General features: G+C 36.3%; 1 protein-coding gene across 2 annotated transcripts; it reads right to left on the reverse strand.

Annotated features, from left to right (window-relative positions):
* Positions 1–54,705: 54,705 nt before the first annotated feature.
* Positions 54,706–114,066, reverse strand: LOC131060394 (uncharacterized). 2 transcript variants are annotated; one of them, XM_057993618.2, is made up of 4 exons: positions 113,566–114,066; positions 55,682–55,838; positions 55,378–55,454; positions 54,706–55,234 (listed from the first exon to the last, which is right to left on the reverse strand). In XM_057993618.2, exons 1-4 carry the CDS (start codon positions 113,728–113,730, stop codon positions 54,905–54,907), a joined length of 729 nt encoding a protein of 242 aa, XP_057849601.1. In that variant the 5' UTR covers positions 113,731–114,066; the 3' UTR covers positions 54,706–54,904. The 2 variants fall into 2 exon arrangements, with proteins under 2 accessions (XP_057849601.1, XP_057849600.1); XM_057993617.2 differs by having other exon boundaries at positions 55,378–55,457; positions 113,566–114,054.
* Between the last annotated feature and the right edge of the window lie 30,113 nt (positions 114,067–144,179).

A 144,179-nucleotide genomic window follows, 5' to 3' on the forward strand; every position in this document is an offset into this window, starting at 1 on the left:
ATATGGTGTCTTGAAGGGTCATATAGTATCCTAAGTGGTCATATGGTGTCTAAGGGGTCATATAATGTCATAAGTGGTCATATAGTGTCGTTAGGGGTCATATGGGGTCCTAAGGGGTCACACATGTGTTAGAACACCATATGACCCATTAGGACATCATATTGTCCTAAGGGGTTATATGGTGTCCTAAGGGGTCATGTCGTGTACTAGGAGTTTAAAAGGGGTCATATGGTGTTCTAAGGGGTCATATGGTGTCTTAAGGGGTCATATGGTGTTGTTATGGGTCATATGGGCTCCTAAGGGTCAACGCATATGTTAGAACACCATATGTTCCCTTAAGACACCATATGACCCCTTATTATGGGGTCATATGGTGTCCTAAGGGGTTATATGGTGTTGTTAGGGGTCATATGGGGTCCTAAGGGGCGACACGTGTGTTAGAACACCATATGACCCCTTTGGACACCATATCACCCCTTAGGAGATCATATTGTCCTAAGGGGTCATATGGTATCCTAAGGGGTCATGTCGTGGACTAGGATGTTAAAAGGGGTCATATGGTATCCTAAGGGGTCATGTCATGTACTAGGATGTCAAAAGGGGTCATATGGTGTTCTAAGGGGTCATATGGTGCCGTTAGGGGTCATATGGGCTCCTAAGGGGCCACACATGTGTTAGAACACCATATGACCCATTAGAATCCAACATATTATACTAAAGGGCCATACGGTGTCCTAAGGGATCATGTTTGTACTACGATGTTAAAAGGGGTCATATGGTATCCTAAGGGGTCATATAGTTTCCTAAGATGTTATATGATGTCGTTAGGGGTCATATGAGGTCCTAAGGTGAGACACATGTGTTAGAACACCATATGACCCCTTAGGACACCATATAACCCATTAGGACACCATATTTTCCTAAGGGGTCATATGGTGTCATAAGGGATCATGTTGTGTACTAGGATGTTAAAAGGGTTCATATGGTGTCCTAAGGCATCATGTCATGTACTAGGATGTTAAAAGGGGTCATGTGGTGTTCTAAGGGGTCATATGGTGTTTTTAGGGGTCATATCGGTTTCAAAGGGGTCACACATGCGTTAGAACACCATATGACCCCTTAGGACACCATAAGAGAGAGAGTATTAAAAAGGCTAAAAGGGGAGAGAGAGAGAGAGAGAGAGAGAGAGAGAGAGAGAGAGAGAGAGAGAGAGAGAATGTCTTAAGGGGCCATGATGTACTAAGGGTTCGTCTTATGTAATAGGATGTTTTAAGGGGCCATAAGAGAGAGAGAGAGAGAGAGAGAGAGAGAGAGAGAGAGAGAGAGAGAGAGAGAGAGAGAGAGAGAGAATGTCTTAAGGGGCCATGATGTACTAAGGGTTCGTCTTATGTAATAGGATGTTTTAAGGGGCCTAGGATGTACTAAGGGGTCATATGATTTATCTTAATAGGTCTTAGGATGTATTAAAGGGTCCTAGGTGTCTTAAGGGGTCCTAAGATGTATTAAGATAACCTAAGGGGTGGTATAATGTCTTAAGATGTACTACTTGGGGTCATAGGTGTCTTAAGGGGTCAATAGATGTCCTAGGATATACTAAGGGGTTGCATGAGTCTTAATAGCTCTTAGGATGTACTAAGCAATCGTATGATGTCTTAAGAGGTCCTAGGATGTACTAAGGGGTCCTAGGTGTCTTAAGGGGTCAAAAGATGTCCTAGATGTATTTTGATAAGGAAGAGGGTATTGATTCTGGTGTTGATATTGAAACTGATTAGGGGGTGGATGTTGGTTATAAAATTGACCAGGAGGCGGGAACTGATTATGAGCAGTAAAGTTTGTATGTGAATTTGGCTGGACTGGTGGTGCACTTTATTGCACATGATCATCCTTTTTGTTACCAAACAAGGGGTTCTCATAAGCCTTAAAATCATTACCCTTCGTCTTACCCACTCCCTGAGCATATTTTTTCTTGTAGTTGTTTACATCTTTATTAAAGTCATCCTCACCAACATTTATGCCTAATTTAGCACACAGTTCCAAACATTCCTGAGTCCTTCCTGAGTCTCTCATCTCAGCAGCCGCCTCCATCATTTGTCTAGTTAAATCTGTAAATCTATCCGCAGGATCCGCCATACCTGATCCTGATGAAAGTGGTGTGTTTTGTCTGGATCGTGCTTCGTGATTTTTGAAACCAGGGGGAATTTGACATCGCCCCTTCTGAGCTTTATATGCTGCAACCAAATCCTCATTCACTGGGCTTGAAGTAGTTGCTCTATCCTATTCTCTTAAAGGTGAATGTTGGTTGCTTTCATATTTATACTGACCGTACCTTTCTCTCATGGATTCATTCATGGATTCTTTGTCTTTGTTCTTTCGTTGAGAGAAATCTAATTGGGATAAAGATTGTCCTTTCGTGACTAATCTCATTCCATGCATTGATATTCTTAATTCAGAGTCGCCACCTCTTTCCTAGAGGACATAAGTTATTTCTTTCTTCTGAGTTCTATCCCACAACAGAGTCTTAATAATTCTCCCCAGCAGAGTCGCCAATCTGTTGGGTCTCAAATCAACAGATTGGATAGGTTCTAAGGAAATGCCAACTCCTATGATCAAACCCTCCAATTGACTTGGCCAACTTATAGAGCAAACCTGTTAAGATGTTAACTCTCTCACTTCAGGCTCTGCAGGACCTAGGCGGGTATACCTATTCACCGGCTGTTTCTAATAACCAGTGCTTTTTATAGCAGATTTATTGTCTTAATCTGATATCTCCTAGTCTTCAGAATGGCATAGGTTCCTAGAATGGAGATATAGCAGATGAGTTCAAGATTGTTGTTGTAGAAGCTATTCGATCTATGTTTCCTAATTACTTCTGTTGCTTTAAAATAACATATGATGAATATAGTGATAAGTGTAATCTGAAATTAACCAGTGCCTTCTTTGCTGTTTGGGCTACAGAGTCATTATACTTTCTTTAGGACTTATCATGCGAGCCTGTGAGACATTTTTTTAATCCACCCCTTTATGGACCTATCGGTTATTATTTCTTTTGAGATCAATTGAATGCTTATATCATACGTTGATTGAATGAATTTAACCCTACCTTTAAGGGACCAATCAATGAAGTATTGCGAGGAACAATTACAATTCGCAAGCAAAACTTTTGTTTCAACCTTATAACATGAAGCACAAATTTGATTTCAAGAATATGAATAACCTTATCACGTTAGATAATATCACAGACAATTGCCAGAACAAAGTGAAACAATCCACTTCACATACGCAAAGAAAAAACAACAGTTCATAGCATGTATTCCATCGAAGTTTGTAAAACTTACAGGCTATCATACATTGCCATCTTCTTCTTATGTATTTTTCATCCCCCATATTACAAAAACCATTCTCATATATATATGAGAACGAAAGTTATTCATGAAAAGACATGTCTTTTCAAAATGCTAATCGTTAGTTTGAATGTTCTTAATAAATTTAAGCAAAAAGAGATTAAGAATTCCTAAATGATGAATATAATCATCATCTTTGAAGGTTTTGATTTTAGCACTCTGTTTCTTCAATTCTTCTCCTTGTGACAGGTATTCGAATATCATCTGGTTGACGGTAGGGGCCATGTCTTTGCTTCGATCCATTTTTGATAAAGCCCAATCCTTGACGCTAACAAGCTCATTCCACAAATCCTCCAGAGATATTACATCTCCTTCTTTATAGACCGAGGGAATTCCAATAGGTCTCCCATCATCCAACTCCTTAAGATCTCTTCTCAGTGGATCTTCGAGTTTAACATGATTTTCCATGTACGCAGTCCCTTCAGCCTTCTCCTCTGGCGTCATCGTATCAACACTGTTTAGTACTCCGTGCAATCGTGCTTTTAATCTCTCATGCTCTCTTAATGCCTTTATAGTTCCAGTGTACACCTTCCAATATTGTTCAACATGTGAAAGCATGGTGTTGAATCGGTGTCCGATGATATCATTAACCATTTTATCCATCTTTTGCTGGATACTATTTGCCTGTTTGGTAGCCTTATCTGCTTGATACTTCCAGTACAGAGCATCAGAAACATCATCCAAGCTACGTCCTGTGGGATATGAGGTATATTCATTTATGGGAGTCCCTGTCTCAAGTTGCAATATTTTTGCTTGCAACTTTTGACTCTCCTCTTTAGATTTTTCATACAACCCCTTATAAGTGATGTTTTCCCTAACCAAAAATTCTGTCTGGTCCAAATTTAATCTGGCAACATCCAAGTTTAATTTAGTAGTGACCCTAGGGTCAGTCTTTCCAACCTGATGAACCATGAGGTGTCCAAAGGTTTCTTCGATATCCACAATAATAGGCCTTTTTCCCTTTGGATATAACACCCACTGTAGGAGAGCCTTTTTATCAGGATCATATCCGGAGCCTAGGAATAATTTGTCTATCTCCTGAGGCAACACCTGTTGATTCAAGTCTTGCTTCTTCAAGAATCCGTCAAACAGAAGTGCTGAATTTATGTCCCAACCAGAAAAGATGATAATACCAGCCTCTTTTTATAATCTTCTCCCTTTCTCAGGGGTCATATCTTTCATGAGGGTATCAATTTCTTCCTCTAGTCTTTTCATCTGTTCCTCTTCTGGTCTTCCAGCCATGCTTCGTTTCACATGTGCCCCTTTATACTGGTACAAGAATGAAAGGAATTCCCTCGAAGAGGCAAATCCGTCGTCAGCAACAAAATCTTCATGCTCTGTCATCCTTATATCAACAACATCTTTAATGTTAATTTCACCAGTGTCCATATTCACCTCTGCTTCAAAACCAGGAGGATAATCTTCTCTAGGAGAATCAACAGGGATACTACTAGCAGTTGATTTTGGTGACATGTGAGCCAATGGTTGACTATCCTTTTCAGTGTTGATAAAATGAAGGAATTGTGGGGGCACTCTATGCATGATTTCTACTTCATGTTGGAGTAGCCTTTTGGCTATTTCCAGAGGATCTTGGAGGTTTCCAAGTAAATCTCCATCCACCATCCCCCTTGCCCTTTTCCATTTGAAAGCCTCCCAATTCATTTCACTCCTTTCTCTCAAAACCCTGGCTTCCTCTCTTTCAAGGTTCTTGATCAAGTCATCTGGCATTTTAGCCACATGTATTCCAGCCTTTAGTTTTTGTGACGCCCTGGCAGCTCTTATATATCCCTCAGGATCAAAGTTCTCTCTAGGTTCACCCAGAGTCATGCCATAGTAGTCTAATTTATTTTGAAGTAGATGATAACTTTTTGAACTTTTAACAATAAAATCAGAAAAAACCAATAAACCTAGAACGATGGACTGTTTACCGAAATCCGTAAGATGTTTGGCACTGACAGTAGATAGTTGTCTCACAATCTCTAGGCTAGCCACCCTGTTTGGTACTATAATTGGAAGCATGTGTGGCCTTCATTCATACCCAAATACCTTGATTTCTGTATGATTATTGTGGCAATACCAATCACCCCAATTGTGATCAATCTGTGACTCCGGAGAGAAGTCTTTTGGCCTGAGAAATCTCTTAATTTCAGGGGACAGAGTATAATCTCTATGTTGCCCAAAGGCCGCACTAAGGGGTTTCACAAAATATTCCTGAAAGTGCCAGTACTGGTTGTTCATGAATCTCTGATCCCATGCGGAAACCCACAACTGAACTGGTTTTTTCAAACCATTCTTATCATAAGCTCTGATGCAGAAATCATCTGACCAGAAATTGATTTCTTGTCCACAATAAAGAATAATATGCATCAATAAAGAGTACAATGAAAAATGGATATTCACAAGGTCCCCTCTTAACTTCTCCAACCCATGATTTAGGGCATCTGCAACATAAGTGGCATAATCAAATGACCTAGGGTCTTTTGATTGTAAATCAGCACACAGAACCATGACCCCAATATCCATGAGAGGATGAGCTTCTAAACCTAATACTTGAGCTGCAGCATAATATGTATACTTAAAATATGGATGGAAATGGTTGACATCAAATGGCACCTTGTCATCTTTGCTGAACTGAACAAAGGACCCACCCACTTTCGGCCGGTGAATAGGTAATCTCCATGTCCTGTAGATGTTTTCCAAGCTAAAGAATTCCCGCGACAGTTTCTGCATATCGATTTTCTCCTCTACTTCCCAGTCTAGATCAAACACCATATCAATAGTCTGTTTTTTAATCACCACCAAGGGATTCCCTTGGTAGTCGCATATGGTTTTGGTTCTTGGATTATAGCAATCTACCAGGGCTTTCATTAGTTCAACATCCACAAACACATTTGGGACTACCAATTTCCCTAAGTTTTTCTTCCATAGATTACTTATGGGCTCAGGAGCATCCCTTCTTTTGTAACTAAATAGGAACAATTCATGTCCCCTGATTTTGGTCCATATGTCTCCCAGATTTTCAAATCTATCCTCCAATCCTTCATCTTCACTCTTGATCTTCTTAGACCTCACGCTGGATGCCGGGCACTGGTCTAGCAAATCCTGAGTCAAAGCTCTACCTTCCTTTTTCTGTCTTTTGGGTTTCTCCTCAGGATTTAATTCTTTCCCTTTTCTACTCTTTTTAGAAGAAGAAGAAGATTCCATAGCTTCAGTAAATACGAGAAATCACACTTACTTGGAGAAATTTCTAGCTCTTCAGATTGTCGTTCACGAACCTCAGCAAATTCCTCGCAATTGTCAATCTTTTGGCATCAATCTGGTTCTTATGAAGATTTGATCAGTTCGGCTGTAATTGCATGGGCAACTTGTGCACAGTTAATGTCTCTGCGTCTACAATGGCTATTCAAATGTTTAAACTTAATTGCAGATGTGACATTCTTCACTTGGGCCTTTAACTCTTTCGCGGGAAGTACAGTTCGACCAAAATGATTGTAAGTCAAGTTTTCGATGAAACCCTCGTCTTCGGCCGAATGTTTTGATCTTTCATCGAAAGCTCACTTTCCTCGATATCACTTTTTCGGTGAATAGCCCATGTCGAAAAACCATTTTCAAGACTCATCGAAATCATCTTTTCCTCGATGAACTTTCTTTCGATAAGTTATTCGCAAGTTTCATCGAAATCATATTTCGATGAGTTCTGTTCTTCGGTGAAAGTTCATGCAAGCTCCTCGAAAGTCTTTTTCCTTCGATATCCCCTTTATCGATGAAACACCTCTGTTCTTGTTCGATATAATGTTATCGATGAGATTTGCATTTCGATGAATGCTTTATGAATTTCTTCGGCAGTTGTATTTCTTCGAAATCACTTTTTACTTTTTGCTTTTCATTTTTCGATGAAACTGAAGTATCAATGAGCAGCTTCCTTTATTTATCGACAGTGATATTCTGCCGAAAACACTTCTGCGTAGTGCTTTACACGTCATGCTCTATTTAGATGAAAGTATCCTTTCGGTGAAATTCCTTTTGAGATGCTCGATACAATATCTTGGCCGATAATCTTTTAGTTTTCAAGCCTATGGGAAGATTTTTTTTTTATTTCAAACATAGTGTTCAACAGGTCCTAGGATATACTAAGGGTTCCTAAGTGTCTTAAGGGGCCATAGGTGTCTTAAGAGGTCCTAGGATGTACTAAGGGGTCCTAGGATAACATTTTAACATCTAACTATACACGTATAACATTTATACATAACATTGAAAACATCTAGAATGTATACATAACATTTTTACAATATCAAAAAGAAATTTAAACATTTAAACATCTAACTAAGTAGGTAGGGAGAGAGAAAAAGAGGTAGGGAGGGAGTGAGGGGAGGTGCATAGAAAGAGAGAGGAGACAAAGAGTAGAGAGTTAAGGATGTGAGAGAGAGGTGGTGGAGAGATAGATCTAGATTTTGGGAGAGAGAGAGAGGAGAGAGATAGAGAGAGGTAGAGAGGATAGAGGAAGAGTAATATGGAGAGAGATAGGTCTAGAGCTTGAGGGCAATAAAGAGAGTAATATATATATATATATATATATATATCAGCAATTAGAAGGCTCCTTTTAACATTTTCTCTCTCTCTCTCTCTCTCTCTCTATATATATATATATATATATATATATATATAGAGAGAGAGAGAGAGAGTATATATATATATATATATATATATATATATATATATATATATATATATATATATATATATATATAGAGAGAGAGAGAGAGAGAGAGAGTATATATATATATATATATATATATATATATATATATATATATAGAGAGAGAGAGAGAGAGAGAGAGAGAGAGAGAGAGAAAATGTTGAAACGAGCCTTCTGATTGCTGGAATTTGACTAAGTGAAAATTTATAAGATCTAAAATTTAAATTCACATTTTAACTCCTAGAGATCTGAAACCACTCTCAGACATCCTGCCAATATATACATGAAATATAAGTTAAAGTATAAGTCACATTTGACTTATACTTAAATGTTATATTTCATGTATATATAGCTTATTTTTAATTAAAAAGAAAGAAACGGTATCCCGTTCTATTTTTAAAACGGGATCCTGTTTGCTTTCTTATTTTTAATTATTGAAAAAAACAAAACAAGATCTCGTATCGTAAACGGTAAATAGGATCTCGTTTCTAGATTTTTTTAATTTTGGCTCGGTTGTTCCTTTGGACTTTGGCTTGGGAAATGGTTTGGATTGTCGACCCTCTGGCTTGGACTTGGTTCGACCTGCATCTTGAAGGCCAAATCAATCTTCATACAAAATAATGACTTCAAAAATACATCTGAACACCAAATTTTTCAAAAAAAATTTAAACGATGAAAACCCATTATAGTAGAGACTATCTAAATTCCAAATATATATATTTTTTAAAAAATGGATCAATATTGTTTATTTTTAAAATAATTTCTAATGAAAGAGGTCCATAAACTTGAAATAACGGGGTTTTTTAGTTTTTTAATAACTTTTTTGTCTTTAAATTTTTTGAAAAAAAAATTATATGGCATAAAACTAGAGAAAATTCTATATAGTTAAAAAAAAATTTTAAAATGTTAATTTTAGGTCAAATTATGCTTACCTTATACAAGGATTTTTCAAAACAATGATTATGCCCAATAGAATTTGTTTTTAAAAATATGTAGAAACAAATTACAAAAAATTATCCTCATCAAAGGTGAGTGAGTTACAGATCTTTTCCCAAAAGGATTCAAAAAAATAATTTCATTTAGGTCAAATTATGCTTGTCGTACATGAGCATGGTATGGTCTTGAAAAGTGACTTTTAAACTATAGGTTTTAGTAATGCTTATTCAAACTTAATTTTTAAGATCTGGGTATTAAAATAAATTACATATTTGGAAAGTAGACTTCGAGCGCTACATTTTCTATTACTGACTTTTTTCAAGATTCATTATTTAAGTGCTTCAAATTTTTAGGTCAAACAAGACAAAATCTAAAAAACAGATAAAACACTTCCACTTTTTGGCCAAAAAGTGGACTCGAGTTCTTACAGGCACCCACCAGTTGTATGCTAATGTAGAAAAATGTGAATTCTTTCAGACAAAGATCAAGTACCTTGGGCATGTCATTTATGGAGATGGTATTGTAGTGGATCCCTCAAAGATCCAATCTATTCTCGAGTGGCCTACACCTTCGAACGTCTCTGAGGTTCGCAGTTTCATGGGGTTGGCGAAGATTTGTTCAGGGGTTTTCAAGGATTGCTCACCATATCACTTCCTTAAAGAGAAAAGGGGAGAAGTTTGTGTGGTCAGAAAAGTGTCAGGAATCTTTTCAGGTTCTTAAGGAGAGGCTAACTCGTGCGCCTATTTTGGCCATTCCTGACCCGTCTAGAGATTTCATGGTTTGTACAAATGCATCCTTGGAAGGGTTAGGAGCGGTTTTGATGAAAGATGGGAGAGTGATTGCTTATGAATCTTGTAAACTCAAGAACCATGAACTTAAATATCCCACGCATGATCTTGAGTTGGCAGTTGTTGTGCATGCCTTAGTTCGTTGGAGACACTTTCTCTTGGGGCATCGATTCAAGTTGCATACAAATCATTGCAGCCTAAAGTATATTTTTATGCAGCCAAACCTTAATACTAGGTAGAGGAGGTAGATGGAGTTCTTGTGCGAATATGATTTTGAGGTTAAGTATATTCAAGGAAAGGAGAATGTAGTTGCAGATGCCCTTAATCGTCATCAGCATGAGATTTCTGCAGTATCTCTTGAGGTGGATTTGAGAGGACAAATGGTGGCAGCACTCTCTGTAGATACTTGGTATCAGGATGTCCATTCCAAGGTGGAGTCTAGTAGAGCTTTGGAAGCTAGATTCGCAGGTTATTCCCTCGATTCTGATGGTCTTTTGCGACATATGGCACATATTGACGTCCCTTCTTCTGAGGATCTTCGTGCTTTGATTCTATTTGAGTCACATCGAGCACCATATTTTGCTTATCCTAGTGTTAAGAAGATGCATGCAGATCGTTGGCAGTTGTATTTTTGGCTGGGTATGAAGAGGGACATAGCTGATTTTGTAGCTTGGTGCTTAGAGTGTCAAAGAGTGAAGACAGAACATCGGCATTCGACAGGTCTTTTGCAACATCATCTCATTCCAGTGTGGAAGTGGGACATTGTTTCTATGGATTTTATTGTGGGATTACCTAAGTCTCTATGTCGTCATGATGCTATTATGGTCACCGTGGACAGGTTGACCAAAGTTACACATTTCTCACCTGCCTGATCTTCTTTTAATGCAACAATAGTGGCTAGAATCTTCATGGATAATATTATTAGACTTCATGGCATTCCACAAAAGAACATTTTAGATAGAGATCTCATATTCACTTCAGCCCTTTGGAAGTCTCTTCAACAAGCATTAGGGACTTGGTTGAACTTCAGTTCAGCCTATCATCCTGAGACTGACGGACAAATAGAGAGAGTCAACCAGGTGTTTGAGGACATGCTTCAGATGTACTTCATGAACGAGTAGGCCCGTTGGGAGGAATGTCTATACTTGGTGGAATTCTCTTATAACAATGGGTACAACAATTCCATCGGTATGGCTTCCTTTTTGGTATTATATGGTCATCCTTGTCAGACTCCCTTGTTTTGGGACTGATTAGAGGGCTGAGTGCATTTGGGTCCGAATATTCTTTGAGGTATGGAGCTGCAAGTGGTGAGGATCATAGAGCATTTAGTGGTGGTGCATGATCGACAAAAGAAGTGCGCTAACACGCATAAGGTGGATCGTTAGTTCTCTATCGGTGATCGAGTGTTTTTGTGTGTGCATCCGCGAAAGAGTCCAATCCATTATGGAAAGGTCTCTAAGATTGTATCATATTGTGTTGGCTCGTTTGAGGTTCTAGAGAGGATCGGTCCAGTTTCCTATCAACTTGCTATGTCGCCTAGTCTCTTGCACATTCATGATGTTTTCCATGTTTAAGTTCTTCATTTGTATCACCCTGATATTTCTCACATTATTGATTGGACTTCTCTATAGGTCAAGGATGGGCAAGTAGCTCTCAATCCCTGGGGCGTTCTGGAGCACAGACATCGATTTCTCAAAGGTAAGCAGGCCAGGGTCCAGTGGGATCCTAATAATGAATCTTCTACTGCGTGGGAGGAGGCTTATCGTATGCGTGAGCTCTATCCTTTTCTCTTTATAGGCTTCTAGGAGTAAGCCAGATACTAGGGGAGGAGGATGTAGTGCCCACTCTATTTTGCCTTGTCAAACTCTGTGGTTTTGAGTTTCTATGTGGCTTAGAGTTTTTGGTGTTGGTCAATTTTGACATTAGATATGATGCTCATTATGTCTCTTGGACTTATATGTGGTATTCATGTTTTATGCTTTATGGGTCGATGATGTTTTCATGATGATGCCTATGAAGTGACTATATGATGTTATTTATGCTCAGATCGTCAGATGACTGTTGAAACGGATTATATATGTGATGTTAGGATTTAACCATTATAATTATCGATGTTATTTGATCTGACATACACTGTGTTCTATCTTTAATGTGCTTGGGTGAAAGGAAAAAGTGTAGCACTACTCTTTACGAGTAAGCTATGGATTATATGTATATGCTCGATAGTTTTTTAATGCAATTGTAGGTACCGAGCATCGACTCCACCTGAACCCTTAGGTCTAAGTGTGCTCTATGACCCAGCGGTAATGTGGAAAATATGGAGTTATCAATATGACCCTTGATGTGACCATCATTCCTACGGGGACGAGTTCCCACTCAGGTATCCTTGTTCATTGGTTGTCTGGTCATGTTAGTTGTCAGCCCCGTTGGTCCTTCGTGTTTTGGCTAGTCGCAATTCATTCCTCTTGTGTATAGTTTAATATTTATTTAAATATTTAATAGTGAGGGAGTATTAACATGAATTTAATTTATTAAAGTTATTAATGAATGAAAAATTTGTTACTATGTTATATTAAATTGAATTGTTGAGTTAAATAATTTGAATTATTTATCTATTCTGAAAATGATTATTTAAGAGGGAATTAAATATTTAATTTGGTATTTTAATTCTGCTCTTGAATATATTTAAAAACCAATTTATATCTATTTTTTTTCAACAATGAAATTATTTCTGAATGTGCAAAAGGGAGTTACGACGAAATATAATTAATTACTGGGAATAATGGGAGGAATCGTGCATGGATTTTGTATGGGGAGTTACTTTTTGGAAAAAAACATATCTTCTGCTTTTTGGAAAAAGAAGGGGGGGGGGGGGGAATTTTGGGGGTTCCTGTGAAGAATTTTCTTGTGACTATCTGGGTATGGGTTTTGGAAACAAACATGGGGTAAGTTTGGTAAAAATTTTGAATGGAACTCGGGTTTTGAGTGTTTTTGAAGAAAATTTGAAAATAAAGTACAGAGGAAAGGGTTTGGAAGATATTCTTGGAGTACTCTGAGTTTGTTTTGTTTGTGTTTTGTGGATCGTGATTGGAAAAGTCATGGATTTCTCTGGGGTTCTTACTTCTACCTCTGTGTTTGATTCCAGATAGCGTAAAGTGGTAGGGATTCAAATTTCCTTTTTACATGAGGAAATTCTTCATAGTCTTTAGCAAACTTGTTGGTTTTGTTTTGCTTAAATAGGGAAAATTAAATAGAATTGTTTGTTAAATGGGAAATTTTGGTTTATTGTTTCTCAAATTTAATTTCGGATTTAAAATTGGTATCTAGGAATAATTTTATCTGTGGCCTTGGTTTTGTAAGTTTTAATCATTTTAATTTCAGCATAGAATGTTGGTTAATGAACTAACTGTGATTCTGGGTTATTATTCATGTTATGGCTTTAAATTTCTATTTTTTTCCCTGGTTGAATTTGTCATAAGTTTAAAATTGAAATCTGGGTTTGAATTAAATTCAATTTGTGATTTTGTTTGTATGTGGGAAAAGTGGGTCAATAGAACTTAAAATGTGAAAAATGAAGCCTAAGGAGCCTTGTCCACACACCCACAAGACTTCTTGGTGCAAGCTATGGAGTCATGAAGGATGACTCAGCTTCCCAAGGTTGGTTCCATGGTTCTCTATCTCACAAGGTTCCTCAAACCAATGTCTTTGCTCTCAGATCACTGAACAAAGTGATTTAGGGATGACAAATGCAAGAACGAGGGATGCTTTGGTTGATTTCAACATGAGAATGCAACCTATCTATGCATGATCCTACAAATGAAATGAACTAGATTATAAGATGACAAGATTAGTAGTGATACTATCCTAACATGGTATACTAGTTATATAGTTAAGCTATTGATAAAAGAAGCAATCTAAAATGATTATTAGATTAATTCTTATTTGCAAAGATAGAGACTAAATGTGATAAAATTGAGCATAAGTATGATACTAAGAGCTTTCATATATGAAAATGGAGGAATGAGAGCTCTATTTATAGCAAAAATAGGGCAATGGATGGCCAGGATTGAAAGAGTTAATCAAGGGTTCAGTTTGAAAGTTTCTCAATCCATGTTTGCAATTTGCACCAATGAAATGGTGACAATTATCAACATAAGGTTGGGTTGAGAAGAGAGGTAGGAAGCATTAAATGCTTGAGAAGACCTCATGGTTACCTTAGTGGGTAAGGGTTAAGGTTAGGTTAGGATTACCCATTGGATAAAGATTTTACCCAAAGGATAAACTCGTGTGCAAAGGATTAAGGAATAACCATGGTCAAAGCAATAAATGCTTGATGAGACCCTTGGGTTACATGGAGGTTAATTTTAGAGAAAGTCTTTAATCATGTTGGAGGGTTGAGTTAACCATTAATGGTTTGGAAGACTTTCAAAGTTAAGTTGTTGAAGCCTTTAATGGTTTCCAAAGACTTTGAGGGTTTGAGAAGTGACTTCCCCTTGCTTAGGGATGTGACAATATCTAGAAGATGGGTTAGGCTAATTTAGAAGTGATTAGAAGAGTCTAGAAGAGGGTTAGGAATAGGGTTTAGGAGGCAAGTGGGAGATGTAGGATTTTGCAAGTGGATGGAGAGATAATAGGATTTAATTGAAATAAAGTTAATTTAATTCAATTTGGTTGCAATTAGGGAAATTGAATAAATTATATTTATTCAATTTAGGGTAAACTATTGATTAAATTTGAATTTAATTAAAAAGTGGATAGAAGGGATTTAATTGAATAAAATTATTTATCCCATTAAATGGTAAAAGAGGTTTAGTGAATTTAATTTAAATAAATTGAGTAATTTACTTAATGTAAATAGAGGAATGTGAGTGATTCAATTAAATTGGATTTAATTAAACAGAGGAATGAACATAAAATATTCATTTAGGAATATGGTCATTTTTATATGTCTAGATTTTGCCCCTCTTTGAAGTGACGTGTGTGCACATGTTAATTCAAATAAAATGATGTGTCATTGCGATTTATGATCAATCAATTTTTTTATGTCGTTTTGAGATATGCCATGCCCCATTTTTTATAATCGATGCCCTAAATTTGATAAAATGATGTTGATAATGCCCCCTTGGGAGATGAATCAAAATTTTGAAAAATTTCTTGGATTGTTTTGGATAATAGCATTTTGAATTTTGTGTGTGTGGAATGCGTTTATTTGATTCATCTCTCGATAATGATGTCGGTTAGGGTTAGACGGAGACTGCGAGCAAGTTAGATGCCCCATCTCCAAACCCTAATTTCAATTCACCCTATAAAAGGGAAAACATGCATTGTTTTGTCTCATTTGTGCTTTGTTGACTTTGGAGAAGAGTCAACATGCCGATTTCGTATTCTACTCATCGATTCGAGCACGTGCGGAGGTATTGGAGGCCCACCGCATATGGACCACCGGTAAGTCAGCCTTTTGACCCCTTTTGGATTTTTGATTTTGTCGTTTCTAGTATTTTTTTAAAATTTTCTATTCGGATTTTACGTTTTACCGCGTCGCGTCAAAAGGGTAGCACATATGAAAAATTTCGTAGCGCATAGGGTCCAGTTAATAGGGTAGCGTCCGAATATTTTTAGGCTAGCGCATAGGCAGGCTAGGGTAGTGTGTCGAGTTAGGTTAGCACAATGGGTGCATAGGATAGCGCAAAGGGTAAGTCGCGTAGCGCGTAGGAAAAACCTAGCGCATAGGGCTTGTTGGAGGTTGCATGGAGAGGGTAGCATAGCGCGTAGGTGTAACCTAGCGTATAGGGGTAAATTTGCAGCGCGTCGATAAAACCGGCTAGCACATAGACTGTGTTTTGTGCATAGGGTGTGTTAGAGGGCGCATACGAAGAAAAGGATAGCACATAGAGTTTGTTTAGCGCATAGGATTGGTCAGGTAGTGCATAGACAAAACAGTATAGCGCATGAGATGTAGTTTAGCACTTGGATAGAATAGGTTAGCGCATACAGGAAATTTTGATGGTAAAGTGGAATTTTGTGAGTAAGAAAATTTTGTAGGTAATGTCAGGTTTGCCGGGATAAGGGAATTTTTGCCAGTTTCCATGTCTGTTGTCTTTGATGTGTCCAATATGAGTTTTGATACAACTTGATTTGTTTTGTGATGTTGCAAGTTGATAGTGATTTTGATATGATTTTGGATATTTCGGGGAACTTGATTTAAATGTGTTCAAAGTTTTTCAAGTTTTGGATATGAATATGATTGATATGGATTTGTGGAGCTTGAGTTGTGTTACAAGATGATATAGAACTTGAGTTGTGTTACAATTTGGTATGGAACTTGAGTTGTGTTACAAGTTGATATGTTTATGAAACTTGAGTTGTATTACAAGTTGATATGATTTGATGGAGTGATATGATGTGAAACTTGATTTAGATTTGTTCAAAGTTTTCAAGTTTTTGAGATGATTTTGATTTTGATATCCATATGTTGATGAGGGAACTGATATTTGGACTTGCATTGTGTTTGACAGGAGCGTCTTGGTGTAGTGCAGTCACATGAGCAATTTCTGAGACCGTGGTCATTGATACCACGATTGACACAGGGAGACAGGGATATCATTGACATGTGTGGTTTGACCTCTTTTCTAGAGATGCCTCGGTTTATTGTAAATCGGGGTTTGTTGACAGCGTTGGCAAAGAGGTGGCATAGCGACACAAACACCTTTCATTTAGCTACAGGTGAGATGACAGTGACACCTGAGGATTGCTACCGAATTTTGCGGATTCCTGTAGTAGGTGCACTGCTACTGTATGAGCAGACAGAGGAGGGAGGGACCAAGGCATTGTGTCAGATATTTCAAGATGATACCCTTTGTGGGTATGAGATCCCATGGCAGGATTTTTTGGATTTGGATTACGCCCCTTTGCCCTCAGTTCTAGCAGGTTTTATTGGTGGTTTTTTATGTCTCGACCATAGGTCGAAGGGATTTTCCGTTGGATGGGGGTTAGTGCTGGAGGAGCTGACCCATCTATACAGGGATCTTCATGAGGTAGTGTATCTTGGATACGACAGTCTATCAACTGGTGTGACACTTCTCTAGGTATGGGCATGGGAGCATATTCCCGCGGCGAGGCCATTGGTAGATAGAGATAGGCCTGTTGGATGCACTTATGCATATGGGTACAAAGGTTTAGTTGTCCAGCGTAAGCTGGGAAAAATAGAGCATTGGAGGAGAGTGTTGGATGACATTGATACGGTCGTCTGGCGACCATATACAAGTTGTGAGGTTTGGGCGAAGGATGGGATGGAGATGCCACATGTCTTCATGTCTTGATATTTGATAGGGTAGACACCCTTTTTGATAGAGAGATTTTTGCATAGTCGGGTGCTGTGGCAGTATGGGCGGCAACAGGGCATTCCACAAGGAGCATGTCTATATGCTCAACGGAGACAGGATATCCCAGATTGGGGTCCTACGATTGATAGCATGGCAGCCGTAGATGAGTACTTTCAAATAGCCGGCTAGATTTGGGATTATGCCCCTGAGATCGTGGATGCAAGGATGACTCATGAGTTTGTAGGACTCTTTGCAGCATGGGCAGTAGCCAGGATATCGGATCTAGTAGAGATGATTCCAACATACGATGATGATGAGGAGGTAGATGAGGGAGGGGGTGATGGAGGAGGAGGAGATGGAGGAGATGGAGGAGATGATAGAGGAGGTGGGAGAGGTCGGCGAGTAGTTAGAGGGAGATTGGAGTTACGGAGGAGAGGGGATAGGGGTGGAGATGGAGGTGGGAGGGGGATACGTGCAGAGAGAGATGTCCAACGGGTGGTCTTGGATAGAGGGAGAGGGGGTTTAGCGATCAGAGCTGGAGAGGAGGAGCGGGTGGAGGAGGTGATAGCAGTAGTGGGAGGATATGAGGACGTGCAGAGACTGACTCAGAGGAGGAGATCAGATGTATTACCTCCGCCAGCACCGAGGATGGGTAGAGGGATAGGGGGTACCCCCTCATAGGTACCCTTACAGATGCGGATCCTGACACATGTGGAGGACGCATAGATCAGATCGCTATAGTTGTCAGTGCAGTAGTTGCAGGCACAGATGTTGGTGTAGCAGTGTCAAATTACACAACTAACCACGGAGCATGATACTGAGATAGAGCAGTGGGGTCGAGCAGAGGAGCTCGTAGTGAGCTTGTAGAGAGCAGTGGTAGGTGGTCTGATGAGAGACACCTTGAGAGAGCTGGCTTTGAGAGCCAAGGAGGCGGAGTATTACCGGCGCCATTATGAGGATGAGGTGCCTAGGGAGCGCCGAGTGCAGAGTTTTACACAGTCGAGATCTAGTCATTCTCAAGAGACTGGGTCGCGGTCAGAGAGAAGAGGCGTGACAGGGCCTCATAGACAGGATCCACCTGGAGATCCAGGGGCTGGGACATCTGTGGCGAGACCGTCTCCTTCAGGAGATAGTCACACTTGAGAGACGTTGTCTCCATATTTTTTATCATTGTTTTTGTTGTATTGGGCATAGACATGACAGATATTGTATATTGATCATTTGTTGAGATATATCTATATATATATATATATATATATGACACCATTTTCTTTGATCATGTGATGTGTTATTGATTTATGCTTTTTATATGCTTGTGCTTATTCTATGATGATGCAATGTGTAGATAGATGTATGTGATGTGAATGCATGATGGTATGAGATGTATCTCGAAAATGAGATGTATGATATGATATGCTATGAGATGTATCTTGAAAATGAGATGTATAATATGATATGTTGTGAGATGTATCTTGATATGCAACGAATTGTAAAATGATATGCAAATATTTGTAAAATGATATGTAACTAATTGTTTATGAGCATCCTCAATCTATATTTGTCATCCGATATAGCCACATGTTATTTTCTTTCGATATATGTATCATCATTGAGCCTTGATTGATCTTCGGATATGTTGAAAATTTATACAAGCATAATGGTATAATTGAACCATGATGACCTAAGAAAAATTTACATGATGTTTGATTTTGCAAGATAGCACAAGCGTCAAGGTATAATTGAACCAGGACGACCAGAGTGCGGATTGCATATAAACAGACAAGATTAAACCATTTGTATGTGTAAAGTGGGATCATGTCTTCAATAATATGCTATGCATTACGTCTCGAGACAAGTATCTACACAGTACAAATGATCGCCTCGCAGATAGAAGACTAAAAAAAAAATATTGGAGTTTCCCGATGTTCTCTAGCTGTGAAGTATTGTGGAGAAAATTTAGAGAATCCAATATTTCAAAAAGTTCAAGTGCAAAAATAGTCAAAACTTTATGCAAAATGCAACATGTGATACTTCAGAAAATCATCCATCATATTTCTTTTGTGATTCTTTGTTTGAACGATCAATGTTTTGCTTTGTGATTTGCATGAGCCTTTGGTTGTTGGATATGATGTTTTGAGTTTGCAAACAGTCTTGACGATTTGAACATGCTGCAAGTTTTTGACGGTTATTGCCCCTAACTAAGTGTTCCTCTTGATGCGGGTATGTACAGTGATTACCAAGCCATGGTGAGATGTGGTGAAAGACTAGATGGATAAATTAGGATAGTGACTATGCTAAGTATGTCCTAAATGGATATTTGTGATAAAATGTCGGGTGATGGCCGATAGTGCTTTACTGCGGAGATAAAGATATGGATATAGACATAGGAGTTGTTCTTTCACAATAGCGTCTGCTACTAGGTTTTCACTAGTTGCTTTTATTGTACCCTTGTATTTGATTTTTCTTGATTTTTTGATTTTTTGACTTTTTTCGTGCATGAGACTACTCAAGTGTAGTATTTCTTCAAATGGATGTTGTTAGTTAGTTCGTCGACCACATCTCCTTCTAAAGTTGTTAGCTGATAAGCACCTAATCCATAGACTGATATGATGACATAGGGACCTAACTAGTTAGGTTCAAATTTCCCTTTCTTTTCCCGATCTTGCTGATTTCTAGGAATTTCCTTGAGTACTAGGTCACCAACTTTAAAAATCCGGGGAATGAATTTGTGGTTGTAGCTTCTACACATGTGTTGCTGATATGCTTTGAGATGAGTATAAGCATGCTGACGTCTTTCATCTAATAGTTCAATTTCGTGCAGTCGGTTAACTCGATACTCTTCATCTGGGATTAAGCCTTTTAGAGAGACTCTGAGAGATGGAATTTCTACTTCCAGGGGTAAAATAGCTTCTGATCCATATACCAATGAGTATGGTGTTGCTCCTGTAGGTGTGCGGATGCTAGTGCTGGATTAAGCTGCACATGCCAATCTTTGTCTGCATCATTCACTGTTTTCTTTAGGATTTTCAATATTGTCTTGTTGGATGCTCATGCCTGACCATTCCCTTGTGGGTAGTATGGTGTAGAGAAACAATGTTGGACTCTGAATTTTTCACATAGTTCTCGGACATCTTGGTTTTTGAAAGGTCGTCCATTATCAGTGATGATGGAACTGGGAATACCATATCTGTAGATTAGATAATTAAGGATAAAAGAGGCAATTTGTTTCCCAGTCACTGTGGTCATGGGGATTGCTTCAATCCACTTGGTAAAGTACTCTATTGCAGTTATAATGAACTTGTGTCCATTTGAAGATGAAGGATGAATTTTACCGACTAAGTCTAGTCCCCACTGACAAAAGGGCTAGGATGTTGTGAATGGTTGTAGTTCCTGTGCTGGTGCATGTATAAGATTGCCATGGATCTGGCATTTAGGACACTTTTTTGCAAAGTGATAAGAATCTTTTTCCATTGTAGGCCAATAGTATCCCATCCTTAAAATATTTTTAGCAAGAGTAGTACCACTAGAATGTGTGCCATAGATACCTTCGTGAAGCTCATGTAAAGCAGAGTCAGATTCATTACGATCAAGGCAACGAAGAAGAGTACCATCTAGACCTCGATGGTATAAACTATCAGCAGTAAGGGTATAACGGACAGCTTGTCAGATAAATTTACGTTTTTGGTTTCAGGATAAGTCAATGGGTAGGATATTGGTCTTAAGATACTCATATATCGTTCCATATAAGGGGGAGTCTGAACCAGTTAAGGCATAGATAACTTGGGATTCCGAGTGGTCATAGGATGGGGAGAACAGTTGCTCTACCAGAAACTCGTAACGACTCTGTTGTTCTGGAATTTGTAGTAATGAAGCGATAGTAGCCATTGCATCGACTGCTTTGTTGTTCAACCTTGGTATTTGCTCGAAGGTGATGTGTATAAAATATTGCTTGAAGTCATCCACCATTCGCTTGTAGGGTAGCAACTTGTCATCCTTTGTCTGATAGTCGTTGTTGATTTGATTGATGACTAATTGTGAGTCTCCGTAGACCTTTAACTCCGTGATTTTCCATTCTACGACCATTTTGATGCCTATAACCAAATCCTGATATTCAGCCACATTATTTGTGCATGGGAACATAAGCCTATATGATCTTGGTATAGTGTGTCCTTCAGGAGTGATGAATAGAATGCCAGCACCTGAACCATGTTGTGTGTAGGATCCGTCAAAGTATAGGGTCCATTGTTTGGTAGAGATAGCAAGAACTTCCCTGATTCAATCTCCATAGTTTGTTTCCCTAGTAGTGGTGCTTATACTAGTTGATCTGCTATTACTTGTCCCTTGATAGCTCTTTGCTCCATATAGTGGATATCAAATTCACTGAGAATCATGACCCATTTAGCCAATCGAGTTGTAAGAGCTTCTTTGTTGAGCAAATATTTGAGAGGATCAATTTTTGCAACTAGCTTAATTGTGTGAGCTAGCATGTAGTGGTGGAAATTTTGAGAGGCGAAGACCACAGCTAAATAGGCTTTCTCAATAAAGGTGCAATTTAGCTCATAGTCGTTCAATGTCCTGCTGATGTAGTATACTGCTCGTTCCTTGCCTTGTTGATCTTCTTGTGCTAACAATGCCCCCAAAGATTTATCTGTTATCGAAATGTAGAGAATAAGTGGCTTTCCTGCTATTGGTGGTACCAGAACTAGTGGGTTCATCAGATATTGCTTGATTTGATAGAAGGATTCGACACACTTGGCTTCCCATCTGAACGGTACATTTTTATGTAGTAAATGATTAAATGGTAGACTCTTATCTACTAGTTGAGCGATGAATCACCTGATTGATTGGAGTCATCCTTGTAGTGACCTGAGCTGGCTGATGTTCTTTGGTGGTGGCATCTCCATAATGGCTTGTACCTTTGCTGGATCCACTTCAATTCCCTTTTCTGAGACTATGTAGCCTAACAATTTACCTGATGTAACCCCGAAGACACACTTCTTAGGGTTGAGCCTGACTTGGAATTTTTCCAATCGTTCAAAAATCTTTTCTAAGATGCTTAGATGTTCTGCTCTGGTGAAGGATTTAGCTAGTAAATCATCCACATAGTCTTCCATGAAGGTATGCATCATATCATGAAAGATTGTTGTCATTGCTCGTTGATAAGTTGCTCCTGCATTCTTTAAGCCAAAAGGCATGACATTCCAACAATATGTTCTCCAAGGACAGGTGAATGTTGTTTTATCTTGATCTTCTGGAGCGATCTTGATTTGGTTATATCTTGAAAAACCGTCCATTAGTGATAACATTGCATGGCCTACTGTGAGGTCTACAATGATGTCAATACTTGGTAAAGGAAAGTCATCCTTTGGACAGGCGTTGTTGACATCTCTAAAATCTGTGCATATTTTGATACTTCCATCTGGTTTTGAAACTAGTATGATGTTGGAAATCCATTCTGCATAGTTGATGGGTCGGATAAATCCGACATCTAATAGTTTCTTTAGTTTAGCTTTGACCATGAGTGCCACATGTGGATTCATCTTTCACAGTTTTTGCTTAACCGGTTTAGCTCCTGGAGCCATAGATAAGTGATGCATGATTAATTGTGGATCAATCCCAGGCATATCTGCGTATGCCCAAGCAAAGTTGATTTGCTTTTCTTTAAAAAAATTGATAAATTCTGATCTTTCTGCTTCTGTCAGAGATTCTGCAAGGTGTATATTTTTGGCTGCTTCTAGGGTACCAATGTTGATTGATTGAGTGGGCTCAATCAATATGGGTGATCGTTCATGAAAATGTTCAGGAAGAGTGTCAAGTCTCCCATCTTTAGGTGCCTTGAAAAGGTTTTCACCCTCAGATGCATCTTTTTCTTTTACTTTTTTGTGATCTAGAGCTTCCATTGACTGGTTTTCAGCATCAGATCCTTTATTTGGTTTATTTTTGTGACTGAGAGACTTGGCACTCCCTTGGTTGCAGACATCGTTACTTTGTTCACTGGTAGAGCCTGTTTCTAGGTTAACGGTACATAGGTAGTGAATAATAGATTCATCATTTGGGAAAATTGGTATATCATGTATTTCAGGTTCATCCCAGTCGATGAGGTTAGGAAAGATAAGTGGTAAGGAATCGTTTGGTGGATCAAGTTCTACTGCGGTAAGTGTCAAGATAGAGGTTGTGATTGGTTCAGGTGTTAAAGAAGTCCAGGATTCCATCGAGGTCTTTGATGGTATCATCCTTCGTATAGACTTGTTCACAATGTTTCTGCTCGCTTTCCTTAGCGTCATAGATATTCAGTGGTCCAAATTCAAATAGTCTAATTTCAGTGCTATGTTCTTCTTGAGAAAGGGATATAGAACTAGTGTTTTTAGTGGTGTCTTCAGTAGCATTTGAGCAGCGACCCCATTCATATTCATTGGAATCAGTCTTGGAGTTATCATCCCAGATCTTTTCAGTGTTGTAAATAGGTATGTTGAGTGGCGAAAATAGATCTTTGATAATTGATACTATTCTGTTGGCTTTTTTTGATTCTGCGTTAGATCCTGCTTCTATTTTTTGCATTTGTTCGTAGACTGTTTCTTCTCGGGGAGGAATGATGTTGCCCTGAGGTGATTCTGCTTTGTTGGATATTTGTTCATGAATATGAGCTACTGCTATAGATGTTGCCTTCTTGTGAATGATGGGCTCCTCCTGATGTTGCTTCTTTTCTTGATGTTCACATTCCTTACGGATTGTCTCTGCTGACTCAAATAGTGCTTCTTGCCAGGATTCTTCTTTGTACTTCTTCTTTGCTTTCCACTGAGGTTTTTGATATTTGTGTGGTATTTTCTTTGGTAGTAGAGTGAATTCAAAGCCCAATCCTTTTTTGTCTTTACTAAATTGTGAAGGAGGATCCAATGGTTTTGTGACACCTTCCTGATGCTTACCAATAGGTCCTTTGCCATTGTATCCCATTTGCGACATGATTAAGTAGCCTTTTCCATATAGGTGTGTGGGTATAGCTACTTCCACAGTAGTTGCTCTGTCTTCTTCCTCATCTTTGTAGAGCCAACTAAGGATATCCTTTTCCTCGGATTAATGTGCTAAAGTGCCGAGTTGAATGAATGTGCCATCGAACTTAGTGATGGGTTGAGTTGCTTGATGTGTTGATGCTGTAGGTAATCCATGAGATCTAGGTGATGTGGGTAAGCTGGTCAAACAAATGGGTTCCAAAGAGTATTCCCCCATGCCTTGTTCTTTGATTTTCATTTTCTGCTTGAAATCTCCAGGTAGTGATTTAGACTTCTCTTGTTGAAGATCTAATGCTGAGGGATTTTGTTTCTCTCTATTATGTGGAACCAAACTATCCTGGGTTTCCCCCATTGCATTACAATGTTGAAATGGATTGTGATCAACAGATATAGAAACCTCCTGTTCATTATAGGGGAATTTGACACACCGGTGATATGTAGAAGGCACTGCTTGCATTTCATGTATCCAGGGTCGACCTAATAAGATATTGTATGTGAGGTCTATGTCTAAGACCTGGCACATTGTATCTCTTTGTATCGGTTTGACTTGAATCGGCAACACCATTGTTCCTTTAGAGGATCTTTCTTCATCATCATATGCCTTTATAGTAATCTTTTTGCGTGGATCAATAGACTCTTCTGAGAAGCCTAATGCAGGGATAAGTTTTAAGGTACATATATTAAGCCTAGCTCCTCCATCTATCAATACTCGTTTCACTCAGTGTTTATAGACGATGACTTCAATATGGAGAGGAGTGTTATGTGGATGACTTAGTGAGATATTATCATGCTCTAAAAAAGTGAGATAATGAGGTCCTATCATATGAGTGACCATGACTTGGAATTTGTCAGCATCCAGATCGTGAGGTACATTTGTTTCTAATAACGCTTGTTCCAATATGTCTCTGTGTTTTGTCAAAAGTTTCAGTAACTCCAGTATAGATATTTGAGCAGGAGTTTTGCGCAGTTGGCTGACTAGATCATATTGAATTTTGGGTATAGCGTTTGTTGTTGATGTATGTCCCTTCAAGACATATTTTTGAGCTCTTGTTGTTATGTTGACAGATTCATGATCACGTTGATCTCGGATTGTGATGACATTGACTTGATTGTCTTCAGCTGATATATGATTGATGGTGTTATTATATATGTGATTGATATGAGCTCCACGTGTATCGTTCGAGGTTGAAGCTCCATCCTTGTTGTAGTTTTTGAAGAGGATTCTTAAAGGCTCCATGGTCACCATTTGTCTTGAGACCATCTACAGTTAAATAACCTCTATCAATCATGTCTTGAACAATGTTTTTTAGTCTCATGCAATCATTTGTTTGATGACCTTTGTTGCGATGAAAATCACAAAAGTGCGAGTCATTCCACCAAGGTGGTTTGATTTGTGGTTCATAGTTGTTGATTGTTGGTAAAGAGATAATTCTGTTTGTCAGGAGTTCTCTGAATGCTGACTCCAGTGATTGTCCCAGTGGTGTGTAGACACGTTTTTGGAAATTGTTGGTGCTACCTCATGAATTGTTATTAGGTCCTCGATTTGCATGATTATTTTGAGCATTGTTGGTGTTGTTTGTGTTGGGTTGACCTTAATTGGTATTCGGTGCATATGTGTTAGCATCTAGGTTAGCACCTTTGGGGTTCTTTGTAGCTTGAGGATTACCTAATAATGCGAGCACGGGTTGCTTAGATTTTGGATCATGTGGTCCATTGCCTCGTTCGTTTCCATTGTTCTTATTTCTGGTCCACAATCTAGATTTGTCTAAGTTGTTGTTATTTTGGTTATTGTAGTTTGATGAACATGTTCCTTCTTTGAAGAATTTGAGCGTTCCTTTCTTGACACATGCTTCTTCTACTTGAATGCTGTTTTCAATTAGTTTAGCGAAAGACGGTATGCATTGGAGCTTGAGCCTGTAACTCATCTCACTATTCAAGTTATCGATGAAAATTTCCATTTTCTCCTTTTCAAGAATATCTCGAGGATATCGTGAAACCATATGCCGCCAACGTTGAAGGAATACCATGAATATCTCATTGTTTTTCTATTTCGTATTACAGACATCTAGCATGGTAATATCATGTTGAATGTTATAGGAATATTGAGTTATGAATTTGTTGACTAGTTCATCAAATGATCTGACAGGAGGTGTGATTTTGGATAACCATTCCATTGTTTGTCCTCCCAAACTTCTTGGGAATAACCTCATCATATAGGTGTCATCATGAGCAAATTCAAGGCTCATGGTGCAGAATTCTCGAACATGATCACGAGTATTGCTTTTCCCATTGTATTTGTCAAATTTTGGAACGTCTGAGTTTAAAGGAAAAGGGACCATGTGCAATCTTCTGTCAAAAGGATAAGGACAAATTTCATTTAGTGAATACCATACTGTTGTCCCTTGTTGCATGTCTTGCATTTGTCTTTGTAACATTTGCATTTGTTGAGTAAGGGCAACCAAAGGCGCATTGTTTTGCCGAGGGAAGACTTCTTCCCTTGCATTAATCCTGGGTTGAAATGGTGTATGGAACGGTATGTTTTGCTCGAGGATGCGTTGCTCAGGGATGTTTTTCCCTGGTGTATTTTGTTTCGGTATGTTTTGTTCAGGAATATCTTGCTTAGGGTTGCGTGCTTCCCCTTTTCATTGTCATTCTTGATACTCATAATGTTGAGATCTTGTTCTAAACATGTCTGTATAGAAGTCTTCAGGAAGTTTAACCCCTTTGCTTGTAAGCATGAGTAGGTATTTTTCCTTGTCATTTTCCATGAGTCTTTCCACAAGTTTTTGAAATGAAGCACTCTCTTGACATTCTTGAATAAGTTCCTCAGAAATTTCGGCATCCTCTAAACTCGGATGCTCGAAAGGATTTGATAATCTCCGATTCATGCTGGATTCTGATTGCATTTTTCTTTGTTTGTTTTGTTGAGAGAGAGTAACAACAAGCATCTAGTAGAAGCTTTCTGTGATAAAGGGGGTAAAATCCTCTTTGATGTGTTTCTCAGGGGTTGGTGGTTCAAATCGGGATATGTTGTAAGTGATGCACTCATCATGAAAGAATGCAGGATTGATCTTTCCTCCACGGTTTATGATTTGACTGAATGCGGATTTTTGACAATATGCCCTGGTCTTCAAAGGTTCTCTGTCAAATTTGTTGGATTTGTTTTGGATATAGAGTCATACGTGATGAAGAAATGTTCTATGAGATTTGAAGAGTTGACGATTGATGTATAAAAATTTATTTCTTTTGACAAATTTGGAAAAACTTGGTTGTTGTTTCTTCAGCTTAGTATTACGATAAATATTCTTTCTTCTCAAAATATGAGGATTAGTCAGGCATAAGTGATTAATGGTTTCCTTTGAGTTGTTTTGGGTTCAGTTTATCTTGTTTTGAAGACTCAAGTTTTACTTTATCAAAGTGAATGTTTAGATGCCCCCTCACGATAAAGCGTGTCAAATGATATGGATAAAGTTTCCCGATATGGAAATTTGATTTGACAACCTGAATTTTTTGAACAAGTGTTTTTGGGATAAAATCCGTGAGATAAGAAAGGACCTATTTGTCACTTGTGATGATGTTTCTCAATTTTGATAAGATAGATATGTTTATCGCGCAACCAGTTTTGGATGTTTGGACAACTTTTGTTTGACTAGAAATTTGCTCTAGAAATAGTTTTTGATATTCTGTTTTGACGAAAAATGAAGCTGATGAAAGGAGGTTTCTAAAAATATTTTCAAAATTTTCTAAATTTATCTTTGTTTTGCTCCCTGTTTTTCTGGTTTTGATCATGCGCTAAAACAGAGACCCTATGCGCTACAAAAGTTTCTCAAAGCACTAAGGAAAATACCCCATGCGCTAAACTGCCCCGGTCTATGCGCTAATTGGTTAAGACTGTTTAATTTTGTTTTCTGTTTTGCTCAAAAGATCATGCGCTAGTATGGGCCTTCCACGCGCTAACTAATAAACCCTATGCGCTAGTGTTTGACTCCCACACGCTAAGCTGATGCTTCAACGCGCTAGGTTGTTTTTCAGATGTGCTAATTGTTACTGTTGTTTCTAAATTTCGATGAAGCGCTACTGTGAATACTTGATGCGCTAAGGATAAATTGTGATGTGCTAAGGTATGGTTGATACGTGCTAAGATGTTGCTCCTACGCACTAAACTGCCCTGGTTTGATTGTTTTTTAGTGATTTTGGTGTTTTGCCTTAAGTTTTCAATGCTGATGGATGATTTTCTGAAGTAACAAATGCAAACACAGCACAAAATACATAACCATTTTGCCTAATCTAAACAATAAGTGTATATTCTGCGAGGATGTGTTCAAATCCCCAATGTTTCAACAGGTTTGGTTACAAAGAATACACTTCAAAAAGACTCTTTATTCAAGGGTCATGAGTAATACCATAGCTCACTAGTCTCGACGCTCCGTCAGCTCAAACAACTGTGTCACCCCCTAGAGGGCGCCTATTTTTTTGCCTTTTGCCAGAAATTAACTCGAAGTGAATTGCTTCACAATTGAGTAGTTATCTTGGGAGATATATGGTGAGTAATCTTGGGGGCGGATTCTTCCCCACCCTTGCACTATGATATTACAAATGTTTGGTTACTGACTCGGCTCAAGGTTTCTATTTCTAAGGTTCGTAATTAGGCTTCTTGTTTGGTCGTCAATGATAAACTCCCTCAGGAGGCTTCCCAACCTTTAGAACAAAGGCTTTAAGTATCTCAAGGATACTGGGGGAAGGCTAATCACTGCGCGCAACCATTGAAAAGGACTTTTGTCACTTTCCACTTTTGATTATAGTGGGTTGGAACACTTAGCATCAAAGTCGTTTCCCACCTAGGTCGTTCCCTTCACACTGGCCACGAATGGCTTTAAGAGTTTTTCAACCCCTCGGGAAGGCAGGCCTGCTAAAGGATGTAAATTCTTTAAATGACTGAAAGTGTAAGAGTAGTCTGGCTTTTTGATCACCCAGTTAAGGGGAGAGCATATACCTTCTACTTTCGAGACAAGGCAATCAAGTTTTTCTTTTTATCCTTTCAATTTAGTGATTTTCTAAAATCTATATGGAGATCTTGCTCCATGAAAACATGGTGTTCCTTTTATTTCCTCAAATAAGTGATTATCTAATCTAGGAAAAGAACCTGGTCAAGAAAGCAAAACTTCGATTTGGTGGTCAACAAAAGAAATCGGCAAAAGGGGAAGAACTTCCCTCTTTACTTGAAAAACAAGAATTTTGACAAATGAGGTTTCTATTACTTTGCAAAAAAATCTGAAATTGATCCTTTTAAACACCAAAGGATGGTGAGGTTGTTTTTAAAGCTTTTTGCAAAAATAAAAAAAAATTGTCTTGTTCCTTTTAATAACCCAAAAGAAAAATTTTGCTCCTATGAAAGCAAGAAAGATTTTGATTGTAGTTCCTTTTAGGTACCCAAATGAGATGTGAATTCAATTTTACGAAAAATTAACAAAAGTCCAAATTTTAACTAACTTATCTAAGTTAGTAAAACCTCTAAACTACCTTAACGGTCATAAAACTGAGCTCCTATCTGCAAGAAAATTGTTAGAACCCTGTACAATAACCAGCAAAAGGTTAGACAAATTGTGAACTTCAACAAGTCTAATTTCGCACTCGGTTACAGATTTTAGTTTTGTTTGGTTTTCTATCTGCAATGCACTACATAACAAACTATAAGCACTACAGGATGAGCGAGATGCGTTGCTCTGTTTCTCAGATGCGCGATTCTGTGTTTCTGATGCACTTTTCTATGTTTCGGAGGTGCTGCTCTGTGTTTCTTCTGCGCTGAGACCTACAAGAAAAAGTTAGCAAACCTGATGCGCTAAAGTAAGGACTTGACGTGCTTTAGTATACACCCCACGTGCTAAACAGAATACAGGATGCGCTATAATGTTAGCGAGATGTGCTAAAGAATATTCTCCACGCACTGATCCCTGTTTCCCGCGTACCTACAAAAGTGGTTAAATTCAAAAACCGATTTGATATATGGGTTCGAGCCCCACGATGGGCACCAAAAATGTATGCAGGAAAAGCGAGTCAATAGAACTTAAAATGTGAAAAATGAAGCCTAAGGAGCCTTGTCCACACACCCACAGGACTTCTTGGTGCAAGCTATGGAGTCATGAAGGATGACTCAGCTTCCCAAGGTTGGTTCCATGGTTCTGTATCTCACAAGGTCCCTCAAACCAATGTCTTTACTCTCAGATCACTGAGCAAAGTGATTTAGGGATGACAAATGCAAGAACGAGGGATGCTTTGGTTGATTTCAACATGAGAATGCAACCTATCTATGCATGATCCTACAAATGAAATGAACTAGATTATAAGATGACAAGATTAGTAGTGATACTATCCTAACATGATATACTAGTTATATAGTTAAGCTATTGATAAAAGAAGCAATCTAAAATGATTATTAGATTAATTCTTATTTGCAAAGATAGAGACTAAATGTGATAAAATTGAGCATAAGTATGATACTAAGAGCTTGCATATATGAAAATGGAGGAATGGGAGCTCTATTTATAGCAAAAATAGGGCAATGGATGGCCAGGATTGAAAGAGTTAATCAAGGGTTGAGTTTGAAAGTTGCTCAATCCATGTTTGCAATTTGCACCAATGAAATGGTGACAATTGTCAACATAAGGTTGGGTTGAGAAGAGAGGTAGGAAGCATTAAATGCTTGAGAAGACCTCATGGTTACCTTAGTGGGTAAGGGTTAAGGTTATGTTAGGATTACCCATTGGATAAAGCTTTTACCCAAAGGATAAACTCTTGTGCAAAGGATTAAGGAATAACCATGGTCAAAGCAATAAATGCTTGATGAGACCCTTGGGTTACATGGAGGTTAAGTTTAGAGAAAGTCTTTAATCATGTTGGAGAGTTGAGTTAACCATTAATGGTTTGGAAGACTTTCAAAGTTAAGTTGTTGAAGCCTTTAATGGTTTCCAAAGACTTTGAGGGTTTGAGAAGTGACTTCCCCTTGCTTAGGGATGTGACAATATTTAGAAGATGGGTTAGGCTAATTCAGAAGTGATTAGAAGAGTATAGAAGGGGGTTAGGAATAGGGTTTAGGAGGCAAGTGGGAGATGTAGGATTTTGCAAGTGGATGGAGAGATAATAGGATTTAATTGAAATAAAGTTAATTTAATTCAATTTGGTTGCAATTGGGGAAATTGAATATATTAGATTTATTCAATTTAGGGTAAACTATTAATTAAATTTGAATTTAATTAAAAAGTGGATAGAAGGGATTTAATTGAATAAAATGATTTATCCCATTAAATGGTAAAAGAGGTTTAGTGAATTTAATTTAAATAAATTGAGTAATTTACTTAATGTAAATAGAGGAATGTGAGTGATTCAATTAAATTGGATTTAATTAAACAGAGGAATGAACATAAAATATTCATTTAGGAATATGGTCATTTTTATATGTCTACACTATTAATTTCGATTTGTGGGTTCGAATGATTAAACTTTTTGTATCTGGTATATTGACTAGAGAATTTTTTATTTTTATTTTTAAATTATATATATTATTATTTTACTTTGTAAATTTTATTTTTTTATTGTTTTTGTTTATTATCCTTTTTTATTGCACTGCATTGTGTTGTGGGGAGGCTACCCAGAGTCATGGTGGATCAACCCACAACCATGGGGATACCCACGACTATGGGAAGCCACCCAAGCTATGGGTGACTCTTCCCACAGCCGTGGGAGGCCCATGTTGTGGGGAAGCCCACCCACATTATGGGTGGCTCCACCCACAACCATGGGGAAATCCCACGACGTGGAGTGTCTACCCATGGTCGTTGCTACTATCCCATGACTCTCCCTTTGATTATGTTGTGATCTGCCTTCCTTGCTGACTGCTGGTAAATTCGGATTGTAATATGATTTCTTTGGTCTACGATTCAATTTAGATGGTTCGCCAATTGTTTATATTTATATATATATTTACAAATGAACTTATGTATTATTATTCAGTCGGCTCTTCCACAAATATATGAGCTTAAATTTCAGTTCTATTTATGATTATATTTATATATTTGTGTGTATACACATGAACATATGGTATTCTTTCATATAATTAGTTTTTGATCAGAATTAATGATAGCAAAATTGTAGGAATGGATTACAATTTCTTTAATGTTTGATTAACAAAATATCAGTTTTATTGTGCAAATAATAAGGAATAAAGTGGGTAATTGTGTGTCTTATTTTGGGACAACTAAATTAATATTAACTAAAAATTAATTGATGTATAGTTAATGTTATGGTCTATTATGGTATTTAATTATAATTGGTTCTCTTATGTTTGGCATTATGAGACCTTGTATTTGTTTTTGGATCTTGTCTATCATAGTTGGAAACACGGGTCCACTATTTAATGTATTTTGGTTCAAGAGGCAAAGGACAAAGTTTGAGTTCCTTATTGTGTATGGATTGTCTCTTATAGTAATATGATTAGTGTCATGCATGAATTCTATGCTAGATAATCATTCCTTGTTCTGCATCATACCTTCTTGTTTGTAACCTTGTTCTAGCAAGTGATTCAAGCCTTGATATGGTAGGAGGTATGTCCCTTTGTGGTTTTGGGTATCTTAGACCTTGTGATGTATTTCAGATTCCTAGGTGCAAGTCATGGGGCAGTGGCTTTCATTGGGGACGGGGACCCAAAGTGGTTGCCAGGGTAACACAATGAGGGTTTTGTAATCAAGTGGAAATTTAAATAATGAACTTGGGTGGGTAGTTAGATCACAATAAAAAGATTAATTGTTTCCTCTCTTACTCTTGGATGCTTGTTTAGGTAAGTAGAGAAGGCCTGGAATGGCATCCACCAATCTTGTCCCTTTGAAAGGTTGGTGTGGTCTACTAGTGTTTATATGGGGGTCGGGGGTCAGTAGAGGTCACCAGGATAACCCGGGATGGGGTTCGAGACCTAATGAAGACTCACCAGGGTAACCCATGACAACCTAGTGATGACACTCTTCCCTATTGTATACCTAGTGGTCTCTTTTGGTTACTTTTCTTTCCTTGGTTTTCTTGGGGCCTCTGGAATTGGTTGGTTTACTTGTGAGTCTCATGTGATTCATTGGTTTATCCTCTTATGCTTCCTTCTGTCTTTTGGGTCTAGCTAATACCTCCTACCACGGGGGGGTGGACTTGATAGTTCCACATGGTTGGGTGGAGTGCTTTTTGCACCCATTGGGTTTTTTCTCATCCTTCAACATGGTCGTGGTGGCTCACGCGAGGATTCAAGACTTACATAATGATCCAGACCTATTTATTCATTTTATTATTTGTACTCTTGGACATTATATCCTTATGGATACATTGAAATGTAATTGATGATCATATGTATATTCTCGTGACAATATAATTTGTATCAAGATCCTTTGTAATAGACAATGTTGATATATTTTGTGTGGTTTCTTAAGCTCTTGTAAGTTTGGTTAATGTTGTTCTTGAGTAACATCATTGTGGGGCCTTGAGGACTATTGCTAGTAATATTTGAACATCTTTTCCTTATCATGTTGTATCATGTTACTCCATACATTTGTATGGTTTATTTTATTGATACAAATATAATTATTTTAATTTTCACTGGTTTATTTGTTTAAGTCCTTTGGGCCTCATAGCAGGGGTGTTACAGGGAGCCTTAATAGAACTTTTAATTTACCCCCTTTCATATTTTAGAGGAGCATTAATATAACTTTAAATTCACTCCTCTTCATTTTTTGGTGATTCTGCTTTGTGTTATGGTATAATCGCCTAATATTCTAGCAGGTTTGCAAATTTGAATCCCATATCACATTCCAATGGGTTTGATAAACATTTAGTGGGATCACTATTAACATAGTGAAGTTTTTAATCTAGCCGGTGGGTTACATTTTGGCAGGTTTGACCCTTACCTTGGTAGGTGTGAGTGGGTCAAGTGAATTGGTAGGTTAGTCCTATAACTAGCATACTTATATTTTAAGAAATCTAAGTAAAGTACGTTGAGAGATATCAAATTTAAAAAATATTTAACATTCATAAATAATAGTAAAGAGTTGATTGTAATAAATTTGACATGATATCGTTAAATGAATCACTTAGACTACTTGAAGAAAAATTCAAAATCTAAATATTTAACATTTGATTTACAATGATCTACTTATAAATAAATATGAGGTTCAATATATATGATATCTATTGAAACCTAACCCTAGTCATATATCTAATTCTAAGTCTAACCTTATCCTTAACCCTTATCTAATGTTAAATCTAACCCCAATTGAATCTAGACACTAGCCCTATTTAAACCCTAACGTAACATTGATCCTAATGCTAATCCATATCTACCCCTAATCCTATATTTAATTTCAATTCTACACCTAACCTTAAACTTAATCTAACATTAAATCTAACCCTCCTTGATCGCTAATGCTAAACCTATTTAAACCCTAATCTAACATTAACCCTAACCATTATTAATCTTTAATCTTATTCCTATTTAAACCCTAACCAAATATTAATCCCAACTCAAATATTTTTCTTATAACCATAATTTTACCCTACCTCTAATTGAGTCCTAGCCCTAACTCTTATTGAACCCTAATCTAACATCAACCCTAACCCTAACCTTACTAACTTAATATTAAGCCTAATAATATTCAAACCATAATCATAATTTAACCTTAACCCTAACCTTATTTTATCCCTAACCCTAAGTTAAATATTTCTCTTAAAACCCTAAATGAAGTTCTTATTTCTAATTCTAATTCTAACCTTAACTGTAATTGAACTATAACATTAACACTTTTTGAACACTAACTAAATCCTAACTTGATTGAATCATAGCCCTAAGTATAACACTAATTAAATCCTAGCCATAGCTAAAATCTATTGAAAACGTTGATTGGATATTAATCCTAATTTAAATTAGCATACCTATATTTTTAAAAATCTATGTAAAATATGTTGAGAGATATGCACATTGAAAAAAAAAATCAATCCTACCTAAACTCTTAAACTATAGTATTATTTGACAATCATCTCAATTGCTACCAAAGATATAGTATTGTTAAAATAAGTTCATTTTTCTATTGAAAATAAGTGTTGTCAAAGAGTGTCAAGTTCCTACTAAAGTAAAACAAATTGCTACCAGAAACAATGTATTTTATTGCTACTAAAATTAATTGATACATTATTTTATCCTTCATAATTCATTTAGATATGTAATTTATTAAAAAATTCATACACCAAAGCCAACATTTATGTTAAAATTGTTCTATTTTATTTTTGTTTATATTGTGTGATTTTTATATTTATAATGATTTTGCATGAATATATTTAACTAAAATTCGCAACAAACAATGACACACTAAAATATCTAATGATTAAGATATTTCATAAAATTATCTATTAACTGTCTAACAATTTACAAAGGCAAAAATGATCAATTCCAATCTAATTTAGTGAGTAGAAAACACATATTTTGAAACTACCCAGAGAGCTCTATAATACTCGCAAACGAATTTAAATTTTGTGAACTTCTTCAATGGATTGTTGACCCTATTTAGTGACTAGAATGTATACCATAAGCACATGTTGGCCTAGTAATATTGTTGTTGCCACAATACTCTTTTAGCCATCCAAAATGAATTGGAAATCACCTCCCAAAACAAATATAATTACCTTCAAATAGAGCTACTATACTCACACCAAACTAAGTGTTTTACCAAAAATAGACTTAATATCTTCTCGCATCCTCCGAAAACACCATATCACACAAAATGAATGTCTAAGCCCATGTATCAACCCATAATTATTTGGATAGCCAGGATAAGACAATATACCTAACAATATGCTTTAGATCCTATACCTCATACTATCAATGAAATCACCTAGCCATAAGTGTCCAAAATCGCCCATAATTGTAGTCATTCATAAAAAAACATAGCCAAGCATCACCAAAGATGCATAGCAACTACTTCAACTCAAAATTATTTGGAATATCCTTTGTTCTTGAGAATGATTCTAGCCATCTATATGATTGTATAATTCCTATAATTAGTTACTCCATTTTGTTGAGTAATATAACATGCAATCTTATACCTTTGCATATCACTTTTTTGCAAAAAATAGTTTAATTTTTTTTTGTGAAAATGCAATGTCTTCAAGGGACAACACATTCTTTTTTACATTAGCTTTAGATTGTAAAACTATCATATTTTTTTTTGAATTTATTAAGTCAATAAAATATACCCAAATTCTACTATTGCCATCAACAAAATAAGAAAATACTCATTCTTGTTGAGTCAAAGGTTTTGCATTAGACCATAGACATTAACATGTATTAATTCAAGTGGCACATTTTCTCTCCAATTTTTTTCTATTGGAATAAAATTTTGATATTTGTTACCAATAATACAACTTCATAATCTTTGATCAACTTATTTAATAGATATTAATCTTTGCACCATCTTCTTATGGCAATGTGGTTTTAACTCTCAAAAGTTTAAGTTTCCATATCTTATGTACCATAACCAAGATTTAACATTTAGGATGACATTTAGAAATTTTCTTCATATGCAAGTGTAAAGGGAACATTATGTTTTGTAGCATACTAACTTTTGCTACAATCTAATTGCTATCATTTTATCAAAATTAATTGATTTCAAAAATTGAACAATATCAACTTTTAATAAGTTATCTCATGGTTAGCAAATTATGAGCTAATCTAGAGGCATATAAAATATAATGAATACAATTTGTCTCGCCTTATTTTGTTTTGATTATGATGGTGCCTTTTACTATAACCTCAATTTCATTATTATATCCAAGTCACACTTGTATTTTGATAGATTCAACCAATTATATAAAGACTTTTCTACTACCCATCATTTGAATATTACACGAGTAGCCAAAATCCATACATTTTTAAGTATTTCTTTTTTACTATTACATTAAAAAATAATGTATATTATTTTATTATTTATTTAGAATAAATGTACATTACCTATATTTTGACTAGCAATCATCTTCATAGTGACCAAATAGTTTACAATAATGTTTAGCTTGTAATTTATTATGATTTGATTACCTCTTGCAATGTCGCTACTACATATTCCTTTAGCATTGTTGTTGTTACCTTTATCTCATCTATTGATACACCCTCTACTTGAATGTCCTCTTCCTCGTATATGATATTATAACTAATATTCAATAATAATATTATTATAATATTATATTATATTTTTTCTTATTAAATCTATGTGATCACCCTATCCTTCCACCACTTAAAAAGAGAAAAATAATATTCAAAAGAAATCATTCTTAAAATCTAAAACAAATTTTAATTTAAAAAAAAAAAAAAGTTGTTGTAGGTGATCCATATTTCATCACTAAAAATCTCTTTTAAAACACAAGCTCTCAACATTTTAAAAGGTAATGTAAATAATTTCTAAAAACAAAATGTCCTTTCTTTCTATATTCTAATGCATTTTTTTAAGATTAAAAAGAAATCATATATTTATACATTTTTCTCCTTTCTTTGTTGGTGTCTTCAAAAATCTATTTTAAAGACAAGTTCTCAACATTTTAAAAGGAATTGCAAATAATTTCTAAAAACAAAATGTTCCATTTTCTTTCTATATTTGAATCAGTTATTTTTACATTAAAAAGAACTTAGATATTTCTATCTTTTCCAGTTTTCTTTTTTGTGTCTTCTCAATGTCATTCTCTAAAAAATGTTGTTATTTTAAGTTGTATTTATCACTTTATGCAATTTTTGAAGTCTTTTTCTTCTAGTACAAGAGGCTTTGAGACTATAGCATTTATTTTAATTATATAACATTAGTATCAAAAAATAATTTTTATTGTATTCAAGATCTTTATCAAACATGTCTATAGAAATCTCAAATCTAATGTGGAGGGAATTTTTATTCTGCCCTATATATATCATCATGATACAAAGTTGAAACTACTCTGCTAGACATGATTATAATTGAATTAATATGCAAGCTTGATAAAAAAAACATCAATTGACAGTTTTCATATCCAATCCAATAATATTACCTTTCAATCTGGATTGAAATAATTGAATTTAAATGCCAATAAGAAATGTAAATTGGTCTTTTAGTAACTTCAAATGATAAATGACATTATAATTTAGCATGTAATAATTTTGGTGTGATTTTCATCGACATGAAACCTTGACCATCGTGAAAGAATCTTACGCACTTCATCTTTGTTGATCTATAAATTCCTCTCCATGCTTTAGATCCTCTCACGCTTGTCAAAAACTCTACTCTATTACACCATTACAATCAAATATGTCAAATGAGTGCTTATAAAAAAATATTGTAGAGTTAAAAGTTGCGTCATAAAATATATTCATTATAAAGGCTTTAGAAAATTCAAGCAAATGCAATTGGAAAATACCAAGATTAAAAATTGTGACAAATGATACAACCATCCCTATCCAATCTACATAGGAGCTTTGGAAGTCATCTACCATAAATAAAGTGTTGCTAGCAAAGACTCAACAAAACCATATAGAATTTCATCTCTCCAACTCATAGGCGCCTAGAGTTGTGAGAACCAACAAAATCAAATACTATGTAAGCATAAAATACTATGTGAGCATAAATTGCTAATAGATGCACATGAAGACTTTCCACATCTGTGAAAAGAGGAATTTGTGATGAAAATTCATGAATGGCTTCATAATATATAGAAGATTGATGCAGGATATAAGAAGGTGTTTTTGTTTAAGTTGCTTCCATTTTTTCTATTTTTTTTAGAGCAAAGTTGTTATTTCTAAAGAAAGTAGCAGTCTTATCTTTTTTTATTTTTCAACATAATAATATAATTAATGAGTTATTATGATAGTTAATGTAATATTATAATTATTACTAATATATTATAAAAATCTATGGAAACTTGTCAATTAGCTTACATGCTTTAAACATGATGGAAAATGGAAACTACTATAAACACTTCAAAAATCAATGGAATAAAAAAAGAAAATTACATGGACGGGCGCAAATTTTAATCAGGGAGTTTTTATTAACAAACATTATTCAATCCATTATGTGAGTGCAATATTGTAATAACCCACCATAATTAACTCAACAAAATAAAATAAAACTAAATTAAAAGAACCTGGATACTTGCAATTGATGTAGAATCCCCTATGAATCCTTCAATTAGCCTCCCTTGATCCTTCAAGCTTGACAAAAAAAAATCCTCCAAAGCAACCTTAGCTATTCTCCAAAATGAAATATGACTACCAAAACAATTACTTGAGAGAAGAATTTCTTCAAGGAATAACCAACTCCCATTTTTGAAAACTTGCATATCATTTATAAGAAAAATCCCTCTATTCCACTATCTAGAAATTTTAATTAAAAAAAGAGATTCTTTTCCAATATTGGACTCATGCAAATTGATTAAACTTAGTGGGGGAGTTACATGCAAGGTGGTGGAGATTCATCCAGAATCTTCTTATTCTTCCTACAACATGTGCCAAAATTGGGAGTGAAAAATAATTAAATAAATAAAAATAATTATATTCTCCAAGTGTGTGTGTGTGTGTGTGTTTATTATTATTATTTTTTAACAATTATTCAATCATTTTAAATAGCTTAACAAAAAATATAATAGAATTGTATTTTAAATCCAAAAGTGATAAAGGAGGGTTGTGACATCCTCCCCCCCTTAATTCGTGCATCATCCCGATGCACTTATTGAACGCATCCAAAAGAGTCTATAGTTCATGATTAAAACAAAAAAGGAAACAACTGCTGCATTTCCTTAGTATCTTCCCACGTGGCATTCTTTTCATCATACTGGTTCCATTGTACTTTGCATTGACCAACCTCTCTGTTGCGCAACTGGCACTGGCGCCTATCCAAGATTTTGAATGGTTCTATCATTATTCCTCCCATTTCCTGGACCTGTAAAGCATCCCAATTCAAAATGTGTTTCTCATCAGGTACATACTTTTTAAGAAGAGATACATGGAAGACATCATGGATTTGGCTCAACTGGGGAGGTAAGGCCAATCGGTATGCAACTGGATTAATCCTTCCCAATATTTCAAAGGGTCCAATATAATGAGGTGCAAGCTTAGTCTTTTTCCCAGATCTTATGGAACTCTTGTGTGGCCTAACCCTTAGGAAGACTTTCTCTCCCACCTCAAACTCCCTTGGTGTCCTGTTTTTGTCTGCATAACTTTTCTACCTATCTGAGGCTTCCTTCAATCTCTGTCTAATTTCCTTAGTTTTCCTTTCCATCTCTTTCAACATGTATGGCCCAATAATTACTCTATCTTCAAGACTATCCCAACTCAAAGGTGTTCAACATGGCCTACCATACAAAGCTTCGAAAGGTGTCATTCCCAAAGATGTTTGATATGTATTATTGTAAGCAAACTCTACCAGAGGTAGGTACTCTTCCCATTTCTTCTGTTGGTCCATGCAATACATGCGAAGTAGGTCTTCCATAATCTGATTTGTCCTTTCTGTCTGATCGTCGGTTTCAGGATGGTATGCAGTGCTAAAATTTAGTTGAGTTCCTAGAGCTGATTGAAGAGTGGTCCAAAACCTTGAAGTGAATCTAGCATCTCTATCTGATATGATTTTCTTTGGTATTCCATGCAACCTAAATATTTCCTTAACAAAACGCCTAGCCAAGGTAGGTGCTTCATCCATCAGATTCCCTGGTATAAAGTGTGCCACCTTAGTGAGTTTGTCAATTACCACCATTATTGCATCATGCCTAGAAGGTGACATAGGTAACCCTTGCACAAAATCCATGCTAATAACTTGCCACTTGTGTTGAGGTACATCGTGCAATTGTAACAATCCAGCTGGATGTCTATGTTCTGCCTTTACTCTTTGACACTCCAAACATTTAGCCACATACTTGACAATGTCATTCTTCATCCCTTGCCAAAAGTATAACTTCTTTAAATCTGCATAAAGCTTGTTAACTCCTGGGTGCCCTGAATAAGGGGCATTGTGAGCCTCTGACAAGACTACTTCCCTTAAGTCTCCTGAATTAGGAATATAGATTCTATTATTGAATCTGAGCAATCCATCTTCATCTAGTGTATACCCTTCAATCTTAGGATCGGTTGGATCATATTCTAAAGTCAATTTGACTTGTTCATACCATGGGTCATGTCCTTGTTCATCCATTACTTGCCTTTTGAAAGAAGTTTGGAATGTTGCTATAGTCATCAATTGTCTCCTCCTACTTAAGGCATCTGCCACCCTATTTTCCTTCCCCTTAATATATTCAATTTCAAAATCATATTCACTTAGAAACTCTAACCACCTTCTTTGTCTGGCATTTAAGTGGGGTTGGGTAAAGATGTACTTTAGTCCTTGGTTATCTGACTTTAACTCAAAGGGCTTCCCTAGCAAGAAGTGTCTCCATTTCTGTAGGGCATGCACAATCGCTGCCAACTCTAAGTCGTGGGGTGCATAATTGACTTCATGAGTCTTTAGCTTTCTGGATTCGTAAGCTACTACCCCTTCATCTTGGACAAGTACTCCTCCTAATCCTTCAATAGAAGCATTAGTTACGACTGTGAAGTGTCCATTTGGATATGGTACCTTTAGAATGGGTGTTGAAGTTAGTTTCCCTTTCAAAATTTGGAATGCCTTATCACTTTGTTCTGTCCACACAAACCATTTACCATTCCTTTTTAATGAGGTGATGGGGTTTGCTATCTTAGAGAATCCTTCCACAAACCTCCTATAGTAACCTGCTAGCCCCATAAAGCTTCTTACCTCTGAAACGTTTTTAGGGATCGGCCATTCTACTATTGCCTTTATTTTATTTGGATCAACTGCTATTCCTTCCTTTGATATTATATGCCCAAGGTAGTGAATCTTTTCCTCGAAGAAGGCACATTTTGACAATTTCCCATATAACTTATGTTCTCTCAACCTTTGCAAAACAATTTGTAGGTGCACTAAATGTTCCTCCTCATTCCTAGAGTAAATCAATATGTCATCCAGAAATACCAAAATGAATTTATCCAAGTAGTCATGGAGTGCACTATTCATTAGGTTCATAAATGCAGCAAGGGCATTGGTTACACCAAAAGGAACTACTGTGAATTCATAATGCCCATATCTAGTCTTGAAAGTTATCTTCAGAATGTCTTCCTCCTTAATTTTGAGTTGATGGTACCCTGACCGGAGGTCTATCTTTGAGAAAACTGTTGCTCCTTTCATTTGGTCAAAAAGATCCTCTATGCGAGGTAAGGGATACCTATTCTTTATGGTGACCTTGTTCAACATCCTATAGTCGATGCATAGTCTTAGGGTTCCATCCTTCTTAACAAACAAGACTGGCGCTCCCCATGGTGATACACTTGGCCTTATTAATACCTTAGCTAAGAGTTCTTCTAATTGCATATTGAGCTCTTGTAATTCAGTTGTGTTCATTCGGTAAGGTTCCCTTGATACTGGTTCAACTCCTGGTAGTACTTCGATAGAAAAGTCAAACTTCCTTTTAGGGGGTAAGCCGGGCAATTCTTCTGGAAAAACATCCTTGAATTCTTTTAGGAAAGGGGTATTTTCAAAGGTTGGTGTATTTTCCTCTTTTCCTTCATCAATTTCAACCATATAGATTTGGCCTCCTCTTCTTCTTTCCTTCTTTAATTGCATGGCTGATATGGTTTCTATATTAATGGGTTTAAACTTTCCTTGGATTTTGACCTTTTTCCCCCCATCATCCAAACATTCAACAACTTTGCTATAGCAGTCTACATTAGCTTGATGGTCTGTTAACCAACTCATTCCAATAATTACATCATATAATCCTAGGGGTTCCACATAGAGATCTACCCTTGTTTCAAACTCAGGAAATTGTACCCTTGCTCTTGGCAAACACTTAGTTACTTCCCTAGTTGCCTTATCCCCATATTGAACCGTCCATGATGACTCCATTTGATTAACTTTTAATGCATATTTGCTTACTAATTCAGGTGAGATGAAACATTTAGATGATCCAGTGTCAATTAGAATTGAAATTGGTTGTTCAAATAGTGTACCTGTAGTTTCTACGGGAACATTCTAGTATCTTCCTCTTCGATTCCTAACTGCTACATGAATCCTTTGTTGGGGCCCTTGTTGGGGTTGATTGACCCTAATCTATCCTTGCATCTTGGGACACTCTCTAGCAAAATGGTTTCCCCCACACATGAAGCATCCACCTAGAGGACCCCTCCTACCTTGATTCCTAGGGGGATCATTCCTTGTTTCATTGGCCCTGGGTGGATAAGTTACCCTGTTCTGCTAGTCATTCCTGTTATAGTTGCCTCTGTTATTATTGCCCCTATTATTATTATTATTATTTCCATTCCTCTGATATTGATTAGGAGGTGGCCTTCTTTCGGAAGAATTATTCCTTTGACCTTTGTTGAAATTAGTGTTCCCATTGAATTCCTGCTTCCTTTTAAATGAGTGGTTCCCATTATAGTTCCACCCTGCTAGTGTTTGAATCTTCCTCTCTTGCCTTAGGGACTTTTCAAGTACTTTGTTCATGTTTTTGGGTCCATGCATGTCAACCTCTGCCCCTATGTTGGTATTTAGCCCCAAAATGAACTTCCTTGCTTGGCCTTCTTCATCTTTCTGGTACATAGGTACATATTTAAGCAACTTGGTGAACTTATCCCAATATTGTTGAATGGATAGGGGCCCTTGACGTAGATTATGGAATTTTGTCACCTTCTAATCAAAGAACAATTGAGGGAGCCACCTCTCTCGGAAGTGGTGAATAAATTGATCCCATGTGACCGTATCCCTGCTATACCCATTTTGTTCCTTGGTGTTGGTCCACCAACTAGTTGCCTCCCCTGTGAGTTGATAGGAACCCCATAAAGCCTTGGTTGTTTCGCTAAAATCTCTTAGTTCAAAATACTTTTCCATTTCATTTAACCAATTCTAAGCTCCTTCACCAATTTGCCTCCCATCGAACTTAGGAGGGGTGATTTTCTTTAAGTCCTTGGAGAGTTCCAATATGTTATTTTATTTTCTATTACCCATCATATTCCCTTGATTGCTACCAGGGTTTCCATTTTCGGTACCACTCCTATTTTCAAAGTCATTCTGCCTTTCCCTAAGGTCTTGCATTGATTGTTCCAAGAAGTTGATTTTATCTCTTTGTTCGGTTAGAAGGTCGATTATAGCTTTGACCCCATCTTCGTTATTTCCTGGATTGTGTAGATCCTCTTCATGGTCTTCCTCATGGTTTTCTTCATGGTTTTCCTCATGGTTTTCTTCCCTTTGACTCCTAGTACGTCTTCCATTACCCCTTCCTCTTCCTCTTCCTCTTCCTCTTCCTCTTCCTCTTCCTCTAGCCATTCTAGTTTTTTACTTGAAAGTTAAATTATGTAGTTAGTTCTTGATTTAGTATTTTAAAATTTAATTTCTACCATTGCAAAACATTCCCTTAGTTGTATAAATTGAAGTGAGCACAAGGCCTAGATTTGAACCTTTGCTCTGATACCACATGTAATAACCCACCATAATTAACTCAACAAAATAAAATAAAACTAAATTAAAAGAACCTGGATACTTGCAATTGATGTAGAATCCCCTATGAATCCTTCAACTAGCCTCCCTTGATCCTTCAAGCTTGACAAAAAAAAATCCTCCAAAGCAACCTTAGCTATTCTCCAAAATGAAATATGACTACCAAAACAATTACTTGAGAGAAGAATTTCTTCAAGGAATAACCAACTCCCATTTTTGAAAACTTGCATATCATTTATAAGAAAAATCCCTCTATTCCACTGTCTAGAAATTTTAATTAAAAAAAGAGATTCTTTTCCAATATTGGACTCATGCAAATTGATTAAACTTAGTGGGGGAGTTACATGCAAGGTGGTGGAGATTCATCTAGAAGCTTCTTATTCTTCCTACAACATGTGCCAAAATTGGGAGTGAAAAATAATTAAATAAATAAAAATAATTATATTCTCCAAGTGTGTGTGTGTGTGTTTATTATTATTATTTTTTAACAATTATTCAATCGTTTTAAATAGCTTAACCAAAAATATAATAGAATTGTATTTTAAATCCAAAAGTGATAAAGGAGGGTTGTGACAAATACGCCTCTTGGCACAATAAGTTGATTGGACTATGCACTATGTATTAGATCTAATTAAAATAGAACTTAAAATTATATTGAAAGAAGTTAGATAAAATATTTTAGTTATTTAATTGAATTTCATTTTAATTATTTAATTCAATTTCATTTTAGTTATTTAATTCAATTTTGTGAAAGTTTTTTAATTAAGTTTCATATAGGTAATTTAAATCTTCTTATTTTTTCTCTTAATCGGTTAATAATTACTAATTTACGCATAATAAATGTCAAAATCTTAAATTTAATATATTATGACAAGTTTCTAAATTCATATAGAAAAATAGAAACTATTTTAAAAATTCAAAGTAAAATGTTTTAATAATTAAAAATAGTTATATCCTAATATTTCAATTATGACAAGTTTCTAAATTCATATTTAAGACAATCTTATTTTCTTTTCTTAATTGACAAATTGGTTGACGGCCAAATGCGCATCAACTTAAATGACTTTCGTTTTTATTGATGGAGAATCTTATATCTGTCTGTGAGCCTAATATGCCTCTCGGCATAAAGAAGTGGGATGTTCTTGACAACAACAGGTGGGATTGACTTACATTTCAGTGAGAGCGTTCTTTCTTATGGTGAGATAGCATAATTTGGCAGACCTAATCTATCTTCCGGTGGGAGAGCACATAATTCAACATATTCACTCTGTCATTAAGTGGGTTCGTAATCAGGAATAAATAATAGGCTTTAAGTCATTTTTCTTGCAAATTTCTTTCTTGTCTTTTTGCACCCAATCTCATCCAAAATCCTATATATCCAACCCTTAACCATTTTTATCTCTCACATATTTTTGCATTGGAGCATCATTATGCTATCAAAATCTTGAGTGAGCACAAATCTAAATCTAACATCAATGGAAAATCTACACAACAGAAGGTTTAATATAGTTTCATTTTGTTAAATTATATTGCTTGTTTAATCTCTTTTTTGCCTAATTTTGATTGTTGCTTTATTTTGTGATTTTGAGTGTTTTTCTTATTATTGCAATCTATTTTGAACTCACATTTCCTTGTACACAATGGGTAAGTATGATTCTAATTCTAAAAGAAGGATACATTTATTGTTGTCTAATAAAATTGAAACATAAGTTGTGTAAAGGAAATAAGAGCATCCATTTTTTAAGTTTTGAGCTAGCTTATGCAAGTTTTAATGCATTGAAATTAACTAGTTATTGTAGAGGCTCATTATATCTACTATCGGTTAAGGCCAATCCAATTAGCTCGACGAATCAAGGATAAGCAATCCTATGTTGAGCAATCTTTAATGGATAATATGACGCATTTACTTGTCAACCCAAGGACGTGTACTTGAAATGGGTTGGCACTGTATGTGCACTATGGGAGATTCTAAGTTATTATATCGATGTGTATAGGAAATTAGCCGAAAGCAATAAATAAAAATGAAAAAATAAATGTGCTGAAAATAAATCTAATTGTACAATAGTTGTTGCAGAAAACTATGTAATAACACAACAACTTGTTGTGGGTTCTGCTACTATAACTATCAAAGGTGAAAAATATCTTAAGTGACCCTTGTTTGGATAATTTACACTATTGGCTAAGTTCTCAAAACTTCATACACAAGTAACTTGTTTCATAAACTGTTGCTTCTATCAAAATCATTGCTACTATAGAATTTGCTGCTACAAAATGATGATACAACTTTCTAACTATTTGTACTATCTACTATCTAATACTTGCTTGATTACAAATTGAGTTTATAAGCTGATTGACTCTCTAACAAACATATAATATCTCTTTCATCATTCCTTTAAACAAGGAATATGATTATTCTTCTAAGTGACAACAAACAATGACTAGGAAGTAGTCCTATTCCAACTTGTCTTCTAACTGATTGGAAAAGAGTTTGTTTGAACTCGTTTATGACAAAACTGATTTGATTGATATTTTTTGGTGTACATAAATAGATTACAGTTCATATCCAACTTATTTTTAAGTTAAAGCTCAAATGACAATAAATGGAAGAGATTTGACTAAGTTTGTTGCCTTTCCTATCACCACTTTTGTCTCGGTCAACTTTTCGTGAATGATACTCCTTTACTATTGTGAATCTCTTCAAATGCTTTTATGGGTGTGGTACTCCTCCCATTTTAGCTTTCCAAATTTCATTAAGAAATGAGGAAGATATGTCCATTTTGTTGAAACTGGGGTTTTGACTTTTTCTGCACTTCTAGTAGTGGCTGCATGTTGACAATTGTCATTTACTTCTCCTTTTTAGCTACATGAATCAATCATTCCTTCCACAAATGACAAGTCAATCTTTTTAAATACTTAGCATTTAATAATCACCATTTACCATTATTTAGTCATCAACTAAGTAAACATATAAACGCTTCTTAATCATCATTTATTATAATCAATGCTTCATGGAAATAAGGTAAAGATGATAAATGTGTTGGAATGGAATTATAAACATTGATTAAAGTGACATAAATAATAAAATAAATAGGAAAATTTATAGGCTTGCCTATTATAATCTTTGAAGACCATAAAAACCCCTAAACTTATTCATATGCTCTAAACTAAGCTATCACTCACACATTGTCTCTCAAACCTATAGTCTAGTAAAATTATGCATTCTAAGAATTCAAAAATGGACCCTACAAGAGCTACAAGACAATATATTTTAAAGGTCATCTCATAGAAAAAAAATACAAAGGAGATTATACAAAGGATTTTTTCAAGGATTTCAAGAGCAATATCAAATATTTTATCACTCAAATGCCAAGGGAATACTATTTGAGATTTTCTAAAGGGGCTAAAATCACATCTAGTATGTAATAATTGGATCTTTAAGCTAGCCAAAATTGTAGTAACTAATTGTTTCCCTACATTAGATATTATTGAATGGAGATGTAATTGCAATGATGTGAACACTTATACTATAAAAGATACATCTAAATAGTATATTTTCATTCTTAAGAAAGAAACAAATTCAAACAGTTTACAATTAAGGCATGAAGCTGGAATGCCATTGGACTTAAAGAAGCAATCATTTTTATACAAAAAGGATAAGGAGGTTTATCAAGAAGTGAAATTTCTTTATTACACAATCAAGAGTGAACCATAAGTAAGAAATTATTTTTGATACATGAGCTTATAGAACTAAGTATGTTTAATATTTTCAATAAGCATGTACCAAGGATATTGTCATGTCATAGGATAGGGTTTTAGAAACTCGATATAGTCTATATTAGTGTTCTTCATTGTGGGTAATCAAAATCCATATCATAACACATTGTTTGGTCATGAAGAGTTCTTGGAACATCAAATTCATAATAAACTAAGTGAATTTAAGAAGACTACTACGAAGAGATTCAAAAAGTACTCAATAATATAGCATATTTTCTTGTATACCATATAAAGCATTGGCCTCAAAAATTGGAAATCAGCGATAAATCTCCAAATCTCTCTAAAGGTCAATCTATGTAGTTATTGACCCCTAATATGGATAGAAATAAAAAGTATGCCTCATATGTGATGTTTGAAAATTGTTTTACCAATACATTGTTTACAAGACTAGGGGCTACTAGGCCTGGATTGACTATTAATATACATGGATTACTCAAATATTACTAGAGGAAGCTTAGAGGAGAATTAAAACATAATTAGGGGGAATGGTTATTTTTTAAGTAATTCACCATATGCAAAATGTTGGAAATATTGTCATAGGTGTCAAATGTTGATGTTGTCTTTGTTTCATTGACATCAAAGGTTGTTGATGTGTTGATACATTGATGTCAAAGGTTGTTTTGACTAAGCAAGAATGAGATTGCTGAAATTATAGTCATAGATGTCAAACTGCAAGAGTGAATCGGTCTTTAGGTCTCAAGAGTTCAATGTTCAGTGTTGTATTGGAAAAGGCATGAGGTTGGGCCAACCCTTGAACCCCAAAATGACATGTTCATTTTTGTTTAGACCTTGTGCTTAGTGTTTGTTGAAAGAATCTTTTGGAAAGCAATATGGGGGATGTCCCCCCAACCACCAATGTGGTCATTCAACATTGGGTTTAACTCTAAGTTAATTGGCCATCAGACCTTCTACTTGCCCGATGGGTGTGTGCAAGATCATTAGGCCCAAATTAGGCCCTTACGTGGCAATGAAAATTTGAAAAAACCTAGTTAGACAACTTCACATAAAAATTTGAATAGGTTATTACATAATTTGAAAAATATGTGAGAACAAAATTCGTAGCAAATTGAATATAGTTTCTAAGCTACTAGTTATTTTTTGGAAAAGAGTAAATTTGTTTGGTGAAAATTTCAAATTTCAATGTAGTAGTACGAAATGTTCAAGAAAAAATAGAAATCGGATGTATGTTTGATCAACCTAAGTAAAAATAAAAACTATTTTTTTTTTTTAACTTTCAATATAAGTAGATGACACATGCCCGTATGTGTTGCATATTTTTTTGTAATTTTTTTGCAAGTGAATAATTAGTTATGAATTTATTACTTTTTTTAAAAATATTGTGTACATTTTGCATGAATTTTAGTTGGTGGATATATTAATAGACTATTATAAATAAATTTGACATAACAATTCATAATAATTCAAAATTGCTTGTCTGTTCACCATAACTTGGTCAAAATTCCATGATATTCAATTTTATTGTTAACCAATAGCATGGGAAGTGTAGAATGTGTCGCATTTTTTGAATTCAAAAATGTGAAACTGTTTGAAAGTTGTAGGTATTTTTCAATCAGCCTATCAATTAGGACTTTAGACATAATGCATGTAGAAAATCAATAATAATAATCTATTAAATCCAAAATGAGGCATATCTTATGTTGGTGGAAAGTTGACAATTTCCTCAATAAGCCCTTTTCATTTCATCAAATTTAGATTTAAAAAAGTCATCTACCACAAGGGTGGAGTTCGAAAAAGAGGATGAAACCTCTAAACACATTGGAGCAGTTGACATTTTAGGATCGACCCTCCCAAGCCTAATTCCAAATCTTTCTCAAGGCAAAAATGGAGGAAAAATTTTATGTAAAAAAAACAAATATTTGTTAGTAATGGATATCTATTTTTTAAATGTCAAAAATCAATATTCATTTCCTCAAGTTCCCTTTTTAATTTTATTTTATGTTTTCAAACAAGTATCCATTTTGAAAAGCCTAAAAAAACACATTTACAGTAAAATGGGCATAACTTTTAGGTTTCTTATTGAAGTTTTGATTTGTATAGGTGTTGAAAAGGTGATTCGTATCTCTACACAATGAAATATGTAGTGTTTATATATTATGTATAAAAAATAATTATAATTAACTTAAATTCATCCTTCATTTTTTAACATTAAATGCTCCCAACTTTTGCATATAAAGTCCTTTTTTCATGATTTGTTTTTGTAACAATCATCTCAAAATACTTGAAACATGAAATGAGTAAACAATAATTAAAAAAATGGGCCTTTTTACTAAGAAAATTACTAAATATTGATAAACAATCATATCTCTCTTTGTCCCTATCTCTACTTCTCTCTCTCCTAAGATCTAAGCCTATCTCTCCACCTCTCCCTTGCTCCCTCCCTCTCTTTGTCCCTCTTTATACATCTCTCTATAGACCTATCTCTCTACCTCTCCATCAATCCTTCTTTCCTTCTCTTGCTCTCAAGCACTACACTTTTCTTTCTACCTCTTCGTTATTTTAGGCTAAAGGATTGTGAAGAGTTCCTAAAAGATAACCAATCTTGAATTCGATTGGTTTTCTTTCATGGTCAAAATCAATAAGAATCAAGCACTAAAAAAGATAAGCAACATTAATAAGAGGATCATCCAAACACTGCAAAACAGTAGATGTGCTTCTTAGAGACCTAAATTTTGACATAGAAAATATCATTGTCAAGGAGGGAAGAAAAATGATCAAGGCTAATGGATGGACGCATTCTATTACCTAGCTAGGATATTGTTGAAGCCATGGTTCTTGACCAAATAATAAGAAGAAAAGGTGATGGAGATCTCTTCAATACACCAAAGGATGTAACATGGTGCATTTCAAGATTTTTCTTGAATCCTAAAATGAACACATTAGCCAATTAGGTCATTTCTCTTTCTCATGACAATAATAAAAATTAACCATGTTCCACATTAATTAACAAATAGATTACTTGTGAAAGTGGTTCAGGTTTTAGCCCTTGAAGCAACAACATTGGCAATTCATATTACACAATTTAGTCAAGCAACTATAAAAAAAAGTTGGAAAAGAATTATAATCAAAGAGGAAAATCCTTAAGTTGAAAGGAATTAATGAAATAAAAAAGTAGCAATAAAAATTAGAAATAAATTCAAATTCTCACATGAAACCTTTCTTCCTTAACACTAATTCCTAAGTTACCAACTCCTATTCAAGATATATCAAGCTAGAAGGAATAATACATGAATTAGAACAGGGAAGAAAGCAAAGATGGTCAAGTAGAAGTAAGAGATACAAAGGCAAAACTAATAAAAAATATCTACAATGTCTTCACTTTTAAAACTAAAAAATTTTAAGCTTAGCGAAAATTTATGAGACTCCTTGAATAATATCAATAAAGAATTCATTACAGAAATAACATAGAGGCTAGGCTTCTAGAGATCAAAGATAAGTGGACCTCTCAAGAGTATAAAATGAAGTAGATAGTTTTGATAAGATTGACACAACTAATGCTATGTGTCTAATCATAATGACTCTACTTCATGCATTTGATATAATTAGAATTTCTTTAGAGGCAAAATTTGATAAATTTCAATTTATGAGACTCCTTGAATAATATCAATAAAGAATTCATTACAGAAATAACATAGAGGCAAGGCTTCTAGAGATCAAAGATAAATCGACCCCTCAAGAGTATCAAATGAAGTAGATAATTTTGATAAGATTGACACAACTAATGCTATGTGTCTAATCATAATGATTCTACTTCATGCATTTGATATAATTCAAAATTCTTTAGAAGAAAAATTTGATAAATTTCAAGTATTGATTGAATCAAAGATCTCAAATCTAAAATGTTATAAGAATAATTTCAAAGTGCTGAAAACATAAAAAGGATAGTTAGGTATCAACCTCCCTTTTCATTCATCTATTAATCCAAGATGGATATATAATCACTATCAGTAAAGATCTGAAAAGGTGTTCTTACTAGAAGCAAGAGTAAATACATTTGTTAAGGATATTGACAAAATGTTAGATGCCAAACAGGAAAACGATATGAACAAGGCAAATATAATATTAAATACTAGTTATCCAATTGATCAAGAACAAGATCATTGGATTGACATGCATGCATAAAATTTGTGCCTTTATCAATTCATTCTTTCAAGAATTGTCATATCAGCTCATAACGGAGGTCTTCTGCCAGAATAGATATTGGGATGATTTCCATTTGATTTTTAACAAGATACACAGGACTTAAATCTTATCACTTGTAGAGAAGAGTGAGAATTTTGGTTTTTCCCTCTTAAAACCTATTCTAAATGAATAATTGTAAACATAAATGATTACCACATTTCATGATTGTAAGGCATGTTGGACAAGTGCCAAAGGAAATGAACATTGTCCTGCTATAAGTATCAGTTAAGTCTTATGTATTAAATGTGTCTTTATTTTATTTTTGGAACTTTTGTATTGTTCAATCCAGACTTGAGTTTTAGGAAGTCGTGTTGTAAAAACAGTTTTATAGAGTTCTATACTTACAAGCAAAGATTATAAATTCTTTTCTAGCATCAGTATATGTTTACAAACAGTTCTCCACTATCAACACGGTGTTTTAAGAGATTTACATATCTCTAAGAGCGCACTTCTTTTGTTATTATTGTTAAATACATATTCCATCGCATTAGAAGTGAAAGTCTTTTAATATAACATACAAAATGTTGTGAATTCATAGGTGGATGTTTAAGAATCTGTTCGGACATTATCTATCTCATTTTTTTCATTTTTTTTCTGTATTTTTTACAATGTTTCCTTATAAAGAATGCACCAGACATAATGAAATGATTGATCAAAACTTTTAAATCAAGCTTTTTTTTTTGCTAATTTGTAGTGGCTTACATCTTTTAGTTGTTATCAAGATTATAAAGAATCAACACAAAAGGATCGTTTTAGAGTTATTTAGCATACTCTTTTAGGTTAATAATTTACAAATCTGTGTAAAGGCCTCTAGCTGTAATAAAAACAAAGATTACCATTATGAGGTGTTAGTGAGAAAAAGATTGGATTATTAGGTTTAATCGTTATTTTCGTGTTAGAAGCATTTATATGTTTTGTGAGATTTAAGGGAAAACTCTCCTGAATTCAGCAGTGCTTAAAGTGTAGAGAAGATTGTACCGAGTTCTATTAATTACTCAACCTACTTGTGTTTTGATTGTAAAATGTCATTTGATCATTTAGCCTGACTCTTTACCCCAGGGCTAAAAGGTTTTATAAGTGCATTTTTTAGAAATACAAGAAATTGATTAGAGCACTGACACCACAAAAGCTATCAAAACAAACTTTTGACAAATCTTTTTGCATCCTAATGATAAAATTAATCATTCAGACGATGCCTAGTGTCATAAGAGATGCTACTCTTGCAGTTCATTCTTATTTCCGGATTGTAGTCTAGATATCTTTTGTAGTCAGCGAGGCTCCTTTGTGATGAGCAGTGCGCTCTAGGCAGTGTACCTTCCTGCATGTGCAGGCCCCTTATTGTAATCACATACTTACTGCAAAAGTATCATCTAACTATGGGTAGGCTTCCCATCATGGTTTTTCCCTTCACTGGGTTTTCCACGTACAAATATTGGTGTTATGTGTTGTGGATGCATGGTATTTGGTTTATGGTTTATCATTGGTTTATGGCCGGCCTCTAGAATATTTAGTTTGTCATTTTCACACGGTAATTTGAAAAGTATTAAAAAAGATAAACTTAACTTTGGTTTGACAAGAATTCAAACGCAGTTGAGCAGATAATGGAGAAACAAGGTCTTGTATGAGGGTATCAAATGTCAAGGTTGAAAGTATAGCACAAATGAGTATTTTAAGGACTACCTGCCAAACGGATATGTGATACATATTTGAAGCTATAGGAAACGTCCCTAATTAGAATTTGTTAGTAACTTCCATTTGTGTCCATATTTCAGCAAACTTGATCTTCTTCCCAAGATGGAGAGCTTATGACAGACTAGTTGGTGAATTCCCTAGATGAGCAACTATTCAGCTAAGCAGGAATGAAAGTCTGCAAGCAATTTCCTACATATCACATCAAATTCCAACCAGTTCACTGATCAGTAAACTTTTTATTACCAAGCCTCATCCTTGATTATTGGAAAAGAAAAGCAATAATGGTTTGATGCAAGGATAATGAAATGCAGTTGCAAGCGACACAGGAATGCAAAAATTTCAGATTGATATTTTCACTAGGATTCAAATTGCATTGTCAACTTAGAGAATCAGTTACATTAAACAAAGGACTTGATTTCACTTAATTAGTTGCCTATAGCTGAGTTCTACTTCCAATGAATTTCTTTTTTGGATCCCAGTTTGTTCTTGACTGTTTTTCTGCAGACGTTTTGGCTTCTTTATGCTTAACTCTCCTGATGCTTTCCATTCACATGATCCTTATTTCTGTTTAATTTGTTATTGTCAAAATGCTTCTTCCCCAGATTTGTGCATTGCTTTTGCAAATTATTTGGTTTTGCTTGTACATCCCCAACCATTTCTTTGCCTATAGAAGGAAGCCATTTTTCTCCCCTTTGCTGCTTTAATAATGCAACTCTCTCTTCCTCTTTCCTCGCTGCTATCTGAGCTGCACATTCTTTTGCTTCTAATCTGGCCAATGCCTTTCTTCTGTTCTTCTCTGCTTCAGCTAAAATCATGGTCCCATCAACAGCGACAGATTGTAGCTGAAACTTGAACTGGTATATGACCACACATATATTTACTGAGCTAAATAAAAATTATTACAACATGAACAATATCATAATCCATTCCCTATCTTTCAGACTTTAATGATTATGAATTATAAAACTTGACAACCGGGTTAACAAAGATCAAATACCTCTGTCGATTTCTCATTAATCTCTTGTCTAGGAGGAATTCTTGGTTTCTTTCTAGGGATAGACGCTGGAAGCCTCTCTACTGCCAATGAAAAATGATAAGAGTGAGTATAAAACATCAAAAAAATAAAACATCTAACCATGGGTGGAAAAATTGACAACTTGTGATGCAAATTATCTTTAAGCAGCAAATTTACTATTTCTTATCTAGGAGACAATAAAGCAATGTCTAATTACAAACAATTGCCCTCTTTTAAGTTTACCAAACACTTAAAATAAGCACATTCTATGTCTTCACTTGCATACCGTCAGGTTTGAGGGTTATGCCAACTGGTGCCCGCCTAAACAGACGGATATCATCATCAGCATCAACCATTGGACTATCAGCCACATGTGGTTGCAATTCTGAACTAGGGATTATGGTCAGAGTATTGTCTAAGTAATTATGAAGGAGATCCTGAGCCTGATATCAAAGCAGAAATCTTGAGTTAGTGAAATCCAATAAGAATTTCCAAATACATTGCATCCAATTAAATCAAGAGCCTTCTGCAGAATGTATTTCACAACAGGAATCTTTTCTCAATTCCTCTGGACTGAGTAGATATAGTATGTGCATGAAATCATTTACAAACAAGAATTCATATCATATGCAATACAATAAAATAAAAATACTCAGTGAATGAACACCACTTCACCATTTCTCCATCATAGAAGATCTAAGCAGGCCATAACCAATATGTCAACTAATAGACTCAATTCCAAAAAGATTATAGTGTTACAGTTTCCTTGCTCAGAAAATGGAAAATGGATCAACAGATATAGCCAGTGATAATTGAATGGAAATAATGTGTTACGTGCAGAAAAAATTGAAGATACCTGAAAACTTGTAATATCCCTTGCAAATGTTATATCAAATCTGAAATGCTTTTAAAACTAAAAGATTAATCTTTACAAAATTTCCGAAATTAGCCAAACACTGCCAAGCAACTAGCTGAACAAACACACCTGGAAAGCAAATAACTTCACACAAATTGATAAATGCTTGATTTGCATGAATTGCAGCAAGGAATAATAATGTATTTACTGTCATAAAATGGTGTATTACAGCAAATACACTTTTGCAAACATCAATTCAAAATCTGGAAACAAATTGGCGCCTGTAGGCACTGCCGAGCACCACTGTCTTTGAATGAACTTCACACAACACACCCAAACTTTATTATTCATAAAATACCAGATCTGAAACCAATAATGTTGTTATTACTAGCTACAACAAACTGAAATCAAATCTGAAACTATTCACTCCAAACTCCAAAACTCCTGAAAACCTCCTACAAACTACTAGTAAAAACAAGGAAATCTTAACTTTCAGCACACTAGCAATCTGTGGGTGAGATTACATTTGAAAGACCCTAAGATCCACTGCCTTTGAGTCTCTGTATCCATGTTTTATCAGCCTTGAATAACAACCTTCACAGATTTATCAGCCTTTGAAGAGAAAGCGACAACTTTTCAGAAAATAACAAGAGAAAGAATGAAAATGGAGCCAAATTCATGTACATATGAAACCAATTTCAAAATTCAAATTGGGTGTCCAAATCCCACTACTCAAAATGGAGGAAGCTTTCCTTTTGCCAAGAGTCTCCTAACCTTCACAAACTCCCAATGAAAATGCCAACTTCACCAAACTGCTAATTGTCAAAACTTGCCATAAGCTTCCAAAGAGCCACTAAACATGCCAAAATAAATTTCCCACACCACAAATTTGGGAATTTAATATTTTAAAATATCTTTTGATGATTAAATATGATTTTTGATTTAACCAAATCACCAAAATAATATTAATTTCTAGTCTGAATTTATTATTCATAAAATACGAGATCTGAAATGATAAACAATAGCAATGTACAGCCAATAATGTTGTTATTACCCGCTACAACAAACTGAAATCAAATATGAAAGTATTAACTCCAAATATCTTGAAAAGCTTCTACAAAAACTGCTAGGAAAAACAAGGAAATCTGAACTTTCAGTACACTAGCAATCTCTGGGTGAAATTGCACTTGAAAGACCCTCGGATCCACTGCCCTTAAGCCTTTGTCTTCATAGTTTATCAGCCTTGAAGAACAATCTTCACAAATTTATCAGCCCTCGAAGAGAAAGCAACTTTTCAAAAAACATTAAGAGAATGAATGAAAATGGAGCTAAATTCATGTATATCTGAAACTGAATACAAAATTCAAATTGGGGGCCCAAATCCGGCCACACAAAATGGAGGAAACTTTCCTTTTGCCAAGTGTCTCCTAACCTTCACCGACTCCCAATGAAAATGCTAATCGTCAAAACTTGCCATAAGCTTCCAAAGAGCCACTAAACATGCCAAAAGAAACTTTCCCATTTCCCAGACCACAAGTTTGGGAACTTAATATTTTAAAATATCCTTTGAGGATTAAATATGATTTTTTATTTAACCAAATCACCAAGAAAAAATTTCATTTCTAGTCTGTCTATAGGTCAGAACTTGCTATTTTTGGATAGTTGATCTTTGTAAAAATAGTAAGTGCTATTTTTGGAAAAGGCACATGACAAATCCTCCCTTCCCAAAAACTGCTTGTCCTCAAGTAGTTGTAAACATATGGCTCCAAGCTCATGTAGCCAAGCTGATCAATCATACCAAACTGTATACCAAGCCTTGATCCTGTACTTACATGATGTTGCTTCTTCCTCATGAGCATCCTAAAAATTACCTAAAAAATGTAAATGTGCCGTGTAATATTATGAGAACAATATTTAATGTGCAACCTCATATTCCTTTTTTCCTATGGGTTTGTAGCATGCTTACCATCTTCTTCAATCAAAACCCTCCTCTTATCAACTTCTTTCCAGGATGGATATATGCATTGTCACCACGAAAGCTAAACCAGAATCTCTTGCAAACTTTTGCAAATGTGATTTTCTTATTTATGCATCCTATAAAATAGTTACAATAGAAAATACATCCCTCATTAAAGTGAATACCATTCTAAGAAACAATTACCTATTTAACCTTGTAGTGGTAGAGAGTCAGAGACACTCCTTACAGAAATCAACACTAACTACTCCAAATTTTGTCTATGCATTAAGGATGCTAGATGTAGCTTTAGGCTCTGATTTGGAACCAGAATGGCACATTTGAGGGACAACAAATGACATCATATAACAACATCCATAACTGCAAATTCTGGATATTGATTCTACAAATTGTCTTGAGTTTTCAGCTAGTGATGGACAACCTTTGAGAAATTTATACCCAAGACTCCTGAAGCTTTTGTTAGTGATACAGATATCGACCTGTAAGAAATCATTTTCAACCCCACTGAATGGTTAAAAAGGTAATCATACAACAGCAACATTCTTTCCATGATATTTTGTTTACCAAAATTGCAAAGAACAACTTACTCTGTGGTGAGATAATGTACTTCCTGCAGAAAACAACATTGTTTGTTCCAAACTTTACCTCAGCTTGAAGGATGTTGTACACAACTTCGAGATCTGATATATAGCTGAAGGATGGAAATTAACATCATACAATAGCAACACATACCCCTACTAACTCTAAAAACTAACCCTGCAAACTGTCCTGGGTCTCTAGCTAGTAATGCACTGTCATTTGGAAAATTCGTTCCAAAGTCTCCTGAAGCTCAAGATAATGGTAAAATTATGATTTTTGAAACATGATGGAAAAAGATAATATTCATGGTATCCTTTACAACAACCAACAGATTTTCTGAAATCAAATCTCCCATTCACCTCTACACTTTTGAAATACATACTGTAGATATACACATCAATCAATCCATCCTTCTCCTCAACTTGTAAGAAAACAATTCAGTTGCATGGACTGATTTTAAATAATATGTGCATAATGGAGAGGCAGCAATAAACAATCTACAAAAGCACCGAATCTCACGTATTAAATCTGCAAGCATGATCTTATGAAATGAAAAGATTACTTCATCATTTTTTCTCAAAACTTCTTGTGTAGCTTTCTCATGCTTCCTTATAGCACACATGACTTTTCTAAAGGATGTGAAATCAGATCCTCCATGCAAATGTTTTTGTCACAAATTCATTGTAATGTCCCCTTCCCAAATTGCAACAACTTTACCTAAAAAAACATAAATTCATAAATCAAGTTAGGGTTTGACTTACCAAACAATATCTTGCTTAATAAAATGAACTCCTATTTATAGACACAAGCCAAGAAAAACTACACATATACATATATATTTATCTCATCATTAGTGTTAGGTGAAATGCATAATTAAACTACTATTAATGCTACACATATCAAAGTTGGGGAAGGAGATCGAAGGGCTTGCTTAGAGCCATTTCTACACCAAGCCCAAGAGAGGCTTTCAACCCTCTTGCTCTACTTGGCAGCTCATGTTAGCTTACCCCTCAAATCCTCTTCTCCCATGCTAGCAAGTCTTGAGTTGAGGAAGAGATTGTAACCAGGTTACATGACTCCTCAAGGTAAGGGCCCTCAATGTCCTAGACGCCACCCTAGGTCGTTCTAAAATGGCCTACTTATGAGTCACTCCGTCACACCTCCATTACATCTCACACCTCTCCTACAAGATAAACTACTATTAAAAACAATTCCTTATTAGAATATTAATATGCTGATGATATTAGAGTTGTGACATTAAACAATAATGCTGCAATAATGGTATTGATGTCCTAATAACCAAAATGTCAAGAATTATTTCCTATGGACTGTCACTAGGCTGAGATTAGATTGCTTAGTGGAATTCATGTACTACAATGAATCAGAAATCAGATGTATATAAATTAGAATTTGCGTGTTATAAATAATGTTCCTTAACTATTTATATCAATAATACTTGTAACATTCTGTGCAATCATATATGCAATATTATCTAATGGGATTTCCAATAATATGTAATTGTCATCAGCAATGGTGCACAGGTGTGATACAGCATACCAGGAAGCGATACTTTGCTGCCTTCTTCGTATGAGATGTAGTTTGTCCTTAATCCTCAGCTGTCCCTTCTGAGATGCAGACGTTTGATCCTATAAGTGGATGATTCTCTTTCTTCACCTTTTTTTTTGTGTTGGCTACACTCTACTCCGTATGCCTTTTCTCTTCCCTTTTTCGTATGCCTTGTGATAAGGCCCAACTTCCCTTTTTACAGATGCCAAGGGCGGCGTCTTTGAGGGAAGAGTCGCCTCTCTTCCTAAGGGATCAGTTGCCTCTTAGTTATGCGCTGTCCTTTTATCTTTGCAATCGGTGCCCTTAAGTGATGTGTTAGTTAGCATTCTACTATTATGTTAAATAACACATAAGGTTCTATTACTACTAATCGACTGATCAGTTATATGAACAGCATTATTAATATTAGGTAAGAATGTATAATGACATTAAAAGATAAGGAATGCCAATATGAAAATTGTGCAGTCTTAGATCAAGACAATTTTCTCTCTTTAATTGTGATGCAAATATAACAGCGATTCATTCAAGATAGATCAACAAGATTAATTAAGAAGAATAGGATTTAGAAATACATTATTATTATAAATAATCCATTACACCTGATCAAAGGGAACGGTCCATGACCGTCCGCCCTTCCTGAATTTGCTTGTCCTCAAGCAACTTAACAACTTCTTCTCTTTCCCATGTAGCATCTTCCTCTAGGAGACCTTTCCATTTTATCAACAACTCAGAAATAGTTCGATTCCTTAACAAATTCTCTCACATATCTATGATAGTTTTGGGCTCCAAAATTAGTTTACCCTCGTCACTGAGAGGTGGTAATTCTGCACATGGGGCAACTTGTTGTCCAAGAACCTTCTTGAGCCTAGAGACATGGAAGATGTGGATTTTGCTACTCTCGGGCAACTCCAATTCATAGGCCACGTCACCTATCCGTCTTAGGACCTTGTATGGCCCATAAAATCGAGGCTTAAGATTTTCTACCCTGCTTGTCTTGATTAAAGATTGCTTGTATGGCTGTAGTCTTGATAAGACCAAGTCTCCAACTTCAAACGTTCTCTCTACACAATTCCAATCAGCATAGATCTTATGTTGGTTTTGAGAATGGAGAAGATTATCCTTGAGAGTATTTGTTATGTCTATGCTTTGTTGTATGAAATCCCTGGCTCTTGGTACTTTTCTATCTTGTATGGCTAAGCTTCCAAAGGAGGTGGTATCATATCCATATAAGGCCTTAAATAGACTCATTCCAATTGACATATGGTGGGTAGTTGTTGTGACGTATTCACACATCGCCCCATTGCAAATGGGGACCCCTACTTTTTTGCATTCTGGGGTTTGTTTCTAGGTCTTTTAGGGTTTTGTCTATTAGCCTTTGCATGCTGAGTGTTGCCAGGGGGATCACTAGGATGGCAGGCTCTGCTTGAGCCAGGGGGAGTCAGCATGTGCTCCAGGTTAGTGTTTCTTTGAAAGTCTCCCTTAGGCCTAGTCTTGCTCTTGTTGCTAATAGTGTCTTGTTTGTGTTTCAGGAGGTCAATGAAGCTTGGTGAGTGAATATCATCTTTGAAGGTCTGAGTTAGGTCAAATTGGTGAGTGAAGAAGTCTAGAATGTCATCCTGATCTTCAAATGTCCTGAAATTTGGCTAAGTCTGGAATGTCATCCTGATCCTGAAATTTGACTGTCTGGAAAATTGAAGAATCCTCTAAAAACTAGATTTTGCATTATAACTCCTGGAGGTCCGAAACCACTCTCAAACATCTTGACAGTATATATGGAATATAACATTTAAGTATAAGAAAGAAGAAAGATATAAGGAAATGTCACTTATACTTAAATGTTATATTCCATATATGAATCCTGACGGAGAGACCAAAATGTCAAATTTCGCTCCTGACCCTTCCAAAGGGTCCAAAGCGAATTTCAATTTCACTCCTGACCCTTCCAAAGGGTCCAGAGCGAAATTCTCCATAAGACATTCTACTTTGACCCAAACTTAGAACTAACTAATTCCCAGACATTATTGAGGGCAAAACACTTGTTTGGATGAAGAAATGTGAGAAATGAAGTCAAGATTTGAGCCTAAATGTGAATTTCGCTCCTGACCCTTCCAAGGGTCCAGAGCGAAATTCTCCCTAGACACTATTTTCTCCCTTGTTTGGGCTAGCATCCTTGTTCCTTGGACATGGTGGGGGTAGATTGATATGTTCTTGCCTTAGGAAGTGATTGAAAGCATTGAGGAATGAAGATTTTGACCTAAGACATGGATTTCGCTCCTGACCCTTCCAAGAGTCCAAAGCGAAATTCATATTTCCTCTACTTTGCTCTTTAACTTGACCAAGTTTGGAACTTCTAAGGCATGGTTTGGAAGACTTGGATGCATATTTGACTTGGAGAGGAGGTTTGAGGCGATGAAATGATGGAAATCAACTTGGAAGGAGAATTTCGCTCCTGACCCTTCCAAAGGGTCCAGAGAGAAATCCTCCATTTGACCTTCTTTTTTTTTTTTGCCTTAAGCTCTAGGTTTACCTTGTCTTGAGCTAGTTTGATGGTGGATTGCCTTGATTGTGGTGAAAGGAGCTTGAAATTGATCAAGTTTGAGGGAGAATTAGGTGAATGAAGTGGAAAATCAACCAAGAATGAGGATTTCGCTCCTGACCCTTCCATAGGGTACAGAGCGAAAATCCCCATAACTCTCATTTTCTTCCTAGTTTTGGCCAAGTGTTGGTTTCTAAGGCATGTGGGAAGGTGAATTGGTATGTTCTTGCCTTGGGAGGTGATTGAAGGCATTAAAAGATGAAGAATTTGCCTAAAGGATGAATTTCACTCCTGACCCTTCCAAAGGGTTCAGAGCAAAATTCTTTATAAACCTCATTTGCTCCCTTGCTTAGGCTACAAACCTTGTTCCTTGGGTGGAGAGTGATGTATTTTTGCCTTCCAGAGAAGATTGGAGTTGAAGAGATGAAGAGTCAAGCCTAGAGTAGGAATTTCGCTCCTAACCTTTCCAAAGGGTCCAGAGCGAAATTCCACAAAACCACTCTTTTCTCCCAGTTTTGTGCCAAGTCAAGTGTGGGTCGGGGTGAGATAGGATTGGATATGTCCTTAGGAATGACTTTGAGTTGCTAGTGATCAATAAATTTGAAGGAATTGAGCAAAAACTAGGATTTCGCTCCTAACCCTTCCAAAGGGTCCAGAGCGAAATTCCTAAGATCACCTATTTCCCTTGCAAATCAAGTCAAACTTTTGGTTTTTATGGCTTAGGGAAGAATGGAGCAACGTTTCCTTGACCTTTGAGGTGAGTTGAAGTGAGAGACATGATAGAATTTGTCCTAAAATGCAAATTTCGCTCCTGACCCTTCTAAAGGGTCCAAAGCGAAATTCCCAAAATACCTCTTTTCCTTCCATTTTTGTGTCAAGATAAGTGTGGATCAAGGTAGATTGAGCTTGGAAGGACCCCTAGGCATGCCTTGGAATGGATTGTGGCCACCAATGGCCAAGATTTTGAGCTAGGACAAGGATTTCGCTCCTGACCCTTCCAAAGGGTCCAGGGCAAAATCCTAAATAGGTCCTGTCCCTGGCCATGATTTTTAGCGAAATTCTCCTTTCTAGCCATTTTGAGGGTCAAGCAAGTGTTGCATGTATGGGAGAAGGATCCAAATAGAGAGTCAAAGTAGATCAAAGTGAGAAGAATGGAGCTAAGTAAGAGAAATCAACCTAAAAGGAGAATTTCGCTCCTGACCCTTCCAAAGGGTCCAGAGCGAAATTCTTCAAACCACCTATTTTCTCCTTGTGTGAAGCCAAAACATTGATTCCTATGGCATGGTTGAAGGTGGAGTGAGGTATTCTTGCCTTGTAAGGTGAATTGAAGTGAAGGAAGTAAATAAATAAGTCTAAAACTTGAATTTCGCTCCTAACCCTTCCAAAGGGTCCAGAGCAAAATTCTCAATTTCACCTAATTTGCTCATGATGAAGGTCAAGAGATGGATTCCCAGGCCTTGGTGGAGAGAAGACTAGTGTATGCTTGCCTTAGAAGATATTTTGGAGTGGAGAAGTGATAGAACTTGAGCCTAAACAAGAAATCCGCTCCTGACCCTTCTAAAGGGTCTAGAGCGAAATTTTTATAGGGCCTGGGGAGAATCTTGAGCAAACTTCATTTTAATGTCTTTTTGTTGATGATTTAAGGAAGGAAATGCTATGTTAGAATGAATTCATTATGTGTCCTTAATCACCTTTTGGTTGGTTTTGCAGATGGAAGAAGACCAGGGCAAGGATGACCTCTTCCAATCCATCATCATCAAGGACGTTCCACATGCAGAAAGGGAGGACTCAAGGTGCTTTGAAGCGTTGGAAGACTAGGGGTGTTCAAGGAGTTCAAGTTAGCCTCAAGACATCATTCTACCACAAGATGACAAAGAAAGGCTTTGCGAGCACTTCAGGGCGAGATATGCTACTGGAGAAGGAAGACTTAACAATAAGGAAGCCTGGTCAAGCAAAGGAAGTACATCATTCATCATATCAAAGACAAAGGAGGATCAACCAAGTCACAAGCATTAGGCAAGGTAGCATTCGAGTCATCATTCCTCCGGACGGATTGGTCCACCTCAGCGTGTCCAGATTCAATGTACCTGACTCATCGGGGACGACACAAACTTCGAGGCACCTACCCCTGCTTCCTATTGGTCCTTGCTCTTGGAATGTAATTTTCTCATTGGCTATAGGAAGTTTGTTGTAAAAAACCCTAATTAGGGTTTTTATCTTGTAATCCTAGCCGTTGGTTCTAAGTCAATATATAAAGCCCTGGCTCCTCATTTGTAAGGGTTAATAGTTAATAGTTAGTTAATAGTAAATAGTCAGAAAGTAGGAAATAGTTAGAGTAGAGTAGAAAGAGAAGGCAAAGATTGTTGCCAAGATATTGTTGCAAAAGACTTGTAAACTTCATTGAAGGAATGGTGAATTCTATGGGTCGATTCAACAATTTGCATGGTCTCTATACTTCTCAAATTTGATTTCATGTTATTAGGTGAATGGAAGAAATTTGTATGATCAATGGTGAAATTCATATATCCATACTACTAGCGGTTTGTTGATTGCAGACTTGGCTTGCATAGTCAACTGGAATCATTCAGCTTAAGCTTAACTTCAATTATCGCTTTTTCATTGATATGCATCAACCTGACGGTGTCCATGCTTGTAGCGGTGATCTAAACATCATAAAGCTTTCCTCAGAAGATCGCACTAATCTTGTGGAGATGATCCTAGGATGTCAAAGCAAGACTTAGTTAGAATTTCATCAAAGGTCATTCATTGCTCTTACGTTCTTAGTGTTAGAATTAGATCCTTCTCCAAACCTTATCCTTTTTCCCTTTTTTAAAATCAAGGATCAGTAAAGACCCACGTTCCAGTGATATCCAAAACAAATCAGACGCTCAGGTCATCGAATGTAAGTCCCCTTGTGATTCCAGCAAAATCACATCATACCGCAAGAGCTTATCCACACGTAGAGAACCTACATATCAGAACCTTGGAGTTGCTCCGATTGATCCTTTTGCGAGATCTTTAGCATTCGGGGAAGCTTTATTCAAGAGAGGATAAGGTACCTTTAGGTATTTTATTTTGTGTTTGGTCGTGTACAAAAGACACATCAACAGTAGTATTGTAGCAACACTCCCCTAGGTGCAACCATTTGAGCCATGGATTTTGTTGGCCCGTAACATAATTCCTTAAATCCCCTTCTATCCATTTGTTGACTATTTCTGTTTGTCCGTCTATCTGTGGGTGATAGCTTGTGTTGGGTGTTTGTCTAGTCTCTGCTAACCGAAAGAGCTCTTGCCAAAATTGGCTAAGGAAGTGATTATCTCTATCGCTAACTATGTTCTTTGGTAAGCCGTGTAGCCTGAAAGATTCCCTAAAGAACACTTCGGCTATCTGTTGTGCCTTTTACTCTTTAGATATTGTGAAGAAGTGGGCATACTTGGTAAGCCAATCTACTACCACATAGATGCAGTCCTTCCCTTGTACTTTGGGTAATCCAGTTATGAAATCCATGGATATGCTTTCCCACTTTTGGTTAGGGACGACTAATGGTTGAAGGCTTGCAAGGTGGCTTTGTTCCGTTTTGTTCTTTTAGCAAGTCAAACACTCTTGTACATATTTTAGGACATCCTTTTTTAGAACATTCCACAAATACTTTTCCCCGTATCTGTTTGTATGTTCTAAAATATCCTTGGAGACCTGCTAGTGGGTTATCATGGTACTCCTTCATGTTTTTACTCTTCATCTTGGAGTTGGGTAGGAGGAATATCCGGTCCTTATATAGAATGATCTCTTCAACTACCTTATATTCATCACTTGGTATGTTTCCCTCTAGTATTTCATTGGCTTGGGGGTCTTTTGCATATTCTGCAATGATGTAACTTTCCCAATCCCTGGTGAGGCTTGTTATGGTATTCAAATGAGATTGTCTAGACAAGGCATTAGCTACTACATTATCGGTCCCCTTTACATACTCGATATCAAAATTGTAAGCTTGGATCTTGCTTACCCATTTTTGTTGGCGGTCATTCAGATCTTTCTAATTCATGAAGACCTTAGGCTATTATGATCCATTTTGACATTGAATTTTCCGCAAACTAAGTATTGCCTGAATTTGGCCAAGGCATGCATGATGGCCAACATTTCTTTGTCATAGATAGAATAGTTTTTCTCAGTTTTTGTAAGCTTGCAGCTTTCAAATGCTATGGGATGTTTATTTTGCATGAGGACTGCGCATCGTAACTCGCAGGGTAGTGTAAAGTTGGGGATGGCCAAGATAGGGCATGAACTCATTGCCTCTTTTAGCCTCTTAAAAGCTTGTTGTGATACTTCACTCCACACGAAGGCTCCTTTTTTGGTTAGGTCTGTGAGAGGTGCGACTATCTTGGAAACGCCTTTTACAAAGCGACTAGCTACATAGTCCCACAAAGCCTCTAAGTCAGGTTAAGGTTTTAGGTTTTGGCCATTCTTTGATGGCTCTAATCTTTTCTTTGTCTACACTTACTCCCTCTACATGGCTTTTGTGACCTAAGTAAAGAATCTCCTCTAGGCCAAACTCACATTTTGAGGCTTTAGCAAACAAGGATTTTGTTTCCAAGATACTTAATACTTCTTCAATATGTCGAAGGCGCTCCTCCCATGCTTTGCTATAGATAAGAATATCATCAAAGAATATAAGTAGAAATTTTCTTAGTTGTTTTCAAAAGACATGATTCATGCAAGACTGAAAGGTGGCCAAGGCATTGGTGAGGCCAAAGGGTAGGACTAGAAACTCAAAAATGTCCATAATGACATCTAAAGGCAGTCTTAGGTACATCTTCCTCTCTCATCCTTATTTGGTGGTATCCCAATCGTAGATCGATCTTGGAAAATTACCTTCCTCCATGAAGTTAATCAATTCATCTATCCTTGGTATGGGATATCACCAAATAAGGATGAGAGGAAGATGCACACAACTTCAAAAAACATAGATTCAATATGTACCCTTGATTTTATGGAAATCTAGTCAAAATAAAAAAATAACTCTTATGGATTAGACAAGAAGTTGATGCAAGTTGATCAAGACAGCTATGGTTCATTCGAGTCAATTCTTGGATATACATTTTGTAATGTTATAGAATAAATCTAATGTCAACCTGAGCAACAAATAAAATTAGGAACTTTGGATTTTGGCAAACCACAGGTTATCCCTCTAGGAAGCAGAAAACCTTTAGCAGATGTCCTTTTCCCACTATATTTTTATTCCTCTTCTCATGTATCAGGTGCTATTGGATATTTCGTGTGGTATCCTTGGCTGTGAATCTTATGTGTAGACTGTAAGAAGAAAATTGGAGTTTGTTTATTACCAAAGGAAACTTACTAAATCTACCACTAAAGATTTGATAACTGAAGAAGTGGATTGGGGCAGAATCCCCTTAAGATGGTCACCCTGCCATTTGGAGATTTTTCGTAATGTCCCAAGCAATAACAATAATGCAAATCGGATTCTTAACCTTCCACAAACATTTATTAATTGATAACAACACCATCAACCCAACAGCAATGGCAAACTGGATCAATGCAGTGCAACAAGAGTTTGTGTCCAATGAAGCTCAAATACAAACTTTTTATGAGATCATCCTTCGAAATCACTACAACTTTCATCCAAGGATTCCCACACTCAAACACAAATGCTAAAAATGGTTTCTAAAAGGAAGCTGATTAGGTGTAGATGATACCTCCTTGAATGGACATGTTCACCCCTTTATATCCGTCAAACAACAATGGGTCGGCCATAATGTAAATTCACAACTCTGTATTTGAACAATGAATATGGGTGGGAAAAAGTCCCACTTTTGAAATTGATGGCACCAAAACTAACCATTATTGACAATATGACACATGTTGGGGTGTTATGGAGAGAATGAAAACAAAGGTAGTAATATCAAGGATTGAGGGTTAGAGATATTGTATGACTCATACCATAAGTCAGGGCATTGGGGTTCAAGTGTTAGGCATGCCAATAAAGATAGGTCCAAAAGTCTAACAAATACAAAAAGGTTGAGAAAAGAAAGGAAAGCACTCATGGATGTGGAACTCCAAAAATCTCATAACTGGCAAACAATAGTAGAGCATGCCTTCAAATCAAAGACTTTAGGGACCTTATATAGACACTAGGAGGAAAAACATGCATATAAAATAGGACCAAAGGAGATATAGAAAATAGGAAATGGGAAATTTCGTCCATAACCTAGATTGTTTGTAATGTCCCTACTTTGAAATATAATTTAATAATAAATAATAATTAAATTAAAATACAAAAGAATAAATATAAAAATTAAAATTAAAATATAAAAAAATATAATTAAATATAATTAAAATTTGATTAAAGTTAATGAAAGGTCAAAAGGCATGAAATGATAAGTTGCGACTACCTCAAACGTGAGATATAAAAGGGAGAAGAGAAACTCATTTGAGGGGGGAGAATTTGAAAAAATGAGAAGTGCAGATCTGATTACAAAAGGTTATGTCCCTTCCAAAGGGCAGAAATAATGAAGAGTTGCACTCTTTCAAAAGGTGCTAATGGTGAAAGGGTGTGTCTCTTGCCAAAGGGCATGCATGATGAAGAGGTGTAACCTCTCCCTCACAATGAGAGATATAAAGGAAAGGAATCAAAGCATCCAATAACATCACCATGGATTGATAAGATCACAACTGTTATTAAGTTACAGGCAGTAAAATCTTTGTTCTTGGTGGTATGTATGGGGATGAGCTGAGAATGTATGCTTAATAGATGAAACCTGATAATGTTCTTATGCAGAATTAATAGTAATATTAATATGGACTGCAATATGTATGACAGTCATACTTAATTTCATATATATATATATTCATAATACATAAGAAATTAGTATACTTATAGTCTAAATCATGTTATTACTGTCAGTATTTAAGAAGATGGGAATGAGATGTTCCAAAGAGGGGCAGTCTAAATCCAAGCAATAGGTTAAGTCCCAAGATAGGGTGGTGATTAGCGACCCATAAGCCTTGAGGGTATAGACCCAAAATAGGTAAGGGCTTGGATCTGTAAACTTTGGGGGAACCTATTGTATTTGGTCTCTAAGCGCTTTAGTAACATACATAAACCCTTCTCCCTTAAAACTGAAGTAGTAGCAGGGTCTAATATCTATATTAAAAACTATGAATAATGAAATTAATCATCTAATGAGGAAAATAAATAAGAACTTGTTAATAATTAATTGAAGAATATCAATCAATTTTAGTATATTGAAATAGATCAAGTAGGGGCATTACATTGTTACAAAACGGGGATGTGATATTTTTATCTAGTGATTGCAATCTTAAATTATGATGTGTTGGAAAGCTTAGTATTTTAACTACATGAGTCCCCTTTATGTGTTAGATTTTCCAAAAAATACTATAAAGTTACCTTAAAATGCAAAATAGAAAAATGAATTAAAAATTTTGAAATATTCAAAAACCAAAATATTGTGTTCTAACTAGTCCTACTTCTTGACATGGCCTCTTCTCTTCTTGGTGTGGACACTTGTCACATGGCTTTTCAAATTCTCCAACAAATCATTTCATTTTTCATTTTTAGACATTTCATTTCCCACCGAAAAATAGCTATAAAGGAATCGTCATCTATTGGGACTCAAATTTGGCATGTTCGGTTTGCTTAAGTCCCTTTTTGTGTCTTAGTATTTTGACCCGTTGTTGATAACCAATTTGAGAAACTCTAAATGGGTCATCTTGCTTAATATTGTGCCTCTGTATGTTGTATCAATCACCCTCTTCATGTTTTTGCCTATTAGGTCTTGCAAGTTTTCATACCTTGATATCATTTCCCATCATGTATAACCAATCTAAGAAAGTTTTCATGTGTTTGTGATGCTAGGTGATGCTCCCATCATATTTATCTCCCCTTTCTAGCCTAGGTACCCAAATTAAAAAGCCAAAAATTTATGTAAGGATCGCCAAGAGTTTCATCTTTTAGAACATCCAATTGGGTATCTATGTTTCAAATTTGAGGAAAATCCAATCAAAATGTTAGAAGTTATGCAATTGTGGGATTTTCTTAGTGTTAGGAATGCCATGTTTTAAATTTGAGGAAAATTCGAGCACAATTGAAGAAGTTATACAATTGTGGGATTTTTTTAGTATTAGGGATTCCATGTTTCAAATTTGAAAAAAACCTGACCAAAATTAAAGTTATGCAATTGCGAAATTTCTATCCAAATAGGGATATGTCCAAATTATCCAAATACCCCTTGAATTTTTGTAGTGGAGAAAATACCCCTTGACTTCCCGCAGTGGGGAAAATGACCCCTAAATCTCTGAAGTGGGAAAAATGACCCCTGAATTCCCGCAATGGAAGATGACCCCTACATTTCCACAATAGAAAATACCCCCCAAAATTTCCACAATCGTGCAGAATGGCATGGATTTTTGCAATTTCTTCAAGGACATGTTTTTTGTTGTTGATAAGTGCTAATAGCATTCCAAAACTACAGTTTGAGGGTGCAACGCATGATTTCACACCATATCTTGGAATTAGTGCCTACATGAGCAGATTAACAGAAAAATCTCAAAGTTTCATTTCAGATTCAAACTGCGACATGCTGTAATGACAAAGAATGATCAGTTTGCATACCTAATGCTAACAACAATTCTCTTGTATTTAAAATGGGGATTCAACACCATTGTTGAGGGCACAAAAAAAATATTTTGAGGGATCTAAGAAGACTTTGGCAGCGACTTGACTTCTTTTTTTTATTGTTCTGGGTACACAATCACTGACTACAATTTTTGTAATAAATAGACATACTCTAATCTGAGCATATATGAATAAATGCTCTCAATGTGTTGTTTCAAGTTCCAATTTTTACAATAAATATACATACTTTGATTTGAGGGTATATGAATGAATGTTCTCAATGTGTGTCATTTCAAGTTTGTGATTCAATATTCTTTTGAACAAAATAATCAAGTATTGTTATGTTCATCAATGCACATCTCTTGCACCTGTTTTATTTTCATTGTTAGTCTTGTTCAAGCAACATTGTAAGTTATTTCAATGAAGATAATAAAGAATACTAATGTTACAAAATGTATCTTGTAGTAGGATTGCACTGTTAGCCCTTCACAAGTCGAATTATTACAAGTTCATAGTTATAGATTGACCATTGGTGTATAGTGATTGTTATGGATATGTATGTTGTATTGACTATGTCACCTTGAATGGGTACCATTTAGTTTAGTTTCTCCCATAGCCTTGGGATTGATATTTAAAACAATAAATCTTAAATCAACCATTTTATATTTTTGTATTCGTTTGAAATCCTTGTATTTGACACAAATTGGTTGCAAGGAGCTTACATGTTTTAAGATCTAATTCACAAATCCTTGCCATAACAATATGAGAGTTAATTTGCTAGGCTAAGCTATAGATCTATTGCATACCTACACTCAATGTCATAAACGGAACCCACCTCAGTTTTGTAGAGCCTAAGGTGCAAAGGTCAAAACAATTGAAGATGTTTCCTATTTGTCGGCCTAACTTCCAACAGCTCTAAGCATAAGAATTGGGTAAATCTATAGAAGTTACAAGAATACAAGTTCGGGAAACAACATAGCTTGATGCCTATGTTGAAAAAACCCAAAATTTGGTTAAGTGTTGTGTTTGTCAAATTGTCAATGTTTGAGGTTTGCTCATCCTTGCATGCCTTTCAAATTGCTCCAAAAATCCTACCTTGAAACCTTGTGAAAATGGCTAAGTATCAAGTTGTTGGCCTTTCAGAATGTCGTGATTTCACTCATACCTCTTTAAGTAATCCCTAATCCTCAAAGCTCGAAGGGTAGAATGATGCCTTTGTGTTTTGGCAAAGTTTCAAAGTTTCCTTTCCCTTGTTACCAATACTTGGTATTCCTAATCCCCAAAGTCCGAAAGTCTATTAAAACACCCTAAGTCCTTTGTGTTTGTCAAACTTTCAAACTTCCTCCTCCATCCATCTCTTGGTCCTTGTCTCCTCGATTCCCATATTCCTCAATTTCCCAACTCTCCATTCCTCAAGTTTCCCTTTCAAAATTTTCCAAAGTGTTTATCTTGTTGACCTTTTAGGGTTTCAGGTTTTCCCTTACCTTCCTACCATTCCTTTCCCAATTCCCCAAAAGTTGGTCATTTTTCTTTCAGTTTCAAACCGTCCATCCCCATTAGACTTGGCATCTAGATTATGCTTCCCCCAAAAGCCAGACATCCTGTCATCCTTGGTACACGTTTGATTCCAAGATCTCAACGTTTCCCATACCATTAAGCCTTTTAGACTTGTCATCTTGATCTTGCATTCCCCAAAAGTCCAATACCCTGTTGGTTGAAAATTTTGTACACTTGGGAAAATATACAAAATTGTGGTTTCAACCACAGTGTGTGAGTAAAACTCTCCTAATTATAGGAAGGCTGCCCCTATCTAACTACAACTTTAAAAATAAAATAGGATGGGACAGCAATCTTTCTTCTTCTTTGAAATAAGACAATATCCTTTTCTCTTCACAAAAAAGTGATAGTGATTCGATATAAAACAGCAGTAACAACTTTCGAAAAGAAATGAGAGAAAGGAAATGAAGTTTCCTAAAAGCTCAAAGGCTTTCGTCACTTCCTTCGGGACGGGACAGCAATATCAAGCTCAAAGACTTGATTATGTGAAGTCCTATCTACCCTTTTCTATACTAATTCTATCAAGAACAAATTATAACAGCTCAAAGACTGGAATATCTTATTATTTTCTACTTAAAACAATGGAAAGTAATATAAGCTCAAAGACTCACAGCTATTTCTCAAAAAATCTACTTCTAAATTCTGTTAAGAACAAGTGTAAGAACAAAGTCTTACAGCTTTTTCCCAATAGAACTTCTATTTTAACTAAATTAATCTTCAATACTTGCAGCTCAAAGACTGTAAATCAGATTCGATTAAGTTCTCAAAGAAACACTTTCAAGAAAGGCAATATGGAACACAAACTCAAGAATGTAGCACAAAGACTCAAAACTTGAGCAATTTTCTTCTATTCCTTTCAATTCTTCAATTTACACATAAAAGCTCAAAGACTTCTTTGCTGCAAATTTGGCAAAGTTTTTGCTTGTTTTCAAAAAGATAAAGATTACAATAGACCCCTCAAGTATTTATAAAAGAGGAGCCTTGAGAAAAAGGTGGGAGGATCCTAACTAACTTGAGAGATTCTCTCAACCACCAAGAATTATTCAATAACTAACTAAGACTTATTAAAAAACTAAGAAAGACTTATTCCAACTACAGTCCTAACTGAACTCAAACTGTAGTTGCCTTACATGTAATTACAAAAGTGCAAGTAATGACTTATCTTGCAATTTACAAAAAAGCTTTTACATGATAACTTGTCAAAAGAAAAACAACTAAAAAATTACAAATCTGGAAAAATACAACTAAGAGTTGAAAAACACTTAAGCTGCAGTATGTGAAGACATGAATCCTTCGAACTTCTGGATGATCATTCGTAGTTCATCAGGATCCAGTTCATGGGTGTTCTTGGCCACAATCATGGTTTTCACGACAACATCGCTGCAACAAAGGATTGTGGCATTATTTCTCTCAAAGGAAGACTAAATTTCCCGCAAGTAACCTTGATAAATCACTAAAGCTTGAATGGATGCTGCTGAAAATGGTTCACTTTTCCACTCTTGACGGATCTTCAACTGCAGATCAGAAAGAACCTTTTTCTTCTATCAACAATTCTCCATCATGACCCATGATGGTGCAAGAAGCTTTCTGACAATGAGAGACCATATCCTGAAAAACTTCCATTTGCAACCTCATAGCATCATCAATGTCTTCAATAAGTGGCTTAAGAACAAGGGCTTTGTTCTCCAAGAGTTCCTGATATTCCAAGTATACAAGTCTTGAAGGAATTACCTGACGTTCTAGAAGAATGCTTAACTTTTGCTGAGGAATTTTAAGCCAAATAGTCAAGTTGTCTTCTACTTTTTTTAAGTTCCGTTTGAAAGTATCAAAAACTTGGTTCAATTGTTCTTCAATGGTTTTGAACTTGACCATCATTTGGAAAACCTCCTTCAAGACTTGTGAAGATAGATTATTAAGCTGATCAACCCAAGATTCTAGTGCCTGTACCTTTTGAGCAGCTCTCTCAACTCCTTGGATTGATTCTCGTGCCTCGGAAGAACTCGTAGGATTACTCACTTCACCAGTCGGTTTTGTGATTTTACGAACAGCTGCAACAAGTTGTTGGTTGTCCTCTTCTAGCTTATCTTTCTTAGCTAGAAGTTCATCATATCGCTGCACTAGTGAGGCTACAGAATACTGGGCATCATGTTTAACCACTTCATGCGTTTGCTTGCCCAATTCTACCCTTGTGACTTTGTAATCAGCAGCTGACATCTCTTCAAGTGGCTTATCTGCTAGAGGCTCAACAATTTCAGCCACTTTCATCTTGTTGCTATCAGCAGTTACTCTTGAGATAGTCTTGGCCTTTTTAGCAACCTTGGGTCTAGACAGTTTAAGTTGCTAATAATCAAAGGCATCAGGTGAGATTTCTTGCTTCTTCCTCTTGGGAGTAAAAGAACTAAGCCATGGAGGTAAAGCCATCAACTCTCCTTCAGTAGCAGCTGCGAGCAAAGGAGAAGCAGTTTCTATTTGAACAACTGTGGTCATCCTGGGAGGAGTAACTGTTTGGATGGCGACCATGGTTTGCTCAGTAACCAATGGGCATGAAGATTGCCTCATAAATTCTTCAAAACTAGAAGTGGAGGTATCAATCTCTGACAGCTGGATACATGCAGGAGTATCCTCAGGAACTTCCAGCACACTCTCTTGTTGATGATCAGGAGACGGCTCGTATGTTGAAATAGGAACGGCATTCTGAGGAAACTCTTCCACCATTATGTCAGGAAGAGAAAGGGGCGTCTCAATGGAAACTGAGGAAGGGATCTCATGAGGTGAATCCAAAGCTGGAGACTTAGGAGCATCATCAGATTGTTGCCCTTCTTCTGGATTATCAAGATCGATCACCTGAACATGAAACCGTGACTTTTCCTTTCCACGAACTGTCGCCTCCTTAGGAGGAAGCACTATTGCCCGACTAACTCGCAATTTGATCCTGGTGCTAGAAGATGATGCACCTTCCTTGTTGTCAACCTAAATCTCAGACTTACGTCCAAGAGACCCCGTAGAATCATCTTCTTTTCCAGCCTTAATTTTGATGAGTCTAACACCATTACTTTTCAGTCAAGCATTGGTGTTAGCCAAGATAAGCTGAAATCTCTCAAGAATGGATGTGCACTCCTTGTGTGACCATTGGATTAAAGGAAGTGGAGCTTCCTCAACCCTTCGTGAAATGTATTCAGGATCAAGTACATGCCCATCATCAATCATCCCTTGTGGAATATCCACCAAGTTCAAATCAACAACCTGCTCAATAGTAAGCCTGCAGTAGTCCATCTTGAGAACCTCCATTTCTATACGAAGATCTACCCAAATATCCTCAATACGATGCACATGCACGAAGGACTTTTTGATCTTTTCCTACATACCCCGATAATCAAAATCTATCCTGGACTTAAACCTTTTGAGTTTAATTTCTTGCATCTTCGTTTCCATAGCCTTGGCTTTAGCGGATGTGACAAGAGAATACCGGCCAATTTTCAATGGGTTTGTTGTAGAAATCCCCATTCTGATCTTATGTCTGACAGACTAATGAGCGTGTACAACCATGATCTGTCTTCCCAACTCCATAAGAATGATCTTATCGGTTGGGTATCTAGGAAGCATGTATGGCTGCCCACTATAGCATCCGACTCTCATATAGGTAAAGGTCGGGAATTGAAGAAACAAGCACCCGTACTCATTCACTCTTTCCCATGCCTCATCTGACACCCTTCTGTTCTGTAGAGTTTTGTCAAACTGGCACATGAAGTAACCAAAGAATGCATCTTGAACTCTTCTGAAATGCAATCTGCTGGGTCTCAAAGGCAGTTGATCATAGTATTCCCATACAGGTATAAGCGAGCGGTCACCCTTGGTAGAAAGACCAAGGAAATGTCTGAGTGATGCTGCCAAATACACTAAGTATGAATTCATATAGAAAGTCATGGTGGAAGGGACTGCTGCAAGTTGCTCACACAAGGTATCACTGATAACTTCTCCCCATGATATATGATGGGACTGCCTTATGAACATGACAAACTGGTACATCCGGGGCTCAAAAACATTAGAATGTTCAAGACCCATCATCCTGCTAAGGAGAGTTATGATGTCTCCAATCTCCCATTTGAAGTCACAGCGGTACAACTTAGCCCACCTTGAGAAGGCAGCTCGTGGCTCATGAATCCACCTGTTAATATGACGCTTGCAGTCCTTTTCCCTTTTGACATAGTACTCAACTGCACTATCTTTGGAGATTTCCATATAAACAAGTGTTGGTGGTATTTTGAAGACTTTTTCAATTGTGTTTGCGTCAAGGCAGATTATTGCTTCACCATCATCATTTTTAATGGTTCTTATCTCCTTGTCAAAGTGATGGGCGCAAGCGAGAACAAACTCAGGTTCTATGGCAGCCACTAGAAAAGAAGATGTGTGATGGATATGGCTGTCCAACAGCCGCTGCATATTGCTATCTTGTGGATCCTCTACCCTCTTGACAAATTCTAACATGTCGACATGCCCTATCTCTATATCTTTTATGCAATCCAAAGGAGAAGAGACTTGAGAAGGTGAAACCTCATTTTGGTACTTATCATATTTATACTTCATCTTCTTTGGAATTGGAGATGACGGCAAATCTAACATTGAAGGACAACTGGTTTACTGCGATGAAGACTTAAAAGTGTTAAAGCAACATCATAATCAGCTGCAACTAACATTTTTCCTTCTTCATATGGGAAGAACTCCAACCCTTGCACTTCAAGAGTTTGTGAGAGAAAGATGGGAAATAAATGGGAAATGCTAGGAATCTTGACTTTGACCAATTTCGGATCTTGGGGAAAATTTTACAAGTATACAAGTTGTGAAGAATGCACATGCAATCGGATTTTTAAAACCCGAATGTAAGTATACTTGTAAAACGGAAAACAGAGAAATGAGTGAAAAATGAGATTTGGATTCGCGGGAAATGACGTGAACGGAAAGTACGGATATAGGCGATATGGATGGATCAAAATGGGAAGATTTTGGGAATGTCACTTCCAAGAAAATGGGAAGAACTTTGGACATGCAATCCACTTCTAAAAACCCGATTTTGGAAGGATGGCTATTTTTCATCTTTGCAACTTGGAGTTTCAACAAAAGACGGTTAAATTCTTTTAACCATAAGGGAAGAACAATGATTTTCATCCAACTTGTAATCAGGATTTAAAATCCTGAATACAAGTAAAGAGGGAAAATGGGGAAGAACAATGCAATTCATAAATTGCTTTACAAGGGAAAATCTCTCTCACAAAACCGATTTTTGGGGCAAAATCAACATATACACAAATCTACAACTAGAAAGGAAAAAAAAAAATCAAGAAAACAAGAAAAGAAAAGAAATCATACCTTGTTTCAATCTGAAAATGCCTCTTCAAAAGATGATCAATCTTTGAAAGATGGAAGAAAAACTCTTAAATAGAGAATAAACCGCATTTGAAAACCCTTGCCACTTTTTCCAAAACGCCATAAACAGCAAAACATGGCACCAAATGCAAGTTAAATGGCACAAGAAGTGGCCAAATCTCCCTCCAACTTCAACGCATAGGTAAGAAAGGCAAAAACGCCTTAGGAGATTGCAACTTGATGAAGTTTAAATTCCCCAAAACATGGATTCAAAGAACCACGTGGTAAACCGTTTTAGCAAAAAATGAGGGTTAAATCATTACTGAAACAGCAGCAACGTGTCCCATAGCTCACAAAAACCGCCTAGCAACAAAAACGCCTCCTTGTTCCACGAATTTCTCCATAAAAAATTGGGAAGAATTTGTGGCAAAATTGTCTTAGGAGAGGAAAATCAGGTTTTATTTCCCATATAGCAAGTTTTAATTGTCACTTTTCCCTCAACAAGGCAAAATCGGGTTTTAGAAATGAAATTACAAGTTCAAAATTCCTCAATTTGCACTTTATGGAGAAAATCGGGTTTTTTGGGCAAAATAGCAGGTTTAAAATGTCACTTTATTTCATTTCTAGGCAAAATCGGGTTTTGGAGAGAGATGTGCAAGTTACAAATTACTTGTAAAGGGAAAATAAAATCCCTACAACAAGTTTTAATAACTTGCACATATGTAATAGGGGTTTAAAATCCCTATTACAAGCAAAAGACATTAAAATAGGGGTTTTAGAAAAGAGTTTCAAGTTATTTATAAATATGCAATTTAAAATTAACTTGTAACTTATCCAAAAAATCCCTATCATAACTTAAAAAGCCAAAAGGCATCAAGGGGGAAATAAAAGGTAAGTTACAAATTCTTTTTTCAATAAAGTGCACTTGTAATTAACCAAAAATTTCCCTACAAAGACCAAAACAAAAGAAATCATTAAAACTTGCAATTCACGGAAAATTTCCCACCTGAAGTCAAGGAGAAAAAACCCGAAATTGAAGGAAAGACATAGCAAACGAACCCAGAATGCGACGAAATTTGAAATGTGGTTTGAGGATGGACTGAGGATTAAGACAGTCCAATGATTAGGTGAAATTCTGCCTCGGGAAGCATTCCATAGAGTAAAATTTATGTAATGGTCCTTCATTTTTTAAAACAAAAATGAGGACAACATACCCCAACACTTTCCATAGTCCACTCCAAAATTTGTCTGACTTTTGAACTTTCAGCCAGCCCCATTTTGACATCTCCTTCCATCCATCCCCAAAAGCTCAAAACTTTGCCAACACCTCCATAATGTTTCACAAATTCGGATTTTTGGCTTTTCTCATCCCTCAGAACCACATCTTTTTCCCCATGGCAAGTTGTTTGTTGAAGGCCCAATTTTCGAGGATAAGGTGCTTTGTCGAGATGTCAAAGGTGGATGTGCCCACATCCCAAGCTTGATAGGTATTAGTCCAAAGGTAGCCTAATGGTCCAATGTTTGACAAAATGGTTTATGTCGAGACATCAGAGGTTTTTATGCTCTCATCCCCACGGCAAGCATATAAGGTAAGGTGTAATGGTTCAATGGTACACAACTAACCAACACTCTGGCAATTTTGTTTGCCTTTGTCAAGGGTTTGATTATTTTAATGCCCTGATCATCCAAAGGTCCAATAAGTATGAAGCAATAATTTTAATGGTTGTAAAGGCTTGATGGAGCTTGGGGTATGTTCTTTCTATGTGTTTGAGCAGAAAAATTAAAGATTCAAGGTTTCCTCCAATAATCACCATTAATGTTGAGGGTCACTCAACTAATGGAAATCAATGTACAACCGGTTGTTTGATCTAGGATGCCCATTTTGGGCGCGATTATCCTTGGTGCAAAATTTGAGAGCACTATAGTGATACAAATTAGGGTTTTCCCCTGTTACTGTTATAAGGAATAATTTTGATCATTTTGAGGAAGTTGGTCCAATGGTGGTTCTTTAAATGCCAGAGGTTTGCTAGTGTGTTGCAGGGCAGCCATTAATGCTAGTCCAATTCTTTTGTGTCAAGTACAAAACCCATGGAATCAAGTAAGATATAGAATTATAAATGGTATTTGTAATAGAATGTCTACATGATGGTATATTTACATCCAAGAGGATTTCTTAGTTGTAGCTGGGGATTTTTCTTTGCCACATTTGTTGGCACAAATGTAATTTTGAGTTAAATGAATATGATAGTATTTTGAAAATGCCATAAGCTTTGTGGTGATCTCTCTCTTGTTATGTATAGATTTATGCAGCTCTATTATGAGTTACTAAGCATGTTCTATTATAAGTCCCATGCAGTGTTACAAGAATTTACTAGAATCATCGATTCTTGAGGCAAGGCAGCCTGGCAGAGTCCACAACCCTTGAGACTCGGACTTGCCGAATCTAACTAAGGCTAGTAGAGTCTCGGTAGACTTGTCGAGTTTGCAAGAATCGCCGATTCCAACAGATTCCTGACCCCTAGAATCTATTGTCCCAGCAAGATGAAAAAATTAATAAAAAAATTAAAACCTAATGAGTCAAGTGAAAATTTAAACACACATTTGTTTCCCCAATCCCTAAAAGGAATTCTTATTGTTTTCAAGAACGAGGAGAGAAAATCAAGGCTTTAAGCAAAAATAGTTGCCATTGAAGAAAAAACCAGCAGGCAGATTGAAGGCAAAATATTGATTGAAGATCATTTCGGCAAGTTAGTAACTTCAATTGATGTATTTAGAGGATCTCAAGAAGGATTGGAAGGAGGCCACAACTAATTTGGAGCTGCATTTATTCAGTTTTGGGGCAAATTTGAAGAGGTAAGTTAATATTTTTTATTTTATTTCTTAATTTCAAAGTTTCAAACTTCCATTTTTTGGTACATTTGTTTTATTTTATTTCATTTTAGGTTAATGAAAAAAAAAAACCCTAGCTTTTTTTCCCTTAATTCTTTACTTGCAAACCCTAAGTGTAAATGCTAATTTTTATCATTTATAATATATTGCAGCTTACCATTCATTATACATTGATCCAAATTTTGAAGTATAATGTCTACCCCATTTAGAAAGGATCCTGCTTGGAAACATGCCATCCCTGGTACAAAAAAAAGGTGAAATAACATGTATACATTGCAAAAAAAAATACAACGGGGGAGGTATTCATTTGTTGAAGTATCATCTTGCACAAATACCATAGCATGATGCTAAACCTTGCACACTAGCACCCATTGATGTTGTACGTGAAGTACAAATGCAAATAGAGGCCTTTGAAGAGAAAAAACAATTAAAAAGGAAGCACAGGGAGGAAATGGCAAACATTGGTGGGGAAACCTCTTCAATTCCTCCATTTCCTAGATCCATGAGTAGTGACAGTGGTAGAACGAGTGTGAGTGTTGGACCTCAAAATCATAAAAATAAATCCCAAGTAGATTCATTTTTTGCTCCACACATGACTTCAGGTTCCTAGCCATCATTTGAGAGCATGGGTTGGAATAAGGAGAAGCTTGACTCTGCAAAAAGTGCAATTGGAGATTTTTGGTTCTACTGTGACATTCCATTTCATGCAACCATGTAATCACTATTATTTTTGTTTTAAAATACATAATTTGATTTCTCTGTCTATTGATTTTTTTGTTTTAAGACGTAAGAGTATGTGGCATTTTATATTTTAATTTTTAAAGTTAATAACTTATTTTGTTTATATAATTTGTTTTAGGTCTCCTTATTGGCAAAACATGGTAGACGCCATTATTGTTTGTGGTGCGAAGTTCAAAGCCCCTAATGATAAGGAGATAAAAGGTGCCATTTTGTCTCAAAAGGTGGCTAATGTCAAAGCCAGAATTGATGAGTAGTGTGATATATGGACAAGGAAGGGTTGCACCATCATGACTAATTGTTGGACTGACAGAAAAAATAGAACACTATTGAACTTTCTTGTTTCTTCCTCGGGTAATTGTAGTTTGTATTATGTAAAGTCCTTTTTTAGTGTTCAAGATTTTTAATTTTTATTTTACTAAATCGCTGGTTTTTTTATTTCTCAGGTGGCACAGTGTTCTTGAAGTCAACCGACGCTTCAAGAAACACAAAAAATGTTAAATTTCATTGTGGGGCCTTGGAGAAAGTGTTGGCTGAGGTGGGTGAGGAGAAAGTAGTACAGATAATCACAGATAATGCAGGCTACAGGTAGACTTCTTATGGAGAGACACCCCACCTTGTTTTGGACCCCTTGTGCTACTCACTGCCCTGACCTCATATGGAGGATCTTGGCAAAGTTCCCTGGATCAAAACATGTGTAGAGTATGGAAGAAATATTTGTAAATACATATATAATCATGCTTGGGTCCTCAACCTTATGAGGAATTTCACAAATAAGAAAAAGTTGGCTCGTCCAAGATCAACTGCTTTGCAACCAATTTTATCGCATTGCAATCCTTGCTACAATCCAAGTCATCTTTGGAACGCATGTTTGTAAGTGAGGAGTGGTCTAATTCATCATATGCAAAGACCACTACAACAATAGATCTAGTTGATCGTATTTTTTATGAGTATTCTTTTTGGCAACCAATCAAGGAGATTGTGTAGGTTACTTTCCATTATAAATTTGTTCTTATTTCCATTTCTTTTGCTTATTTTTGTTCACACTTATTTATATTCATTGTTAAAGATTTAACTTAAAACTTAATTTTTCAGGAAGATTGCAATTCATAAATCCTCTAGTTGTCCTCTTACGAGTTGTCAATGGAGAGAAGCCCGCAATGGGCTACATATATGAGGGCATGGGCAGGACGAAGGAGGCCATTAGATCTATTTATTTAGGGGATGAGGCTAAGTATGGTCCCATATGGGACATTGTTGACCGACGATGGCACAATTAGCTTCATAGGCCTTTACATGCAGCTACCTACTACCTTAATCCGACATTCCATTTTCACCAAGATTTTAAGGCTGATGAGGAGGTGTTAAGTGGGCTCTACACAATTGTAGAGCAAAGGTCATCTAATTCTCAATCATCAGATGGAGCACACAATGTCCATGAGATAAAGATGTTCAAGAATGCACAAGGAGACGTCTTTTCACGAGACTCATGCAAGCAAAATCGAACACTAATGCAGCCAGGTAATAGACTTTTCTCTCTTTTACCATTTTATGTTAATTAACTCAAATTATATACTAGAATTGATTTTTATATTTTCTCATTTCATATGCATGGTGGGAGATGTTTGGTGCTAAGGTGCCAAATCTACAGAGGATTGCAGTTCATATCTTGAGCCAACCATGTAGTGCTTCAGGATGTGAGCACAATTGGAGTATGTTTGATCACATACACTCCAAAAAGCGCAACATGTTAGTGCAAAGGTTGAATGAGCTAATGTATGTTCATTACAACCTTCGCCTCCATCATAAACAGATTTTGGGCACTAACACGTCTCCTATCACTTTAGAGGACGTTGATCCACAGTCAAAAGTGGATTGAAGATCATGTCTTCTACGATGATGACTTGGCATGGGTTGATTAGGTGGATCGTGAGGTAGAGGCAGTAGCCATGGCAGAGGAGGTTAGAGCACAAGGAGACCTACTACAGGAGGAGGAGGATGTGGATGTCACTAAGCCTGAGACACAGGCAAATATCATTGTTGCATCATCATCTAGGATCTATCTTAGGTGCACACGTAGGAGGATCGAGATACTGAATGACATAGGCTCCTTTGAGCAATGAACTTCTAGCTTTTATTTTGATATTTGTTTGGAACTTTTGATGTCATGGATTTCATATTCCATGCCTTTTGTAGACATAACACTATATATATATCCAATATGTTAATTCCTTCAGCTAAAATTTGTGTTTATAATTATGTGATCAATGTATACGTGTTTATGTGTTCAAAGTAGCTTCTATTTCATGAGATTATTGTGTATTTAATGTTTTTTTATTAGAGGGTGCATGAAACAAATTTTAAATCCTTAAAAATCTCATAATTTCTTGGGTTTTTCAATTTCCTAAGTTTTTGCCAAGTTTGGGCACCAAGTCCAAGTCCGAGTCCAAAATCAGATTGCCGAGTCTAAGGCGAGTCCGGGTCTTGTAACTTTGATGTAAATCACCACTAAATAGAAAAACAGACTAACAAGGTGAAGCAGCAGAGGAAGAAGGATTATCTCCACAAGGGAAACTGAAAGCATTGCAAAAGAGTCCAACAACTTAGGAAAAATGCTAAGACTAGGGCCAACAAACAGGTTAAGACTTGAGGTCCTAACAAGTAAAGTAGGCTCATTGCAAACTACTAAGAGGACCTTGGAGAGTGATACATAAACTAATGAGAGAAATTCCTTAACAACTCATCAACAATAGATATCTAACCTTAGAGGCTTTCTTAAACACCTCCAGAACAATTGTCAAAGTGTAAATTCAAACACATATACAATTCAAACATTATTTGCGATATGAAAAATATCATAAAACATGAAAATAGTGCTAGAAACATAAGGAGAACACATGACAATGAGTGAAACACAAGAGAGTACCTTGGAGAAACCATAAAAGGGGAAAAATTCTAATAAGTGTAGGAATTTTCACTCTTCAATCCGTCATACACCAATAAATTATACATGTAGCAAGTTGACAACACAACAACACAAGCCTTCATCATATTTTCACAACTTGTAAAATCCTACAATGGTATCTACAACCTCCTCGCTCCACAATGAGAAAACCTACAAAATGAATTTACAATGAGGATAAAAAGAGAGCACACCCTTGCACCAGCTATAGAATGGTGTTATATAGTCTCCTATAGCCTCTAGTGGTGCCAACAAGCATTTCCCACACTTGGAATTCAAATTGAACCATCCAAAACCCTTCACATTCCATGTTCTATCCACACAATAATGAAATCCTTGCTTGCACTAGGGGATGATTTTAGAAACACTCTAATAAAGACACTTTCATCTGGGGAAAATTTCGCAATCATTGTGGTTGTCATTTTCCCCACCCTATAGAAATCAGCGAATTCATCATGTCTCAAAAGTCAATCCTTAGTCCTACCTGCGCACCTATATCTTAACTTCCTCAATATTTTCCAAATTATCCCAAAGCCTCATCTAATTTGTACACAAGCATACCCAAATATTGACATTGATCTCCCTCATGAAGGTAGGTCTTTTGGTGTATACTCCAAGAAATTTGTACATACGGATTGCAAACAGTACTCCTGGTTATGTTTCCAAACAAATTGCAATATACTCCAAGGAATTTGTACAAACAGATTGCCCAATGTAGTAGACTTAAAATCAGAACACTCTATTTCTATTCAATCAGCAGGTATTTGCAATTCATCAAACAATAGCTTATGAAAGAAGCCCAACTTCAGTCCATTTGATCATAAGCAATATTAAAAATCTGGATAGGTAGTAATGTTAGTAATGTAATGCACCTGTTTAGATCGTTCCAACTGATATATAAGGAATGAAAACACATGCCCAACAAAGGAGTGCCCATGCAAGAGGACCATATCATGCTATTGTTTGGATTGAAGGGACCTCCATAATCAATCTGATTCTCTACACTGCATTATGTCTCCATATTCCAAACTGAACATGGGCACCTCAGTTCTGACGTCACAAACGATCTGCTTGTATATGCTGCAATTGTTATTACTAACCACAAGAGTACCTACGCAAAACAATAAGGGGATATCCATGCCAGCAGTAAGAGAACACCTATGCTCAGCAGTAAGGAAGTATCCATGCACAGCAAGGAAGAATAATATTATTATTATTGGCAGTTCACAGTCTCCCTGTGTTTTCCATCCGGTTCTATTTCCATATGATGTCACCTTCAGTATCATTAGCAACCTTTATTGCCTTTCTTACGAGCAGTGATAATTCATGAGTTCTTCATATCTGATTATGCCATTATCAATGGTTCCTCAACATGCCATACGCAATGGAGAGGTTACCTTACACTCCATCTGCACTATCTCAGAGGTAATACCAGAGGCGTTTGTTCATGAAAACAATCCATGTCCAATACAATGAGAATATGGTCACTCCTAATCAACAATAACAATGGCTTCAAAACTGATCACCCAATCTGTAGTCAATCCATTCTGCACTTACTGATAATCTATAATTTTCAGACCTGCAAATTTGTCTCCCCTAGAGACTACAAATTTGTTCTCACACAGGAAGCTAGGTTGTATTCATTTCACCACCAAAACCCCAATCTTCAAGCTTCGAGAGCTCTCAGACAAACCATACCAAATAATTTCTTCGATATACCAAAACGAGGCTCCTAAATTAACTTCTATATTTTCCCATGAAAAGTATCCAACATTAATATTTCCCACTCAATTATTTAAATTTGAATTTTAGAACTTTATGAGGGAGGTAAATATTAGAGTGACTTTAATATTATATTTTGAATTCACATAAGCCACTTTAATAAAATTAATTACATAATATTATTGCAAATATGGGCTTTGAAGCAAATAGTATTAAATAATTAATGGTTAATTCCCTTAATTTATTAATAGCTTACGGGAAACAAATAAGCTATTAATTAAGCTGGACTATCAAGGGAGGGGGCATTACAAAAGTATGCAATTTCTAACCTTATACCCACCTAATATTGATGCATGTGTCATGGAGGATGAGAAGTTGGACCAAGAGCCACCACTTGTGCTTGATTGATTGCTTTGAGGGAGGCAATGAAATCCCAATGGAAGAAGCAATTGAGATAAATTCAGCCATTGTGTTAAAAACCATGATCATGTGACTTGGCAAGGGGCTTTCCCCTTCTGAGGTGGTCTACATGGTCACCATTCTTCAAGAATTCATGGATGTGTTATCTTGGGAGTATGCAAACATACTGAGCATGTACCCTAATGTTGTATGCAATGTTGTGATTGGTAAGCTTGTGTGGCATGATTGGTAAGCTTGTGTGGCATGTCCACAAAAAGCAGCATCCCATGCCCTCCCAAGTTTCTACCCTAGTTAAGGAAGAGATCAAGAGACTCTTCTATATTGACCTTGTAAAAACCATTGATTATCCTCCTTCCTATTCTCAAGAGGAATTGGAAGGTTATAGTTTGCCTTAATTTCTGCAACATTAAAATCACCTATTCTATGGATAATTTCTGCAGCCTACCACTAACATCATTATTGACACCACCAATAATGACGATATATCCTCCCTTATGAATAGATTCCCTAGGTACATGCAAAATAATATTGCACCACAATACTAGCGTAAGACAATGTTTACTACCCAATGGGGTACCTTTTGCTATGTTCTCATGCCTTTTGTTCTAAAGAATACCAGCACTATTTATCAATGTGCCATGATCCATGTTTTTCATGACTCCATCCACAAGATTATGGAATCCTATGTAGATGACTTCTTGGATGAATCCTAGAATCCCACAAGTGTAAGGACCATGAAAATGACCTCTACTTGGTTTTTTAGTGCCTATGCAAGCGCCATATCAGCCTAAACCTTGAGAAGTGCCTATTCAATAAAATTTTGGGTTCCTTTCTCTCAACACAACATTGAGGTCAATCCAAATAAGACATGCCAATTTAGATACGTTGCCTCCTCACAATGTTAAAGGATTGCAATCTTTTCTAAGTCATGTTAACTTCCTCATGTGTTTAAATCAAAGTTCCCAGACTCAGTTCGGCTCTGACTCGGCTTGTGACTCGGCTTGGACTCGGCAACGACTCGGCAAAATAAGAAAACCCTTGAAATTTAGAGATTTTTAACGATTTAAAACTTGTTTCATACACCCATTATTGAATTAAGCTTAAAGACACTATAACATCATCAAATAGAAGCTAATTTGATCGCATACATAAACATACATCCATCACATGCATAGAAATGTAAATTGTAGCTGAAGGAATTAGAAAACATAGATATATAGAGTTATAAATGTTGTCCAATGTATATAAAATCCATGACTTCAAATGTTGTCCAATGTCTATGGCCCGCTGACTCGCGTGACTCTGGTCATCTACATACACGCTTTTCTAGGAGGCAAATAGACGAGGCTGAGCCAGAGTCACACAAGTCAGCGGGCCATAGACCTGTTTTTGTTTACACTTTACAGAGTCACGCGAGTCAGCGGGCCATAGACTTTTTTAAGTGACGTCGATCGGGTCACAACCCTCGGACTCGACGAGTCAGGCGAGTCACGCCCCCTGACCCGTCCGAGCCCGGGTCAAGATCACCGTGACCCGGCAAGGGTCACCCAGCCCGCTGACTCGCGTGACTCACATGACTCGCCGCGAGTCATGGAACTCTGGTTTAAATGGCTTTTGCTAACTTCCTCATGCATTTAATCAAGAAGTATGCATCCAAATCCATACCTCTTTGCTTACTTGGTCTAGAAGAATACCCATTTTCTTTGAAAAACTAAAGCCCGACAAGTGTACTTTTGTAATCCTCCTACTCTCATGGTGCCCATTAGGGGTTGCAAGTTTTTCTCTTTACAACTTGATCATTAATCAAACCATAGGAGGATGATACAAGCAAGATATCCCCCTTAATTTTTTTTGTTTTTTCAATAGCAAGTTCACAATCACACCAATCACCCGTAAGGATTAGAACAATGAAATCCAAACAACTGAAGGGAACCCTACACCTTTTGATCACCAAGAGCCCAAACTGGGAGGGTGAGAGCATACGGTAGCAGGGGATCGTTAGTAATAATTTGCTGAAGTGCTGAATACAATGATGGGTGGCAAGCCAGCCCCTTCCACTTATCCAACGGGTGAAACAAGAAACTTGGCGGTAAACTAGCCAAGAGAACAACAAGAAACCAAACACAATCACTCACATAAAACTATCACTCTACCGCATATTTCAGCGGGAGGACAATACATAGAACTTATCACTCAACCGCATATTTCAGCGGGAGGACAATATCACTCAACCACTTATTCAGTGGGAGGACAAAGTAAATAAACTGAATTACAAAGCAAGAAGGCGGCTAAGCCAACCTCTTCCACTTATGCAGTGAGCAAGCAACACACCAGAAATGGTTAGTAGTACTACGACTTAACCTTACAATATAGAGAATAGAGAGATAGAATAGAGAAGTAATGCTGTCCAAGCTGATAAATATTCCCAAGCAATTGCTAACTCCCCAAAAGGCCCTTCAACATGAAATTATGAGATTCTAAGAGCAATAACACACAGACCAGCAACTTCGAGAAGCTATGACATGCTCATATCTCTCTCCAAACACTCCAAATCACTCCCAAATCAACTAATCTGCTCACACTACGAAATGCACACCCAAAAGCCAACTTCTAGAAATCTGTAATTTTATGACAGCAAGCTGGAAATGCACAACCAACAACACCCAGACAAAACTTTCTCACAACTCACCCAAATCACTCCAAACCACTACCAAACTGCCAATATATCAAAAATGACCAAATACAATCAAAAAAGTGACCTCTATTAATCCAAAACACCACAACTTGCTTCTAAAAATGCCCACACAAGAATGGCCCCTAGGCTGGGAAGTTCGATTTGCAAAATAAAAATGATTACTCAAATTTTAGAGCTGAAAACTTACAAATGCCATCGCCTAAGACATAGAAAACCAAAGAGCCAATACCCAAAATGATAGAACCACCTGGCCAGGAGGTATGAGCAAAATGTGGTTTCAGCAACTCCGCAACCAGCAACCAAAAAACACTCCACACACTGAAATTACACACTGAAAATGTCACCAAGAATACACCACTCAGCTAGGTACTATGTCTCAAGTACGAAAATGGCAATACTAGGGAGCCACACTCCGAAGCTTCAAGTTCAATCGCCAAACTGGCAACATAACAATGCAATTTTTCAAGATATCCCCAAAATGAAAGCCCAAGGCACATACTTATAGCTTTCTCCTCAAATCGAACTGCATTTCCCTCCAATATGGGATCATTCAAATTACCTTTCATTTCATGTCATTTCCTAGACTTGGCATCCATTTTCCCCATCTCCCTAGGTAAAGTTCGAATTTTTCCTTAGGAGATAACTTGCAACATAAAATTAATCTAAACATGAAATGTTTATCATCCTCAACTCCACCTTTTTAATGCCACTGACTTAGGAAAATAACAATATGGATAGCAGACAAATATTTTTCCTTAAGTCGCCCATAATACACTTAATTAGTAAATAAAAATAATTAAATATTAAACCTTAGGATAAGGAAATAATATTTAATTAAATAACTTATAACTCAATACTAATTATAATCACAATCAAGGATGAAGCTGTGCAATGAAGACCACTGAATTGTTGCAGGATCAGGACCCTGTCGAAACTACTAAAAATAAAAATGCTCAACACTGCCACTTACTAAAAATAGTAAGTCATGAAATACTCCTCCGAAAAACATGATCTTCGCACCCAGAGAAAGAGCTTGGAAAGCTCAGTAAGACAACATCATCCAAACAGCCGAACCCTAACTTACTAAAAATAGTAAGTTCTCACTTCACCAAAGAATCCAATGCATGTTATGCCACCCTGGAGTTCATAAGAAACCCAAAAGGAAACCATAGATAGAACTAAAGAATTCCCTCCTGATAAACCCTAAAAAGCTCGTGCAAAACTCCACCAAAGTTGGAAACCCTAATTCTCCTTTCCACATGGCCTACGGGTCTCCGAAATAGGCCAATGGACCATTGAAAGCACATCATTGAGAAGGGGAGATTACAGAAAGAGTTATTTGGTGTATCTCTCGCACCCTCAAGGGTTATGATTTGAACTATATTATTGTGGGGTAGTGTTTGGCCCTTGCCTAGGCTACAAAGAAGCTGTGACATCATATTCTTGGCAAAATGACTTATGTCATTGTTCAATTAGACCCCCTTTGTTACCCACACTTGCAGATCAAATCCATAATCGTTGTTTGTAATACAAAATGGATCATACTCCTATTAGAGTTTGACATTAGAATTATTAACTAGAAATTGAAAAAGGCCTTGTAATTACTAAGAAATCCAATGAGACTACCTTGCTAGTGAGATTTCTAAGCTTGTTGATGATATTTTTCACTGATGAAATGCAATATATTTTGGAGCATCAGAAAGTGACCAATTGCAATTGGTAGCATAACATTATTTGGCATCCTCAAGACCAATGTTATCCCAATGGTGCATCCATCAACATAATAAGATCTATCATCTTACAATCGATTTTGTCATCACTAGCTAGATCCTGAATAAACGAGATCTAGATGGTACTTTATTGCAATGTTGTGTTCTTAAGGAGGTTCGTTAATTGCTTGACAAATCGGACAACCACCATACACACTTGAAGTGCCAATGCCAACAATTTAAAAAGTTGGCGAGGCATCATCTATTTTGTGTGGACAAGTTGATCTTTGTTTATGACAAGGAGCACCCAAGAAAGGGAAAACTCACGTCTAAGTGGTTTGGTCCCTTCATTGTCATCCAAAATTTGGAGAACAATCTTACCATCTTTGCTCACCTTAAGTTGTTCCCCTCAAACTATAACATGCAACAACCAATGCAAATTTGAAATGACAACTTTTAAATCTTTTCGACTGAAGAGGGAAAAACCACCGTTATTTTATTTTTTAACAAAAACTGAAATGAAACTAGATATAACTGAGAGCTAGATATAAACCAGATCTATGTTGCAAGAATGAACAGTAGATATGAAAGTAACTTAAACATTTCAATTTAAAAGAAAGAGAAAAGGTTTAGAAAGTACATTTCTCCTGATGCTATCATTCTGCACTTTCATAACTTTATCAACAAACCAATGAAGAGGGAAAGTATCATCAGGGCGCTTTTCCGCCCAACCATGGACTTACTAGTCCCCCATGCCATATCCAACTGGATTGGCCCGACCCTTCACAGGGAGGTAACAAAAAGTCTAGCTCATGCCATCTGAACTAGTGGATAATCCTACACAGATCCCTAGTTGGTCATACACCATAGGCTACCCCTAACTAGCATGACCTCTAACTGGGTTGTGTTTCTGGATTAACAAACTAGTTGACACTAATTCAAGAAGTTATTGTTCATAACCTTACTCAGTCAAATTTAAATTCCCGAAGGTGTTCAAGTCATTATGTTTGTCTCTATGCTAACTGCATTATGACTTTATAGGGTTCATTGGTTGTCATCTGAGTTATTGGGTTCGGCCCCCTAGACCCCTGGTACTGGTCCGGTACAGTCCGGGTTCGGGGTTCGGGTCCGGTTTGCCTGTGGTTCGGACAGGGTTCGTGGTTCACAGGCCTGGTTCGAACCAGGGCGAACCCAAGAGGACCCAGGGTCGAACGCAAGAGGACCCAAGTCGAACCCTGGGGTCTGACAGCCCAAAAATGAATTTTTTCTTTGCAAAATTTATTTATTTTTGAATTCCACCACATAAAAAATTAAAATGACCCTATGTCTCAAGCCACACCTATGCATCGTACAACCAAGAGAGAAGCACAAGTCTGTACGAAAGAACAAGTCAGAAAACACAATTCCCGTACGGGAGAATGCACCTTGATCAGAATTTTGACTTCTTTGGCCTTGTTCCTGACGTCTTAAAAAAGCAAAAAATTGATGCATGCCATGGAGTTTCATGTGGGTTTGAAGGTTGTAATTTGGTGTTGGCGGCGGGGGCGCTGCCCCTCGACCCCGCAAGGGGCTCTACCCCTTGACCCTACTGGGGGCACTACCCCTTGACCGTGTTGGGGGCGTTGCCCCAAACCCCCATTAGAGAATCCATTTGATGATCAAACTTTGTATTGTTGAAAGTTGAAACAATGATACTTGAATATTTTATCAATTTGATATTAAACTTGATGTATATGATGTTGTTATGGTATGATCATGATGCTATGATTACAAGTTTATGTTGGTTTTGTTGTTTATATGATGCTATGTGACATGCTAATCTTAATTCATGCTTATAGGCTGCATATATATATATATAATTTACATGTTTTTGTACTAATGAACCCAAACGAACCCAAACCCCTTTTCAAAATTTTGTCATACCGGCATACCAGGTTCTTTGAACCCAAACCGGTGCCTGAACCCGAACCGGTAACTTAGGTTGTCATACATGCTTGGACCCAAGTTTCCCATGTTGGTCAACAAACTTGAGATGACTTATACTCTTATAATGTAACCTTTCTTTGACAGAACCCTAGATTAATTTAATACAGAGTTCACACTTGTGCCCCTGAGCTAGCATCCTGTTCTCTCACGAACGCAAGAATGAATCCATGATTAATGGATATGCAAATTTCACTAACTCTCTATTATGATGCCAATTCCCTATACAAATTTATCAGTCTTTAAATTACAGCAGTTGAATAGTTCACATTCCACACAGTCTCAATGTTATTACACAAGAGAAGTAGTCCATACTTGGCCTTTATTAATTGGTATCTGCCATTAAGTTGCAATGATTGACATATGATGCCCTTTTCACACGTGAATACCAAACAGTCACTAGTTCTCCATAGTCTAGCATGTTTGATTGCATCGGCCACTACTCTACCTCTGCCCCGAGGTTAAAGGCCTTATTTTATTTTAGGTGAAAATTGTTTCCTTCTAGTTTTATTGAAGCATGGTTTAAACTGATAAACTTACCTTAGTGTGGAAGAGATGACATAGACAACAGGCTGCTATCTCCTTCATCAGCTTTAACTTCTATGTTTTGCATGAATTATGAGCATTCCTGCTGCTACTGTACCATCTAGTGAAACTATCTATATTTTTGTATGAATGCCAAACTTTATTAGGAAGCAGTGAAGCTATGTATTTCTATACATATGACAATCTACATTAAGTAATGTTATAAGCTCCCTTGTCTATTAAATCTTTTCGCACTATGAAAGGTATACTAAATGTCTAAGTGCACCTGTAGTATTTATTATGCCCAACTGCATTAATGAGTACTGAAATACTAATCTTGCCTGTTGTTTCTTACCACTCTGAAGATAAATTCACCATCTTGATTGATGCTCTAGTATGAGCACCTCCTTGGCCCAAAGGTTTTCAAATAACTGCAATCACACTTTAGTGTGAAATCAAGTTCCACCCTTCTCGACTGCAACTTAAGGTTCTAGGGCATAGGTTTGTTTTAGGGTTTTAAGTTTTTGGTTGATCATTATCACAACCACTTAGTGACCAATTGCCACTGATGAACAAAACAGAAATTAAGCAAAAAAACATTAGTTCTAAAGTTGTTTCCTAATTTGTTCCTTTCTCCATTTATGACAACATAAGTTTAATTGACAATAATGCCTTAGTTGCAAAAAGGTAAGATATGCTAAAGAGATGCCAGCTCTATTGTACCCTTATTATTCGTAAGTTTATCATTCATGCCATGACTCTACTGCCATTGCAATGTCTATGTGCTCTGTTATACTGATATGCTAACTGTATTTTTGAGTGCCGAAAAGCTACTCTTGCCTACCTTCCCTTTTTCCAACTAAGGAGAAAATTAGCCATCTTATCAGGCAAGGTTAAACTCAAGTTCTAGAACAGCTTCATAACTGAAGAATAGTACCCGTTTTCTTGTATCTCATATGCCAGAGTTGAAAATGCAATATAAACAGCTCATTCATTACCTTCTTGGATAATTTAAATATAAATGTACCTCAGGGGTTATAAATGTTTAATTGAGAATCCAACTGGGGTTTCTTACCACAAGACTACATGACTAGTTTTTTTTCATATTAGGCAAATATCTTTCCCTAACCATCTAAGTAATAAAATTCTGCCATATTGCATAAATGCACAGTCATACTGTAAGTGTACACCCCTACTGTGTTTACACAGCCATGTTGTATATGTATAGCCATACTGTGTATACCCAGCTGTACTACAACTCACAGCCATATTGTATCTACACAGGGTGTGTTATTTATCTACTAATAAAGTTCACTCACAGTTGTTCATTAAAAGCTCAGAATTTATATTTTCCAATTAAATTCTGTTGTTCAAGTGAGGCCTTCATAGTCGTACAGCCTATTGCATGGCAGAGATTACTCTATTACTGGTTAAGATTTAATCTTTGCCAAACCCTATGCTGTATGGAGGGATTGCAAAATTTCCTTAAACGGAAAACTTATATTCACATCCTAATGCGATATGTGCTGAAGCAATATAAACTCTTAACAAATAATAGAAAATAAACCACCTTCAACAACACATAAATATACATTATTCCAACTCCATTTTGTTCAAATTCTCAGACATATCGTATAACGACTGAAAGTATTTATGTAACTTATTCTTACCAATTAAGCCACAAAATTTCAAGCTCAAGAAGAAGAATGAAAGACCATGCAGAGCTTGCTGCACTGGGTTTATTTAACATGACCTGGTAATGGAGAGAAGAACCGATAAATTTTCCTGAGAAGCTTGAAATTTCTGAATGTTAATAAATTCCTGCAGAAAAACTCCAGCTAACCTTTCATCTTCCTACGACCGTTGCTGTAAGCCTCTAAAAAGACTTGTCTCAATGTTTGCAGAGCTCGAATTTCTTAACAAGCCAAGCTTCCAGGTATCGTATTGTTTTTTCAAAATGAAAAACTCTCTCTCACATGGCATCAAAATGAAAAACAATTTCGCCCCCTTTCTTTTCTATTTTCCTAGCAAATTTTATTTTCAAGCATTCCCCCCAAAGAGACTCACATAGCCACACAAAAATCATGTCCCCTTGTCTTCACAGAGAAGATATTAGCCATGCCCAAAAAATATGCTTTTTCCTCCAATCACGCCTATTTCCTCCTTATTCCTTGACGGGCAAGGTAAAAATAATCACGCCAAAAGCATTGTATATTATTATCGACTCTATTCATTCAATTTTTTAATAAATCTCTATTCCATTAAATTGAGGTCTTGGGGTTCACTCATATATTATGCCCGATAAAGTTTGCAATTAAAACATTTTAGTTTCATTCATGCCCCATTCGATATGTATAGCTTTATTTACCAATATAAAACATAATCGCTCCAATAGCTTATATTGATGCCCTCAATATTAAGTGTTAATATTTATTAAGTGAAGAAAATAAGCTTTCAAGGGTGGTCTAAGCTCTTATGAATTTACTAGAATAGATTAGATATATGATTTAATATCCATGTCGGATAATATTATCCGATGCTTGATAAAATTACAACATAAGCTTCCAATAAAAATCGAAGTCTCGTGAGTAGGGTTATTTTATTTTGACCAAAAATAAGAATTGGCCAAAGTATATCCAAGAATAGACTTACTTTGATGGAAAATAACATTTATTTACATATATATATAAATATAAGCAAGAGCCAATTACAATTTTCTTAAAATAGGATAAAAGAACATTATTACTAACAATAATATTAATAATTTTAAAAGTAATTTTAATAATAAATTATCTTGAAAACCCTAGTCCAAGATAAGAGCAGAGAAACACTAAACACCTATTTAGACCAATTAGGGTTACTTGACACGACAGGCTGACGAAAATAACATGGTCAACATGAGCCAACCTGTCTCACTTTCGGTTAGGGTTTTCAGATGGCATGAGTTTTCCGTCTCCTTACCTCCTGACCTGATGATGTTAATTTTAGAGAACAGATTTATGATTACTAACAGATATAGTTGCAGAAATCAGAGAACAACACATAACACAGGATACCCTGGGAAAACCTCCCTCTTGGAGGAAAAACCCAGCAATAATAGATCCTCAGATCTGATTAGATTAGGTTAAAGTAGCAGAGTTACAAAGTTCCCAGCTAGGGTAGAATAATCAACAACAAGTGATGACAGATAAGAACAGACTTATCTTAGTTTAGATTTATGACAGCCTCTAGGTCAACAACTGTGAACATCAATCTGCAACCTTTTCCTTGCACTCCAACACACTGAACTTGCACAACTTTGTGGTTCGGATCTGTACTTTTGTTTCTGCACATTCAGTAACACAAGTTGCACTGTAAGAGCACACCAAGTTCGCTCTAGATCTGCACCTTGCTTTGGATGAGTTCACACACAGCTGGAGTGTTAAATTCGCTTGACTTGAAGAAGGGCTTCGCATTAATGGTTGAATAGATGACTGAAAAGTACTTCGCTTCACAACTGAAGATTTCTCACTAATTCTGATTTTCGCACAGCAGAGGTAATTCGTGTGTATTCATTGTGTAGAATACAATCTTTGTGGCTTGTTATATATATGGATAGGTGCCTTATTGGGTCGGCCCAATAAGGCACTTTTGGCGCTAAAGACTTTTGTCTTTTCCACGTTACATGAGCAAGATAAGAATAGGGTTGGCCCTATATCTCAACTCCACGTTCCATTTAGTGCAGCCCTATTCTAGGGCGCTAAGATAATACACCATACGTTTGGAAAGGTAGAGGGCCCAGCCCTATTTGTTGGTTACACTCCACGCAACCTAAAAGGTGAGATTACAAAGGGAAAGGACCCGACCCTTTTTGGGATGGGTTCTAATGTTGCCTTGCGGCAATTAGAACCCATCTCCTCTTTATTTTACAACCTAGTTACATAAAACTAACAGATGATACTTCCCTCCCTTCTCGGAGGACAACGAACTCTTGCACACACTTGGCCAGTTCAAACAATTAGTCTAAAATATTGTCATAACTCTGATATTTCAAAAATATTATGAAAGATCCCTGATGGATCCCCTTGCTGATCTGCTGTAGTTTTTAAATTAATAAACTATATTTTCCTGTGTTTCCTTCGATGGTTTTAGAGAATAGACAGAAGTTGTAGAAGGTTTGTTTATTTTTGTGGTTTTGATAGTTTTTCAGCAAGTAATAATTGAAGAACAAGTACATGAAAAGAGTACTGGAAATAAATGTTCATACACAGCCAAATCAGAATCGTACCAAGCAGATTTCTGATTTATTTAAATCAAATAATTGTCTAGATAGTGATTCCAAACAATTCCAAGAAGATTACAATAAGCAATGAGTCCAACCTGAATGGAGAGTGAATACTGAAATCAAGAAGGAAGCTACGGCAAACATCCAAAGCTCTTACATAGTTCCACGTGGGAAGAGAAATGGCTGCAAAGTACAGCCGTACGGCTGTTAGGTGATGCCAAGCTAGAAACCCCAATCTCCACGCTGAACCCTAACTCTGTTCACTGAATCCTCCAGAAAAGATGTCATACCAACTCTAAGGCACTGAAAATTGAATGCAAGAACCAAATAACCACTGTGCTGGGGGCTACGTCCCAGACAGGCAAGACCCTAGGGTTTTCGTCCTAGATGCTGAATTGCTCTCCAGAGCAAATTCTCCAAATCAAAGATGAAATATGTAAAAAGATACTTGATAATTAGGTTACCATCTCCTTATAACTCCTTCCCTCTAGCTCGAACCCTAAAAGTGTATGAAAAGTGCGCTTAGGCTTATAAAGTCTTATTTCTCATTTTTAGTCGCCAAGTATAGAGAAAACGCCACTTTTTTAATATAAAAGAATTTCGTTCATCAAAAGGGTCCCTAACAAATGGGAAACATTTAGAAAAGTTCAAGACCTTTCCAACGAGCTATAACACATGGGCATATGCATCCAGATGAAGCCAAAAACCCCTTATTATTCCAAAATGGCTATAAACATAGCCTTATTTAATTAATTAAACGCTAACTTAGGAAATATTTAAATATATTAAAAATATAACCCAAATAGCTGCAGAAGACTCAAATGACTCCAAAAGTCTGAAACAGAACCTGTCACCTGTTTGTAACTAATGTCGGAAATCATGGATCAACTGGCAATCTCATCCCTAAAATCTAGGGATGCTCCTAGAAACTAGGAAACACACCCAAATCTCCTGAAACTGAAACTAAGGAATGGTCTCATGGAACCCCAACCCTGGACACTGTCACAACCTCCTAAAAAGTAGGAACTGCCTCCTAAAATCAAGGAACTGCTCCAAACTGGTCTACTACTGCTAGAAACACCAAATCCAAACATTGAATATCCTGACTGAGTCTCTATCCACCATTGCCAACCTACAAGACTCCATAATAGGCTAACTCACATGTCTCTGCTAAACAGAGCTAAAGGGGGACATGACATATTATCAACAAAGTAAACATCTTAAATATTATCATGTTAAATATCAAAACATCAATTTAACCATTGTAAGGCATCATTTCATTGTACTGAGCACAAATACCATCTAGGGCATCATCACTCGGCTATAACATAAACATCTAGGGTACAATTAACATCGCATAAATATCGCTGAAAACAACTAGGGCACAAACAACATGGCGTAAAGTAGCATAAAAGCAACTAGGGCATAAATGGGATGTAACACAAACACTGTAAGATCCCTTTCCCAACTGAGCTGGAAATTGAGTGGAATTTTCTGATTTTTGGTTTGTTTCCTTGTCTGATTTTTCCTTGACCAGCGAAGGGAATTGTTTGGTTTGATTTGAATTATTGAGTTTTTGATGCCAAATGGTAATATAATGATTGCAAGGGAAATATAAAACAGCAATAAAACTTATGGACCTTTTCTATTATAAAGAAATTGACTGATTAGGAAATCAGAATTCTGATTTTTATTACAACACACTACAATTGCAATTTTTGAAAGATTTATTCCAAAAGGAAGGACAAATAGCATACCAAGGGTCCTACACCAAGCCTGGAATGAAGTGTTTTATTGATAAACTGCAATACAATGGTGTCCAAGGTAAACCAATGTCTCCAATGAGGTTTATTTGCACTAACTATAATTATCAAAAACAATTATTGCCAAACTGCACAAATCTATTGCTGATTCCTTCAGGCTCTGAGGCAAGATCACTGAATTTAGCCAAGTTTCCTCACTGATTTGCTCATATCATCCACCTATGTTGTAATAAGCTTGAAGAAATGATTTATTTATTGATTGCTACTGCTAACAATGAATTTCCAACCAATTTCAAACCCTAACTGCTGCTTATTTATTTATTTGACACCCCAAGTGCCTCCAAGGTGTATGGCCTGCCCTAGGAAGCCATGTGAGGACTGGAAATGGATGTGGCAGCCTTCAATGGCCTCTAAAACCTAATCAATGCGCTGTCACCAATCTGATAATGCTGCTACAGGTCTGATTTTGATGCACAAACAAGAATTTTGAAGGAATTCTTTAGTGGTGTGAGTTGGGGTTGTGTCCAAACTCACTTGCCTCTGAGAAGTTTTCGTTCCTCAAAGTTGCAAAGCTGCTAAATTGAGTTGCAGAGCTCAATCTCCAAAAGCTGGTTGTAAAAATAATTCCAAGATGCCCAAAATGGCCTCCAACATGTTGCTTTATTGGCCTCAAACCCTAATTCATTTTTAGGGTTGCCTTGCATTTTTATTTTTTTATTTTTTTTCTTTTCCTTATGTCTCCCTCAACCCCCTTAGGCTCCCTTATTAATAAAATTAAGTTGTTTTTAAAAAACAACTTAACTCGTGTCTCCTAGGTATCATGGCACAAGGGGGCCCCAACTTGTTAATTTATTATAATAATATAAAGTAACATTATTATTATTTATTTATTCCAACCAAATTAGGAAATATCAAAATATTTCCTAAATTATTCATAAAACCCAAATCTGGACTCAGAACTGAATTCCGACTGAAGCATTGTGAGCACTAATGTTGCCTGAGTCCTGCAAGCCAACTGACAATTCCTCCTAAAAAGTAAAGACTTGCCCTAAAAAATAGGAACCTCTCTCCAAACACCAGTAACTGCTCAAAAGGATCCTGCTCTGCTCCCTGGTCCCTTGGGTGGTCATCCAATCAACTGCCAGTTCTCCCTAAAAAATAGGAGACCTCCCTAAAAAGTAGGAACTATCATCTGAAGGTCCAAAACGGCTCACAGAGCCCCTGCAAAGCTCCATGACCCTCAGAATGAGTCCCCTAACCATACCGTTGACCTACGGGGACTCGAATGATAGGTCAACCCCTACTCATCTCTTGTCGCCTAGAAAGGGGACATTACAAACACCTGGTTAATGAGTTCCACCTTAAGGCATTGTATGTTTGAGGCCGATTGTTAGACCTCGTAAGAGTTGAGCCTGCTAAAGAAGGCATCTTCTCAATTATGTTTGCCCACTACCCACGTTTTCCATTGGTGCGTTCTCATGGTTTCTTTGTTAGCATTTTGTTATGTCAACCAGAAAGTAATTAGCTTCCTTTGTGCTGTGAGATAAAAATAACTTCAGTACAAATCTTTACACACATGTTCTTGACATATCATGTACAGTTTGGGGTACAATATGGGGTGTTGATGCATCCAAGCTTCTAGGGTTGTGGGTATATAGACCCCAAGAGATGTTTGTGTCTATACACATACATCTGCACCAGCCTATGACCCACTATGTGTCTCCTCTTGCAGGAGTCCACAACCTAGGTCTCTCTCTGGCTGCTCCCTCACTTGCAGGCCTCCTCTCACCATGTCTGTGATGCCACTCCAGGGCCACTAGCCTCTCTTCAATTCCCTGACTAAGCTTTCTATGGTGCTCTTTACGCTGCTATCTCTACCTGCAGCCAAGCAATCTTTCTCCATGCCCTAGGCTCTCTCCACCTCTGCTGCTATTAGTCTCTCTATCAGCTCATTCCTCTCCTCCTATTAGGACTCCACCTCCAACTTGGTGCTCAGAAATGTCATGTTGCCTGCACCATTGTCAAATAATATAGATATACCTACCCAAACACTATATGTCCTTAACTGAACATAAAAGCAGCCTCAAAACAAGTCACAGTGCCATCATTTGATTCATATATTTTCACTTTGCTTCAGCAGATTGAAGGATAGGATTTTTGAGGGGCACAACGGTGATTTTGTAAAGGATTTTCATGCTCTTAATCAAATTTGAAGGCTGAATTGGCTATAAATGTTCACTTTAGTTTTGCAGGATCTTACAGCTTCTATTTTGAGAAAGTGGCTAAATTCTTCCGTAAAAGGATCAGAAAATAATTACAGGTATTGAAAAGAGAGCACATCAAATTTGACCTGACATCTCCTCTTCAACATGTCATTTGCAAGCAAGCAAGAGGTGGTGGAGGAAACAAATAGTTATGCAAAGAATGACATAGACTTACCAAGGCTCTTATAAAGTTATACCCACATTAATGGTCATCAACATGGTATTAAAACTACAAATATCAGAGGTTGCCTGAGTGCTTCAAGCAAGGGCTTGAGTCAAGAAAAGATTTTGTGAAGAAAAGATTTTGTGAAGGCTCTTATAAAGTTATACCCACGTTAATGGTCATTGGCATGGTATTAAATCTACAGATATCAGAGATTGCCTGAGTGCTTCATGCAAGGGTTTGAATCAAGAAAACGTTTTTGTTAGAGAGCACGAAAATGCAAATGTGGCTCCTGGGAAAGCTAAAGAAATGCCACAATCTGTCATTTATAGGCTATTTGGCAAACCATGCAATTTCAAAAAGAAAGTAATTTCCAACTTTTATTCAAATAACTCCTTAGCAGGAAGAGGCCAACAGCCCCATAGGAACCAAAAAGATGAACACCTTAAAAAGATCTTGACCATAGACATGAGGGGACAAGTTGATGAGATGGTGCAGAATTATTTTCGTCCTCGAAGAACTTTAAATATATAAAGGCCCCAAATTTTGAAAAGTTGAGAAATACACAAAAAGACGAGCAGGTAAGGCCTTTCCATTGATAAGGGATTCCTGGAGAGAATTACAGGTTTCCATCATTTTAGAGTGTCCACTGTGCTTCTGGAATCTGCCTTCTGGTTTAAAAGTATGATATTAATTTGATTCTACTTACAAGTACAACAAAAGCTGTGGAAGTCCAATTCCAAGTGGTGTGTACCATGCATAGAATTAAAAACTCTACAAAAAATAACAAGGTAGTCCATCACACATATAACATCCAAAGGTTGCATAGCAAAAACATCTTAGATCTTAAACATTAATAACAAATTTTTAATTAGATAAAAAGGATTCACTTTTAAATTCTCACCAATCACTAGTTCATCACCTACAACTATCCCACTCCCATAGAAAATTCAGCATCAAGCCCAGTTCTAATCAAAGCAAATAACCCGAGATAAATTATATGGCTTCAATGATGCTTAAGTCTCAAGAGCAATGATCATCTTGCAAGTTTGTACAGATACCAGTATTATAGGAAGAAGCTAAATATTTTACATAATAGGAATTGGTGAAATATCAAACTCTTTAGAAAAGTGGCATCTTGCTGCACTTTTGTGCATGACGTACAGATTAGCCAAATTATATTGGAATCGCTTCTGAAAAACATTTGTTTGCTTCTAAATGGTCACTCCAGTTCAATATCATCTGAAATCACCATTTGAATGAAGAAAAACAAGAACTGGAAGGCATTTTTGACACCATAGATGCATCTCAAAGGTAAAAATAAAGATTGAATTTTAGATCACAGATGAGATAAACACTAAACCCACAAGGGATTAGTTTCCATTTACCACATGTATTACTATTGTTCACAAATTTGGTGTTTTGACCTCCTGATCAAGCTTGGGAGTAAATGAGACTTTGCTAATCCACCTACACATTAGGATCGGTACAAACCTATGCTCCCTGAGGATACATCCCCTACCAAATGTGACCCTGTCCCCCATAGGGGATGTTCTGTGGATGCGCAGATGAGCAGGAAACATCCCCAACCCAACCCCTATTTTGCTAAAAAAATCAAAAACATCCCCAGTACGTACAATTTTGGGGGGGAGACAACTAGTTGTTCTTGGCACAACCAAGAGATGTCCAGATGTCCCCAACTGGCCCAAGAGCAGCTAGCCATCTCCTAATGTACCTAGGCACATTTTAGTTCCTTTTGAAAAATAAAACTTATAACCTTTCAAAGCATGTTTGGTTTATGACATGCCCATCTAAGATATTAAAAAAACAAGAAGCATTTATGTTTATTAATCCTCTATCAACTAAAAGATATCATGGCTAGGGCTTTAACTTTAATAACATTGAACTACCAATAGAAAATATCAGGACCTTATTGTCTAATAGAGTTTGCAACTCTCAAATTTATCTAAAGTTTTCAAGTCATTTTTCTAGACCTCTTTGACATGAAACAAAGACAACTCACATTCATCTTTTATGTTGTATCTATGCCATCAACCTTGAAACCTGGTTGTTACAGAGCTACACATTGCTTAGCATGAATCCATAACAAATGTAACTATAAGTCTAACCAAGCAATAGACCAATGGTTAATCATGATTGCAACATCTACAAAATATATATACTCTATAGTAGATCTCTACATCTTCACAATTCAGGTCACAGATGAGGATTATCTTGTTTCATACATTGGACCAAAGTTAGCAGACTCGATGAGTACTCAGCGAGTCATCAAGTACTTGCAAAAACAATTGTCATAGAAAATTTTTATTGAGTTAACACGCATGGTTTTATAGTGAGTTTTTGACAATTTTTTGGCAGAGTTTTTTGATAAGTACTTGGTGAGTTCAAGACCTTGAAAATTAAAACTCCAAAAATCAAAAATGTCGTTTTCTTGGCTATACAGGCATTTTTTTGCCTTTTAAAATTATGACAATAGTGTGCACCATGAAGGTATTGTTCCAAGCTAGGGATGTCGTTGCATCAAAATATCGACGTATCAATGCCCAATACAACCACTAGACTTATAGAATCCACAAGAGGTTGTTAAACCATGTCGCGAATCTCCGCGAGGGACGCTGGCCCACTACCAACAATCCCCCTCCCAACGTCACTCGGCGCGGCCTGCGTGATTCGAACCTGTGACCAAGCTCTGATACCACTTGTTACAAGCTAGGGTTGTTGTTGCACCAAAAGATTGACCTGTCAATGCCCGATACAACCACTAGACTTATAGAATCCACAAGAGGTTGTTAAACCATGTCGTGAATCCCCGCGAGGGACGCTGGCCCACTGCCAACAGGTATGTGTGGTTTGGAGATCTTCATTTGGGCTTGGTGGTAGGGGCTCCACTCCTCAACCCCTCCCTATATCATGACAAGGAACACTCCAGGGGCATTGTGCCCAAACGCCAAAAGGGGTGCATAATAACCTGCCCAGACAACTCATAGAACAATCTCATTTATTAGTACCCTAGTAGAGGTCAAACTAGCACATAACCAATTATCCTTTTACTTAACCATTCCTCTTTGTTAATAACTTTGATAGTAGATCATGTATTTTTGAAGGCTTCAAGAAAACTTCAATAATAAATCCCTCACTTGATATACACACCAGTCAAGCATGTCTTTATTAACTCTCATGTGTATGTGTATGTGTATGTGTATGTGTATGTGTATGTGTATGTGTATGTGTATGTGTATGTGTATGTGTATACACACACACATACATACATATACATCTATGTTAGACCAAGTTTCTGGGACAAGGACAGCAGGGGATGGGAGGACGAGGTTTCAGGACGACATTTGTTTTTGCCAATTTGCGGACAGCAAAGGGGACGTGCTGTGACCTTTTCACACATCGTCCCATTGCGAATGGGGACCCCCACTTTTTTCGCTTTCTAGGTTAGTTGTCTTAGCTGAGTTGTTGGTAGTTGTCAAGTCTTTTCTATTAGCCTTTTATTTGTAGTTGTTCAAGAGTTGATCAAGTCTCTCCCTTTAGGATGAAGTGAGGTACAACACTTTCTTTGCCCTCCAAAACTTCTGACCTGCCTTTCCCAGCACAACCAGTGGATGCCCAAGCCTAATCACTTCCCTCACATCTCCTTTCACTACCTCTCCATCATTCATCCCTCTCCATCTCACCCCATCACCTACTTTTATTCCAACCCTTATACCTCCCAACTTTCATTTACCATACCTTCTAACCCACCTACCTTCCTATCCTCCATCTACCTTTCACCTCCATCTCCTCACCTACACCCTCTACTTCCTACCTTTCACTCCCATCACCTTCCATTTCCCAACCTCCCTTTCCTAAACCTCTCCTTCCATTCACCCTCACCTTCCTAACATTTCATCCCTACACCCTTCCTTCCATCTCACCTCAATCTTATCCCTTATCCCTCCATTTTCTTTAATCTAACCATCGATTATCCACACTCTCTTGCCAACCTAACCCCTAACCCCTAACCCCTAACCCCTACCCCCTACCCCTATCCTAACTCCCTTCATTACCCCTTATACCTCCCACATCATCCTGTCTTATATTCCCCAACACCCATTCCTTATATCCTAAACCCCCTTTTTCTTCCCTAAACCCTATCCCATCCTAACCTATCCTTTCACTACCCACCATCAACCTCTTTTATCTTCCCATATACCACGACACCTATCCTTATTTCCCCCTTTCATTTCCCACACCCTACACCCCTCTCTAACCTACCATCATTTATTCCTTATAACTCTCATCTACCGGCACCTTCTTTATTACCTTCCCCAAACTTCCTTCTTCATAACTCCTACCCCACTGCAGCATTCACTCTACCCCACATCCCTTCCACCTTAACCCGTGGCATCTCTTTACCACATCCCCTCATCCTTTCTAGCCACGATACCCCCTTCACTATTACACCTTTACCCCCCTTTCCACATCCGTGGCATGTTTGGGCCCCACTAAAATTTAAATTTAATTCAAACTTCCAAGCTCATATCTGCTCAAACAGGATTCACATTGAAAGAAAATTTTAATTACTGATCCGCTTCAAAGGAGAGAAGATTTTCAAGCATCAAGAGGTGAATTATAAGAGATAAGTCGTGTGAAATAAGACTCAAGTAGGCTGGTCCCTGACCAAAGCCTTTATCAGATCTCTGGGAGCTTTATTAGACCTCATTCACCCTTCATTTAAAGGAAAAAAAAATAATAAAATCAAAGAATTCAATCAAGTATTCTTAAGATTTTTGATGTGAAAGTAAATTTCCAGCTTTTGGTGGATTAATTTTTCTGAGTTTAGACCACAACCAGACCAAGAATTATTTCACACTCAGAGATATGATTAATGTGCATGATGTTTTAATTCAAATTATGTCTCTTTGCAGGTATGATTGTAAATGAATGAAGAATGAAGCACAATATTTACAAGAGTGAGCATTGAAATGCATGTGATAAAAGAGAAAATTTCACAATCTTGAAAATCCAAGAATCATTGCCAGTATAGCCAAACGGAAGCTCCAAGGCGAAGTGATCAAGACAAGAAGATAGTTTCGGAAGAGTTAATCAAAGTTAGAAGACAATGCAATTTGACCAAGATTTGAGATAGTGAGTATCAAGAGATATTGCTCGAGGCATCAACACTTGCTTGTGATGAGGTATCAAGTCTACCAAGCAAACTGAGGTGGCATCCTTGTCATCACTAACCAATCAAAGGGTTCTACATCAGCATGTCTAGATGCAATGAACATGACTCATCCATGGAGACACAAACTTCAAGATACCTAACCTCATATTCTATTGGTTCACATTCAATATTGAACCTAAATGTAATTTTCTCATTGGCCAAAGGGAGTTCTAACAAACCCTAATTAGGGTTTTCATCTTATAATCTTGGCCATCGATGTGGATTTGATCCTGGCCACTCATTGTAAAGAGAGCATTATATAAGGCTCACTCTCCTCATTTGAAAAGGTTAATAGTTAATGGCAGGTTGACAACAGTAGAAAAATATTAATCTTGAGCGTTTCCAGATATCTCATGGACTGTGGAAACTTGATGTCTACTAGTAGAAAAATAGATAGATTGGAAGTTAGAAGTTAGAATAGAGTAGGAGAAGAGGAAATTGTTGCTAAGACTTGTAAATTGAAGTACCCCTTTCATTGAAGATATGGTGAAATGTGTTGTTTCAACAAGTTGCATGATTTCTACTTCTCATTTGCTTTCATGTTGATTAGATGAATGAAAGGAATTGTGAATGATTAATAGTGAAATTCATTCATCCATACCACTATCGATTTGCTGATTGTTAAGTCTGCCTTGAGTGGTCAACTGGAATTCTTAAATGAGCTTAACTTCAATTGCTATTCACACTTTGATATGCATTGCCTTGATGGTATCTTTGTTGTTGATAGTGATTTGAACATCGCGTGATTACCTTAGAAGATCGCACTAGCTTTGTGGAGTTGTTTGTTGATGGCGAAGCAAAGCTTGGTTGAATTTCACCTAATCGTTCACTGTCTCTTGCATTCTTAGGAATAACATAGTCTTCTTAAACCCTATCGTTTTGTCCTTTTTTAAATCAAGTTAATTTTCAAGTTCCAGCTACATCCAAACATTCAACATTCTAGTATTCAACATAAGTCCCCTTGGATTACCAGCAATCACATCAACCAATTGAGCTATCTACATGTCAACACCTAACTAAACAAACCTTGGAGTCATCTTGGTTGATCATATAACTTAGCATCCAAGAAGATTTTGATCAAGAGAGGATAGAATACTTTTGGTATTTTATTCTGTGTTTGAAGTGCATAAAAAACACATCAACAAGATGGCTATATAAAATATAGGAAAAATTTTAAATATATATAGGAAAATTTTAAATGTTGATATGAAAACATAGATATAGCATGCATATGAAAACATTAGAGAACCTTAAGTTCTTTATCAATACTCAATAATACAATATGCATTCATTATTCAGAAATTAGAATTCATTGCCAATATGCATGTGATATTAAAAAACTAACATACAAAATGCCCAAAGGCTACATTGCTGCCATATAGTTTCATTTTCAAAATACCAAAAACGAAAGTATAAACATAAGATTTTGAAATCATGAAAATGCAAGGATACTAGCAAAATCAATCTCCAACATCATTGCCTTGAAAGGCTGCCATGAAGTTTCCACTATAACATTCAAAACATAAGGGTTGTAAAGGAGTACAAAATATTAGTATTTGCAAAGATTATAGGTTGTAGCACTTCAACTTTGAACCTAAATAAATACCTTTGACTGTAAGCATTTTCTGTATCAACAATATTTATTGTTGAAGAAGCAATATAGCAAAATTATCTAATCAAAATTACCTCTCAACAATTTATTAAATGTCTGATCTGTAAATATAATGCAACATGCCTTCCAAAATGTGGACAGCCAACAAATTCGAATATATAAGAACTTATTTACTGAAACAAACTAAATGGCAACCATCAATATTTCACTCTCAAAATACAGTTAATCCCCCATCCTAAAAATGTGCTATTGCTGAGGTGTGGGGACCACAAAAAAAATTAATTTTTTTAAACCATTTTAGCCTTTTTTTAATTTTTAAATGTGCTAGGAAAAGGGGGACAGCTGGCCATCCCCAGGACGATTAGGGGACGTCACAAGCGTCCCCAATCATCTAGGAGGCGGGGGGACGTCCCCTTTGAGAATCACTGGCATCTCCAGGTTTCCAGGACATTTCACACAGATTTTGCAATTTTGAGGATGGTGGGGTGACGTCCCTTGGCCATTCCCGGTATGGGGATGGGGGATTTTAGCTCGAGGACGCATCCCCGGGTAACATAGATATACATATGTATAAATACATAAACATATATACATAAATATATATATGTATATACGTATATATGTGTGTGTGTGTGTGTACATATATGTATATATATGTACACATATACGTATATATATATATATATATATGAACATACATATATCTGTATGTATGTGTATGGGCTTATACTCGGTTGTCCCTTTTCTTTCCCTCTAGGGTGCGTGGAAACTAAGGGGGGCTTTTCTCTATGTATGTATGTGTGTATGCATAAATGTATGTATATATGTATATATACACATAGTTGAAAAACTCAGACACGGCAAAAACTCAGCATGTCCAAAAAAAGGAACTCAGCAAAAATTCAGCAAAAAATCAACAACTTAAAAATTGCTTAAATTTCATTAGAAACACATTTTTTTGCAAAATTCAATGACAAGATGTATCCAATGAGTTCATAAATGAGAACAAAAGTGTTTCTATTAAATTTAATTGATTTGAATACAAATTGAGTACAAAATTGCATCCTCGTGTGGAATCCTAATATAATAGTTAGCTAACAACTATTCTGAACTTAGATACCAGATTTATACCTTAGGGTGTGGGTGTGGGGCTAGGTTCGAGCCAGGTCCGGTCCCGGTTTAGCCTTGGGTTCATTGTAGGTTTGGCCCTAGCAGCTCTTGCATTCTAGTTTCTACTTTTCGCCATTTCAAATCTTCCTCCATTTCAGTGCTTGCTAGACTAATGAAGATTATTAATGAAAGCGCATTTAAATGGCATTCGCATATAATGTTCCTATATCGATGAAGATTATGGTTTCATTTATTAATTTTAAAGTTTTTTTATTATATATATAATGAATCTATTAAATATTATTATTATTATTATTATTATTATAATATATATGATAATGTAATACATATGATAATATTGTATATATACTAATATATGATAATATTATTTATATATATATATATACACCCATTCCCGTATCCAAGGGAAAAAAAATTGCCGTAGCCACAAATTCATACCTGAATCAGCATCATAGATTATGAATTTATGATCATTGCCTTTGAACATCAAATTCATACCTGAATCAGCATCATAGATTATGAATTTATGATCATTGCCTTTGAACATCATCATGATTGAGCATAATTCATAAATTGCATATTACAACATTTTACATCTTCCTCTTACCAAGTCTAGTTACAACTTTGGGAGAGGTTCTAAATTTCTGATAATCACATTTGAATCTTGGATATTGATAGTATGATATCTCATCATTGATCAATGATATTATGATAGTGATAAAATTAGTTGTCTAAATTCTTGATTTTGATCTCCACTCCTAGACCCCCTCGTTGTAATCAAATTTCTTATATGACAAGAGATCTCAATAACTAGTGGGGATTTGGGAGTGGAGACAGCAATGGGTTTGGGGGTAGCAATGGCAAGCTACATGAGGTGTTAGATGTGAAAAAAACCCAACGATAGAGGGGGTGTGGGGGAATGTTTTGACCCCCCGTGGACCGGAAGTGGGAGTTTGGAGGCTATGCCCCAAAAAAAAAATTAGATGATTTTTTTATGCGTTTGGGCCTTTTTTTATCACCCGAGTTTTTGACACAAAATTGTCAAGTTTTTGGGAAAAACTCGCCAAAAACTCTACATGTTTTTAGTGGAAAAATTCGCAAATAAAAAAACTCACAAGTTTTAAAAAACTTTCCAGGTACTCTGCAAGTAGTTCGACTCTGTGTGTGTGCGTGTGCGTGTGCGTGTGCGTGTGCGTGTGCGTGTGCGTGTGCGCACATACACATGCATAGAGGAGAGAGTGTGTGTGTACACCTACACATACATATGAGAGAGAGAGAGACAGTGTGTGTACACTTACACATACATATGAGAGTTATTAAAGACATGCTTGACTAGTGTGTACATCAAGTGAAGGATTTATTATTGAACTTTTCTTGAAGCCTTCAAAACTACATGATCTATTGTCAAACTTATTAACAAAGAGGAATGGTCAAGTAAAAAGATAATTGATTATGTTCTAGTTTGACCTATACCAGGATACTAATAGATGAGTATGTTCTGTGCACATTATTATGTGTGTATAATTCCTATTAAGTTACCCCTGGTCACAAAGGTTCTATAATGTCTGTGATGCATGCCTAATCAATGTTATCATATGAGTATTTGAGATTTCCTTATATTTTAAGATTTGCACAATTTTTTTCATAGCCATCTCCTAAAAATGACCTTGAAAAACCCTGTCCTGAAAAGCATCCCCCTGTCCCCTACCATCCCATCCCAAAAACTTGAGGGAGCATAAGTACAAACCAATTCTAATACAAACCACCCTACTGCTCCTGCATTGCTTTGCAACCATAGTGATGACATCCAATGTCTTAGTTCTACCCGGTAACATTGTGTGCAAGAGCTCTGCGATTAGCTAACAACGGTCTCTCCTAGTTTGAGTATAATAAGTCTCAATTGGATTGTATATAGTCAAAATGCCTTTTATTCTCTGACTCTTACGGCAACCATGCCTCAACCTAAGTTTTGGCATGGCCTATTTAGTAGGTTTGAGATTCAAGAAGGCTTTCTCATCCATTGAAACTATATTTCTCTATCAGGTTATATGACACTTTTCAACAATGTAATTTAATGGTTTAGGGATTTTGATTTAATTCCCTACTGTAGTAAAACCATGTTAAGCATGGTCACCAAAATCGAGTTGATGCAGGATGCAAACCAACTATCCAGTAACAAAGAGGTGAAAATATTATGATTCTACCATTTCAAGTGCTAGAAAGATTCAACTTTTGTCTAGATGTAATTCCCAGATCACTGAAATCCCCAGCAAAATTGTCATTTCCTGCTGGAAAGTTTCTCTGCAGCTTATCCTTTGAATACAGCTGTTCTATTAGGCGTGAATTAGCATATGGACCATAAAAACTTCCCGATTAAAAAACAAAAACAATGGCCATTGCCAACTGTGTTGTACGTAATGTAAACAAGGCCATGAGTTGGGTGCTGCAGCAATATGTTTTTGAATTTTCATTCCATATTTTCATTGCACTTGTTTGATATGCAATTCATTAGAATTAGCAATCGAGTCATATAGCAGACTGAAATAGTTTGCTTTCTGGATTTGCAAAAAGATCAATATTTTAATTCCAGCGGACTCGTGACCTCCACACACAAAAGCCCAAATAAACCTAAATCCTACAAGACGATATACCATAGCACCATGCGTTCCGGACGTCAATCAGTGGGGCATACTAAATTCCCTTAAATTTTGTAGCGAATCAATTTAATGTACAGAAGTCAATCCAAACATTTTTTTTTCAGGTTCTAAGTCTCTCGGCCACAATATTGCAGCCCATAACCCTAGTGAATGTGCAGTGAGATTCTAATTCAGCAATTGTGAATACATTTGAGTGTAACTCAGAAATACAGATCTTAAGAAAGCAGCCTAAACATACTTAATATAACTTTAAAAGCCACAAACTGCAAGGTTTTACAAGGTGAAACAAGTTTAAAAAACATAATTAATATATAATATCAAGTTAAACAGAGACAGAGGATTGAAAAATAAGCATACTCGAGACTGATATAGCTTGAGGCTGTTGGATTTTCCCTTCTCGTCCCTCTTTGAATCGCCATTACTTTTCTTGTTCGTGAAATTGGTATCGAAATCCACTGCAATGCTGTTGACGGCTGCCCTCCATTTCTCATCTCCATCTTCATCACTGCTTGAAGAGCTCATCTCTACAAACAAACCGCCCTCTCATAAAAGACAGTACTGAAGATATAGTTATGTTTGATTTATCTCATCTCAGCTTCCCTTCTAGCTTTCCAATGTACCTAGTTGCTCTGTAAATACTCTTTGAAGTGTTGCACTATATTTCATACTGGCAATGGCCTAGTAGCAATGGCAGCAACTATGATTAGCAGAAAGCTCATTTTGTGAGTGATCCTAATTTAAATAGAATAATAGTTCCTATATACTCTTAAGGATCAAGTTTGGTTCAAGTTTATAAATTTGAACTAGCAATCGGACAGCGGATAATTTTTCATAATCAAGAAGTATCTATAAAAGGTAATATCATATATACATCTTGTAGATAAAAGAAAAGAGCACATATGATCAAAAGAGCACATGAATTTCAAGATCAAATAAAATGAAGTAGAACGATATTTTTAAAAAAGTTTTGCAACAATATGTTGGTATTTATATATAAAATATAAGATCAAAAATAAAAAATCATTCAAATATGTATCTCAAAATTTTAGAACATTTATTGATAAGTACTTAAGTTTTAAGAGTTATATGTGAAACCTTCTCTTTAGTCTTATAGATTAAGAGACTAATTTTATTAGCAAATGAGCCACGGGTGCCTAAAGTGGAGGGCTTCCGCCATAAGTTGCTTCATTGTGCAAAAGCCCTTTCCACGCAAAAGTTTAACATCAAGTTCCTTAAGATGCAAGGTTAATGTGGATCAAAAAATTCAACAAGGTATATGGGTAACTATTTAATGAAAGTCAAATATATGAACATGTATAGGTTTAGGGTAGGATCTAAAAGAGGAAGATAGAAAAGTGTGAGTGGTGTATAAAGTTGTTCAAAGTTGACTCTTGCTTATAGTGTTATCTATTTATTTATTTATTTTTGTTTATTGAGATAAAAAAAAAAATTTATAATTAATTGGCTTACATGCTTCGGAATAAAGATAATAATAGATGATATGGGCTTCTAATCAAGTAATGTTGTTTAAATATATTTCTACAAAAATAATTGTCAAAAAATATATTAAATGTAATTAAATCATTAAAGAAGGTTAATGAAGAAACACAATACTTGGTACTTGATATTTAGTGAATTGTCACCTAATAGCAAGAGTCTTCTAGTCTTCTAAGTAAAGTTTGAGACTATTATGAAGGTTAATTTGCAAACTAGCCAATTTCCAACAAAAAAGCACTTAGGTTAGCAATAATGCTAAGTAATATAAGGGCACATCTAATGGTTAGGAATTTCTTAATAGTTACTGTATTTGAATAAAGACATATATGTTATCTATTATCCCTAAAATATTTAACCAAAAATATAGAAAAGCAAGTAGGAGGTTTATTACTTAGCTATGAGCTATATATATGGACCAACATGAGAAAAGAATAGATCTACTAAAGGGTATTCTTCCACTCATTAATCCACTCTTTCTTTATGGGGAATATATCTAATTAGAGAATACAAGATGATATTTCCATAACAAAATGATTGAGAATAGAAACATTCTAAAAAGAAACAAAACAACTGAGGTTAAGATGGCCAGTATAGAAACATTACAATATTAATTTAATACCCTCCTACTAACTACCCTATGGAAGACTTGATATACTCTACAAGTCATTTGGCCATGAATGCATAGAAGGTTGTCCCCTTCTCCTCTGAACACTTTGCAACATGAGCTTGTTGTTGAGACCCTAATTTTACAAAAAAAAATTGGATATGACCAAGTTGACCACAATCTTTCCAAGATGAAGTTGCATAACAAAGCTAATCCTCCCACTATCTAGAGACATGAAAATTGAGATCAGCTTCTCAAAAAACTTCAAATTTTGAAAGCACGATTTTGCCAAAAAATGTCAAAAGAAGTTGTTGTAAGACAACACCATGATTTTGTGGAAAAATCATCAAACCCTCAATGCGAAGTTGAAATCACACACCTTTGTTTTTGTGGAAAAATAGTGAAAACCCAAACAACAACACCCTTCATGATTTTTTGTGAAAAAAATTAAAAAAAACCTTCATCAGAGAATGAACCCACGATTTTTGTATGAAAAAATCATGCAAAAAATGAAAAACCTAGTATGATTTTTTTTTTCAAAAAATTGAAAAACCCTCCATGATCCGAAAAGGAATGTTTCAAAAACACCCACAAATTTTTAGTATAAAATCGTACAAAACCCACCATGATTTTAAAAAAATATAGGAAACCCACCATGATTCTAAAACCCTTAGTCTAAGGAAACCACAATTTTTAATAAAAAATCATGTCAGAAAACTTCTAAAAAGAAATTCCATGTAATGAAACATCAAAAATTGATACCATGAAATTTTTGTATGATTTTTTCCATAAGAACCAAGGAGGGAGGGAGGGTATTAAAATAATATTGTAATGTTTCTATAATGGTCATATTAGCCTTAGTCATTTTATTTCTCTTTAGAATGTTTCTTTTGTGTTTCTATTCTCCATTGTTTCCGTTATGGAAAGATCGTCTTGTATTTTCTAATTAAGGAGCCTATCGTCTCCTTTTGTAATTATCAATTTAATCAATAATATTTACATGGTATCAGTGCCAGCTATAATTTTTTCACAATTTTTTAAAATAAAATTTGTGGTTTCATTACTTGGAATTTATTTCTAGAAGTTTTTTTACATGATTTTTTATGAAAAATTGTAGTTTTCTCAAACCGAGGGTTTCAAACCTAGCTTTTTAAAATCATGGTGGGTTTTGCACAATTTCCTCCTCAAAAATTGTTAGTGTTTTTGAAACATTCCTTTTTAGATCATGGAGGGTTTTCGGATTTTTTCCAAAAAAAATCATGTTGGGTTTTTTATTTTTTAAGCAATTTTTTCATACAAAAAAACGTGGGTTCTTTCAATGATGTAGGGTATTCTGTTTTTTCCAAAAAAAATCATAGAGGTTGTTGTTGTTTGGATTTTTACTAATTTTTTTCACAAAAACAAAGGTGTGTGATTTCAACATCGCATCAAGGGTTTGTTGATTTTTTTGTCAATAAAAATTGAAGTTTTTTTAGAAGATGATCTCAATTTTTGTGTCTTTAGATAGGATGGATAGCTTCGTTACCCAACATCATGTTGGATGATAATCAGAAGGATTGTGATAAACTTAGTTATATCCAAAAGTTCAACAACACTAGGGAGGGTCTCAGCAGCAAGGCTCATGTCGCAAAGCATTCTGAAGAGGAGTCAACCTTCTATGCATTTGTGGCCAAATGACCTATAAATTATGTTGTCTTCTATAGGATAGTGTGTAGGATGACTAGTAAGGGAGGGTATTAAAATAATATTGTAATGTTTCTACAATGGTCATCTTAGCCTTAGTCATTTTGTTCATATTTAGAATGTTTCTTTTGTTAGCAGCAATCAAGAAGGAAGAATGAGAGGGGAGGGGGGGGGGTGGGGGCGGTGGGGGTGAATCACTCTTCACCAGATTTCAGGAAATTTAATTCCAAGACATAAACTAATAAATTGCAGCAATAACAGATAAGAAAATTCACAACACAACACACAACACCAAGGTTTTGACATGGAAAACCCGGTTAAGGGAAAAACCATAGTGGGAACCTACCCACAATAAGATGATACTCTGTAGTAGTATGTGAAAATATTACAATGGGGAATGCACATGTATTCAGGTGCACTGCCTAGAGGTCACTGCTCAAAACATATATGCTCGAAGGGCTACAACCCTTAGGGAAGTCTCACTGACTTACAATATGATTCAGACTACACTCTGGAAGGAATGAACTGCAATGATAGCATATACAAATGCTTGATGGCAATTCCGATTAAGCACAGTTGTCTACTCTACAATACCAATCTCACCACAACACTTCGTTGAATGATATATCTTTGTTCACACATTTACCTCTCTCTGAAAATGCAGACACAATATTGACACCGAAATTATATAAGTATATCACCTATAGATACAAATCATCAACCTTGATAACAAGGTCAGCTAAACCCTCAACCCTCAACTCATAATTACAAAAAATATATTACGTGATACAAAGATCGACCACCAGACCAATATTATGATTTGTATTACACAACATGAACTTAATTCAAATTCCCAAATGATTATATCCACCAGAAATCCCGCCAAGATAAACCGCAACACGCTACACCATCAGAAATACTGCATAACACGCAAATTATCACCAGTTCATAGTAATCACCAAAAACTCGCACAACTATCAATGCGGATCGCCAAAACAAATAGGACACGACTAAGAAACACCAACAAGCATGTTAGAATCATCCAGAATAGTTGCACCAACTTAAAATCTTCATCGGTCAACGTCTCATGGCTCTAGAACACAACCAATCAACAACTGTCACGAGGAAAGATAACTTGCGGAACACCAAATCACAAACCATCTGAAATGAGGATACACAAGATCATCCCAAACAATAATCCAAAGTCTCAGCACAAGATCTGATCACACCGGAATATACCGGAGAAAATACCAGACACCAGAATAACTCACGAGAATATGTTGACATCAATGAAAACAACATATCCTAGTAGCAGCAATGAACAACCAAATCCAACAATCTTCCCAATAATCCAACATCTTTTGTGTTTTTATTCATGATCATTTTCGTTATGGAAAAATTGTCTTGGATTCTCTATTTAAGGAGCCTATCGTCTCCTTTTGTAATTATCAATTTAATCAATATTTACATATATCTTATTTGTTGGGGGGTTCATTTTTGTTCACCAATATTTAACACAATATGCATTTATTATATCTTAAGAGATTAATCTTACTTGAGTAGTGTAGGAATTAAGTGTTGTACACCTTGCATAATGTTTAATTTATTATTATGTGTGATGCACCAAGGGAGACCTAGGGATATGCACACCACTAGGAGTTAATATTCTTGTGGCCACTTTGTGTGTTGTAACATTGATAAATATATTTAAAGTGGGGTATCACATGGAAAATGTATTTAATATAATTTTGAGGAAATGTTAATATAGTGAAAACTTAGTACCCAATATCAAATGAGGGGTCAATGGTTTTGTAACCTCGTGGTATTAGTCACATGGTTTTATGTAATACCACTTGGTGGTTTTTTGTGAGATTGACTCTATAAAAGAAATTGCATGGGTAGTTGTTTAAGGTTGGCTAGTTGGTCATTTTGGTTAAGGGATTGAGAGCATATTTGTGAGGGTTTGAAGAATGCCATGGGATGTGTGGTTGCATGCTTGTTCACATGGAATGCTTGTAGAGGGCTTGTGTTTTAGAAGTGTTCATGGAGGACTCTAAAGATTTATTGTAATGATCTCATTGTTGAATAATACACGAGTGATGGATGTTTTTGGAGGTTGGGTTTTTCCTTCTTGAGGGTTTTCCTAAGGTATATCTTATGTCATCTTTGATGGTATTGTTGACATTTTTTGTGTCAACCTTAGCCATGCAAATAACCAATCTAAGAAATCATCAATGACTAAACCCTACATTTTCCCTAAGGCCTAAAACCCTAAACCCTTAATGCATTTTTTGCCTTAGTCATTTTTTGGCCTTTTTCTATCTTGTTGTTAATCGGCTCAAGCGATCATATCACTTGTCACTGGCTAGAGTGTCCATTTTTCATCCTCGAACCAACCCTGTCTTACCCACTACTGGCAGGTAGGAAACTCTGACTGTTACATAGATCATAGGTTCGTGGTGGTTAAGGTAAACTACCAGTTACCCCTACAATGCCGCGATGGGCAACTAGCAGTTAAGTGAATGCCGATCGCATGGTTTGCAATCGTCAAGGTTAACCGAAACTTAACCTCGTGATGTTTTGATGGGGTCAGTGGTGGCCGCTAAATATCAAATCACAAGTTCACGATGATCAATGACATGGACTATTTTAGGTTGTGATCCTATGATTGATGGGCCTACTTAGGTGGTGGGGTCGACAGACTTCACATGCAACGATGGTCGTCTAAGTTCACTTGAGGACAAGATCGACAATGATATTTTAACCAATCATTATGAGAGTCATCCTAAGGTTTTTCTTGATGCATCTTAATTGTCCATCCGCACGTGAAAGGAAGATCCAATGGTTGAGATTTAAATTTGAGGATGATCATTAGATTTCAAACGACATCATGGTGGTTGTCGACCTATCAGGTTGGAATTGAATGCAAGTCCCGTTGACATGTCGTATCTTATTAGATTGTGCTCCAACCACTTCCAGATCCTCCAAGATGATCATCATTACTCAAGTGTTGGATTCTGCAGACTTCCTAAGGGTGTCCATGCCCATTTATTGCACCTAGTTGACATTCTTGCCTGGCAGCGTGTATTTTGATGCCATCTTAGTTGTAGTGCCACCCTATTTTTTAGGGATTTTCAAGTATGCTTGCCCATCCAAGTTTGATTTCAAATTCAGTTAATTGGTAGCTGATTTGGAGGACAAGGAGAAGCCAACACATTAGTGTACTCATCAAGTCAAGTAATTCATCAAGGCCAACAGGAGCCAAATTTTAAAATTTTAAAATTTTGGAGTAGCTTTTCAATTAAAGGCAACTTCATTCCTTGGAAGTTCAATTCTTTCTTTTTCTCTGTCTGTACACCAATGAAAATAGTCTTGTAACTCAAACCTCTTGAGTTTTATAATTCAATTCATACATTGTAATCAGATTCTTCTACAAACTCAATGAGAAAGACTGATGTTCTTGATCATTCTCTTGTCATGTGTCATTGTGTTGTATCATTTTTTATGAAATCTATTGTGATTATTTTAGTCCTTTAGTTTCATTTCATCTATGCAGTGTTTTTGGCAAGTAGTCTTAAGTGTTGATTAGGTTGCATTTTTTGTTAAATCTTCATTTCAGCAAGCAATACTATATGAATTCTTTCATCTCTGTGTGAACTGAAATAAGTAACCTCCATATGAAATTTTCATGGTCCATGATGAGTTAAGACATTAGCATTTTTTTTATCCCCAGAACTCTTAAGTTTTTCTCATATTTTGATTTACATAATAGTAATGATGTATTGAAAGTTGACTATATGTATTTCAGATGTTAGCCTGAACCTATTAAAACATGTTTTGCCTTTGCCAGTTTGTTCTTGCAGCCATGTTATCCATTCATGTTGCCATGCGGATTGTCTTAGGCAATATCATGTGTGAAATTAATAGATGTTTTGATTAATTAAAATAGATGTGTATGTTCTTTCTTTTTGAAATTGCAGGAATAAATTGATGCTGCTGGGAAGGCTCTCCTGTCACGCCAGTTGCAGAAGGAGATATTCAAGGAGGAGACTGAAAGATCGAATAAGAAGAAATGTTGATGAGCGTAAGGAATGATAGAGGAAAAGTAATTGTGCAATGCTTACTGATGTCTTACTCAAGTAGACATTAGTGTTGAAAATACCGCCACGATGAGTTATGATTGTGGTTCGGTTTAGATCCACATTATCAGTGACTTAACTCTGGTTGTTTCCTTTCTTGATTAGTTATCTACCTCTTCTTATTGGTGTGATTTGTGTAGTAGGAAGTAATTGTTTTCTTTTAAATAAAGGTCTTTATCTCTTTTTGTAGGTTAGATAGAAAAGAGAAGAAGCAAAGCAGAGGATTTTAGAAATAAAGTTACAAGTGTTTTGAGTTTCTTTTGATTCTGAATCATGTAATGACTTTCGAAGAACAATAAATAAAGATATGTTGTTCTGATCACTTAGAGTTGTTTTTCGGAAGCCTGGAATCACTCATCCAAGGGGGCCCACTTGGTGAGTGTTCCTGTGCCTTTGTTAAAATTAGTTTTCTTCTTTAGCTGCAGTAGACGCCCTTGCATTGATTGTTACTACAGCCATTGGAAACACATCCATTGACTGTTCCTACAACCAAACCAAAACAGAGTAATTCCTGTTTGGCAGCATTCAATTTAGCCAATATTGCTTAAATGAATTTATGTTAATGCAGAAGTTTTCTTGTATCCTTTCAATAGTTTCAATTCTTTCTTATCTTTTTCGCATAGATGTTAGTAGTTGCAATAATGCAGGGTAGCTATTGCAGGAGCTTAGTGCATATATAGTGCAGACCCGTTTCAAGTATTACATCCATGGGTTGACAATCAAATGAACACTAGCTATGGAAATAGTGACTTTACAAAGTGAATGACCAAACTTTGGGTTGAGGCTTCAACTAGAGTTATTATTCTTATTGTTGGGTTGAACATTTTTGGCCCCGTTGCCAGGGATGGTGTCAAACTAAGAACCTGTTATGGTTATTATCTCTTCAGTTTTCAGTTAATTTTTTTTTTTTGGTATACCTGATTGTTTGAAAACATTTATGAACCTGCATGCATAGGCGAAGAAGAGATGTTCTAGGTAGATTTCTACCTAGTCATCCTAATCATGCAGAAATTGATTCCCTAGATATAAATCCTTTTGTTGAACTGTATCAAACCCCAGAGAACTTGAACCACCCTAAATCTGAATTTCCTGAAGGCAACCTTCATTTCCTTTTTGGACCACCAGAAGAAGAATTTCATTTAGTAACTCCCCCCACAAGTCCAATGCAAGGAAACCCACCTCCTGGTGGGAATAATCCACCCCCACCTTTGGACCCAACATTTGAGTTTCCCATGTCTGATCAGCATGATAATGCTAATCTCAAGAATATTTCATCTTCTTCCCTCCCTAAATTCTATGGATTAGTGACAAAGGATCCAGACACATTCCTGTTTGAGTTTGATGTTCTCTGTAGGAGTTTTGATTATACTACAAATGCCCATAGACTCAAAATATTTCCTGCCACTTTGAAAGAATCATCTTTAAGATGGTTTATGAGCTTGGGTAGTAGCACAATCAATACATGGGACAAGATGAAATGATTGTTTCTTGCAAAGTATAAAGACTATTGTAGAGGCACTAATCGCCATGGGGATGATATTTTTAGAATGACACAGAAAGAAGATGAGAGTCTTGAGGATTACCTAGAAAGGTTTCTATTTGGTGTCAAAAAGTCCAAGCATAGCACTCTAAATGAAGATTCCCTCAAGCTAATATTTTTAAGGGGAATCAGTGATGAATGAACTGATGCTTTGTATCTTATGGGAGGAGGTGACATTACATAATCTACATGGAATGGAATAGGACAAATTTGTAAGAAGTATTCTAGATCAGCTTCTAAAAAAAATAGGTGTTTCAAGCCAGGAGTTCCTTCATCAACATCTAGTACTGGAGTTTCTAGAATGGAACTTAGCCATTTGTTGAAGGACTTTAAGAAGGATATCATAAACAATATGGCTACTCAGTTGGATACACTCTCAGCTAAGAAGAAGCATGAAGAAGCTGATGCATTTCTTGCAGAATTCTACCCTCATTGTAGACAAAGAAAAAAGGACTGCAGATGTAAAATGGTTGCAAATCTTGAGGTTCCTGACTTCAAGACAATACAAGGTGAGGATGAACAAGTTTTCTATGTTGCTCAAAGAAGGCCAAATTTCCAAAGACAAGGTATGCCTCCTGATCCACTTTCTATTTCTGGTTATAATGGAAATTCTTATGTATCAAATAATCAATGGCAATCACCATATGCTCAAAATTTTGGTAGTTATCCAAACTGGTATGGTCCTCAAGACCAAGGGCAGCATTTTGCTAGTCAAATTCCATAGTGGCAGCAGCCACAAGGAAATTGGTCTCCACCTCAGGCACAAGGGCACCAATTTCAAGGGAATTGGCAACCTACTCCTCAATGGAGGGGGAGTCAACCATGGACTAATCAATTTTTTGGATATCAACAGCCTAATCAATAGCCACAACTGCTTGCAATAATGCCTCCCCCTGCAGCCACTATTGTTCCACCTAAACCAACGCAGTTGCCCACTCAGCCAATGCCAAATCCTAATATTAAATCTCAACAACAACAACAAGTTTATTCAGCTGACCCTAATCAATACCTAACCTATTCTTTATCTATAAGTGATATTCACCTCAGATCCGGGACAACTCTGCCTAATCCATCTCCTCCAATTATAACTAAAATGCAAGAAGAACAAAAAATCTCTAGCCCAATAGCCACAATACCTCAGGATCAGAGACTACCCCCATTTCCCCAGATATTGCAAGAAAAAGAAGTTCTTATAGAACAAGAACAAGGTTTTGATATCATAGATTAACTGAAACATGTATGTATTAAAATCTCATTGTTACAAGCAATAAAATATGTTCCAATATACAGTAAAGCACTTAGGGAACCGTGTCTAAAAAAGCCTGGTAGGAAGAAGAAAGATCCGCAAACAATGCATGTGATGGGTCAACTGGCAGATATTATGCTAGGAACCTGGTAGTCCTGTTGTGAATATAGTCATTAATGGCACTCAAATAAAGAATTTTTTGGTTGATTTAAGGGCAGCCATTAATGTGATGCCAAGAGAAATAATGCAGCGACTTGAAATCCATAGTTTGAGACCTACACCTATAGTCCTATAGCTTGCTGACAGCTCTACAGTTCGACCTGATGGTATGATTGAAGATGTGGTTGTTACTTTGGATTCCTAGGAATACCTTGCAGACTTTATGATCCTGTCTCCAAGGCAACATTAGGAGGATATCTGGTGATTTTGGGAAGACCTTGGCTTGCCATGGCTGATGCATATATTGGATGTAGATCAGGGGATATGAATATTTCATATGGGAACTCTACAAAAACATTAGCTTTATATTCTCCCGTCCAGCCCCAGTTTGAACAACAACAAGCCATTTGGCCTACTTTGGGAGAAGAATCTAAAGGAGTTGACTCTATTAATCACCTTATGATGATTAATAGAGAACCATTCATGCAATTCCATGATGAAGACTCAATTCTTTATAAAATTTTGATAAATGAGTTAAAACAAGAACAACAATTGCAGGGGTTGGTAACAAATATTGCAGATTTAGACTTTCTTGTAGCCACTGATATATTGCATATTTTGTTGTCGTAGGAAGTCTATGCTTCTCATTTTTTTGATATATCCCAGATTGATCTTACTATCAAAATAGAAGTTGATTTGAATAAATATTTGAATATCAACATTGATCTTGTAGATACTCAAAAAGTAGCACTCATGGACTTGCTTAAATGTCATAAACATGCCTTTGCATGGGATTACAAGGATATGCATGGAATTGATCCAACAGTTTGTACCCACCGTATCTACATAAAAGAGGATTGTAGCCCACTTAGACAACCACAAAGAAGAAACAATCCTGCATTAAAAGAAATAGTTAAAGAGGAATTGCAGAAGTTGTTAAAAGTTGGGTTTATCTATCCTATCATTGATAGTCAATGGGTATCACCTTTGGTAATAGTTCCTAAGAAAGGAGGAAAATGGAGAGTATGTGTTGATTACAGAGCTTTGAACTTAGCAACCAGAAAAGATCATTTTCCATTGCCATTTATGGATCAGGTATTAGACTATTTGGCTGGGAAGAGATACTTTTCATTTCTTGATGGATTCAGTAGCTACAACCAGATTCAAATTGCCCCAGAGGATCAAGAGAAGACCACATTTACTTGTCCTTGGGGAACATATGCATATTTTGTTCTTCCTCTTGGATTATGTAATGCTCCAGCCACTTTTCAAAGAGCAGTGATAAGCATATTTTCAGATATTTCCCAAGACATCATAGAAATTTATATGGATGACTTTACAACTTATGGTTCTAAATTTGAAGAAGCGTTGGAGAACCTGAAGAAAGTTTTGCAACAGTGTGAAGACTATAGTTTGTCATTAAATAGTGAGAAGTGCTTCATTATGATGCAGGAATTTGATATCACATTTATTGATAAACCAGGAAAGTCCAATGTGGTTGCAGATTATCTTTCAAGGCTTCAGTTGCAGGAAGATCCTACAGCCATAGATGATGCTTTTCTAGATGAACATCTATTCCTTATATAAGCCCACACTCCCTGGTATGCTGATATTGCCAATTATTTAGCTATTGCTAAAATGCTAGTTCATTTCTCTCCTAAAGAAAGAAGGTTGCTAGTTGAGAAAAGATTTAACTTCTCATGGATTGTTGATTGTTTATTCTATACTGGACCTGACCAAGTCATGAGAAGATGTGTAAGAGAAGATGAAACATATAATATCCTGCATGTCATGATGAGCCGTGTGGAGGACATTTTGTTGCTAAAAGAATAGCACTCAAAATATTGAGCTTAAGATATTATTGGCCAACATTATATAAGGATGCAACACATTATACAAGGAAATGTGATAGATGTCAACACATGGGGAGACCTACTAAATCTGATGAGATGCCATTGTATCCACAAATATTGGTTGTACCATTTGATAAATGGGGATTAGATTTTGTTGGCCCAATTGATCCCCATTCTAATGGAAAATCTTACATTTTAGTATGTACTGATTATGTAACCAAATGGGTGGAAGCTCGCGCCATGACACATGCAAGAGATAATAAGGTGGTTGAGTTCTTTTATGAGGAGATATTTACAAGATATGGAGTACCAAGGGAAATTGTATCATACCAAGGACCACAATTTACTTCAACATTGATAGCAACCTTGGTCAATGAATACAATATAAGGCATAGAAAATCTACCCCATATCATCCACAAGCTAATGGACAGGTGGAACTCACAAATAGGGAGTTGGAGACTATTCTTACCAAGACAGTGGCTTTTCATAAAAAAGATTGGCCTCACAGACTTTCAGAAGCAATTTGGGCATATAGAACAACTTGGAAGACACCGATTGGTTTTACACCTTTTGAGATGGTGTGTGGAAAAATAACAATGATGCCTATTGAGTTTGAGCATAAAACTCTAAGGGAAGCTTTGCAATTAAATATGACACTTTCTGAAGCACAAAAAGATCATATCCAGCAATTGAATGCTTTGGATGAATGGAGAAAAATGGTTGTCCAACAGACAAAACTGATTCAAAATCAAAGAGCCAAGTGGCATGATAAATACATCAAGGAGAAAAAGTTCAAAGCAGGTGATTGGGCACTATTGTATGACTCAAGATATAAAGATACTTTGGGAAAGCTACAAACTAGATGGTTAGGTCCATATGAGATAGAGGAAGTTTTCAACAATGGAGTTGTTTGTTTGACCACAATTGACCCAGTTCGGTTCAAGATTCTGGTAAATGGTCACAGATTGCATCTTTATCATAAGCCTACCAACAAAGAGGAGTTCCTGCAACAATTTGCTAAGAAGGATCAAACACAGGTTCCTGTAGCAACTGGGCAAGTTTCTTCTGCAATTAAATAAAGTATTGGAGGTAAGGTTCTTGCAGCCTCTGCAGCGAACATACCTGCCATTTCATAATTCTCTAAGCATCATTTCATAACAATATTTCCATGTCTTATGAAAATATTATTCTCCATAAATAAATTTTTCCATCCACATCATCCCATCTCATTTCTTTATCTGTCATTTCATTTCATTTCACCATTCTTTTCGCACGACTACAGGTATTTACATATTTTATTTTATTTTAATTAGGCATTTATGATTTCATTATAATTTTTACCTTTGCTAAATCCATGTACACTTCCCTAAATCCTTTCAGCATGTATGGACACGTGCCAAAATAAGTTGGGGGAGTGTTTTATGGTCCGGTTTCCAAAATTAGTAATTACTCATCCTTTTCGGTACCTTGATTTTATTGCTTGCCATCATTCCTTTAATAAGATATTCTTTGGCATAAGAAAGTAATGAGTTATGCCGCCAAATTTGGAAATAGGTAAGGAAGTTTCAATTTTCGGTCCATAGAGTATTTTGGTTCTTTGTTTCTCAGCTGCAAAGATTGCTACATTAACAAATTAAGAAATGGGTGGAGATCTTATCCGCCATGAACCAGTAATCCATGATGTGTTGCTATGGGATTCTCTTTGTGAGCCTTATTTCTAGCATCATGGTTGGATTGTCTGCTTTCTGAAAATAATGGATTATAATGAAGAAATTGCCTCTGAGTTTATGCATTCATTCAATAAAGGGGAGGCTACTGTTAAAGGATTAAGGGTCATTGCTATAGATCATCGGATAGCTGAGGTTACGGGGCTGCTGCAGGAAGGAGAATTGTTTCCAGAATCAAAAGATGGCCAGAGCAGAATTTACATGCCCCACGAATGGACCTCTAATAGTGGACAAGCAAGGAACCAGAAGGGTATCCCTTCCAATAGAGTGGCCCCAGGTGGCCTTATATGTAATGAAGTACATTACTTGTGAAGGGAGGTATTCAAATTTACATTCACCCCATTTCAAATTGCTTAGTCATTTACGACATGGTCGGAGAGTGAATGTTCCAAACTTTTTATATCACCTCATTTCCACAAGTGCCAAAGAAACACGGAAGAATGGAAATCGTTCTATCAGCCATCATGGTTTGATAAAATTGTTGGTAGGACGTTCTCTTAGGGATGTTTCACATATGGAATGGGGGGTATTTGAAGACATATTGCAGTTTAGGGTTTAGGATGCTCCTATTGCAAATGAGTTAGCAGTTGAAAAGGAGGAAATGGGAGAACCCTATTCTCCTATAAATTTTGTAGAGAATGAATTGCTCATCACTGAAGGAGCTGTGACTATTACGAAGGAAGAGATGGTTGAGACAAACATGGATCAACCCTCCACTTCTTTTCAAAGAGAAGCAACATCTTCTAAAAGAAAAGGGAAGGAATTAGAAGTAATTAATGCAGAAGATGAACCTATGGTTCAGCCATAGGCAACTTAGGTTTCCCCTGCAGCCAAGAGGCATAGACCGAAGAGAAATATTCCTGTAGCAAAGCCACAAGTAGAAACCGTTCCTGCAACCACTCCAAAGGTTTATGCAAGAAGAACTCAGAGTACTACCCAAAAAGTTTGTCCAACGGGTGATGCAACAAAGGTTATTTCAGTGGAAGCGTCAGAAGAAGAGAGCCCAACAAAGGTTGAAATTCAGAAGGAGGATGATGTTGATAGACTTTCAAGTCTGACATATGTGGTAGAACAGCTTGAGGAACCTATTGAAGAAATTCCACGTCCTAAGGTAACAGCTATTAGACCTCCATCATCCCTCAATAGTTTATCTATTGCATTAACATTTTATAGGTAGTGGGAGATAGAGAGGGCTAGATTATAGGGGATTATTGACAAACAACAAAAGGAAATTGAAAAAAGGGATAATAAAATTGAAGAATTAGAAGCCAAAGTTGATACAATCACTAGTATGGTCCCCGAGTTAATGCAATGTAGGGCACCGCCAAGAGTTTATGCATTTGAAAGAGTGGTATTTAAATTTTAAATTAAACCGCATTGTCAGGGACCTTAGCCCTTCTTTAGAAATCCCTGAGGAATTTTATGATGCCTATCAGACTTCCCCAACAGCTATGAAAAATTTATTGTGTGAGCTTTACTTGCATAACTATGTTGTAACTTCTGATAGTGAGTGGAATCCCTTGTTATATATTGGTGATATCCACATAAAAGCCTTAATGTCATAGATTCATAATGAGATCAACATGGGAGCATAGGCCAAAACACATAGGGATGTTGAATTTGATTGTCCATTGCCACTGAGGAAGGAAGCAAAAGAGCCAAGAGTTCTTATTATGAATGACAAAAGCTATTGGTAAGGCAAAATGTGAGGAATCAAGTGTTGCCAATGAGGGAAGAAATATTCCAAGCATATGAGAATTTAGTTCAAAATGAAAGTGCAGCTGCAATTAAAGGCCTAACTCAACACTGAAATAATTTGCCAAAAGAATTGAAACAAGGAGAACCTCATTCACTACCAAATTTTCATGCAGCTATGCAAAGAGCCCCTAAATATATCCAACTGGGCAGGATGAAAACCAATAACTGGTTACCTTTGATCTTTCAACCCCCTATACTTATGTGGCTATTGTTGGGATGTAAGGTTATAGATCACCCCTATGAAGCAACTATAGAGGAGGCCAGATGGTCTACATTAGAAAAGATGAAAGGGTTTTATTGGAATTTACCTTCAGGATGAATAGGTCAAGGAACCGTTGGTGACTTAAGATTTAGTGCTAGAATCATGAATTTTCCTCTTGTTGGAGGATCAACAAGACCTTAAAGTTGGGGGCATGATGAGTTGAGACATTAGCATGTTTTTCTCATATTTTGATTTACATAATAGTAATGATGTATTGAAAGTTGACTATATGTATTTCAGATGTTAGCCTGAACCTATTAAAACATGTTTTGCCTTTGCCAGTTTGTTCCTGTTGCCATGCAGATTGTCTTAGGCAATATCATGTGTGAAATTAATAGATGTTTTGATTAATTAAAATAGATGTGTATGTTCTTGTATGTTCTTTCTTTTTGAAATTGCGGGAATAAATTGATGCTGCTGGGAAGGCTCTCCTATCACGCCAGTTGCAGACGGAGATATTCTAGGAGGAGACTGAAAGATCGAATCAATAGAAATGTTGATGAGCGTAAGGAACGATAGAGGAAAAGTAATTGCACAATTCTTACTGATGTCTTACTCAAGTAGACATTAGTGTTGAAAATACCACCATGATATGTTATGACTGTGGTTTGGTTTAGATCCACATTATTAGTGACTTAACTCCGATTGTTTCCTTTCTTGATTAGTTATCTGCCTCTTCTTATCGGCGTGATCTGTGTAGTAGGAAGTAATTATTTTCTTTTAAATAAAGGTCTTTATCTATTTTTGTAGGTAAGATAGAAAAGAGAAGAAGCAGAGCAGAGGATTTTAGAAATAAAGTTACAAGTGTTTTGAGTTTCTTTTGATTTTGAATCATGTAATGACTTCCAAAGAACAATAAATAAAGATATTTTATTTTGATCACTTAGAGTTGTTTTTGGGAAGCCTAGAATCACTCATCAAAGGGGGCCCACTTGGTGAGTGTTCTTGTGCCTTTGTTAAAATTAGTTTTCTTCTTTAGCTATAGTAGACGTCCTTGCATTGACTGTTCTTGCAACCATTGGAAACATATCCATTGACTATTCCTGCAGCCAAACCAAAACAGAGTAATTCCTGTTTGGCAACATTGAATTTAGCTAGTATTGCTTGAATGAATTTATGTTAATACATAAGTTTTCTTGTATCCTTTCAATAGTTCAATTCTTGCTTATCTTTTTCGCATAGATGTTAGTTGTTGCAATAATGCAGGGTAGCTATTGCAGGAACTTAGTACATATATAGTGCAGACCCATTTCAAGTATTACATCCCTAGGTTGATAATCAAATGAACACTAGCTATGGAAATAGTGACTTTACAAAGTGAATGACCAAACTTCGGGTTGAGACTTCAACTAGAGTTATTATTCTTATTGTTGGGTTGAACAGCGCACTTCAACATGAATCAATTGCGAACAAAGGTGTTTTCATAGTTGGTTTAGTTGTAATCAATCATTTTAAAACCAAAAAATCAAACATTGGTACATCACCCCAAGTTAGTTGTAGGTATTTGTTTCAAAGCTCCTTTCTTCTCTTTTCTTAGTCAAAGTCAGTAGTTTAGAGAGTTTTAAAGGGAACCAACCCTCTCTGGAGGTCTAATTTCGATATAGGGTACCCACAACCTAAAAGTAGTCCCATGTGTCATAGGTCAGCTGAGTCTAGGCTTAGCTAGGGTTAAAACTTTAGTGATAACAAGTATGTTGTATATTCTTTTGCATATGGATTTTGAATACTTGTTTGTATAGATTTCTCTATTTGGGTTATGTGAAAATTATCATTCTATGGCTAAAATTTTCTTAACATTTGGTATCAAAGCTATAGTTGTGGTTGTATAACTTATTTAATTAAATATATTGTTAAGTTGAATCTAGTGCTTGCATAGAAAAAATGACAACATGGCAAGGTATGAGAGTTTTGTGCAAGTTTTTCTTTATAGATTTAGAGTGTTGGGGTTGTAGATTTGTGGTAATTTTTTGTAGATTTGGGCTTGTGAATTTCTTTTATAAATTAGAATTTTAATGGGTGTTCATTATGAGAGTTTTGATGGGGAGGTTTCACAAATGGCCCATTAGCCCAAAACAAACCTCATCATTTGATTTAGGATACCCAAGCAATAAAAAAATTGACATAACATTTGTCATGTTTAGGTGAATTGAAAAAATTAAAAAAAATTACCCCTTGCTAGTCATACGATCTTACAAACTATAGATAAGGCAATTGAAAAAATATTGTATTTATAATTAATCTTTTTTTTTTTTAATTATTAAAAAATAAAAATAAAAATTCTATGTATGGTGAGGGGGTTTATAGAGCTCCCTCTACTTTGTGTGTTGCACATGCAATACATAGAGTATAAGGCTAGTCGCCCTTGGTTGCCAATGCCATGGGGATCCCCCGACTGGTGGGTACTTTGAACCCCTATTCAAGTGGGGATTATTAGGCCCCACCAAACAAAAAATAAATTTTAAAATTTAAATATGTCATCAAAATTATTATTTTTATATTAAAATTAAACTAAAATATAATCTTTATTAGGCTTGATAGAATTGGGGTGTGCCACTATGCATAGCTCCAAGCAACATCACCATCAGCAAGCTATCACCCAGCTAGCCATGGAAAGACTACTAGCTTGTCCATATTTAGCCTAATTGGGTAAAAAAATTCAATGGAGCATAACTAGGGCACATGTTGTCCATTTTTCAACTTCTTATACCCATCGGAAAGGTGGTACTAAGCCTTGCATAGTGGTGTGATTGTTTTTTCTATATTTTTTTATTTTGGCAATGAAGTGCTTGTTAGAAGTTAGATGTTCCTTTTTTACTTAGATATATCATAACTTGTACAAACAGAGTTAGTTTTGGACTTCGAGTAGTCAACAGAAAGCTTGTTAATAGAACTACACAATGGATCAAGATTGGAGTTATTTTAGCATGGTTTATTTATTGTTATTTCAGTCTAGGTTTTTTATGGGTTCTTGTGACTAAATTCTATGAGTTTATGACAAACCAAATCTTGGTGATTTGGTGTTTGATTCATTGTATACTCAGTTGTGCATCTCAAATTATTCTCATTTGACATGGTTATCAGTATATTATTAGATTTGTGTGTTGCATTATTGGGTCTACAAGTTGTGTGGATGATATTTGCTTACAAGTTGCATATATGGCTTGGACATGGGTTGTAATTTGTTCATGGATGCTTAGAGACATAGGTGAGGCTTGGAGTTCTCTTATGATTGGAGACATTCATTAGATGGATAGACTTGATGAGGTTTTGAATAAGAAGTTTAAGGAGCCTACACCTTGATTGGACATAAGTTCAAATGTAGATTGTTCTTGGATGATTCATAATAACTTTGATATCTTGGAGGAGTATTCTCATTCCCCACTCTTGGTCTAGTAGCAGTTTATCACTTAAGAGGTATTGTCCATTATCTCCTTTAGGTGCATTATGTTTTATGCTTTTTCCTTTAGTGCATATGGATCTTGAGCTTTAATATTTTTGAAGGGTTCATTTGAGGAGTGTTGGCATTTTTATTTCCTTATGTATTATGGTTCATTTATGATGATATTCATTGATGTTGAGTTTATGAGATGGTATTAGGCTTATTCCCTTGGATTGGGAATGTATTCGACTTGATCTTATTTGGTTTGAGAGGCTTATATCCATGTTTATTGGATGATATATGTTGTATTTGATCTATGGGATTGAATGGATGGGTGTTGTAATTGATATTATCTTTGGGGTTTTGTGGAGGATATCATTCCTATCAAAACTTATCATTTAGAGGCATATGTAGAAGGGCATGCCACTAGTTTTGATTTAAAATTATCTCTCTTTGGTCTTGGTTATCTTCCTGTATGTTTGATTCACATGACATAGGATTTGAATTTAGTGTGGAGCTATGGTGATCACTAGGCTTGTTATCATGTGTTGTCAATTATTTTTGTTTTTTTAGGTTCCTTTATCTCTTTTCGTTGTTGAAGTGTGAAGAACTTGGGAGAGCTATGGAAGCTTGTGGTGAGAGTTGTATTTGTAGCGTATTGGTTTGCATATTTTGCATATCATTGTGGATTTTCCTTGGTACTACATGATAATGTCTACACTTTCTATATAATGTAATTTGTGGATCTTTGGATGCCTTTATCATTTTTAGATTTGACATTACCCGTGCAATTGGAGTTTCTATGTGTGAATGTTTTTCATTGTTAGGTTTGGCACTTGGAGCTTATCATTGCATGTTATGGGTTATACATGTTGATGGCACAATATTCACTTGTTGTTTTTTATATACCTTTGAGGTATGGATACTTGTATCTATGGATATTGTATCCAATGAACTTATAAGGCACTGAGAGAAGGGGTGAATCAATGCAAGTAAAAATAACACAAATCTGATTAAGCACATTAACAACTTGAAACTTGATAAGCAAATGAGAAACACAATCACATATGCAATCAACTAGTAGAATAATGGCCACATAACACAAGTAATTTATATGTGGAAAACCCAAATGGGAAAAACTATGGTGGGAGTAAGTACCCACAAGATAACTATCTGCAAAATAGAAATCTTGACCAGTTAAGGTCTTACATTGATATTGCTCTATTAGGAGCAGACCCGATTAAGAGTCACCCGGTTAGGGGATTTGCCTATCAGCCCTATGACGAGCTCAATGATTTGTTAGGATCAACCTCATGTGAGGATTTATCACCCTTTTTGAGATCTTCCCTATCAGGGGACTTAAAGATCTAAGGCTTGTTAGGACCTACCCGGTTAAGGGATTTAGCTATTGTAACTGTTAGGATAACAATAATGAGAAGATCCTCCTATAACACCTTCTGTGTTTAATAAGATCCACTTCAGAACATTAAATCATCACATACACTTCATCTTAGAACTTCTCTTATCACTGCACTATCAAAGATACAACAATCTCTAATGATTTCTCACACATTCAAACTCATACTCTATATTTTCTTCATACCTCATCAAACATCTTAAAAACATCATTAAGTTGGCTAGAACCTTGGAACAATTTCCTAGGTTCAATGAATCTAGTCAAACTTGCAATACACTCCTTACATAAGTCATGTACCAACTTAACACATCAAATTTTGTGTCGGTTAACCGATCTAAGTGATTATCATCACTATCGGTTAAGTTTCTATCAACTCCTCTGTCCTACCAATCAAAATTCTTTCACTTGATCAAATTTGCTTGTGCGGTCATGAATATATCTTCATCTGATAGTCTTCAATGCTTCTGCAAAACTGCATCACTTCATCCTTCATGAATTTCACGTACCGGTTGTCGGATTGTAACTTTGTCTGTCATTTACCAGTTGAAGTCCTAATTACCAGTTCTGATGAAACTATCTCTACTTTACCAATTAAGTCTTTACCGGTTGCATTGTAGGACTAAGATGACTTAATACACATAGTTACCATCAATGACAACATGCAAGATAGTCATCATGCAACATTCTAACTTCATACATGTACTGGTTGCATCAAGCAAACAAACATTACCGGTTGATCAAATGATCAAATGCCAACATTCTCCCCCTTTGGTATTGATGGCAACACTTAGGAAAATTTTTGCCAACTAAGTGTGCAAAACAAAAACTTTCTGAATACATAGACTCATACTCCCCCTTGACAACACATACACAATTTTGACTCTTAGACTTAAACTAATTATACTCCCCCTTTGACAACAATGCCAAATAAAGAAGTAAAATACATACATTACATCAAAATTTGTCAGCAAAACTGCATGTATATATAGAGATAGAAAAGTTTAAAGTCTTTACAATGCAATTCTTAAGAAAACATCACTGTAATGAAACTTCAATTGTTTAAGATCATTGTCCCAAGTTTCTAACAATGACTCAGTAATCTCAACATGTGTCAAGATCTGTGTTGCTAACTCCTCCATAGCATCAACTGTACTCATCTCAGGAGTAGCCAAAATTGCCTCTAACTCTTTGAATGCTCTCTGAAGAATATCAAATTTCGGAAGTAGTTGAGTCTGGAGTTCTTTCAGTGATCTGAACCGTTTTGTTTGCTCATGGTCACAGAGTTCTAACTGGTATTGTAGATCAACAACCTATCTACCAAAAGTGATTATTGAGTCTTGTATCGGTGTGAATGTATCACCTAACTTTTGTAACTCCTTCTCAGTATTAGTTCTCTTCTTTCTCAAGTCAGCACAACATAGTGAAAATTGAGAGATATTAGCCAAAATCTCACGCCCAGTTTCCAATCCGGTCTTCAACAAGTCTTTATTCATTGTTAGGGTAACTTTACCTTTATCAATTTCACCCATTAACTGGTCTACCCTTTTCTTCTTGTAATCCTTTTCAACAGAAATGTATGCTACTTATTCAAAAGTTTTAAGCTGTTCACCAACATCAACAACTAATTTCCAAGTTTATCCATCAGTGTAACAAGATTTTCAAGATCAGTCTCTGGTAGGAGACTTGACAAAATTTCAATAGAAGACTTCAAGGTATCTGTTTCCTTTTTTTGTTCCTTTAACCTTTTCTTTTGTGCTCTTGATTGCATAGCCTGTGTAATTTCCATAAGCTATGAGGAACTGAAATTATCCATGTCTATTGGACCTTTTATGTTGATTGAGTCATCATCATCATCCTCAGCTATTGATTTCTTCTTCTTCTCTTTTGTTTTCTTTTCCTCTTCTACCTTCTTTATTTTCTTCCTCTGTTTTCTTCCCTTTCTCCTTTTCATCTTCATCTTCTTTCCTCTCCTCCTTATCTTTTTTTGTCTTCTATTCATTAGTGGTGTCCTTGACCGGTGGCGGATTTTCAACAATTTGTTTTTTTATCGGTTCTTCCTTATCCTTCTGATTATCCTCAGTGGCAATATTTACATTTGTATTTATACTTACATTGACAGGTGCAGTCTGAGTCTCTGTTGACTGTGCAGTTACCTGTTACTTAGTTGAGCTTTTGTCTGCTTCATTCTCTTCTCCTTTGTTCTCAACCTATTCCTGCTGAGGTTCAAACATATGTACATCAACTTCAAAAACTTATATATTATCAGTAGTATTATCAACATTATCAACATTATCAACATCACCGGTATCATCAACATTATCAACATCATCGGTATCATCATCTGGTATATTTATCGGTTTAGTATCAATAGGATTGTCTTGTAGATATTTGTTTTTCGGTTCAAAATCTGTGGCCTTAACACCTTCAGGAAAGTCTTTTGCCTTTAGCCTAATAGGAGTATCATCCTCAATTTCTTCATCTTTTTCTTTTTCTTCATCAGGGATGAGACCTAAAACCTTTTTCAACAAAATCTCAGTCTTCTTTTGAACTTATTGAGTCTCTCCAATAAGAATTCTTGTTAATATTTTCTTTGATCTGAAAATTACTTTTGTACTAGCCTTTATCTGTTCAATTTCCTCTATGGTTGCTTCCAGTAGCAAGTGTTTAAGTTTATAATCAATAGATTCTTTATCAAGACTAATTGTTGCTTGCCACCTTGCATCAATCAAATTATATAAAGAATTTGGGATTTGCCCTTGTAATTCAATGAGGGCTCTACTAAACTTATTCATATTGAATATGACTGCATCTTCAATCTCACTTTGTTGGCTTGCAGATAAATGAGTAAACAATAAATTCAATCCCTTGTAAACTCCTTAATTCTTTATTATTTTTACCATTCTAATGAAAGAATCTTCAAGTGTCAATGTTTTATTAGCTACTTTACCTTTACCAATAGTCTTCTGCTTCTTAGTACTTGCCCTTAGTGCTCTCTTATCTTCTATTGATTATGTAGCCTCTACATCTGTCACTGATTTGTAGGCTTTCTCCTTCTTTCTTTTGCCAGTTAGGGCAGGCACAACAGGAGATTCAATAGGTTTACCTTTCCTCCAAAATTGAATTTTAGTTGGCTTCCCTCTTTGAGATTCAACAAGCTTCACCTTAGGTTCTTCTACCTTCTTCTTTTTAGCTGCTTTGGCTGCTCTAGTCTTGCTGATGGGGGTACCGATTGGTACACTAGAAGTTCCACCTTGTTCAACCTCATGTTTAGCTTTTGCTGCAGCTATCTGTTCTTTTGTGAATCTGGTCTATTCAGAAAAGGCATCTACCTCTTTCCTCACTTTCTTTGCAATCACCAGTCGTTGCAATTTAGAGTGCACTTGTAGTAGTTTCTCCTTGTAGGTTCCAAACCTCTCAGCAGTGGTATCAATTGGTTGAGCTAACAAATGATCAACATAAGCAACAAATAGATCTTTGTCTACTTCATAACCCATGGGCATTACCCATGTGGTCTAAGGAATAACAACTTCCATCAAGCATGTATCTGTGTCAATCATAAAACAGATATAATCCTCATATCGATTGACTACTTTTGTTGGTATGTGTTCCCTAGCATGCATCTTCTTCTGAAATTTCTTGAAATAGCCCCATGATATATCATCAAACTTGTCTTTCAACATCCTAATGTTGTTGTTCATTTGTAATAGTGCAGGTGTCTTGGTTATCCATTGCACATCTCCAATATTGGGAAAAAAGTTTTGGAAGTAAAAGAATAAGCCCATGATAAGTTGTCCAAACTTGAATCTCATCTTTTTGCCCTTCTTGACTGCTTCAAGATTTTCCATTAATTGACTCCTTAGAGCTTCAGCCAAGTCATACTCCACATTCTCCTTAATCATCTGGTATGCCTTGTGTATTGTTGCTGCCAGTATACTATTCATTTTGCTTGAATAGAAGATTCTATAGCCGATCACCATTGATGCAAATTTTACTGCAAGTTCATTGATATTATTAACAATCATTTCTCTACCATCCCACCTTGATCCAGTTAACCTTTCAACATCATTCTTCGGTACAGACCTTAGCAATGGTATCTCACTGGTTGAGCAGAAACCAATTATAGCATGAATAGCCTCCTTAGTGATTTTATGAGGTCAATCCAACCACATAAATTGATCATGAATGCAACTCAGAATAAATCTGACCAAATTGTCATCAAAGTCATCAATAAAATTGATCGCATTGTGAAAACCTTTGTTGGCGACGCTTCTAAACTGTTCTTTCAATCTTCCATATTCATTGCACAGAGATTTGTATTGCTCATGAATAATTGCAACTCCCAAGTCTTCAAGTTTGCAGTGGTAAAAGGATCTTACATCTTCTACATGCAAAACTCCATTCAGTACACTGGATAGGACACCGACAGGGTCTGTTCCCTCCAACTTATATGGATGTCATTTGAATTCTGGTCTTGCCCTCTAAATTACATTGACAAGATGAGGTGTATCCATTTCAAATATTCAAATCACCAAGAAAAAAGTAAGATTTCTCAGATAAATACCTTTGCTGCCTCAATACTAGGGTTTCCAACCATCAAAAACTTTTCAACACTCGATCACCGATTCAATACTTCTCTTCGATCACCTCAAATTGCTGGAAAATGGTTTGAGTGCTGATAGAACAAACTTTTTTCTTTCTTGCTCTCCAAATGCTCTCAAGATCACAAAGTGACAAATGAAAACCAAAAAGTTCTATTTATCTACCATCTAACTACTGCAATAAATGCATTTACCGATAAAACCCTAAAATTCCTTTAAAGTACTTTTAAAATATATTACCGGTTGACAAAATTGAAATATATGTATTGGTTAACATTCCAAAAGATTTCAAAAACATCAAAAGGCATCAAAATATACAGATTCAACTTACAATACATCATCCAGGGGTTCACTTAAGGATTTGACAATATGCACACCCCAAGTTGTGAAAACAACTCAGTTTACCAGTGAAGGATTCTCCACACTAGGTGAAGAATTGGACTCTTTTGATGATTTTTCATCACTCTTCTTCTTCCAAATTCTATTCATCTTGACTTCAATTTCCTCAACATCCACTGTTTTTTTTCCCTTTATGGTTAGCAAAATGATTTACTGGTTGATTCTTTTGCATTCTGCAAAACTTAGCAATGTGTCCCAGTTGATTACAATGATAACATACCATTATAGATGCTCTCCAAGTTCTTGCATTGCCTCTACCTATTCTTCTTCTACAGTTATTTGCCACATGTCCATAATTGTTGCATATTGAACAAATCACATTGACTCTCTTCTCTATCTCATAGGGACTAGGTCGGTTAACATAGGGTCTTTGCCAATTTGTGTTCCTTCGGTCATTGAAATTCCTTCTCCAAATACCAATAGGTCTTGGGTTCATATGAGGTGTTGGATTGTTTGCTCCATATCTACATTCAACTGATCTATGCCCATACATGTTGCATGTATAACAATAACCTTCGAATCTTCTAGATACATATCTAGTGTTAGGTCTATAACCAGTGTTTACATCAGATTTGCTTCTACAAATATTAGCAGTATGTTCTGGTTTATGACACTTAAAACAAACATGTTTGTAATTTTTCTTACCAGTAGGTTTTTTAACTTTAGTAGCAGTTTTACCTTCATGCATGTTTTTCTTTGTACCAGAAGGTTCACCTTTCTCAAATGTAGAGTATCCTAGTCCAGATGTATCACCATTCATCCTCTGAGATTGAATCTGTTCATCCAGCATAAAGGAACTCTTATTAAATTTTGCAAGCTTCTCCTTGGTCTCATCAAGTTCCTTGGTAAGGTCTTCATTCCTTTTCATGAGGATCTCTCTAAGAGACATTGCCATTTCAAGATTTGATTGTATTCCTTCTTTTTCTTCTTTCTCCTCATGTCAATGTTCATACAAAGTTGCATTATCCTGCTTAATCTTAAATATTTCATGCTCTTTATCTCAGATCTAATCTTCAACCTTTCTTCTAGCTTCAAGTTCCTCACTCATCCGCATTGTAAGTGCTTCCAACTCTCTTCTTAGGTCATTTTTTTCACCATTTAGCTTCTCTACTTCTTCAACTAGTGCATTAATGTTAGCCTCATTTGAAGAGCTGCTGTCAGAGATCTCCGACAATTGTTCGGTCAGTTCTTTCCTTTTAGCTAGTGATGCTTTGTATTTGCCTCTTAGGGTTTCAAGATCTTCCTTGTTTTCAACAAGTTCTCTAGCCATCTCTCTATAGCTCATTCCTTCCCCCATATTTGCCTTAGGATTAGAGATCCCTTCCAAGCGGTTAAGCCTTAAGGAAGTTAGGCTTTGATCCCAGTATCTTGGCAGCTACTAATGCATATTGATACATTTAGATTGAGTGTTTGTGTTGGGATATTGGTTGAGACATGACATCTACTTTGTTGTGACAAATAGTGTGGATTATTTTTTAATGGCTTCTTATCTTTGTGCATTGGCATGATGGAGGATAACAAAATTCATGCTTGGGATGGTGGTCATATTATTTCTTGTTATAGGTATCTTGATGGAGCACATGGAGCACTTTGATTTCTTCATGGTATATTTGGCTATAGGGATCATTTCCTTGTTCATGTTTGAGGATACTTTTTGCCCCTTATGCAGTGTATACAAAAATTGGGAGAATGTTAGGAAATAGGTTTTGTACACCTTGCATAATATTTAAAATTTTTAATTTATTATTATGCGTGTGGTGAAACTAGGGCGAACTAGGGATATGTATGCTACTAGGATATAACATTCTTGGGGCCACTTTGTGTGTTGCATGTAATATTGGTAAATATATTTAATATGGGGTATCACATGGGAAATGAATTCAATTTATTTATTTTTTTCTAAGAGGTTGTAGCCAAAGATTATATTACTTCTATAAATGATGTAGGTTACAAAATTAGAGAGTCAAGCCTAGCTCCAGACCCACTGAGAGACCAACTACCTTTTTTTTACCAAAATGAGAACCGAGTCCTCTGGACATCTTGCCATAACACTATACATACCAAATACTAGTATACTACAACTTAAATACATGCAAAGGGGATTTGCAAAAAACTTAAACAAAAATTCCCCATTTCTAGATGAGAGTTTACCCGAATTATAGACGATTTCATAGAGCCTGAAGGCTAAAGCTAGATACACTTTCCCTATACCATAACATCTATTACATATACTATGCCCGAAATAGACTTAAAACAAGACCACTAAATAGAGAGGTTACTATACTTTCTTTCTCTTCCCCTTCCACATCCTAAGGAGACTATGATCTACATAGACACAATCTCCATGAGGCGGAGGGTGTTTAGTGGCAGAAGAAGAAGGCTCCACCTTTGAAGATCTCTTGCCTCCGTCCAACACAAAGCTAGCTAAAACTAGAACCATCGAGCTATCATTTCTTGTGCCGAGGGGAAAATCCATGGGAGCCCTAGGAAGCTCATAGCCTTCCATAATTAAATACACATAGAACAAATTGCCACTCCATGACTCTTTCAAACCCAACTATTTCTGCAAAAATTCAACATTTTGGAGAATGCCAACTCTGCTTTCTTCAAAAGTCCTTTCATCTCAGATCATTAGCTAAGGATATTTGATCACCTCCCTTTCATTTTGACATCCCGCTTGCGAGCCCTGAGGGAGCTGATAGTCTTCTGGGAAGGGCACTATCAAATTAACATCCACATTGTTAACCATAGAGTTCAGATCCCCAATAAATTTTTCCCTAAACACCACTCCATAGAGTTGAACCACTTCAATTTTGGAGATACCCACCTTCAGTAGGATGGACACAAATAGGGCCAGGATGTCACTATTAACCTTGTAACGATGATCACTCTCACTACCCACCTCACCCACAATATTTTTTACTGCCATCAAAACCACATCATCTAAGTCACTTAACACCTCCATCCATCTCTTATCTTTAATGTCACCCATAAATGACATTTGCATTTTCATGGAGGTAAGACACAATGTAGACTCCATCTCAATATATTGATAAACAGGAAAGCTCAGACAGATCCTAAGGCAGAACTACCATCACCAAGATTGTAAACTTTGGGAGATACAAAGCTCAACCAGTCTTAAAAGACTCATAAAACGTATGAGGGAATTTGGATTGTTCCTATATCCCACGAGTGAGAAGTCTAATTCAACACCTTAGGAAAATGCATTCAATTTAATATTAATGAATAAAGCGAAAACTTAGTTCCCAAAATTATATGAGGGGTTGATGGTTTTGTAATCTCATGGTATTAGTCATATGGTTTTATGTAATACCACTTGGTGGTTTTGTGCAAGCTTGATTTTATAAACACAAGCACATGGGTAGTTTTTTAAGGTTAGGTAGTTGGACATTATGGTTAAGGGGGTGAGAGCATCTCTTGTTTAGAATTAGTGAGGGTTTGAAGCATGGGATGGGATGTGTGGATACATGCTTGTTCAATTGAGTGGTTGTAGAGAGCTTGTGTTTCAAAAGTGTTCATGGAGGACCCTAGAGATGTATTGTAATGATTTCACTGTTCCACAATACATGAGTGATGGATGACCTTGGAGACTAGATTTCTCCCTCATGAGGATTTCCCTAGGGTATATTTTGTGCCATCTGATGGTATGTTTTCTATTATTTTGCATATGAATTTTTAATACTTGTTTGCATAGATTTCTCTATTTGGATTATATTGAAATTGTCATTATATAGCTAAAAATTTTCTAACAAGTAGAATATGAATTTATTAGCTAGGTCAATATATTTAGATTTTCACACTTTGATTACTATTTCATTTCATTTCATTTTATAAAATTTATTTATGAAAATTCTACTATTCTCAAGTATTCCATCAAATTTATAATACACATTTATTAAAATTATTTATTTATTTTTATTCAATCATCAAGTTACTTGAATTTTTTAGCTAAATTATTTATAAATAGCTTTAATTGATTAGTTTCAAAATAATAATTTCATGCATTAATCTAAAATTTTACAATACACGTTAATCTAATATTTTTCTTGATGAAAAGTTCTTATTAATTTTACTTATTATAAAATTATAAATACACATAATACCACAAACATGATCATTTTTTATTTGATTAAAATAATTTTAAATTTATTCACGTGGAGGGGAAAAAGTGAGACCGAGTGACTAGGACCTAATCCCACTTTTGCCAACACATTGGGAATACGAAAGAGCCTAGGGAGATAGCTCACTTTAGCTACTTCTTGTGAGAAAGAGAGAGCCAAGGATTATCTCTTAGGGTTTCTATTCCTCTTGTTGCATATGAAGGGAAGATGTGAAAAATAGGGTGTGATTCATCAACTAGACTAAGAGATGAACAATTCAAAGCATATATGAATTGAAATTATAGAGACTTGCAAGACTGAAACTAAGATACTGAAAGGAGAGAAAGGGTAGGAATTTTAATGTGTACCTGGTGTTGAAAAATGAGCCAAACTAACCTGGACATGAGTGCTATACTTTGGTCCTGTTCTTTCTTACATGAAGCTACAATTGAGAGATTGCAAAATGAAGGTCCTGAGCTGCCACCTTGCTGAAAATCACCTGAAAGTGGAGGGACCAGGGTGCCACACCCCTGTCCTGGGTAGGACTAGGGTGCCATGCCCTTGTCCCTGATGGTTTTAGGATGGATC

This window comes from Cryptomeria japonica, chromosome 4 (assembly GCF_030272615.1).
Source record: "Cryptomeria japonica chromosome 4, Sugi_1.0, whole genome shotgun sequence".
NCBI lineage: Eukaryota > Viridiplantae > Streptophyta > Pinopsida > Cupressales > Cupressaceae > Cryptomeria > Cryptomeria japonica.

Excerpts from the sequence above, each read along its gene's own strand:
- LOC131060394 (XM_057993617.2), bottom strand. The coding sequence starts at position 113,730 with ATGAGCTCTTCAAGCAGTGATGAAGATGGAGATGAGAAATGGAGGGCA. Across the intron at positions 55,839-113,565 it reads TCAAGCTATATCAGTCTCGA|GCTCAGGATCTCCTTCATAA; the intron begins GTATGCTTATTT and ends CTTTGATATCAG. Across the intron at positions 55,235-55,377 it reads TTAATGAGAAATCGACAGAG|TTCAAGTTTCAGCTACAATC; the intron begins GTATTTGATCTT and ends GTCATATACCAG.